This window comes from Panicum virgatum, chromosome 9N, assembly GCF_016808335.1.
Source record: "Panicum virgatum strain AP13 chromosome 9N, P.virgatum_v5, whole genome shotgun sequence".
In the NCBI taxonomy this organism is placed as follows: domain Eukaryota; kingdom Viridiplantae; phylum Streptophyta; class Magnoliopsida; order Poales; family Poaceae; genus Panicum; species Panicum virgatum.
In genome coordinates this window covers 51,272,475-51,415,089 of record NC_053153.1, presented here as the reverse complement: position 1 = coordinate 51,415,089, position 142,615 = coordinate 51,272,475, and the positions used below count along the sequence as shown (strand labels likewise).

At 45.4% G+C, this 142,615-nt stretch overlaps 6 protein-coding genes, 1 long non-coding RNA gene and 1 other non-coding gene across 13 annotated transcripts; 5 read left to right on the top strand and 3 right to left on the bottom strand.

Annotated features, from left to right (window-relative positions):
• Window positions 1–36,303: 36,303 nt before the first annotated feature.
• Window positions 36,304–38,658, bottom strand: LOC120688119 (haloacid dehalogenase-like hydrolase domain-containing protein Sgpp). 2 transcript variants are annotated; one of them, XM_039970293.1, is made up of 6 exons: window positions 38,320–38,658; window positions 38,079–38,193; window positions 37,781–37,935; window positions 36,977–37,238; window positions 36,726–36,842; window positions 36,304–36,657 (listed from the first exon to the last, which is right to left on the bottom strand). In XM_039970293.1, the coding sequence occupies exons 1-6, from the start codon at window positions 38,502–38,504 to the stop codon at window positions 36,643–36,645; spliced, it is 849 nt and encodes a 282-aa protein (XP_039826227.1). In that variant the 5' UTR covers window positions 38,505–38,658; the 3' UTR covers window positions 36,304–36,642. The 2 variants fall into 2 exon arrangements, with proteins under 2 accessions (XP_039826227.1, XP_039826226.1); XM_039970292.1 differs by having other exon boundaries at window positions 36,304–36,842; window positions 38,320–38,656.
• Window positions 38,659–39,204: 546 nt separating this feature from the next.
• On the top strand, window positions 39,205–41,907 carry LOC120688120. Its single transcript, XM_039970294.1, has 4 exons — window positions 39,205–39,656; window positions 39,747–39,800; window positions 40,567–40,692; window positions 41,396–41,907. The coding sequence occupies exons 1-4, from the start codon at window positions 39,282–39,284 to the stop codon at window positions 41,564–41,566; spliced, it is 726 nt and encodes a 241-aa protein (XP_039826228.1). The 5' UTR covers window positions 39,205–39,281; the 3' UTR covers window positions 41,567–41,907.
• A 493-nt stretch (window positions 41,908–42,400) lies between these two features.
• LOC120688118 (eukaryotic translation initiation factor 3 subunit B-like) lies at window positions 42,401–47,002 on the bottom strand. The gene is made up of 11 exons (XM_039970291.1): window positions 46,695–47,002; window positions 45,740–45,980; window positions 45,263–45,409; window positions 45,017–45,145; window positions 44,780–44,908; window positions 44,628–44,711; window positions 44,403–44,527; window positions 44,110–44,308; window positions 43,492–44,024; window positions 43,078–43,186; window positions 42,401–42,983 (listed from the first exon to the last, which is right to left on the bottom strand). The coding sequence occupies exons 1-11, from the start codon at window positions 46,814–46,816 to the stop codon at window positions 42,639–42,641; spliced, it is 2,163 nt and encodes a 720-aa protein (XP_039826225.1). The 5' UTR covers window positions 46,817–47,002; the 3' UTR covers window positions 42,401–42,638.
• A 2,455-nt stretch (window positions 47,003–49,457) lies between these two features.
• LOC120688116 (probable methyltransferase PMT2) lies at window positions 49,458–54,878 on the top strand. Of its 5 annotated transcripts, XM_039970289.1 has the most exons (9): window positions 49,458–49,704; window positions 50,883–51,528; window positions 51,725–51,935; window positions 52,040–52,331; window positions 52,672–53,037; window positions 53,144–53,221; window positions 53,308–53,910; window positions 53,997–54,383; window positions 54,484–54,726. In XM_039970289.1, exons 2-7 carry the CDS (start codon window positions 50,887–50,889, stop codon window positions 53,534–53,536), a joined length of 1,818 nt encoding a protein of 605 aa, XP_039826223.1. In that variant the 5' UTR covers window positions 49,458–49,704; window positions 50,883–50,886; the 3' UTR covers window positions 53,537–53,910; window positions 53,997–54,383; window positions 54,484–54,726. The 5 variants fall into 5 exon arrangements, with proteins under 5 accessions (XP_039826223.1, XP_039826222.1, XP_039826220.1 ...); XM_039970288.1 differs by lacking the exon at window positions 49,458–49,704 and having other exon boundaries at window positions 50,887–51,528; window positions 54,039–54,383; window positions 54,484–54,878; XM_039970286.1 differs by lacking the exon at window positions 49,458–49,704 and having other exon boundaries at window positions 50,887–51,528; window positions 54,036–54,383; window positions 54,484–54,878.
• Window positions 54,879–57,219: 2,341 nt separating this feature from the next.
• Window positions 57,220–60,476, top strand: LOC120688117 (DNA replication complex GINS protein SLD5-like). The gene is made up of 7 exons (XM_039970290.1): window positions 57,220–57,460; window positions 57,755–58,097; window positions 58,214–58,336; window positions 58,429–58,511; window positions 58,618–58,727; window positions 59,840–59,915; window positions 59,995–60,476. The coding sequence occupies exons 2-7, from the start codon at window positions 57,933–57,935 to the stop codon at window positions 60,092–60,094; spliced, it is 657 nt and encodes a 218-aa protein (XP_039826224.1). The 5' UTR covers window positions 57,220–57,460; window positions 57,755–57,932; the 3' UTR covers window positions 60,095–60,476.
• Window positions 60,477–61,699: 1,223 nt separating this feature from the next.
• Window positions 61,700–62,538, top strand: LOC120688115. Its single transcript, XR_005680976.1, has 2 exons — window positions 61,700–61,893; window positions 62,013–62,538. It is a non-coding gene; the product is annotated as an uncharacterized LOC120688115 (long non-coding RNA).
• Window positions 62,539–81,749: 19,211 nt separating this feature from the next.
• Window positions 81,750–84,717, top strand: LOC120688114 (tobamovirus multiplication protein 2A-like). The gene is made up of 7 exons (XM_039970284.1): window positions 81,750–81,880; window positions 82,011–82,303; window positions 82,768–82,867; window positions 83,201–83,281; window positions 83,367–83,471; window positions 83,920–84,132; window positions 84,226–84,717. Exons 2-7 carry the CDS (start codon window positions 82,080–82,082, stop codon window positions 84,331–84,333), a joined length of 831 nt encoding a protein of 276 aa, XP_039826218.1. The 5' UTR covers window positions 81,750–81,880; window positions 82,011–82,079; the 3' UTR covers window positions 84,334–84,717.
• Window positions 84,718–142,423: 57,706 nt separating this feature from the next.
• On the bottom strand, window positions 142,424–142,512 carry LOC120693686. The gene has a single exon (XR_005683142.1). It is a non-coding gene; the product is annotated as a small nucleolar RNA snoR14 (small nucleolar RNA).
• Between the last annotated feature and the right edge of the window lie 103 nt (window positions 142,513–142,615).

Here is a 142,615-nt window from a genome sequence, read left to right as displayed (position 1 = left end):
TTTTGGTAAACCCCTATGATCCTGTCAACTTGTAGCAGTCTGGCCACATGAATTTTTAGACCCACATAAATGCTTTTCCTGAGAACATTTTCAACATGAATGTTGCGGCTAACTAAGTCTAGAATCTACTAAATTTTTTTGAGAATTTTATTTCAAGTGGTTTGGTACTTACAGTCAAAATACTAGCCCTCTGTTCAGTCTGAAATCTGGGTCAACCTTCCTGCAAACACTTAAGGATTTGACTATCTTAAGCTATGTTTCGAAGATGGAGTTGACTAGAGGAAATGATCACAATCATCTTAGGCACCCCCAGTAAAAATTTAAGAATTTTAGGACCTTGGATTCCTCAGTTATGATCAATTTTATCAACTACCCAGAATCTGTTTTGCAAAAGAATCATCAAGCACAAGCTCTCTTAAAGAGTGGAGAAGCCTACTGCGACAAGGATGGAGTTGTATGGTTTGAATCTCCATAGTGGATCAACTGAATCATGATGTCAGAAAACCAATTCTTCATAGGTCACCTTTTTCCAAAGCTTTCCAATCACTTGGGTGTTAACAAAGTATATCAAGACCCTAGGCAAATTTCTCGCTGAATATATCTCCTAATGCTATACCGAGACCACTTATAAATACCCATTACACTCCAATTTTTGCCGATTATGGATTTCATGATTGCTTTGCCAGGAAATTAACATAACTTCACACACAAATGAGCTAAGAAAACTTAAATAAGAACCCTATATCTAGTTTCTGCAAACTTGTGTGTAAATGTATGTGTGCATGTGTTTGAGTGCAATGGGTTTGAAAAACAATAATTGGTACCTTTTTAAACTTGACTTGACATGTGTGGATATAAAACTTGTTCCTTTAATATTATTGAACTTTCATGCTCAACTGGTCACAAAAATGTAGAATAAAGACACACCCATATTTTTGGAGCACATAGTTTAATTTAAAAAGTCTTTTTGCTAATTCAAAATTTAAACACTCAAATAAACAAGAGTTCTATTTCTAGTGTTAAGGAAGTTAAAGTAACTTCAAACCAATGCAAATAAGCCTATGAAAATGAATAGGCATATTCACCATGTCATGTTAAACAAAAGTCTAGTTGAAGCCTAGGAGTAAAAGTGCCAAAATTCACATGCAATGATAAGTACTTTAAATGACAGTTTTTGAAATAATTAAATAACTCTCAAACCATTGCTCGAATAAAAAAGTGCATAACACAAAAGTTGTAGATCTCAAAAAACTGAGCAAAAGTGGTATTCAACACTTTTTCATTTAAGGCCCAGAAGAGGGAGAAAATTCGAAATTACAGAACTGATTTTTGAACTTTGATTTATTTACGAAATTGCCCCTGCCAGCTTCTCCTACCTCCGTTCTCCCTGCTCCCTGCCTACGGCGTCACGCCGTACGCCGCCGGCGCCACCTGGCCGGCCACACGTTGTGCCCATGGCCAATACCACCCCGCGCCCACGAGTTGAGCCAAAACCGCTCCGTCCTGGCTTCTTCTCAGCACGCCACGCGCCCCGCCGACGCCCCTGCGTGACACGCCGCCGACGGCGTCGTGCAGCCCCGCCGCCTCGCCGTCGCCTTCCCTGGCCAGGCCTCCCCCAGGCCGCTGCATCCCAGATCACCCTCCCCCTCCTCCCTTTCCTATTTAAGGCATTGCAGCCCTCCACGCGCACGCCTAGAGCGCCCCAGCCACCATTGCCATGGCTGCCGAGCTCGGCTCGTCGCGAAGCCCCCTTCTCCGGCCTTCCTCCACACGAACCAACCCCCAGAATGGAAGCTCCTCGGTCTCCTAAAGCTCTCTGACCCGTCCGCTCCCTCCTTCCCCCACTGGAACATCGCCGCCGGCGACCAGAGTCACCGCCGTCCGCCCCTCTCCGTGAAGCCGCCGCTGCGGACCACCTCTGCTCGACCCAAGACCACCGGAAGGTAGCACGCGAGCCCCTCTCCATTTTCCCCCACTTTCCCCTCGCCGCCGGCCAACCCCATCGCCGGGAACCACCGCGCCAAGCCTCCCCTGTAATGAGTTTTCCGCCAGGGACCCCAAGTTAAAAGAACCAAAACTTCCAGGGGTCAAACTGCAAAATGTGCTTAAACTCAAAACAGCAAACTTCAAAAATGCCTAGAAAATCGTATAAAAATCATAAAAATGCAAACTAAAATGTTCTGGAATCCTTGAAACAGGATCTACAAGTTTTGTTACATTAACATGTTCAGAATCTGTCTACATTTTAATCTACCAAAAATATTAGATTAAATGGACTATGTTTGTTCTAGGAGTTGTGCTCAGTAACCATAGCTGGTTTTTGGCTAGGTGATGTCTTGCAATGTTTCTAGTACCTGGTAAAAATTTGAATGCCTTGTGACACCACTAACTCGGTCAAAGTTCCAAGATTCCTAAATCTACTAGTATTGCTCATGAATTAATGCTGGTAGAAATAATGAGGCTCTGTCTATGAAACTTTTTCTTTGTATGAATGTTACCAAATCCTTACTGTTTCACAAGTTTGAGAAATTATTGATCTAACTAACTATATATTTGAATTAATGCTTGATAAGTAGGCTTTATTTGTGATATATAGTTCCTTTTATTAGAAAAATCTAGGTTTATTTCTGGAACTTTGATTTAGTCTTTTAACCATGCCTGCAAAGTTTGAGCATCATTTACTGAATATTCTTACAGTTATAATCCATGATTGAGATATCATGCTTAGTTTTGCTATTTTTGTTCTGGAAGAAATCTGATATATATGGTCTTCATATTTGGACATGTTACTAGCTAGAATGAGAACTAGCTATGGTAAAAGTTTCACATGCATTACTGGTCATATTAAAGTCCAAATGAATATGCATGTTCATATATAGTTTAATGCATGAGTAATTCATATTCTATAAATAATATCTGAAAATTTTACTGAAGAATGTTTAGTCAATGTTTAGGCTCTGGTCATATTTTGAGAACCATATCCCTAGTATAACTCTCTGTAGAATTAATCTTATTTAATAGCTTGCTAAATTTGTTCATTTTATCACCTCTGATGTATAAGTATATAAAATCTGGAAAAATTTAAGTACTGAGTAGACACTTTGTAGATGCTACCGTAAAATTTGTAGCACCAGAACCCATGTCAAACTTTCTGTGCAAAAAGGTGAAGTAACTAGAGTAATCTACTTACATGCTTTGTTATGGTTAATTGCTTTATGATTAGATGCTGAAAACTATACCATAGATGCTAGAGTATCTGATCTGTGCTACTTAAATTTTTCATCACTAGCTCATGATTAGATTTGTTGTTATGAAATAGTGAAAGCATGCTATGTTTTAATGATAAAAATAAAAACCAAACTACACAGCTCTTTTATGAAGTAAAGTGAATTTAAGAACTACTCTATAAACGATTGCCCAGAAAATAAAGTTAACTAAGACCACCACAACAAACACATGCTATACTGGCCTACAACTTTATAGTGAAGGAAAGAAATATGTTTATATCATGTTGTAACAATATCATTTCTGCATGCATATAGAAATGGTAAATCTACTCGAAGGTGATTACGAATTGGTGCCCGCGAATACTACCACTCCGGAGAGTGTCTCTCTTAATTATACTGACTTGAATCAAGACTCGAACCAATGTTCGGAAGAGCCCAATGCTATTTTTGAATAGTACCTGATTGGACCAGCGAGTGGAACGATCTCGCACCCTCTTGGTAGAAGTAGGTTTTATTTTTGTCCCGACGTACGGGTGCAGAGACGTCGGGCTCTGTAGTCGGGGAGGGTGTTCCGGATCCACGGACTGGAAAGAAAGGGGAAATGTTGTGTGGGTGACTTGGTTCCCATACGTGTGGTCTAGGTTCCCCTGGCCAGGTTGAAATTCGATTCAGAATCGTCCGCCTCTCACGGCATGAGATTGCTTAATGTTTTCGGTCACACAGAGTAACAAGTGGAACTTGATGATGATAATACTGCTAGTTGATTAAATGACTGCTCTACCATGTTTGTGTAGAGTTAGATGCAAACTTAGAATGGTTAATCCAACTGGAAGATGGCTAGATAAAATCTGAAAATAAGGATCAACATTTAGTGGCATTTTTGGCAAAACAAACTCCACCAAACAAAAAGCCTTGATGTCTAGTTATCGGACTATGTTATATCCGGAGACGGGTCAGTCTTGCGGAGTATTAGTATACTCAGCCTTACTTGTGGCACTGTTTTTCAGGTACTAACTTCGAAGATCTGTTTGCAAGTCTTACTTGGCCGTGTACCTTGCCTCCGGGCTGGTCTGTTGAGTGGGATGGCCCTTCAGCTGGTGCTGACCACCCTCCCACTGAGTGATGCTTTTCGTATGGGCTTTATCGATACATCACTTCCTTTCGTTAGATATTTTATTGCTTCCGCTGAGACTATGACACTTGAATAATTTGTGTAGTTTGGAATTATGTAGTACCTTGCTACTCTGAACATGGTTTGTAACAAATTTCTCTTCCGCTGCAATCACTCTGAGATGTATGAAATGTTCTGTGTTGTAATCTCTAGGCTCACCTTCGTGTGAGTGTTGTCTGCTGATCCTGGAATAGCGTGACTTTTATCGAGGATTCACTCGAGGAACTACCGGTGAGTGCCAATTTTGGGTCAGAGTTGCTTAGCAACAAAGATCAATGCACCCGGGCCCAGTAGTTTTGGGTGGTTCCGCCACACAGATGACGCCGAGGCACGTGATGATGAAGCGATGGCCCCGTTGGCCGTGATGCTAAGTTGCGACATGCCAGCCTCAACCCATGTAGGGGAGCTGTGGTGTGCCGCACGGCGCTGCTCCGCGCGTGCTTGTCATGAATGGTGGCCCGAGCGCCTGTTGCGCTGGGCTGGTGAAGTCGGAGTGACGGGGTTGCATCTGGGTGAGAGGAGCTCCATGAGGTAACTGTTACCGGTTGCTCTGAACTCAAGACTCCCGAACCAGATCACGTATCCTACTGGGAGCGGATCCGAAACGCCCATGGGGTATGGGTTGGATCTGCCCGCCATCCCTGGAGATCAAATGGGAACAAGAGAGAAAATGTCACACAACACTCCCCTACCTGGCGCGCCAACTGTCGGTGTCCTGACCCGGGGGTCCGGATCCCAACTAGTAAATGCTGCGTGTTTCCTCGTCTTAAATGTTGATGCAAGAGGCAACACAGTAACGCATGGGTTTATCCTGGTTCTGGCCACGGGGCCGTATGTCCAGCAAAGGGGTGTGCGAGGGCACTGTATTATCTTGCACCCGAAGTGCTTGCAGTTGGGGGTACAAGCGAGGCGAGAGAGGGAGGGAGGCTCCCAAGTCTCTGCTAGAAGAGGAGTCGGTTGAGGTGAGTGCTCAGTGGTGCTGAGAGTGTGACGATGATCGCGAGTGTAGGTGACCATCCCTGTTAAAGGAAGCCCGCCTCCTCCTTTTATAGTTATAAGGAGGGGCGGTTTACATGAGTAGGGGAACGTAGAAGTCGTCGTCTTCCCCCGAATTGCGGGGGTGCAGTGGTCGAACACTGTAGGAAGTACACTGTGGGGCATGGCGTCGGGCGTGGCAGTCGTCCTGGATGTCGTCCGTGGTCTTGCGGAGATCACGCCGGTGTCCTGCCAGCCCCATAGTGTACAGTCCTCCAGACGTGGCGTGATGGCGTTTCGTGGGCCCTGCAAGTCAGAGTCTTGCGTGCACCAGTGGTGGTGGGGCACGCGGCGGTCCCAGACCCCCCTGGACGGAGTGCTGGCGTGCACACTAGGAGGTCCGGGAGACACATGGAGTTCCCGGACACCTCGAGGGGGGAGGTCAGGGACTTCGGCTGCGTATGCTGAGCGTCCCTCTTGGAGGGGCACGTGGCGTCGCCGGACCCCTTCTCAAGTAGGAGGTGGGTCCGGGGCCATGCGCGTGATGAGGTGGAGTCCGGATGGCCGGAGTTGGCAGAGTAGTACGGGAGCAGTGCCGAGCACGTCTCATCCCGCGTCGCAGGTCTCACAGTGTTGCCACAGCACCCGAGATGGCGGAGCAGTGACTGGAGTTGGCGGACGGGACTCCGGTCACAGCCACTGTGGGGAATGGCGGCCTGATGCCGTCTGTCCTGAGCACTGTGGAGGAGTGGTTGGCATTCAATGCCTCTGTACGACGGGCGGTTGAGCGGCAGGGCCATTTGTCCCATACGCCGAGGGGTGGCCTCGAGCGAGGCGGAGATGAGTTACCTGCTCGAGGGAGGTTCGCTGCCCTCGAGCGAGGCGGAGATGATTTGCCCGCTCGAGGGTAGGTTCGCTACCCTCGATCGAGGCGGAGATGCAGAGCGCGGTCGAGGGCCTCGATGGGAACCCTCGAGCGAGGCGGAAATCGCCCCGTCGGTTCAAGAGGGGTGCGAATGGGCCACACGCTGGGCTTCTTTGAGTCCTTTCCTTTCTTCCATATTGAAAGGAGGCCGTGGGCCTTCGTGGGCCCAGTTGCCTTAACATGTGTTTACGTCTTTTAGGGTGATCTTAGTACTCCGATTAGGGTATCCCTAATTGTGGTACCCGACAGATTTAAAGGGGCATGTTGAGCAAACAACTGATTTCTTTGTTGAACCAACCAAATATTTATTGAAAACAGAAAGCAACAATTAAATATGGTACGTTTGGGCATGGAAACATCAAGTTTTTTCATGCAAATGCTACAGTCAAATTTATTAAGAATACTATCACATCACTGGAGGATGGAAATGGCACCACTGTGATCATCGGAATAAAAGAAGTCTACTTTGAGAAGCTTACAAGGAGAGATTGGGTAAATCTGAATTTGCTAGTATCCAGGCTGATGTAGGCAGCCTCTTTTACACACTCATCCTGACCTTTCATCTCTAGAGGCTACATTTACAAAAGAAGAGATTGATGATGTAGTAAGGAATCTGCTGTAACACCTCAGGTGTTAATTACCTATCATTAAGGCTAATTACGATCATTAGCGACACAAACCACTAGAGGGAAACTTTTTAACAAATTCTGCCCAGTTCAGCCCGGACCGGTCTGACCGGTCTAGGCTACCGGTCTGACCGGTCGAGCTCGAGTTGGTGGTTTTGGGCCCCACAGCATTTAAATATCTCCCTCACACTCACAACAGCACACACTCTATCTCTCTCTCGCGCGCGCGCCTAGCTCCCTCTCCCTCACTCTCCCGTGCCCTCCCCTCTCTCCCAAACCCTCCCTCTCAAATCCCTCACTGTTGGTCAAACAGAAAGGATAAATCAAATATTAGAGGACATGCTTAGAGCCTGTGTGCTCACATATAGCCAGAAATGGGATGAATGTCTACCGTTGGCCGAGTTTGCGTATAACAATAGTTATCAAGAGAGCATCAGAATGGCTCCTTTTGAGGCCTTATATGGACGGAAATGCAGATACCATTAAATTGGTCAGAAGCTGGGGAAAGGACTTTCTTTGGGCCGGACATGGTGAATGAAGCAGAAGAACAGGTTCGGGTCATTCAGGAAAATTTAAAGATTGCAAAATCCCGACAAAAGAGTTACGTGGATAAGAAACGTCGATCTGTCCTGTTTCAAGTGGGAGATCATGTTTACTTACGGGTCTCTCCAATGAAAGGGGTTCAGCGATTCGGCGTAAAAGGAAAACTTGCACTTCGCTACGTTGGGCCTTTTCTTATCATTGAGCAATGTGAGCCGGTAGCGTATCGCCTGGAACTTCCTGCTCAATTATCTGCGGTTCAAAATATTTTCCATGTCTCCCAGCTCCGGAAGTGCCTCCGTGTTCCAGAAAAGGTGATTGACATCGAGAAATTGCAACTGGAGCCCGATCTTGTCTATCCGGAGCAACCAATAAAAATTGTTGATTTCAAGACTCGGGTTACTCGGAATCAAACCAGCAATTTTTATAAGGTTCAGTGGAGCAATCACTCCGAGCGAGAACCCACATGGGAAACCAAAGAGTTTCTTAAATCCAAATATCCGGAGTTGTTACAAACTTACCAAGGTACCTACCCTTCCATATTTCTTGCAATTTAACACCTCCATTAAATCTCGGGACGAGATTTCTTTTAGGGGGAAGGGTTGTAACACCTCAGGTGTTAATTACCTATCATTAAGGCTAATTATAGTCATTAGCGACACAAACCACTGGAGGGGAACTTTTTAACAAATTCTGCCCAGTTCAGCCCGGACCGGTCTGACCGGTCTAGGCTACCGGTCTGACCAGTCGAGCTCGAGTTGGTGGTTTTGGGCCCCACAACATTTAAATCTCTCCCTCACTCTCACAACAGCACACACTCTCTCTCTCGCGCCCAGCTCCCTCTCCATCACCCTCACATGCCCTCCCCTCTCTCCCAAACCCTCCCTCTCAAATCCCTCACCCCAATTCAAATCCAAGGCGTGGGAAGCTTCAAATCGGAGTCAAGGATCGTCCCTGGCATGAACTCCTTCCCGGGGTGAGGTGGAATCCAAGTTCTTCGTGGGGGAGGAGCCCTTTCAAGGTAAACAAGTTAGAGTTGAGTTGATCTCCTTTTCTAGGTGGTTATGAGTGAATCCCTTTGGTCAAATACCTCTAGTTAGATCCATGAACTAAAGCCTAGAAGGGAATGAGAGTTTGAAGGCTACTGTACTCATATAAGGTATGTCACCTAGGGTTGGGTAAATCCATCTTTTAGAGGGTTTTCGTCGATTTCCTTTGGTCAAGATCATCTTTATGCATCCTTGAACCTAGGTCTGTAAAGTATTTGGAATTTGGTGGACTAGTTTAACCGCGACATGGACTCCAGCTTGTGATCTGGGTAGAACCGGTCTGACCGATCGAAGTGATTGGTCTGACCGGTGGCGTGGCTGAGTATCAAGAACCGGTCTGACCGGTCTGGGGCACCGGTCTGACTGGTGTGGCAGTGACAGAAAGGGTTCAGTCTGGGGTAGTTAATGTAATCAGTCAGAAATTGTTTTGGGTATTGGGTTAATTATAATTTTTGCAAATCATGCATGCATTCTCTCATATCATATGCATATGCACACGTGTAGCAGCCGCGGCAGAGGAGGTCGTGTACGAGGTGGTTGCGGAGCCACAGGGGCCACAGGGGCAAGCCCCGCAGAAGGAGGACCCTGGGGAGTCGGCCCAAGGCCCATCTCACCCTAGTACTGAGCAGTAGACGCAAGGCAAGCTCCGGTGCATGTCCTATTATTTTAAATTATAATTCACTATGTATATGTTTTATCTATTACTTGTGCATTACGTATTAGGAATTGATTGGAACCCTAGCTGCATGATCCCTAGGTTTCCTTGAGTTTTTACTAGTATGTCTAGGTCGATAGCGGTGCCAGGCTAAATAAGTCCGGTAGAAGTCGGGTGACTTCGTGTCACTCGCGAGACACATGAAACTTTAGAAGCCGAGTAATTGCCGGTTACTCGCGAGGTACATTATTATCTTTATACTTCAATATTTGAGAAATGGATTGAAATGGATATGGAGATGTGAGACCGGGCAGGGATGATGGTATTAGGATTGGCAGCAGGACAGGGTTCCTGGGTGTCTTAGCCCCGTCCGTGTCGATTAAGGACCGGTCATTGTGGCAGTGTTGATCGGGGATTGAATTGTACTAACCGCATGCCGGGAGTAGGAGGTAGTCGAAACCGGTAAGGCTAGTACTGCTTTGCTTCGAAAGTACATGACTTCAACTCATCTCCTGGGGTAGTCGAGTAGTTGCGGAGAAATGGGGATGCATGTTTACTTTTGGTGGTCTCACGTTGAGCTCGGCTGACCATATGATGGTGGGGCGGTCCTGTAGTTCGAGGTGGGGAGGGGAATAGTTTGTGCGTGTGGTCCGACGGGGCCTATACGTGCCGTGTTGGTTAGGTCCACCTTGCAAGGTTAAATCGGATCGATTCGCCGTGTCTCGCGGATATGAGGGCCTTGATCTCTTTGTCACCTCGTAGCAAATGAGTTAGGATATTAGAGATATAAAAATGGATACTATTCTGAATCTTAATTGGATGCTCCAACATGCGTGTGTAGATAGGCAAACATTAGTGAGAGTCTATCTATACAAAATATGTGGCTAAAACATTGAAAGTAAGGATACACCTCTAGTTGCTATTTCTGCAAAACAAACCACCAGCCAAATGCCGTGCATGTCTAGGTATGTGGGCTAAGTTATACCCACTGGTCGGGTAAGTCTTGCTGAGTATTAGTATACTCAGGGTTTGTTGCCACAATTATTATTTCAGGGCACCCAGACGTCGACTTCTGCCCCTGTTGTGTCAAGTTCATCTGCCGGGATGCAGAGGGGTGGGAGGTGGTGGAGCGAGACCCTTAGGTTAGGGGATTGTCGGGTTGTACACTCGAGGGCAGAGTGTTCAGCCTCTCTGTTTTGCGCAGACCGGTCTGACCGGCCTATGGGACCGGTCGGACCGATGGAGGCAGCAGAATTGTGCCGACCGGTCCGACCGGTCGAGAAGGATCAGAACTGGTGATAGTTAGAATAGATGTAGGACCTTTTGATTTCGAACTTCAGACCATCTATTGTAAAGTTTTGTAAATTAATTGCATATATTTGAACTCGGTTTGTAAAACTTATTGTTTCGTTTTCATTGAGTTTATATTTTCAAGTAATATGCCGTTCTTGTACCATCTGCGCCCACCTTCTCGTGGGACTACCGGTGATGTTTCGATCGGGCCGTGGGTTGAGAAAGGATTGCCAAATTAAGCCGTTAAGCTAATGTGCCCGATGTGTTCAAATGACGGCCATTACGCTTAATTAGAGATTTAATTTGGTGGTTCCGTCACAGCTGGTTTCAGAGCCGAAACACACTAGGGGTGGTACGAGCATGACTAATTTTGAGGTTTTCACGAATTAAAAACAAATTTCAACTTAAGATAAAAGGTTATTTGGTAGTGTGGGCGGGTTTATTTGTAATAGCCCTATATATTTAGTATTCGAATCGTGGGTAGATGGTTGGTTTTGGGCTGAGGGGTTACCGTAGGACGATCATGAGTCATGCATCATGCCATTATTTGATTTAAATTCCTGCATTAGGGTTGGGAACGGTGCGAAACATCACGAGTGTAACTGGATACTCCGGACATAGGTCCGGACAGTACGGGTGGGGTGTCCGGATACTCCGGATGAGAATCCAGATAGTCCAGATTGGGGTGTCCGGATATTCCAGATGATAATCCGGATACTCCGGATTTGGTTGCAAAAATTTCCGGCTTTTTGATTTAATTTATGTCTCCTGCATTCTCCCATGGTTGATTGTTTTGTAATCAAAATCATGGGACTAACCTAATCATGGTTGAATGCAGAATGGCTGGACCACCGAACCCTCCTGACTTGGCCCAGGCCATTGCGGCCATGCTCACCGGACGCGATGAGCAGACGGCACTCCTCCGGGAGATTGTGGAGCAGGGCAGGGCACAGCGGCACGAACATCACCACCAGCCCCCTGCTCCTGGATATCCGGAATTTCTGGCTACTCAGCCACCACTCTTCCATAAGGAGGATGAACCATTGGAGGCGAACAGCTGGCTTTGGACTATTGAGTCCAAGTTTACCCTGCACCCATACAACGATGGGGATAAAGCAGGATTGGAAGCCGAACAGTTGAGGGGCCCCGCGCGCACATGGTGGGAGAATCACGTGGCCATGTTCCTAGCGGACACTCGGTTCACTTGGGCCCAGTTTAAGGAAGCTTTCAGGGCACACCATATTCCCGCGGGGGTGATCAGAAGGAAGCTCATAGAGTTCTTGGCCCTGAAGCAGGGCAATAACAGTGTGTTACAGTATTCCCATTCATTCAACACCCTATCATAGTATGTCGGGTACCATGTGGACACCGATGAGAAGAAGCAGGCCAGCTTCAGGCAGGGGCTTAGCAGCAAGCTCCAGGATCGCTTGGTGATGGTCAAGTTTGAGAGCTTCAGTGAGCTAGTCAATGGGGCTATCATACAGGAGGACGCCCACCTGGCTCATAAGGCGGAGAAAAAGAGAAAGGCACCGGCTGTGGGATCTTCTAGCAGCGCTCCTCAGAGGTTCCGCCTAGTACAGTCGGGCCCACTAAGAGCCCCTTTTCAGCACCAGCCACAGCAGCAGTGGGGGTATCGGCCACCCCAGTACACACAGCCTCAGGGGATGGTCAGGCCTCCTATTCCTCAGCAAAGCAAGCAGAAAGTCTGGGTGCAGCAACCGGGGGTATGCCCCAATTTGTTTCCGTGCTACAACTGTGGGCAGCCAAGACACTTTGCACATAACTGCCCGTTGCCACCAAAGCAGGGCCAGCAGTCAAGTCAGCAGAGCCAGAAGCAGCAAGTGGCTCATTTCAAACCGGGACAAGTGCACTACACCACCCTCGAGGGTATCCCAGAGGGAGCTCCAGTGATGACGGGTACGTTTTCAGTAAATGATCGCCCCGTTAAAGTACTATTTGATTCGGGCGCATCTCACACATTCATTAGCAAGGAGTGTGCTCTTAAACTCGGGCTAGAGATGGAATGTATGAAAAGTCACTATAATATTCATTCAACTGGGGGTCAAATAATAACAAATTTGATAGTCAGGCAAGTACCCCTACTAGTGCAAGGGAAAATTTATACCACCTGTTTCATCGTTTTGCCCACCCAGAAGGTAGATATTATATTGGGCATGAACTAGATGGAAGAACAAGGGGTTCTTTTGGACACTCTTTCACAGACGGTGCACATCAATTCTGCCCTCCATGGCCATGTGACCGTGTATCTTAGGAATTGTACTTCTTTAGCCCAAACATTGAATCAGGTCGAGGGCAAAAATGTGGCTGATATACCAGTGGTGTGTGAATGCCCGGATGTTTTTCCGGATGATCTGCCTGGTATGCCACCTGACCGTGATGTTGAATTTGCCATTGAACTGCAACCGGGAACGGCACCAATTTCCCGAAGACCTTATCGGATGCCACCCAATGAGCTAGCAGAGCTGAAGAAGCAATTGCAAGAGTTGCTTGATAAGGGCTATATCCATCCTAGCACTTGACCTTGGGGCTGTCCAGCACTCTTTGTGAAAAAGAAAGATCAAAGCCTCAGGTTGTGTGTGGATTATAGACTTTTGAATGCCGTCACAATCAAGAATAAATATCCACTTCCCTGAATTGACATTCTGTTTGATCAGCTATTCGGGGCCAAAGTATTTTCCAAGATTGATCTCCGCTCTGGTTATTATCAGATAAAGATTAGAGCTGAGGATATTCCCAAGACGGCTTTCTCCACCAGATATGGGCTTTATGAATATCTGGTCATGTCTTTTGGGCTAACAAATGCCCCTGCTCACTTCATGTATCTCATGAACTCGGTATTCATGCCTGAGCTAGATAAGTTCGTCGTGATTTTCATTGGTGACATTCTGATATTTTCCAAGAATGAAGAAGAGCATGCAGAGCATCTCCACATTGTGCTTCAGCGTCTGCGGGAACACAAGCTGTATGCCAAATTCAGCAAATGTGATTTCTGGCTTAAGAAGGTTCAGTTCTTGAGCTATATTATCTCTGAGGGGGGTATCTCAGTATACCCCAGCAAAATTCAAGATGTATTGAATCGGAAGACTCCAGAGTCTGTTTCAGAAATCCAGAGTTTCCTTGGACTAGCAGGCTATTATCGCCGGTTTGTACTGGAGTTCTCTAAAATTGCTAGGCCCATAACTGAGTTACTCAAGAAAGGGGTGAGATTTAGTTGGGTTGACAAATGCGAGCAGGCCTTTCAGACTTTGAGAAAGCTTCTGACGTCTGCCCCTGTCCTCGCTCAGCCAGATATTACCCGGCATTTTGATGTGTATTGTGATGCATCAGGTACGGGTCTCGGCTACGTTCTCATCCCTGTTTGTCTTTGCCGGATATTATTCGCCCATTAATACTTGTTGTAATGCATCAGATACGGGCCTAGGCTGCGTCCATATGCAGAATCAACGAGTGATTGCCTATGCCTCCAGAGCTCTTAGACGACATGAAGAGAATTATGCCACCCACGACTTGGAGCTAGCCGCAGTAGTGCATGTATTGAAGATCTGGCGTCATTATCTTCTGGGCAATCCAGTGCATATATACTCAGACCACAAGAGTCTCAAGTATATTTTTACCCAGAGTGAGTTGAATCTGCGCCAGAGAAGGTGGTTGGAGCTAATTAAGGATTATGATCTGGAAATTCATTATCACCTAGGCAAGGCTAACGTTGTAGCCGATGCATTGAGCTGCAAAGCCAGTTGCAGTTGCATCTCAGCCACAGTGGTGCATACGACTTTATGTCAGGAGATGGAAAAATTAAATCTGGCCATTGTATCTGAAGGCACCCTAGCCAACGTCACTCTCTCACCTACACTTCGGGATCAAATTGTGGATGCTCAGAAAAATAATGCTGGCATGGAGAAGATTAGGCAGAGGCTTATGGAAAATGATCCTAAGGCTGCATGTTTTCACCAGGATGGTGAGGGTGTGTTATGGTTTAATAGTCACCTGGTGGTACCTAAGGACTTGGAGTTACGGAAGAAGATTCTTGATGAAGCCCATCTCTCTAGGTATTCCATCCACCCAGGCAGTAACAAAATTTATCAAGATTTGAAGCAGCGATTTTGGTGGACACGGATGAAGCGGGAAATTGCTAAATACGTATCCGAGTGTGACACCTGCCGAAGGGTTAAGGCGAGCCACTTGAGACCAGCCGGCCCTTTGCAGCCCTTGAGTATTCCATCCTGGAAATGGGAGGACATCAGTATGGATTTCATTGTCGGCCTACCCAAAACTTCCAAGGGGTATGACTCGATATGGGTTATTGTGGATCGTCTCACCAAGTCGGCCCACTTTCTACCGGTAAAGACCACACATACGGTGAAGCAATATGCCCAGTTATATATGGATCGTATTGTGAGTCTTCATGGAATTCCAAAGACAATCATTTCAGACCGGGGAACTCAGTTCATTGCACGGTTCTGGGAGCACTTTCACGCCGCCCTCGGCACTCAGCTCCTCCATAGTTCAGCTTATCATCCCCAGACTGATGGTCAGACAGAAAGGATAAATCAAATATTAGAGGACATGCTTAGAGCCTGTGTGCTCACATATAGCCAGAAATGGGATGAATGTCTACCGTTGGCCGAGTTTGCGTATAACAATAGTTATCAAGAGAGCATCAGAATGGCTCCTTTTGAGGCCTTATATGGACGGAAATGCAGAACACCATTAAATTGGTCAGAAGCTGGGGAAAGGACTTTCTTTGGGCCGGACATGGTGAATGAAGCAGAAGAACAGGTTCGGGTCATTCAGGAAAATTTAAAGATTGCAAAATCCCGACAAAAGAGTTACGCGGATAAGAAACGTCGATCTGTCCTGTTTCAAGTGGGAGATCATGTTTACTTACGGGTCTCTCCAATGAAAGGGGTTCAGCGATTCAGCGTAAAAGGAAAACTTGCACTTCGCTACGTTGGGACTTTTCTTATCATTGAGCAATGTGAGCCGGTAGCGTATCGCCTAGAACTTCCTGCTCAATTATCCGCGGTTCATAATATTTTCCATGTCTCCCAGCTCCGGAAGTGACTCCGTGTTCCAGAAAAGGTGATTGACATCGAGAAATTGCAACTGGAGCCCGATCTTGTCTATCCGGAGCAACCAATAAAAATTGTTGATTTCAAGACTCGGGTTACTCAGAATCAAACCAGCAATTTTTATAAGGTTCAGTGGAGCAATCACTCCGAGCGAGAACCCACATGGGAAACCAAAGAGTTTCTTAAATCCAAATATCCGGAGTTGTTACAAACTTACCAAGGTACCTACCCTTCCATATTTCTTGCAATTTAACACCTCCATTAAATCTCGGGACGAGATTTCTTTTAGGGGGAAGGGTTGTAACACCTCAGGTGTTAATTACCTATCATTAAGGCTAATTACAGTCATTAGTGACACAAACCACTGGAGGGGAACTTTTTAACAAATTCTGCCCAGTTCAGCCCGGACCGGTCTGACCGGTCTAGGCTACCGGTCTGACCGGTCGAGCTCGAGTTGGTGGTTTTGGGCCCCACAACATTTAAATCTCTCCCTCACTCTCACAACAGCACACACTCTCTCTCGCGCGCCCAGCTCCCTCTCCATCACTCTCACGTGCCCTCCCCTCTCTCCCAGACCCTCCCTCTCAAATCCCTCACCCCAAATCAAATCCAAGGCGTGGGAAGCTTCAAATCGGAGTCAAGGATCGTCCCTGGCATGAACTCCTTCCCGGGGTGAGGTGGAATCCAAGTTCTTCGTGGGGGAGGAGCCCTTTCAAGGTAAACAAGTTAGAGTTGAGTTTATCTCCTTTTCTAGGTGGTTATGTGTGAATCCCTTTGGTCAAATACCTCTAGTTAGATCCATGAACTAAAGCCTAGAAGGGAATGAGAGTTTGAAGGCTACTGTACTCATATAAGGTATGTCACCTAGGGTTGGGTAAATCCATCTTTTAGAAGGTTTTCGTTGATTTCCTTTGGTCAAGATCATCTTTATGCATCCCTGAACCTAGGTCTGGAAAGTATTTGGAATTTGGTGGACTAGTTTAACCACGACATGGACTCCAGCTTGTGATCTGGGTAGAACCGGTCTGACCGGTCGAAGTGACCGGTCTGACCGGTCTGGGGCACCGGTCTGACCGGTGTGGCAGTGACAGAAAGGGTTCAGTCTGGGGTAGTTAATGTAATCAGTCAGAAATTGTTTTGGGTATTGGGTTAATTATAATTTTTGCAAATCATGCATGCATTCTCTCATATCATATGCATATGCACACGTGTAGCAGCCGCTGCAGAGGAGGTCGTGTACGAGGTGGTTGCGGAGCCACAGGGACCACAGGGGCAAGCCCCGCAGAAGGAGGACCCTGGGGAGTCGACCCAAGGCCCATCTCACCCTAGTACTGAGCAGTAGACGCAAGGCAAGCTCCGGTGCATGTCCTATTATTTTAAATTATAATTCACTATGTATATGTTTTATCTATTACTTGTGCATTACGTATTAGGAATTGATTGGAACCCTAGCTGCATGATCCCTAGGTTTCCTTGAGTTTTTACTAGTATGTCTAGGTCGATAGCGGTGCCAGGCTAAATAAGTCCGGTAGAAGTCGGGTGACTTCGTGTCACTCGCGAGACACATGAAACTTTAGAAGCCGAGTAATTGCCGGTTACTCGCGAGGTACATTATTATCTTTATACTTCAATATTTGAGAAATGGATTGAAATGGATATGGAGATGTGAGACCGGGCAGGGATGATGGTATTAGGATTGGCAGCAGGACAGGGTTCCTGGGTGTCTTAGCCCCGTCCGTGTCGATTAAGGACCGGTCATTGTGGCAGTGTTGATCGGGGATTGAATTGTACTAACCGCATGCCGGGAGTAGGAGGTAGTCGAAACCGGTAAGGCTAGTACTGCTTTGCTTCGAAAGTACATGACTTCAACTCATCTCCTGGGGTAGTCGAGTAGTTGCGGAGAAATGGGGATGCATGTTTACTTTTGGTGGTCTCACGTTGAGCTCGGCTGACCATATGATGGTGGGGCGGTCCTGTAGTTCGAGGTGGGGAGGGGAATAGTTTGTGCGTGTGGTCCGACGGGGCCTATACGTGCCGTGTTAGTTAGGTCCACCTTGCAAGGTTAAATCGGATCGATTCGCCGTATCTCGCTGATATGAGGGCCTTGATCTCTTTGTCACCTCGTAGCAAATGAGTTAGGATATTAGAGATATAAAAATGGATACTATTCTGAATCTTAATTGGATGCTCCAACATGCGTGTGTAGATAGGCAAACATTAGTGAGAGTCTATCTATATAAAATATGCGGCTAAAACATTGAAAGTAAGGATACACCTCTAGTTGCTATTTCTGCAAAACAAACCACCAGCCAAATGCCGTGCATGTCTAGGTATGTGGGCTAAGTTATACCCACTGATCGGGTAAGTCTTGCTGAGTATTAGTATACTCAGGGTTTGTTGTCACAATTATTATTTCAGGGCACCCGGACGTCGACTTCTGCCCCTGCTGTGTCAAGTTCATCCGCCGGGATGAAGAGGGGTGGGAGCTGGTGGAGCGAGACCCTTAGGTTAGGGGATTGTCGGGTTGTACACTCGAGGGCAGAGTGTTCAGCCTCTCTGTTTTGCGCAGACCGGTCTGACCGGCCCATGGGACCGGTCGGACCGATGGAGGCGGCAGAATGGTGCCGACCGGTCCGACCGGTCGAGAAGGATCAGAACTGGTGATAGTTATAATAGATGTAGGACCTTTTGATTTCGAACTTCAGACCATCTATTGTAAAGTTTTGTAAATTAATTGCATATATTTGAACTCGGTTTGTTAAACTTATTGTTTCATTTTCATTGAGTTTATATTTTCAAGTAATATGCCGTGCTTGTACCATCTGCGCCCACCTTCGCGTGGGACTACTGGTGATGTTTCGATCGGGCCGTGGGTTGAGAAAGGATCGCCAAATTAAGCCGTTAAGCTAATGTGCCCGATGTGTTCAAATGACGGTCATTACGGTTAATTAGAGATTTAATTTGGCGGTTCTGTCACATCTGCCCTCTAACAAGTCTCCTGGTCCAGATAGCTTCAATATAGACTTTATCAAGAAATGTTGGCCTATCATCTATTTTGACTTCTACAAGCTTTTGGAAGATTTTTACAATGGCACTTTGCTAGTCCGAAGTATCAATGGGTCATACATCACGCTTCTACCAAAAATTGAGTGTCTAACATCAGTTGCTAATAAGAGGCCTACATCTCTGCTGAACTATACAATCAAATTATAGCTAAACTACTTGCCAACAGACCTCAATGCAAGATCATGGAGCTCATTCATATCAATCAATATGGTTTCATAAAAAGCATATCAATACAAGATTGTTCAGCTTGGTCTCTTGAATTTCCTAACCTTTTTCACATATCCAAGAAGGAGCTGGTCATCTTGAAAATGGATCTCAAAAAGGCCTTTGGGAGCATGAGTTCATGCTGCAGATAATGAAGCGCAAGGGGTGGTGATAAATTGATGCAATGGATGGGGATGATCTTTAATTTTGACGCTTCTGTAGTTCTTTAAATGGAGTTCCTGGCAAATTCTTTCACTACCGACGTGGAGTAAGATAAAGTGATCATCTTTCACTAGTCTTTTTTTTTTGTTGGCTGCAGATTATTTTGCGGGCTCTTTTGAATAAGGAAATTGCAAATTTCTCTTTGGAACTTCCATTGCTAAGTAACGTTTTGGATAATTTTTCAACTATTCAATATGCTGATGATACCCTGCTCTCCTTAAAAAGTTACCCAGATTAGTTGAATACTCTAAAGAATATTCACACTGGCTTTGCTCATGACTCTAGTCTTAAAGTCAACTACAATAAATAGGTTTTAGTGCCAATTAGCACAGATGAAGTGAAAATGACATCTCTAGCATCTCTATTTGGGTGTCCTATTGGCAGTCTGCAATTCACCTACTTAGGCATGCCTTTGGGTTAAAAAACCTTTGGTTCCTAACCTCATACCTTTAGTGAAGAAATCTGAGAATAGCCTTTTAGTTACTTCAAGGGGGGAAGTCGACCTACATATGCTCCCACAAGGGGGAAGTTGATATTAGTTAATTCTATACTTTAATCTTACCCAACTTTTCGGATGGGTTCCTCAAAGTTTATAAAACAGTAATCAAACAGCTAGACAAATACAGAAAACACATGCTTTGGAGAGGATCTAACCTCACTGATAGAAAACCACATAAGGTTGCTTGGCACATGGTCTGTTTACCCAAGGATGAAGGAGGTCTGGGGTCATTGATTTATATGTGCAGAATGATCCTCTCTTGTTGAAAAGTCCGCACAAAATTTTTACTAAGACTAACCTTCCCTGGTACAGCTGATTTGGAATAACTAGCCTATCAACCTGTGCTCACACACATGCTAATTAGAATTAATATAAAAATAAAATTTTATCTAATAAGCAAGCAGGTAAAAAGACTCCTTTGGTAAGTGATCTTATAAGACAATAAAGCTTGAGGCCCGCAACGGGCAAATAAGTAGCTAATAATTATAATTATCTATCTCACACCCTCTTTCATCCAATAAATACTCTAACGCATACTGTAAAATATATATTTATCGTTATTTAGTTGAAATAGATTTCATTTTGCATCACCGATCCTTGTGTTTGATATATATTTGATCGAACCATTTGTTTGTGAATTGGTATTTTTTATTGGTGACACATATCGTGGGTAGTACTTTTATATAAATAATATATTAATTTATATGCAATTTTAGGGGGTTATTTGTATTATTTTTATAATAGCATAGGTGGGTAATTTAAATGAATATTAGGGGGGTTACTTTAGATTTTTTATAATGCAGAGGTGGGTAATTTAGATGATGTTTAGCGGCTTATTTTAGTCTATTTTATAATGACATAGATGTGTAATTTATTTAGAAAGATAACATATCCAATGATTATTATGATTAGAGTTGTTGGTTTCATGGTCAAATGTTTCTGAATTTTGTGAGAATTTCTAGGATTTCTTTATTTCTTTAGAGTGTCCATCTGGGATCCCAGTTGTCTTCACGTAGATGCTTAAAAGGAGCCTTCAATTACTAATAGTAAGATTATTATGTTGATGACAGATTGCCGGGTCACATAAATATGTTCCTTTTGGTGGAGATACGTTATTCAGCTTTTAACAAAGTACAAAGGTATAGCTTCGCCTCTACCCAAATGTGGGGCCACAATTCACTTCTTGGAGGACCTTTGGGGAGGCTGTGTTCCGAAGTGGGCATATCCTAAGCTATTTTTTTTTTTTTGCAAAATGCAAGGATATTATCATATTTCATACAACGTCCACTACCTATTATAAAAAAAATAATTGCAACATTTGTACTTGACTCGCGTCCAACTTTTTGTGCTCGTCCGACGTTCTAATCCTAATCCTAGTGTTTAAAAACAAAAAGTCTGAACAGCGTGCTAGGCAAAAAAAAAGCACTGAGTATGGATGAACACACTACTCCAGCACCCTCCATCACCGCCGGTCCGAAATGAGCATCACTAATGGTTCGGGGCAGATCATTGGACCTCCAGTCCCATTAGACAGATCATTTGCTTCGCATGATATGTGTTTTCAGGCAACCCGTTAGGCTTGGAAGCAACTTCTGTAGTAAGTTTAACAAGTCATCAAATCCCTTATCTGACAAACCATTACTGGACTTCATCTCCAACAGCATCAGGTTTGCATCAAGTTTAGACACGCTGCAACATGGGTAAAGTGGTGTTTTTGCATCTATCCTCATCTGCTCCAACTTCTTTAGATTCTTTTCATCAAGAAATTTCGGTTCCCCATCACGTATCATCTGGCCTAGTGCATCCACAACATCATCAGCAACTAATGTTTCCTACATGGTTTCATTGATGCTTTCCTGTCCGGTTTCCTGCACTATTTCTGGGGTAGTTGTTTCCTCCATTGTTGCATGCCTGTCCTCTTGGACGGAGTGCATTGTCTCACCAACCTCACCGTGCTTATTCCAAACTTGGTAGTTGGGCATAAAGCCACTAAATAGCAGATGGAAGCGGATCTGCTCAACATTGACAAACTACTTTTGATTTTTGCAATCAATGCATGGGCAGTACACGTAGCCATCATCTTGTAGATTCTTGTGTGCCTTGGCAGTCTGCACAAACGAGTCCACACCATCGACAAAATCCAAATTTCCAGCCTTTGTACCGTACATCCATCCTCGATTCATCTATGCACACAAGAAAACATCTAAGAATCTAAATTTAGTAAAATTATCATATCTACATATAGATTTTCAGTTTATCAAGTTTCATAACGAATATCATATTTTAAGGGCCATCTAAATCAATTAAGAAAGAACCTTTACTTCAATAATTAAAATATCTACTTCAATTTTTGCCAAATTCCTTATCATCAAAATTAATAAATGCCATCTAAATTAATTAAGGAAAATCATTTACATCTCGATCATCACAATTAATAAATATCATATAAACTAATTAAGAAAGATCCCTTACATTCCAATCATCGCAATTATGACAACAATTTAACCATAAAGAGCTAGTTCTTACCTTGAATCAAGTATGTGAAGTCCAGCCCTCAAAATTTAATGAGCCTCCATGATGACTTCATGATGAGTGTTCATGAGAAATTATCCTAAAGTTAAGAAAAAGAGACTCTCCTTGATCAATTCATCACAAAATGAATGACTAATCCTAAGATAAAGGCTATGAATCAAATGGATTGCTAGCTACAAACCTAGCACAAGTTGGTGCACTCAAACAACAAAAAAGGAAGCCCCAATGATGAGAAATGATCCAGAAATGGAGAAAAAAGCTCTCCTTGATCAATTCATCACGAAATGCATGATTAATCTAAAGAAAATGGGTACAAAGCCAATGAATTGATGGCTACTAACCTTAGAATAAGTTGGTGGAGCGAATACATCAAGAATGACAAGGTTTCTTGAGAATTTCGGCAAAATCCGGCCGCAACAATGGAGGAGAGAGGTGTGGCCGTCAGGTTGGAGAAGAAAGGTGGTGGGAGGTAGAAGGGGTTGGGGTTTTGTACTGTACAGGCTCATCACCAACGGTTCACGAACCGTTGGTGATGTTTCATATCACCGCCGGTTCGTGTTATAAACCGGCGGTGATGCGCTCGCAGGCCAGTACCAACGGTTCGTAACACGAACCGGCCGGTTCTAACAGCCACTACAGCCACCTGCTCTCACCACCGGTTCGTGTTGAACCGGCGGTGATAGTCCGTTTGCGATGACCAATTCTCTAGTAGTGACATGAGTTTAGCCGATTTGGGCCGGGCACGAGCACCTGCACCGAATCCGTAGCTGCCCGTACGCAACGAGTACGTCGCCGTAACAAGCAATAGAATATTGACAGTTGACGACGCAAACAAGGGAACGTTCTGGAACTTCTCCAGTCTAAGATAAGTGTTCCCGGACAGGCTCAAATTCAATTCCTCTGCCCTTACAAGAAAAAGATTTCCCCAGTCTGCGAAGATCTGCCTTCCGGTTCAAACAGCCGCGAACACTAATCTCATCCGGTTTCTCACAGTTCCAGAGCACCCTACTTGTTACTTGGACATCGTCCCCCCTTGCTTTTACTAGGATGGCAGGCGCGCTACGCCACACCCAGACAGGCTTAATATGGTTATCAGAATATTTGCACTTGCAAAAAAAATAAAAAAAACGTAATAATGCACCAGACCTGTAGTATTTTCATTTGAGTTTGCAGTCAGATTGCAAGTACTATTTAAAAAAAACTGAATCAACCGATCAACAATTAAGACTATAAACAGGTAGTCACCATTACACAAAATAAAACTGGAGCGCAAAAAGGATGATCCATTCCCTGAAAACTAAAATACATCTTTATTTAACTGAAGCTTGATAGGTTCACTTCAAGCGAAATGGGATAATCACTGCAATCTGCATATGTCAGGCAGCACTAACAACAGATTTACTAAGAAATAGGTCATATATGGAGCATATTGTAGTGTTCAGATTTTGCAGGTGGACCCCTCACCATAGAACTATTTTCAACGGATAATCATTAAAAATGCTATATCACTTACAGTGCAAGAAGCCCACATATGCGTCCTTATCCAAAATATAAAACCATACTATAGGCATTAGCAGTGGCGGATGTACACCCCAGGCCACCCGTGCCATGGCCCGGGGTTCGGCCCAAAAAATTGCTGAAGAAGCCCAAAAAATTATTGAAGAAGAATAAATATACTACTTCGCGATGACACTTGTTGTATGTTTTTTATCTTTCCATTATGTTCTCGTGTATCTTTTGATCTTCCATTATGTCCTCGTGTATTTTTTGAACTATGAGTTTGTCGACGTCTGGTTTTTGTCACAACTATATTTAAAACTCGGCCCGGGGTTCAACTCAATCCTGGTTCCGCCACTGGGCATTAGGCAACAGAAATTCTTACTAGAAAACTGAGCGTTAGCACCAAGGCACACACTATGAGACCTACCTTAAATCCACTAATGGCCTCATAGAAAAACTCTTGCTGAAATATGTCATTCTCTGAACATACTAATGATCTATTGAATTGCGAGGACAAAATGATCAGATATGACGTATGGCACACGGTACACCACATTGGTTTCGGCATACTAATTATATTGCTGTTGGAAAGCTTAAAGCTAGCATGAATAATATATACAGATATGATAAACAAATATCAAATTTGACAATTGTAAATGGATACTGCTCATGCATAAGTAACCTCCACGGCCGGGCTCTCTGTGCGCGAGCGCCCCCGCCGCTGCGGTCTGCGGAGCTGGGTCCTACAGCTCCTGGTCCTGGATGGCTGGATGTATGCGATGGCGTCGGTGAGCAGGGACGCATTGCGACATTGTCCATCTTGGGGATCACCGTGTGAGGATGTACAACAGCTGGTTCAGCTTCTCCCGCCACTGCCGCTCCGTCTCCATGTGGCTCCTCCCGCCCTTTCGCTGGCTCCTCGCCGCCGGTCTGCTCTGGCTTGTCCGTCTAGCTGAAGTCTATGATCTTGGGCGGCTCCGGAGGATTGGGTTTCGCCGCTTCCTTATTGGTTGGGTTGGACGCCGTGGCGTGGCTGCCGAGTTGTGAAGACCAGTTGTAGCCAGTGACGATGAGCCCCATGGTCGCGGCCGTGACGCTCGGCTGTTGGGAGAGGGGTCCTTGCCGAAGAATCTCATGCATTCCTCACGCGGCACGGCGCAACAGCAAGGACGCCGCCACCCTTGCACGGGAGGAAGATGACAGTGCAGAGCCCCGCGGACCGCGGACTGTCGAGGAGCTTGCGGACATACCACCCAGGTGTGGCCTCGCCGGCACCGGTTCCACGCAGCCGCGGGTCCATGGCAGTCCAGGCATGGCGATCGGAAGCCAGTGCGTGCCCCAGCCCACCCGCGCCCTTCGGGGAAGAAAAGTACATGGACGCTAGGAAGGGCCTGGGCCGCCCATCCGGTCGAGGCGGAGCTCACGATGGCGATGGCGAGGACTGGCAGGAGGCGGTGACTAGATTTTTTTTTTCTGGGACTGGACGCGTCACGCGTGGGCACTGGGCAGCCATTTATTGCCGAGGCACCGACGATACCCCTACCCCTGCTATGTGCCGCGTCAGCACTTTTTTTTTTCAGCTGAGCTGAGGAGAGTAAAAGTAAACAACACACTGGGACACGCGTCAGATGTCGATTGGGTTAAAACGCAGACTTACTGGAGTAAAGATACATTGTTCGTGCCCTCTGGGTTGCAGTGAAACAGTGTGCCAGTAGAGCGTGAGACACAGGAAAGGTCAAACAAAACTCATCAACCTCCAACCACTCAACCAGCGCATCCTCTCGAGCCAGGCTCCAGAGAAACGCCGAAATCTAGCGTACCGCGCGGGCCTGGCTGGCGCGGTGCAAGTGTGCATGCAACACTAACTCAGTGCATGGAACCCAATCCGCTAAACAGCGTACCAATCAACATCACAAACCAGCATGGCTCAAGTGAACCGAGCAACCAATGACCCCGTTTGGATTGGGCTAGGCTAGTCTAATCTAAAAATGTTATCAACTTTGAGGCTAATTACGGTGTGAAACAAAGTCTGTTCACAAAACCAACTCAAGAACCCTTGTGCTAGAGATCCTGAAGAATCTAATGAGACCTTTGACCGCGTGATTAGAGAATAATTATTGTAGTATCATTGTAGCCAATCATCAATTAATTACCGTCATTAGATTCGACGCGAAAAGTTACACCCATCCCTAAAAAAATTTCACAAATAGACTTCATTTAGTATTTCATACATGCGAGATTCTTCTTTCAAAAAATGTGCGAACTAATCTCCTAGCCCATTCCAAACACGGCCAATCATACTTGCCTTCATGCGCACATGCTGGCTGTACTCAGCCTAGCTCTGCCCAGGCTGGCCCGACCTCGCACGGGCAACCAATCAGGCCCCTATATTCTGCTGCAACCTCTCTCTATCTTCTAAGGGCGTTCGCAATGGCTAGTTATTTAGCTAGTTAGATCTGATGTGGCAACGAAAAAATAGAAGAAAAAATAATCACTAGCGACGAGCAAATAGTTAGTCTATTTCACGTAGCTCAAAAATATGTGAGAGAAACATACAAATTTAATAATATAAAATAGTCTTTTTTTTATCTCTCATCTCTACGTCAACAGACTACGTAGGACGCAATAACACACTCGAACGACGGGCCGAGGTGGAGTAGGGGGCGGAGCAGCTGTGGGTGCAGGGAGACAGACGGTAGCGGAGGATTTGAGGGTGGCGGCAGATCTGCTCGGCTTGCCCAAGGGGAGAGGGAAGAAGGAAAGGAGGAGGTGACAGCGAAGTACCAGGGATGGCGGCGCGCGCAGGCGACGACACCACAACGCAGGTGTCGACGAAGGCGATGAAGGGTGAGTGGGTGACGGCGCGCAGGCGACGGCGGAGGACTCGCAGAATCAAGGCGTGATGCGGCGAGGGCAACACAATGCCCCGCTTCGGCTTTCTTTTTTTTTTGAAAAGATTCCACTTCGACTTTCAGTCTCGGTCTATGGAGCCCGTGGACCATGGGTGCTTGTATAGTTCATGGTGCACCGGGTCCACACGAAGGGGTATGGTCTCATTTGGTCTAGGCCGTTAGTTTCAGATCCAAAGGCTGTATCTTCATCTTCTTGCTCCGCACAAAATTGACGGCGACCCACGCGGTGGCGCCATGCACGTACTGCTGTGCAGGGCCAGAGCATCACCGGAGGAAAGATAGGACACACTATAAATGACAGATTTCTTTGAAAAATACAAAAACAGAAAGAGGAGGCAAAGGGGTTCTTTTTAGTAGTGAGAGTGAGATCTCAAGCCTTGCTGGTTCGACAATATAACTTATTTCAACTATTACTATTTCACAGCTGAATCCCTTACTATTTACATTGAAACATAGGAGGAGGGCAATTTACTAATTCCGACAATCAAGAGGGGTCACACCTTGTTAATGAGCAACATTAGTAATGAGATTAGGGGGTTTTTTTACCAGGAAGTCGTCTGTCGATGAGCGCTCCGGACGCTCCCGGCGCTGTCGCAGGCGGCACACCTTGCGCCGCCGGCGAGACGCCCGGCGATCCCTTCTCCCTGCCCTACCCTCGCATCTTCTCCTCCCATGCACCTCTCCTACCCACCCCAGCCACCCTCACCCCCTGCTTCATCCCCCTCGGAGCGACCGTTCCGCACCCTCGCCGTTCCAGGCGTCGTGGAGGTCGCCGACGGCGCTCCTCCACGGGGCCAGCCCTGAGCGGCTGCGCCGCTGCCGTGGCCCATCGCCAACAACCAACCTGGCCGGGTGCTTCTGCTTCCACGCGCAGAAACCGCGCCGGCCTTCGCTCAGATTTCCACGTGCAGTCGAAACCGGCGCCCCGACCCGCCAGCTCTCTGCACCCAGGTGTGTCCTTCTGTGAACTTGTTCTTTGGCATTTCCATATGCTCGTTGTTCCGGCTCCCGTGGGATCCCCCACGCTTCCTGGGGATACTTTCTAGATCCGTGCAGACACGGACTCCTCTCCCCCTTCTTCTGTGCAAGTTCAGAACGCGCTCAACTTCTGCTTCTCCAGGCCGTTTCACTGTTTCGCCGTGAGTCATATTGCCGGAGATGTCTTTTCGGCCCGGGCTGTCAACAAAAACTTGGCCTCCTTTATTGTCTCCCGTGGCTTCTGCTGCGTGGGTGATGTCTCCCTCCTTCTCTTCCCCTCCTTGGACTCCGCCATGGCCGCAAGCAAGAACAAGTTCCTTGGGCGTGAGGCTGACGTCACTTGCGAAATTCAAAAACCGGCTGCCGCTGATGACCCCCCTGGCTTTCAAAAGCCTCCGCCGGGAGAATGGGCCTCAGCAGGGGCATACGTTAGCAGGCCGGTGTCGGCCCATCAGGCCTGCGAACAGGCAGCGGCCGCCCGCATTCACTCCCCTACCTGCCCGCCGCCTGCTCGGCTGTTCGCCGCCATTGATGCGGTTGCCGACCCCCACGCAATCCCGGAAGTCCGCTCCGCTCCCGATCGCTCCTCCCTCGGGACTCCCTACTCCCCTGCTACGCATTCAACCCCCGGAGTGGAGCCGTCACCCCGCGCCCCGATCGGAAATCCCCCCCCCCCCCCCCCCCCCCGCCGCCGCTCCTGCCACTTCCGTCGTGCCCGCCGGGCCGGGCGGATGTCACTCGCCGCATGACCTCATCGCCTCGTCGGAAAATTCCTACTTCGGTCAAAAGCAGAGTCCTAGAGCTGTGCGGCCATACCTCCTTGCCTTGCTCTCCTCCGCGCCGGCGCCTATAAAAACCGCGGATGGCCGGAGGCTTCGACGTGCTCGCTCGCTTCCCTCGCCACACACTCAGTGCTTTCGGTGACTTGCTACCGACCACCTCGTCGAGGCGTGCCGGGACCCAGTCCGGTGCCGCCAGTGTCTCCACTACGGCCACCGTAGCTCGACGCTCGATGGCCGGTCCGGCCTCCCTCTGGGCGCGGGTCGTGAGGAGGGCTGCGCTCTCCTCCAGCGATGACTCGCCATCGCCGCCCCGCCCTAGAGCGCCTGCGCCCCCCGGTGCGTTCCCGCTTGGGGGTGCGTCGGTCCGGCGGTCTCCGACGCTCGACAGGCAGTCAGCGAGCCCGGGCGTCCTCCATCCTTCTCCAGCCACCCACTCCCGCTCCCGCTCCCCTGGCGCTTGCCGGGAACACCGTCATGTTCCCATCGTCTGGTTTGCAGATGTCCCCCTTTCTCCTGCCGCCGAATCCGTTCCCCTCCCCCGCGCCCATGCTTGGCGTTCTGCCACCCCTTTCCCCTCCACTCATGCTGCTCCACCAGGTGACACTACCCTCGCCGAAGGCGACTTTGCTGAGGTCCACATGCCCCATGTGGACATGGAGCCCTGCCGGCGCCTCGCCTACACTTTCATCGAGCCTGAGTGCGCTGACCCAGGGCTCTTCATCCGCACTGCCCTGGAACAACGTGGCGGCGACCCTCCCATCCGGCTGGCTGCCTCCTCCTATGGCTCCATGATGGTGGTCTTCCGCCACCCCTTCTTCAGAGAGGAGGCACTGCGGCGTGGCCCGCTCCTCTCCGGCGGGCGCGTCCTCCGCCTGGTCCCGCACGAGGAGGCGGACTTCTGCTTTGTCTACCGGTATCGCTGCCTCGCGGTGCTCGCCGCGACAAACTCCCCCCCCGGAGCACTGGACCAAGGCACGCATCACGCGTGCTTTTCAGGTCTACGGGCATGTGTGCTGCATCGACAAGGAGTGCATCAAGAAGGTGGGCGACCGCCCGCCTGGCAGCGACTGCGGCACGGACATCGCGGACTACTCCGTCGTCCGGGTGCTTGTCCTCCTTGATGACGATCGCCACGTCAAGCCGTTTCTGGTGGTCCGGAATCTTGGTGGCGGCATCGCGGGCATCGCTAAGCTGCGCGTCGTCCGCTTCTGGTCGCACCCCGATGGAGCCCCTCTCCCCAACGAGGACTGCTTCTCCGACTGGGGGGACGACGACGTCGTACCCTCCCCCGAGCAAGCACGCCCCGCGTGTTTCGACCCGCTCGGGAACCGGTCTGGTGGGCTACGGGGTGGCGGTGGGCCGCCGGGTTCTGGTGCTACTGCCCCCCCACCGCAGGTCCCGTGCACTTGGGCCGCAGCTCTACCCTTCGGTGCCGCTCTGGACTTTCATGGCTGGCGCCCTCTCTGCGCTCGGCCACGCCCTGTCGCTGGCTGGGCTCCCACGGATCGTGATCCGAGAGCTTCCGGTGCCTACTCGCACGCCAACTCCTCCGCCTCCTGCCCTGCCGGCTGGTGCACCCGCTGGCGGGACTGACCTCGTCCGTCGCGCCCCCTCTACCACTCCCTCCCTCGACGACCTGCTGGTGGAGGAGGAGCACGAGGTCAGTGTCCGTCGCCGCCGTGCTCGCCACAAGTGGGCTCATGACAGCGCGGCCAAGACGCGCCGCCATAGCCTCCGCCTCGCCGCCAAGGAGGACCCGCTCTACGTCGACGCCACTTCCAAGGCAACTCGCGTCAAGGCGGCCAAACTGGATCTTGCGCGTGCCTCTGCATGCATGCGGGAGGCGCTCGCTCAGTCCGGGGTTCTCGAGCGCCCTCCGCCTCGCCGCATCTCCTCCAACAAGCTGCGTTGCATCGGGCGTGTGTGCGGCCTCCCTGACCTCTCCGACGACAAGGAGGTGGCCGAGGTGGCCTGATGCTGTGTGTAGTCAATAATTCGTGCTGTGAACACCCTGCTAGAGGGTGCTCCCCCGTCCGGCGTGATCCTGTCCTTCATGTCCGGGCTGCTCCTCCTCTGCTGTGTGAGCATGTGAGTACTTGGCATGATGCTTTGCTCGCCCCCCCCCCTGCGCTAGGTCGTGAGCGTATGGCGGTTTGTTCTATGTGGTTGGGGTCCCGGCTTGGTGGTGGCCGGTGTAACTTGTATGCCTCATGTTTGTCTCGTGAACTCAGTTCTGTGTTGTGCTTGAGTTGTGCGTTCTGTTCTACTTTGTTCATGTTCCTGTTCTTTGGTGCCCCTCACGTTCCCCATGAATAAGAACCTCTCTATTTGCTCATGGAATGTTCGTGGACTTGGCCATGTTTCCCGTCGGGACGATGTGCTCGCTGAGCTCATCTCTGTTCGCCCCACTATTGCGGTGCTTCAGGAAACCAAGCTCCCGTCCCTCGCGGTGCAACGTCCGACGTCCTTTCTCCCTAGCCGGCTGCGGCACTGCGTGGCTCGTGATTCCACTGGTGCGTCGGGCGGGATCCTCACTGCTTGGGACGATGATACTTGCTGCCTCCTTGCCTCCAGTGCTGAGCAATTTACCCTCACCACCAGGTTCCTCCTCGCGCAGGACACAAATGAGTTTACTTTCACGAATGTCTACGCTCCTGCAAACCACGAGGACAAGCAAAGCTTCTTTTCTGAACTTGCTGCTATTGCTACCTCCGTGAATGGTCCCTGGGTGGTGATGGGGGATTTCAACCTCACTCGTGAACCTGGTGACAAAAACAACGATCGTTTCAACTTTACCGAGGAAAATGAGTTTAACGAGTTAATCAACTCCCTCTACCTAATTGAAATCCCGCTGATTGACCGGGCTTACACATGGAGCAACAAACGAGACGAGCCTACTCTGGTACGCCTCGATAGGTGTTTCGTCAACGTAGATTGGGATGCAATCTTCCCTAACACCTCCCTCTCCTCTCTAACACGCTTCTGCTCGGACCATGTTCCTCTTCTCCTCACTGCTAGCACCAAAATCCCTCGTAGTGCTTGCTTCCGGTTTGAGAATTCTTGGCTCCTCCACCGAAACTTCCGTGCGATCATCCACGATGTGCTTGCGCGACCTGCGCGTGGAGGAAGCAGCAAGGTTTTCGTCCAAAAACTCAAGCATTGCCGCGGTGCTTGTCGCTCCTGGGCGAAACGTCTCATCCCAATTGACCAGCGGGCACAGGACACGCGCATTTTGATCAACGCCCTTGATCTTCTTGAGGAACAGCGTACATTACAACCAAATGAGAAGAAGCTATGGTGCATTGCAGTTCGAGGCCTACAGGACATCCATGCGGAGAAGCTGGCGTTCTGGCGCCAGCGCTTCCATGTACGTCTTGTCGTTGAATGGGATGAGAATTCCCGTTTTTTCCATGCGGTTGCATCTGGGAGATGTCGACGCAACAACATTGCAGTCTTGGAATGTGATGTTGTCATTGCCACGACGCACAGCGCCAAGTGTGATGTCCTCCACAACTTCTACTCGGCTCTGCTGGGAAGAACCAGGGGCACCTCTTGGAACTTCAACCTCGGAGACCTCTACCCCTCCCTGGATCTTGCCTCTCATAACCTCTCCACCCCATTCACTACAAGCGAGATCACTGCCGCTTGGTTCGCGATGGACATGCACGCGAGCCCTGGCCCAGACGGTGTTGGTCCTTCCTTTTACAAGCATTTCTGGTCGTTGCTACTGGAGGATGTCGCACTTTTGTTCCAGGATTTCCATGGGGGGGGCGTCTTGACCTTGATGCGCTCAGCAGAGCTTTGCTCATCCTGCTCCTGAAGAAGGATGGCGCGCGCACTGCCGATGCCTTTCGTCCCATCTCCCTGCAGAACTGCCCAATGAAGCTAGTCACCAAGGTGATGGTCAATCGGCTGAAACCGGTCATCCCGCTTCTCATTGACGCTGATCAGACTGGCCTCATTCATGGGAGGAGCATCGCCGTGAACTTCGTATATGCAGCTGATCTTTTAAGTTGTTGCTACAAACGCAAAGCGCCCACGACGGTTCTGAAGCTCGATTTCAAAAAGGCCTTCGACTCGGTCGAATGAGGGAGCTTGGACACGATTCTTGCTGCTAGAGGTTTCGATGATCACTGGAGGAACTGGATCTCCAAGATTTTGACCAGCGGTAAAACGGTTGTCATGCTAAACGGGGTCCCCGGCCGTTGGATCACCTGTCGGTGTGGGCTCCGTCAGGATGATCCCCTCTCCCCGTACCTCTTCATCATCGTGGCGGACGTCCTTCAGCGACTTATCCGACGCGGCGCTGAGCGGGGGGAGCTGCAACACCCCATCGATGCTACGCTCCCGTGTCCCGTCCTTCAGTACGCGGATGACACGTTGATTCTCATGAAAGGGGATGTGGCGTCCATGACTGTGCTCAAGCGCATTCTTGAGGACTTCTCTGCCGCGACCGGCCTAACGATCAACTTCCACAAATCCACTTTCATTCCTATGCATGTTGATGACACCACCTCTACGGAGTTGGCCGAGATCCTGGGTTGCTCTGTCTCTTCTTTCCCGCAAACATATCTGGGACTCCCTCTTTCCCCACACAAGCTTAAGTTTGCTGACTACCAGCCCCTCCTGTTTTCTTTTGATCGCTACCTTGCGGGCTGGAAAGCGAGGCTACTTAGCACTGGTGGTCGAATTGTGCTGGTCAACTCTGTGCTTGGTAGCTTGCCCATATTCTACATGTCCTCTATCCTGCTCCCAAAGAAGGTCGTGGAAGCTCTTGATGCCAAGCGTCGAGCCTTTCTCTGGACTGGCGAGGAACAGTGCCATGGCTCCAGCTGCCTGGTGGCTTGGACAGACGTGTGCCAGCCCAAAGAGTTTGGTGGGCTTGGGGTCAAAAACCTCGCCGATATGAACCACTGCCTCCTCCTGAAGTTTGTGCACAAGCTCCATGACCCCGAGTCGCTCCCCTGGAAACAATGGTTCCTCACACACTCGGATCTCAGCAGGGAGGCGGCCAGGGATTCTTATCTTGGCAAACTCATCTCCCACGAGCTGCAGCGCTACTAGGACCTGACGAGGGTGCGCGTGGGAACCGGGGATCACACCTCCTTCTGGCATGACCGCTGGCTCCTCAACACCCCGCTGTGCGACGTGTTCCCCGCTCTTTATTCTCATGTCCTACGACGAGATCTCACTGTCCGAGTTGTTTTTTATGTTGGCCTCCAAGCACACTTGCGACCTCGGCTCACCAACGCTGCTAGGGCTGATGAGAGTGTCCTCCAAAGCTGTCTGGAGCAGGCGGAGCTCGGCGATGGCCCGGACACGCGCCTTCTTCACGCATCAAAATGGGAGCCGTTCAGCACGCGGGGGGCATACCGAGCCATGCAGGAAGGGACGCCTGCTGCGGACGTGATGAAGATTTGGTCCACCAAACTCCCGACTAAGATCAAGTTCTTTGCCTGGCTACTTAGCCGTGAGCGCCTCAACACACGCGCCTACTTGCACTACAGAAACATCAAGACCCTGGAGGAATCTTGGTGCGCTTTTGCACTGGTGTGATGGAAACCGATGCTCACATCTTCTCTGAATGCCACAGGGCGCGCGATGTTTGGGCTAGACTGGGTTTCTCTATGCCTGGTAGCCTTGTGCAACGCCCTTGGGATATAGGAGTCAGTACTCCTCTTCCTGACAATGTGCGGCTTGACATCGTCCTCCTGATCCTCTGGCACTTGTGTAAGTCCAGGAACGCTGATATCTTCGATCAAGCGGACTCGAGTTCTCAGGATGTTATCAACCGCGTCGCTAGGGACATTGATAGTTGGATAGGCAAATACAAAAAAACCCTGCCATGTATCTGTGAGTGGCGAACGTGGCTAGACCAGTTTGTAATTCTGTCTTGAAGTTCCCTCTCCTGTACCCTCTGTCTCCTAATTCCCTCTCATGTAACTCTCTTCCTGGGGTGCCAGGAACCTTTTTGTATCTATGAACGTTTCAAGTTAATGTTAGGTGGGGATCTCCCCCCCCCCCCCCCCCGCGATATTGCTCGAAAAAAAAGATTAGGGGGTTTTCTGTGTAGTTACACCAACGTTGGGGGGGAGGGGGCATGGCCCCTACCCGCCCCTGTCTCCGCCCCTGTTTACATTGGAAAACAATATACCTCCATGGTATTTCACAATATACTAGCGCTATATACGCATTCCAGTCAGTTGTTTTATTTTATACAACAAATGGAATCTAAGTTGAAGTAGATGGGATGTACGTGGTACATTCTCCTCGAACGAGGATGTAGCCAGCCCGAATCCTTTCAGGAGACCTAGGACGCTCTATAATCAGCTCAATGACCATTGACTAAACATTCAGTTGTTATACTGTATTTTGGGTAGAACCTGATAACTTAAATGAACTGAAATGGTTTTGCAATTCTTTTTGTTCAGATATCTTGCAACTGCTGTTATCTCAGTCCATGAAATGGAGAATGGATTTCAAATATGGTCCTTCAATGGCAAGCACCTTTATAAGGTGTCAAAGGATCACTTCTATCAGGTAAATGTTCAATAACTTTCTCTGTTTGGACACATTTCCATAATGTTTGGACACATTTCAATAAACATTTCCATAATGTTTGGACACATTTCCATAATGTTTGGACACATTTCAATAAACACTATCCAAACAGAGAAAGTTATTGAACATTTACCTGATAGAAGTGATCCTTTGACACCTTGTAAAGGTGCTTGCCATTGAAGGACCATATTTGAAATCCATTCTCCATTTCATGGACTGAGGTAACAGCAGTTGCAAGATATCTGAACAAAAAGAATTGCAAAACCATTTCAGTTCATTTAAGTTATTAGGGTCTACCCAAAATACAGTATAACGAGGATATCGGCGGCGGGGTGGCTACTGGCGGGGTCGCCGACGACGCAGCTGCATTGCGGCGCTTCTTGCGCAGCCTCCTACAGCAGCAGCAGCGGACAACAAAGAGTACCACGAACGCGATGACCCCACCCACGATCCCTAGGGTCGGGCTTCTTCGGCCCCGACGACATTGCTGTTAGGGTTCTTGCTGTTAGCACTTGGTGCACAGAGAGAGAGGGAGTGAGAGGGGAGGGAGAGGGAGATGAGTGAGAGGGAGAGGGAGAGAGGGTGCCAGGGTTGGGTGCCCCTACAGAGGGTCTTTAACACGTCGCGCGCGAGAGAGAGAAAGAAGAGGGGGTGACGCGTGATGCGGCGCTTCCGTTTTGGGGAGCAATGACCAAGAGGCGATATTCCTATGGTTGGAGAAACTCTTCGAGTGGACTCCGGTACTTTTTTACTGTAGTCGCTGGATACATAGTGGTGACACGTCTAAGAGCAAGTATTGTGGAGGGCGCGGAGCGGGCTAAGAGCTTACGTCTGATACTGCCTGCAGCAACGAGTTCAGCACGAAGATGGAATATGGTACCGAAGGTTTAAAGAATCCTGAACGTATAGCCACAAAATCACCGCACAGGATGATAGGAATACAGACGTGCATGAGTGCATGACGGGTACGTACCCAACAATTTATATCAAATAAAAAAATGTTATAGAACCAGCCGGCCAGCAGTGTTTTTCTCTTACATCAAATCAGCATTAGCCAGCAGTCAGCCATCAGTATTTTTCTCTCATAATAAGTCAGCACCAGCAACAGCCAGCCGAATAGAGCGATGATCTACTCCATTCTAATTCCATATCGTATTTGCTTTGTCCAAAGTCAAATTCATCCAACTTTGATCAAGTTTATAATAAAATTGTTTCATTGAATCCACTATAGAAAATATTTAGATAGTGCATATATTTGGTAGTATTGATGTTGTTATTTTTTCTATAAATTTAGTCAAAAATGAATAAATTTAACTTAGGATATTAGAAGCATTACTCTGGATGTTAGGAGGACCACCTTTTGTTCGGTCTAACGTGCAGGATTCCAAGACATATTCAAAATTTATCTGGCTGTAATCTACACCAAAAAAAAAACTGTACCAATATGTGCATCTCTTTTTTTGCTAGGAAAAAATGTTTAGCAACATGTGAACTGAACCAAGCATAATAATGAAGAGCATCAGGACCCTTATCTGAAGGAACTATTTAACGCTTCAAATAGGGCATTAGTGGTACATGAAGTTTCCATCAAATGCAATCACTGACATAAAACCTTTAGATCAATACATTATTAAAAAAATGGTTGGCAACATAAGCTGATATCATGGAGGACCAGGAGCTTAGCCGGAATGCTAATTGAGTGCTAGGAGCCACTGCAGCGGGCACCAACTTCTGCACAGATCCGTGCTCACTTCCAGGTTCCAGCCGAGGATCCGGAGTTATTCTGCAGCGCAATGTATTTTTCCAGCATGACATTCTTATTATGACTGCGATCACCGCTCACCGATCAGACTTGCCCATTTTCCGTCACGGGCTTGAGCTCTTCCAGCACGGACAGCAGCTTCGGGTCCTGGAAATCGTTGATCAGCAAGCTCGCTCCTGCATCGCTGAGCGCCTTCCCAGGGTTCCTAGTCGTCAGAGCGACCACAGGCATGCCGGCAGCCACACCAGCTCGGATCCCTGATGCAGAGTCCTTGACAAAACCAACCAAATGAACAATGAATTTTTGTGATGTATATCAACTACAACTAGTATTTAACTGGCGAGTCTAGTGATGATCGAAAAAAATATTGAAAGATTTATTCTGAAACCAAAAGAATTGCGTACTTCAAATATGAAGGTGTGGTCAGGCGATGCGCCGATGAGCTCGAGGACCTTGAGGTAAGGGTCGGGGAACGGCTTGGCCCGTTCGCACTCGCTTCCGATGACGAGCACCGGGAAGAAGTCGGTGAGCCCCAGCAGTGACAGCATAAGCTCGGCGTTCGCCCTCGGAGCGTTCGTCACCGCAGCGCGCTTGAGGTTGCGGTCTTCGATCCATCTGCACAGGTCGTGCAGCCCATCCACGGCCTTCAACTGTCCTGGTGCCAACCTGCGTGGTTTTTCAGCTTCAGATTAGCACATTTAACAAGCATCCAAGAAGCACAAGATGGAGTTCTGTTCGCATTGAAACGACTATTTTGGAGGCTTCTGATGTAGACAAACAGCAACATTGATGCCTTTTAGTATTCAGAACCGAGTGTTGGGATTGTACCGAAATACGAGAGATTTTGCTTGAGTTTGTATGCTAAAAGCCTAGGAACATTCAGAGATGTCTGACAGTGTCATGCAGTACTATGGATTCAGAGTTAGAAACCCAGATTCTTTCTGAGACAACTAATCCAGCAAACTAAAATTCCGAGAAAAGTTTAATACGAGATTTCTTTTTAAAAAATAAAAATAGAATTCCAGATAAAATTAAACCTGCAAACAATTCCACAAAGCGCTTGATTTGCTCAATTAGCTTAATTTTCAGTGCAGGAATTCTATACACAAATCTCCAAAATGTGACCACATTTGAAGTTGAATCTTACTATGCTTATGGAAGAAGACATCAGACAGAGCAGCACTGGGGTAATAAGAAGAGTGGCCTACTTTCTGAAGAACGCCTCCTTGTCATCCATGAACTGCAAAGCTTTCTCGTGATCCATGTCCGGGAACAGGGACCGGGCGAGGTCGTCGTTGTGCCCGCCGCTGATGTTGGCGCTGTAGAACTCCTCGGTGATGGGGACACCGTCGTTGAAACCGATCTGCAGCCAGACCGTAGACGCTTGGATCAGCCATTCAGAATCAGACACAGTCAGCTGAGCCATAGCACGAACAGTTCAGAGGTGGCAGTGAATCGACAGAGACACGGTGCAGAGCCCCAAAAGCCGGCGGCCGCGGCATGTACCTGCTGCAGGAGCTCGCGGAAGGCGCAGAAGTGGATGGGGTCGGAGTCGCAGAGGGTGCCGTCGATGTCGAACAGGATGGCTTCCAGCGGGGCCAGCTTCTTCAGGGCGCAGCCGCTCCAGAGTTCAGATTCAGACAGAGGGCGAAACGGATGGTCATCAGCATCCCGCGATTCAGCAAGAGAGGTCGCCACGAGGAGAGGATAGGGAAGAAACCAGATCCAGGTGGTTCCGGCGGCTCACCTGTCGGTCGCCATGTCCGACGGAGCCGCCGCGCTAGAAATGCGGCCGCGCTTCACTTCTCCTCTGCCGAAGCTGCTGCTGCTGCTGCTGCTGCTGCTGCCGATGCCGATTCTGCCCGGAGAGGGCGATGATATAGAGAGGAGGCGGCGGCGAAGAACAGGCGCAGGCGCACGCAGAGACAGCATGCGATGCGATGCGATGCTCGAATTGAATTCGCCGGAGCTGCCTTTCCCGCTGACGAGTCGCTTTCTTCTTCCCGATCCCCTGTTCAAGGACGAGTGGCTCAGCAGGGGGCGCGCGGCAGCATCTGACGGGGATGAGCTGACGGAAACGGGGCGCATGAGGCGCGTGCCGCGACCGAGACCGCGGGAAGGCGTTGGCGCCTTGGCGGCTTGTCCTCCTCCTCCCTGCCGGCCTGCCCAGGCCTGTGGCAACTGGCAATGGCATCGTACTGAATCCACTTCCCGAGATGGCAGAAGGCACCACGGCAGCTGGCATGGGTATATCCCCCTCTATCTGCAAAAGTCTCCCTTCAAAAAAAAAAAAGTCAAAATGATCATGCTTCCGTGCAGTTTCTGTGTGGACTAAAACTTTCCGTGCATGGTCTGTTCTGCGCAAAGATGAACTCTTGTCAAAGCTTAGCTCTGTTTTTTTAGAATACAAACCTCAGAGGAGAGCAACTCCACTTCTTCTACCGGCCTAATGAGAATTGCTTTCGTGCAAGATGTTAGGTAGGAGTAAGTCCTTTCAAAAATTGCAAAAAAAAAAAACACACACACACACACACACAAGCAAAGTTGTGTAGTTTGGGCCACAGGAGAAGCCCAAAACATGAGACTAGAAGAATGCACGAGAAGAAAAGGCCCAACAAGTGGCCCCACACAGCCCATGAACTGAGCAACCCCATCCGCACGAAGTCTCGCGACTTCCCTTCGCCCTCTCTCCTACTCGCACGCGCCGGCATGGCGACGCTCGCGCGTTGGCTTCCACCACCAGCCCCACGGGCTGCTGGGCCCGCCGCTTCTGCTGCCCGCCCCCTCGCTCGCCGCCGGATCCCGCGCCGGGCCGCGACCGTGGTCTCCCCGCGCGCGTTCGGCCGCGCGGACTTCGACGGCTTCGTGCGGCGCGCGTGGCGGGGCGCCAACGCGGGCGCCGAGCGGCTCGCCTTCGAGGCGCGGCAGGCCGCGCAGCGCCTGGAAGGGAGGTTCTCGATCTCCCGGAGGCTCGTGGAGGCCTCCCGCGCCGCCCGCGCGCGCGCCGTGGAGATCGACGCCGAGCTCGGCATCGGCCGGCGGTGGCGCTCCTTCTCCGTCGACTTCTCCCGCAATTGGCCCAGGGTCCGGATTCTCTACGCCCCCTAGCCGTTTCGAGCTGTGTATTACTTCGTCTCGCTCTTATCAGTGGTTAATTTGGTTTCTGATGTGCAGTATCGGAGGGAGCTCAATGACTTCATGGCAACTCCCATCGGGAGAGCTTTAGCTGTGAGTTGACTGACAGCTCGAATTAATTCGAATTAGCTTGTGAACCTAGCTCAAATTTGGGTACTTAATACTTGATCATAGATATAATATTTTAGATTCTTGTGTCATTTTGATGATGTGCTACTACTGTATTTACTAGCTCATTTCATGTCTCCCATCTGATACCTATTGCTTTGCGGTCTCACTTGTAGGTTTTAATCTGTTTGCGAATATTTGCTAATGCGGTATGTTCGCAAGCAATGATGAATGATGATATTACAACCTAGCAGTGATTAGTCTGATTGAGGGTTACTGGTATCCATATTTAGGAGACCTAAATTTCTTCTATATATTTAAGGGTCCTAAGTAAATTGCAACATAACCATAAGTACCCAAGGAATCTACGAATTTCACTGTGGCACCAGGGAATCTGTTGTGATGAGTACTTCTTTTTTTGTGGTCTCTGTTTGGGAAAAGAATAATAAAGCTATAAAATAGGGGTATGATTGATTAAAAAAACTCTGAATTTTTTTCCTTAGCACAGATTTAACCTTCAGATGCCTAGGGAATGAAACCATGCAAAACTCTGGTGCATAAAGTTGAATACTACTTTAACTAACTTATACTTGCACCGCTCTGTTTACGATTGGAATGTCATTTGTGATAGTTCAATTTTGTTTCGAGAACATATTGTTGTGTTTCATGGTTCTATATTAGACGATTCTTATGCAAATATAGTGGATCCTTTTCATTTTATCTGATGTGTTTAACTATCTCTTCTATGCAGACACTGTTTTTTCTATGGTTGGCACTGTCAGGGTGGCTATTCAGAATTTTCATTTTTGGTACATTTGTGCTGCCTTTCGCTGGCCCTCTTCTCCTTGGAACCTTTGCTAACAGGGTTGCGATTGAGGTAACAAATCACTTTTCTTTCTAAATTTAATCTGTTATTGAATTGTGCATTTTTTACTTGCCTACTTGGACTCATAGCAGAATGTTGTGTGTGTGATCATGTTTACATGCTTCTAGAAGTCTTGAAAAACATTCTCCAATCATCTTGCATTTTTGTTTGCACTTTGCGTGCTAAACTTCCTACTGACAACTAATCGAGTAAGAGTTTTGTCGTACCTCTGGATGTACTGATATTTGAATCAGGTTCCTGGCAAGTAAGCTGTTGTAGTTGAATGCAAATTGTTTAGTATGATTAGCCATTTGATGTGTTGCATAGAGTTTGATAATCTCGATGATCACAGCTCACTCTTAGTTTGGGCTTGTTCTGGATGTACTGATATTTGAATCAGGTTCCTGGCAAGTAAGCTGTTGTAGTTGAATGCAAATTGTTTAGTATGATTAGCCATTTGATGTGTTGCATAGAGTTTGATAATCTCGATGATCACAGCTCACTCTTAGTTTGGGCTTGTTGTATGTGTGGTCTTTTTTTATGGTTGAGGTAACCATCTCATCATCTATGCTCACGCTCATGCATTTGCTGCATGGCTACTTTCAGTCTTCAGTCTTCATATCCTTTGGTTGTAGTCAACTAGAAGTCGATATGCAATTATGCATTGAACATACTGGCTATTCCTAGTTACTGATGTATCAGGTTTCATTTTCAGGGAACATGCCCAGCATGCAAAAGGCGGTTTGTGGGCTACCGCAACCAGGTTATCCGGTGCATGAACTGCCAAAACATTGTATGGCAGCCAAATAACAGCTCCTCTGGTGGTGCTGGAAGTTCACGAAGAGCAGAACCTGATGTGATCGATGTAGAGTACGAGGAGAAGTGAGGCCATTTTTGGCTCACCGAAAATCAGGTGGCGGAAGAAGCAAGGCTTAGACACCGGCAACACATTTCTGTGCTGTTTGTAGATGTTGTTCCAGTATTTGTGTTGTACATTATGTGCTCCTTCGGAATACGACGGTTCGTGTTGTGTTATGAGATGATTTTCATGTGCACCTTTCTACTTTTAGGTTCTGGCGGGCGTATCCATAGCTTCTTGTGCATCGAGTACAACCATTTTTTAAACATGTATGTATGGGATCAGTAAAGAAACTCTGGGACGATGCTATACGGTCAGCACGATGCTAGTTTTGCCCAGCATGTTAATGTTGTTTATCAAAATAATCATCGAAATCTACAGGTTAAGTTGAATATTGGTTGCAATTGGACCGGTCCGTTCCCTAAATCTAATGGACTGGTTTCGATTTGAGTTTAGTTTCTTACGGTTCATCGTCGGCTGCCAATATCAGCAATAGATTGATATCACGATGGTGGTGACAAGCGAGAACGGATGATCTCCAAAAGAAAGGAATATATATTCCTCCAATTGTGAACGGCAACGTCGCTCGCTGGCCGCGGCGCTGGTAGGCATCAGTGACAGTGAGCAAAGACTCAGCTGGGGGCCGCATCGTCGCTTCGGGCTCTGACGAGGCGGATCACCGTTTGCCTGCATGCGCCACTTCGCCACCAGTGTTGATGGCGGCGGCCACTCCGTCGCATTAGCCGGGAAAGCGGGACCGATTCGGAGAAGCGCCAATCGAACTAAAACATCTACTACTACAGCAAGTATTGTCGACCAAAGATCAATCATTGACGCCATAGCTGTGGCAAACACAATGTTAACTGTTGCAGACACAATGTTAACTGTGGCAAAGCCAGACAAAGATTAGTAATCCAGCAGCAGCAAAATTTGATATCTGAATACATGATCCACAAATCCAAGCAGCAAGTGTACAGACAAGTAAAACGATCAGCAAACTGTGAGCTTGATCACTGAGCCTATTATGCAAAGCGACGGCGATGAACTTCTGACACGATGGTAAACTAAAAGCAACTCAACAGATTCTATCATAAGCCTTTCACTCCTGATCCAGGTCAAATGCGAGAACTTCTTCGGTGACATCCACCACTTCTTCCACCTCAACCTCCTTGGCCTCGTACTCTTCCTCCTCATCACTGGCCTCCCCATCCCTGAGCTCCCTCCTATATGCACGCTCCTCCTCATGCATCTGCTTCCACTTGGCAACCCACGAGTCCCATTCTTCCTGGAGCTGTGTCCTCCTCTTGCGCTCCTGCTCACTCAGCTGGTTGAACGCATCCTGGTCTTCTAGTTCGTATTTCTTGCTGTACTTCTTCAGGTTCTTTGATATTTCCTCTTCTTTCTCAGGAGTCAAAAGTGATGGTGGTCTTGGCCGCCAAATAAACTGTATCATTCAGTCCATGTAACAAACATTATAACTGAGGGCAATCAAACATTATGGAAATGTGTCCAAACAGAGAAAGTTATTGAACATTTACCTGATAGAAGTGATCCTTTGACACCTTGTAAAGGTGCTTGCCATTGAAGGACCATATTTGAAATCCATTCTCCATTTCATGGACTGAGGTAACAGCAGTTGCAAGATATCTGAACAAAAAGAATTGCAAAACCATTTCAGTTCATTTAAGTTATCAGGGTCTACCCAAAATACAGTATAACAACTGAAAGTTTAGTCAATGGTCATAATTAGAAATAGAATTTAACGAATACAATTCTAAGGTGCATGGAATTTAGAATCGACAAAAAATCTAATGACTTCTCCATTTAACATGCAGGTGATCTGAGGGTGTCAAAAAGGGATATACTGTTTCGAATTTCGACATGATAATAAATATCAAATAGCAGTTTCAAAAGAAAAATCAGCAAATTTCTAAACCTGGTTATTAGCTCACCTTCCAGTAGGATCCCACATTATGTCTGTTGCCATAAAATGCTCTCCTGTTGCCATCGTTTCAAGCTCATCAACATTGTAGAATTCCAGCTGTCCATTGAATCCCTTCAGCCCAGCAAGAACAATGAAGCGGCCAGCAGGAGACCAATACAGTGCGTTCGCTTGCTTGGCCTTGAGAGTGGTGAGCTTCGACACACGGCTAGTGTTATTTGCTGTTCGCATGGTGTAAAAACTAACATCAGGCCTAGGGCCATCACCATGAATGATGGCGAAGCGATGGCCTTTAGGTTCCCAGGCAAATGCAATGATCTTGTCATTCTTGTTCTCGAGTTCAAGGACCTCAATTGGGATGTCTCTCTCCTTAATTCTAAACAACTCAAACCCAGTGTAGGTGCTCTTCTTTGTTTTTGTGTATCTATCAACCTGGACAGCAAGATATTCTCCATTATTCTGCCAATACATCTTGCAGTCGCTGACACTGAAAAGGTTTTTCTGCCGCAGTTCCTCTTTGCCTGGAATTTGCACAAGGCTCACCTTCCAATAAAAAGATAAATTTTAGCCTTCACAAATAAATAATGAAAAACATTTTATTCAGGTTGGTGCAGAAACTTCTGCTCACCCTTGCTGGCTGGTTGCCACCACCCATTTCAGGCACAAACAAGGATATGATTGGATCAGTGGGAGACCAGCTGAAGTCCACTACATTTTCTACCTTCAATGACTTCTTATCAAGAAGGGAGAACATATCTGTTTCATAGACCGATATTACGTTCTTCCCAAGCCTTGCAAAATACTTATCATCCTTTCCACCACCCCACCTTTGAGCAAATAAAAAATATAGTAAGCATCCAACTAGAACAACTTAACAAAAGATTTATGCATCGTTTCACAAATGCTAAACGGTGCTTTCACCTGAATATGGGCCATGAAACACCAGAAACACCAACATTCCCGCCAGTGGTAAATTCATCAGCATTTCCCTTGAAGTCTCGCATAACTTTTCCAGTCCTTACATCAAAGATATTTAGGACAACCCTCTACAGTATTTAGAATATTAGTCAGAAAGGAAAAGATTTTTTCTTTGGGAAAAAGGAAAGGGGAGCTATCTGCAGAGATTTATCTGTGACAAACTCTTACATGTGTGTCTCTAGGATTGCTGGGCTCGTGGCTGCTGTATGTGACCAAATATCTCTCACCAGGAGAAAAGTCAATCAATTTGACCTGGTACAAACCACTGTCAGCTAGAACATCAAATATTGGGTAGAATTTAGTGTGGTGAAAACCAGTACCATCGGATGAGCAAAACGCATCAACCGCTCGAAGCCATTTTCACCGCCCCACACCTGTGACCCCTGCCTATGAACAGTTGCCAAGTATGTTCCAAGAGGGGACCACTGAATGAAACTGTCTGTCCAGTACTGGAAAAAAATGAAGTAACAGGATAGGTATCAACATGGATTTCTTCTAAATGGAAGTATAAGACCATCGAATTAAATTTTAATCAACTACACGAAGTAAGTGCGCACCTGCTTTTGAAACACGAGTTCAGGTGCCAGCTTTCTAGCATCATTCCAGTAAACTTCTGTCAATGTACCAGCACGGATGACAAACTGATCTCGGGCCTTTTCATCAGTTAGCCATTTCAGAAGATTTTCCTGTGATGCAAAATGAAGATATCAATGTTGCCTGACATAAATTTAGTTTCTTAAAAAAAATGTTAGCACTAAAAAGAAGTAGGATTCCAAGGGAGTCGAGAAGCAATAGAGACTTACTCCAGGAGTGTATGGCTTTATTTCTGCAGGCGTCCATGTGTCAGGAACCTTCATGTATTTCTCAAAGTCATCAAGCATGTTAACTGCAAAGATATGAGACTTGTCGAGCTTGTACCCATTGGTTTTTTCCCTTGCAAGCTCAGCTTCCTGGAAGCATATCAAACAAAGATAAATATAATCAGCCTAATTCCTTTAAATGAAGATTTTTTTTCTGTTTCGATCAACTCAAGGGGTTAAAGAGGGGGCTGATGCAAAAACAATGGAGGAAAAGTAACATGGTTCAAATTATCGAAACATTTCCTTAAGAATACGTCATTGCAAAATCGTATGGACCACATCCCAGATGCAAGGAATGCGAAAATGTTAAAATAAAAAAAGGTCAACTGGTATGTTTGGATAAAATGAACATCAGCCCATCACTATGATAGTCATTAAGCGGACAAGGAAGAGAAATGCAACTAACAAGAAGTAAACTACCTGAGGGGTATTATACTCAATGAAACAGTAGCCATATGTCTTCTTTGTATCTGGGTTTACCGGCATCCATAGACCATTTTCTTTTATCACTCCAATTTGGCTGTATATCTTGCGAATAACATTCTCAAGCTTCTCAAATTTTTCTGGAGGAACGACCGGCAGATTGTCCACTACGATAATGTTGGATAAACCCATTTCAAGTTCAGGAGGGTCCTCATTTCGAAGTATCTCATCATCATCACTGCAAATTATAAGAAAATTATAAGCAATCAACAACACTGAAAACAAATTAAGAAGTATTGTAACTCAGAAAAGCTAGGACAGGTAACTCAAACCATTTTGCATATCTCGTAATGCTACAGATTTACTTTCTCGCCGGGTAGCAAAAGAAGACACTATCGGTCCTGATAGATATCTCACCTGATTAAACTCTATCGTAGCTAGCCTATGATTTCGTGTACTATGCTTATAATGCACAAAATAAGTAGCATACAAGAAAATTAGCACTGTTTTCAAAGAGGAAAATCAACACAAATGCACAAATGTTTGCAGCTGGGCACATCAAATTAACACTAGTTCGGCAGTCTTTAGCATTAGCCAGACTCAGGTATACATACATATCATCTGGATGCTGAACAGCTTAACACCACAAAACACATAAATCTAAAAGCATATTTCGCAGCCACAACACAACATACGGGTACCAGATCAACAGCAGCAGAAGCATATCAATCACGAGGAGATAAAATCTCTCAAATCTGCCCTGCACGCTAACTGCTAACGGAACCTACGGAAAAACACTCTCTCTGCACGGAATCTAAAAAATCCCACCTCAGACGTTCGCATCTGGGTGAAGCAAAATTAGGGCAAGTAACCAAGGCTACCACAATACTACAAGCGATGGGCTAGTGTTTGCGAAGGATTGGGACACCAAGAGGCGGCGCGTGGCGTCTACCTCAGGATGCCGAAGTCCTCGCCGGCCGGGAGGGTGATGGAGTCCAGATCGACGGCGGAGAGGTCCACCCCGATCTCCCGCGCACGCGCCTCGATTCCTTCCATGGAGATTGCCAGCGCCATCTTCTCCTACATACAACGCCTGAAACCCTCTGCGAGAACGAGACAGAAGAGGCGGGGGTGCTCGCGCTGTGTTGCGGCGGCGGTGGCGGCGGCGCTGGGGCCTGGGGGGAAGAGAAGGTGCGGGGCTGGGGTTTTGGTTGGAGTCGCGAGGCTCTTCTTATGACTCCAGGCTGACAGGTGGGCCATGTAGAGCCTCACTCGTTCAATCCTCTTCTTGGGAAATTTCGTGAAAACACCCTTGCACCTCAAAAACTGCAAACTAAGACTGTCCACAGCGAGAAGAGCAAATGAAGGAGCAAATGTACTGTTTGGCACTGTAGATGTACTGTTTGGCACTGTAGACAGAGGGCGCGTGGAAATCGAGGAGGAGATGCTCCTGAGTTTGCTCGGCCCGTTGTGGACGGCCTAAACCTCAAAAAATTCCGTAATATTAGTCACACAGAATTTTAACATTGCAAGAGTCATCCCATTTTTCTTTTCAATATTAATCACATATAATATTAAGTCCATATGATTTCAACACAGTGACCGCTAAAGTGTCCGTGTGTTGGGCTGCTGGGCTGATAGGCCCAACCTCCTAATAGTGACCTAAAAGCAGTGCCGTTTTACACAACTCCCTCACAAAAAAAACGAATATGGCTAAAGTTTGAGATGTTCTTTACTCGTAGAAATCTCACTTGTACCACTAAACCTCACTATGTATCGATTAGTATTTGTGGCTCTGATGTGCTGAATGGAGATCACAATTTGTGACCAATGGGTACTTCAACCTTGGTATAATTTGCAGCGTAGTGGGCATTCCTAATTAATTTTAAAAAAGCTAACAGATAGTTTTTCCTTATTTCAAAACTTATTCAGCACACCTGTTAGCACTTCCTCCGTTCTAGAATATAGCTACGTTTAAATTTGTTACTAAGTTAATCCTTTCAAAAATTAATTATGAATAGTAAAAATATAAATATTGACAATATAAAAATAATATTAATTTATTTTGATTATAATAAAATCAACTATGTTTTAACATGTAACTCATTTTGTTTAAAGCTAATATTTTTAGAAATATTGTTAGTTAAAGATGCAAATATTTAACCTACATAGCTATATTTTGTGATTGAGGGAGTAGCACCTCGCTAGATCCTAGAAGCAAACTAGAATACTGTTGACACTAATGATTTTTTCTCTTTTTCTTTCTTCAATATATGACGTGATAGTCAACACTTGCGCCTATCAACCTATGTACCGTACCGGTTAGTCGACTGGTCGCCAACTACCAGTCGACAGACAACCTCAGAAGTTGCAATGACAGGGGTGTCGTTTTTAGTTACTGTGTGTGTCCTTGCCGCCCGGCCCGACCGTGTCTAAGAGCATCTCCAACGGTCTAGCCAAATCTCACTCTCCATATACCCATTTAGCTATTTATTTAGCTAAGTTTTCCTCTTTATATTACGATTCTCTCCAACAGACTAGCCAAAGCACCTATCTATATATCTAACATGTGGGATCTCTCCTCTCTGCCAAGTCTCCCTTGCTCTCCTCCTCTCTTTCTCCACCGACGAGCGAGGTGCCTCACAGACGCATCAATGGTGCCCTTGTCGTCCTCCCCCGCGGCAGCATAGCCCTCAGCAAACCGGCGCACAGCACAGTGCCGGAGCTCACGAGCGTCATCCTTGGCGGCGGCGGCAGCGGCGGGAAAGCAGACTATCTGATGAGGAAAAAAATTCACGAAGCGTGCGACCGAAGCAAAGGCGTCGCAGCCTCGCAGGCCATCAAACTCACGCCTCGTGCAGATTCGACAGCCGGTCGCGCACAGAGGACGCAATGCGACGCAGCAACGCTCGCCGCGGCGGCCGACTGCCGGCACGCCTCCGGCGGGGGCCGCGACTGTGGTGGACACACTCGCGTTGGCATTGGCACAAGTGTGTCGCGCCCACCGTATGCACCACCAAAAAAGGATTTCGTGTTGCTGGAAGGGGGAAAGATAGCATGAAGCCAAGATGAAGCAATCACATTTCGGCTTCCCGTCGGGTCGCTGTTGTGCAGCGGCGGATGGGCTCCGGCGGGATTCGGCGAACAGGGCGAGGGAGATGGCACATGTGGGAGGAGAATTTTGCGTGGGAGAAGGAACATAGTAAGGAGAGAGCGCTGGGTAAACTTAGCTAGTGGAGGGGGCAAGATACAGATTGTAGAGAAAAAAATGCTAGTCTGTTGGATGGTGGTTTTCACATCATCTTTTCTAAATTTACCTAACTAAATCAATTTAGTTAGACTGTTGGAGTTGCTCTATACGTGGCCTCCCAAAGTGCAAAGCAAGGTTCAGACTTCAGAGACGTGCATTTTGCATCCCAGACACGCTGAAGAAACTAACACCAGATGGAGATCTGGCGACATGGCGTGCTGACGACCGTGTGCCGCTGTGACTTCCCTGAATGTCCCGTGTGCCGCGCCGTAAGACACCGCGAGGCAGAGGCGCACGGGCAACTGACCCGGAAGACACGTCTCCACTCTCCAGTTTGCAACCAACCGGATCCAAGGCTACAAACCGCAACCGCCAAAGGGCACGCGCCAAGAGCGACCGGCTCGCCTCCTCCTCGTGCAGTCCCTGTCGTTCGTTCCCCTCCCCTAGTCCCCCCCCCCCCCTTCTGTCTCGGAGGGGAGCAGTAGCCGCACCACCCCCCACGGCAGCAGCGGAGCGCGCGAGAATAGAAAGTCAAATCCGCAGCGCCGGCCGCGACCAACCCCACCAAATCCCCAGCCCAACCCCCCGGGCCCTCTCCGCCCGCCGCAGCGGCGGCGAGCTCGAAGCTGCCGTCCCCGCCGCCGCCGAGGCGAGCTTGAAGCTGTCCCCGCTCCGCTCAACCAGCCCCCCGCCGCCCCCTGCATAGAGAGAGGTTTGCTTCCTCCTCCCGCGCCGCTCCGATTTGAATTCGGCCCGGTTCGTTTCGGTTGCCTCGGCTGTGGGGGTTCCAGCTAGCTCGGTCGTTGTTTCTGCGATTCGCCTTGTTTTGGGTTCTGTTGTTGCTTTGATCCGCCGCCGTGGAATCACGGGATCACGAGTTCACGACGCCGAGGAGCGCGTCGTGCTGTGCGTGTGGCTGGGGTTGGTAATGGTATAGGCGTATAGCCTAGCGTAGTCGCTGAGGGGCTACTGCTACTGCTGTGTTGTTTGCCGTTCCAGTCGGGGTTGTGTTGGGATCGATCACCTGCCAAGCAATCATCGGCAGTTTGTGCTTGTTTACCTCCGATTCGAATTCCATGGATCATCGACGGGTAGATTAGTTCATGTCTTGCTCTGTGGTTAGGGATGGACTGGATTGCTAGCTATAGGGCTAAACAAATCAGTTAGGGATCAAGAATGGTTAGGGGTAGTCACATGATTGATGTTGATGCACATGGCAGAGAGCCAAACATGGTGCTCAGGACTAGTGTGCTGGCCTTGCTGGGTTGATTATCATTTATCGTTATCCCAGGAAGCTTCTCTATCAGAATTTGAGCATATATGGGACTTGGCATCTCAATTCGTTATCTATAACATGCATTTGATAGTACGGTAATATGATTCACCAGTTTATTGTCAGAACCATTTTGTTGGAACAAGAGCGAAGTCAAAGAGATGACACCTCTCATAAGATCCAGATCTATACTTCATGTTTAATTTCATCTGTCTGTCGATAGCCCTTTTGAAATCTAATTTACTAGACATTGGTATCTCATTCATGGGGATATTGTATACCACAAATGCCAGCTTCATTTGAAATGAGTGCATAATGATTTTCCTCTGACAACATCAGATTTACGAGGTGTTCAAGTTGTCCCCTGTTGATATTTTATTTTGTCAGTAACAGTCCAATTCAATAATTTATTACCACGATCTGTCGGAACAAGAGCAGATTCATGGTATTGATCTAGACATCTTGTTAATTTCCATTTTATTGATTTGTCACTTGTATTTTTGACGTCTCATTTGTTTGATCTGAGTATCTCGACCATAAAGTCACTTTATACCACAAGTAGTCCAATTCCAATTCATTTAAAGTGGTACCTAATGTTTGTGCTGTTGATGATGCAGATTCATGAGGGGCTCAAGAATGAATCCAGGCGATCGTAGAACGCGGAGCACAATGACAATAGTAATTGTGATGGGTTTATGCTGCTTCTTTTACATATTAGGTGCTTGGCAGAAAAGTGGGACAGGAAGGGGTGATAGTATAGCCTTGAGGGTCAACCAAGAAACTGACTGTACAATCTTGCCAAATTTGCACTTTGAGACCCATCATAGCATAAGTGGTGCAAATCCATTGATCATGACCAATAAAGTGATTGAGCCATGCCACATCCGATACAGTGACTATACTCCTTGTCAAGACCAGAACCGAGCAATGGCCTTTCCTAGAGAAAATATGACATACAGAGAAAGGCATTGCCCTTCGGAGAAGGAGAAGCTGCACTGTCTAATCCCAGCACCAAAAGGCTATGTCACCCCTTTCCCTTGGCCCAAGAGCCGTGACTATGTTCCTTATGCAAATGCTCCATATAAAAGCCTGACAGTCGAGAAAGCTGTTCAGAACTGGATCCAGTTTCAGGGAGATGTGTTCAAATTTCCAGGAGGAGGGACGATGTTTCCCAATGGAGCAAGTGCTTACCTTGACGAACTTGCATCCATAATCCCACTTGCTGATGGTACCATCAGAACTGCACTTGATACTGGATGTGGGGTATGCTCTCTAACTCTAACCAGATTTTGCAATCATTTACTCCCTTGTCGATGCACTGGCATTTAGCTAATGTACTTCATAGTTTCAAGGCAATTATATGTTCTTCTTAGTTAGACTTCTCAGCATCTTCACATAAATTTACCTTAATGTCTTGATCCCCTGCATAGCTGAGAGTAATTTTTCTGACCACGTACAGGTTGCAAGCTTTGGAGCTTACCTAATGGATCAAAATATATTAACCATGTCATTTGCACCCCGAGACTCACATGAAGCTCAAGTTCAATTTGCTTTGGAGCGAGGTGTTCCTGCAGTAATTGGAGTACTTGGAACTATAAAGCTCCCATACCCATCTAGGTCTTTTGATATGGTCCATTGCTCACGCTGCTTGATCCCATGGGAGTCAAATGGTGAGTAGTATCAGATATTCGTAGTCATATGACTGCTATACTTGCACCAACCTTTTTGTTTATCTATCTAGTGACTAATGAACCGTATTATTTTTCTTCTGCAGGCGGGATGTACATGATGGAAGTAGACAGGGTTCTGAGACCTGGGGGTTATTGGATACTTTCTGGACCTCCCATCAATTGGAATAAATACTACCAAACGTGGAAAAAGTCTAAACAAGATGCTGAGGAAGATCAGCGTAGAATTGAGAACATTGCTGAAATGCTTTGCTGGGATAAAATTTATGAGAAGGAATATATTGCTATTTGGCAGAAAAAAGCAAATTCACATTCATGTCATCAAATGAATGGTCATGCTAGCAAGATGTGCAAAGTTCAAGATGCAGATGATGTCTGGTCTGCCCTCTGTTTATACATAATTATGTACTCTTTTACATTATTTTAAGCTCTGTTTGCATGGATTGCAACTTATTGCCATGTGAACTTGACTATGACATGATCATACACAGCTACAAAATCCTCGTAGCAAAATTCATATACATAACAGTTACTGTTTCAACACACCAAAAAAGTATAGGATTAAGAATTGAATGCCTTTTGTAGGTTAAGTTGAGATGGGTACTGATACATGCAAGTATGCTCTTCATAGTGGAAGCAACACGTGTTGCTTTTCAGTTTTCTATACTCTGATTACATCGGTTTCTGATTGCGTTTTATGTTTGGTTTATTATTATAGGTATAAGAACATGGAATCTTGTATAACACCTCCCGGAGAGTCAGCGCAGTTAAAGAAGTTTCCAGAGAGACTATCTGCCATACCTCCCAGAATTCTGGAGGGGCATGCCCCAGGTGTTACAGAAGAAGACTATGAGGAGGATAATAAGTTGTGGAAGAAGCATGTCAATACTTACAAGAGGGTGAACAAGCTGATAGGTTCTTCAAGGTACAGGAATATTATGGACATGAATGCAGGCCTTGGAAGTTTTGCTGCAGCGCTTGATTCTCCTATATCCTGGGTGATGAACGTTGTGCCCACTATATCAGAGAGGAACACTCTTGGTATCATATATGAGCGAGGTCTGATTGGCATATACCATGATTGGTGAGTTTTGATGCTTTCTATTCTGGCATTTACTGTCAAATGAGATGCTTATATGTGTTGTGTGGAAACTGATCCTGTGTTTTTCGTGATGTTGCATTGTTGGCAGGTGCGAAGCCTTCTCTACATACCCTAGGACATATGACCTGATACATGGCTATAACATCTTTAGTTTATATCAGAACAAGTAGGTGTTCTCTGTTCTTTCAGCCATCTTGATAATACAAAGGCAAATCATTTCAATTTGCTAATTGTTTATGTCAAAATCGGCAGGTGTGATGTGGGAGACATTCTTCTGGAGATGGATAGGATTTTACGCCCAGAGGGTGCAGTCATACTGCGGGATAGTGTTGATGTACTGAACAAGGTTAGAAGCACGGTGTCAGGAATGCGGTGGAAGTCCAAGTTGCTCGATCATGAAGACGGCCCTCACGTTCCTGAGAAGATTTTAATTTCAGTGAAAGAGTATTGGGTTGGCAGTGAAGAAGAGAACAGTTCATAGATGCAGAACCATGGCGATACTTGATGACTTGGCATCTTTCCCTGTGATGCGAATCCCTGATGCTGTTTTGTCAGTGAATAGATTTTGTTCATACTCCTTATTCCATAGTACAGTGTTACAAAAGACCCAGACCTCGCGGATTGCCCCATAGACAATCAGGATTTGGGCATCCTATTTTTTTGCTGTGCATATATAGTACCAGAACATTAACGGAAACATTGGCGATTTGCCAATACTTGTTTTGTAGGTAAATAGCGACACTTGCTCGCTGCATTGTGCGGAGATTCGTTTTTACAGATGTATAAGGAAAGATTTTCGTGCTGTTTCTGCACGCCGTCTGTTGATAATGAGATCATTTTGAGAATCCATTTGCGGTGAGTTTCCTGCTTCTGCTATTCAAGGTGTTACAAAGACTGAATTCCTGTTGAGCTGATGATATATCTTGGGCACTTCCACTTAGCTAGATCTGCCTGTGCTGATCGTATGGCGGATCATGCAGTAGGCCAGTAGACTGGTGGATGTTGCTGCTGCGGGTCCGCGGGTAGTCACGCCCCCCAGGATTGACCGATGAGGCATGAGGGCGACGGCAGGCAGCAGCGTGAAGCGCCTTCGCGGTTGACTCAAGGTCCACGCCTTGGCGAAGGGCAGGCTGCCCGCGGCCCTCTTGAGTCTCTCTATATAAAAAGGCTCGGCGAAGCGTGCGCATCATCTCGCAGATACAGAGCCCATCGTCGAGAGAAAGAAGCAGAGCAGATGGGGACGCCGCGGCAGCAGCAGCAGCTTTGCGTGGTGTTCCTGTTGGCGCTCCTCGTCGTCTTCACCATGGACGCTGTCCACGTCGACGCAGGTAGGCCGCTAACGCTTCCTCCTGCTCCTGGCTCCTGCCGCAAACTACCCGCAAAAGTTTTGTTACTGACCCCGTGTTTGTTTGCGTGGGTTGCGCACAGGGAGAGCGCTGGCGCAGGTGGGCTACGGAGCCCTGAACCCCGGCAGCACGCCGTCCGTGCCTCGAGGCCAGCCATACTCTGGCCGCGGGTGCACCCAAATCTATGCGTGTAACAAATCACCTCCTGGCGAAGCGCCATGATCTGTACCCTGCTTCTGCTTCTGCTTCTTAGATGAATAATTTCCGGCGCAGCGCGGGTGATGAATCAAATTAAAATCAAAATAAAAAGCCAGAGATATAATTACATGGCGGCTGTGTGTGTGATGTCGGTGAATAGGATGGTAAGCCTCAAGATAAGGCAAGTTATATGCGATATAAGTGTTTCGGGACATCTTCAGCAGTGGCTGTAATACTTTGGTACTATAAATAAGATGAATCGCGCCGTGCAGTTTCTTAGATTCCGGCCTCGTTCTGAACTCTGTGCGAAAAATATGCTGTTCTGAAAAATATGCAGTGGGTGCAAATATCAAAACTACTCCCTTCGTTTTAAATATTTGCCACTTTTTTAATTCTAAGTCAAATATCTTTAATATATTTTTTTTGAAAGCCTCGACCTAGGTACAAGCTTCCTATCCATATGGTTGATATATACAACCAAAAGTTCCAAGAGTTCTTAGACTCTAAGCCTCAAATAAGCTTTTCAAAAATATAAGAAAAAAACTCTAAACAAAGAAAAAAACTAGAAGACTAAAGCAAACATATACAAGCTTATAAATAATAGTGTGATGTATAAGTTCACACGCCTAGTGTAACACTTCAATGTTCAGCATCATTTAAAAATCACTAAACCTTTGAGATTTTTTTTCAACAACACCTTTCTTTATTTTCTAGCTAGAAATAATTGAAACTATTCCTAATTTAATATCTTAATTCATTATCAATAATAGATAAGGTCAAGCACCTAGTGTAACACCCCAACGTTTCACAGTCTAAAAATCACTAAATTTTTTATCTTTATTTTCGAATTTTCAACAACACCATTCTTTATTTTCTAGCTAGAAATAATTAAAACTATTCAAATTTGTATAGAAACCCCGAAACTTCAAAATTCCTAAAACCCAAAAGCACAACTTCGCCGAATTCTCCCTTCCTCCTAACCTCAGCCCAGCCTGACTTCCAGCCCGACCCGATATTCGTTTCGGCCTGCCCACATCCACCTTTTAACCGGTAGGTCCTCAAGATTTCGGGCCGGCCTTCCAGGATATTCATCGAGCAGAAGACCGTGGTGGGCCATTGTCATCGGCGCTTGGACCAACAACGGTCCGGTGCCTCCGGCGAATTCGTCAATTCGGAGGAGTTTGTCGCCAGTTTGCCGCGACCGCACCCCCGAATTCCGAGCAACTCAAGTGGAGTGGCTAAATTTGAGTGACAAAATTTTTTTAATCACTTATTTTTCAAGTTTAGTTATTTAAAATGTAGTCTCTACTCCAGCAGCACCGACTAAATAGACTAAAAATGGTGGACTCTACTTTTGGTAGCCTAAGTAGAGAGTGACCAAATTGAGGGGGTGAGAGAGAAAATTGAGTAGGGAGATCTATTCATCGCATATGTGAAAAATAGATCCCACATCGCACAAGCACTGTGCTTCTTCTCCGGCGAGCTCCGGCGGCAGCGGCGGAGGAGGCTCTGGCGGCGGCGGTTCCGGCGGCGAAGGAGGCGGAGGAATGTGGGGGCGGCGGGGGAGGCGACAGAGGAGGCAGAGGAGGAACGCGGGGGCGGCGGGGGAGGCGACGGAGGCGGGCGTAGACGGCGGAGGAGACGGCAGGGGAGGCGGCAGAGGAGACGGAGGCGGAGAATACGGAGGGGAGCGGAGGCGACGGAGGCGGGCGGAGGCCGGAGCCGGCGGGGATGCGTCGGAGGCGGCGAGAGAGACGAGGGCACGGTATGTGCGAGTGGATCGATTCCCCTCGCATGTGCGGGGTATAGAGTTACACAATTTAGTCACCCCTCATTTTAGTAGGGGTGGGCAAAATATAACCGAAACCGATTAACCGAACCGCTTTAACCGCAAAAGTCGGTTAATTCGGTTAACGGTTAATTTTGCGGTTAAATTTTTTGAGATATTCTTTAACCGCATATTATTTCGGTTTTGATGTGCAACTAACCGATTTAACCGAATCAACCGATTTAGCAAGTTGAGTGTAATATGTATTTATCTTATGTCTTAAATATATGTATAATCATGTGAGATATCAAGAATTCTTGGTTTTCATAATTAAGATATCTAAGTGAGGCTACATTAATTGTTTTTCTAGCTTTCTAAGCTTATTTTAGTGGCCAATAGTTTGTAGTTGATGTCATAATTTCATTCTTATTTGCTTGTTATTTATGTATTGTATACATTACGGTTAACCGCAAAACCGAACCGATTTAACCGCAACCGAATTTACGCGGTTAAAAGATTTCTAGCTACAATTTCGGTTAAGAGTTTGTCATAACCGAAATATTTCAAAACCGAATTAACCGAACTGATTTAACCGCACTAACCGAATGCCCAGCCCACATTTTAGTCACCTAAGTAGGGACCTGCTGGAGATGGAACTTTGAACAAAATGAAGTTGCTCTAAGCCGCGCCTGCAACAAGCGGAACCGGATCCGCTGCAGTTACCTCCCCTGCAGTTGGTTCACTGCCACGTGGGCCCCACTCGTGCAGGCCCCACACGCAGTGACTCAACTGCACGGCGGCCAATTGCAGGGGAGCCTCGTCCGCAACAAGCGCCCCCCCCGCACCGCGCTCGGTCCGCCTCCGCACGCCGTCCGCGCGCCGCTCTCGCCAACGGCCGTTTAGGGTTTGGGGCCACGACCGCCGACCGCCCCTCCGTCCCAGATCCGACAGCGTCCCTCCGCCACCGCCTCACTGCGGCTCTCCTCCAGGCCGCCGCCGGACAGAGGCCTTCCTTTACGGAGCCTCGACATTCTCCAGCCGGACCACCGCCAGGCCGCTGCCCGAACGCGCCGGACTCCTCTAGGCCGTGAAGGTGAGGCCGAGCTCCCTCACATCTCCATGTGTGCGTGTGTATTTCTTGTAAAAATGATTGGTATGATCGATTGGAGCTGCACGAACTGATAATTGCCCTTTTTATTACTCTGAAATGTGAAAGTTCTGCAACAGTTTTTCAGATATTGTTTCACACATTCCTCTGTCTTTGTAAATGTTGGCACAAGACTGGGAAGTAGTGTGATGTATTTTCATGATATCACTAATTTTGTACAAGTACTTGGAAATAGTGTGATGTATGTTCATGATGTCACCGATTTTGTTCATATGTCAGGAATCAGAAATCGGTCAGCTTGCCAAACGATTTCCCAGATAGAATCACTTCCACCAGTGAGGAATCGGGAGCTGAAGCCCGAAAAACAGGTTCCGGAGAACCGACAGCGCCACGCCTCAAGCTGCTGAACTGCCAGCTTCCCACCTGAGCCGGTAGAGAGCGGGAGAGAAGGGGGAATATGTCTTCTTGGGACGAAGACGAGGCTGCAGCGTCCGCGGCCGAGGCAGCGACCACGGATGTTGAGCTGCTCAAGCGGGCGTGGCGTAACGAGAAGGCTGCGCCAGAAATCCTCCGCTTCGACTCACCCCTTGTCTCCCGCGTCCGCGAGCAGATCCAGCTCCTTGTATGTCCTTTCCTTCTCTCTGTCGCCAACCCCTCCTCTCTAGATTTCTTTGCCGCACTCAAATACTTGATTCATTCTCTGGGCATGATGCGGATTCATTCTTGTGATGCTGCTAGGAGGAGACACTGGATGACTTTGCGGACAGCGGTGTCGATGACCTGGTGGCCTCTCTCTACCAGATGGACCTCGATCGCACACTCTTCCTTCTGCGCTCCTACCTCCGCCTCCGCCTGCAGAAGGTTGGTTGCATCAGAACCTAATCTCTGTTCACTGAAACAGGCCAATTGTAATTACTGAATTGTTGCCAATCTGATTCCATTGCTGGCTACAGATTGAGAAGTACACGATGCACATCTCCAGGTCTGCTGACCTCCTCAGCCGTCTGTCACCGCAGGAGCGCCGTTTTGCCAAGAGGTATATTCTGACTGTGGGACTGGCATTTGCCACAATTATTTGTGTCAGCTTGTCAAACTAGTTGGTTCTGATGGGAACTAACTTCTTGTGTTTCATCTTTCACAAGTTGTGCGGAGATCATGGAAAAGCATCTGGAGCAGTCTGTGCTGTCAAAACTGCCATATGGTTATGACTCGGTTTCCAGGCAGTCGTTGTCGAGCACTGAAGATGACATGGGTATAGATCCTTCACTTGACCTTCCAAATTATGGAGTTCCATGTCGTGGTGTGGTACTGCTTTGATGCTTGCAGCTTCAGTCATTGCATATTTGCATAGGTTGCTGGATGTTAAAAGTTGGTACGCGGTCTCATCTTTGGGGAATCTAGTCATTAGTTATATGCAAAAGTTGAGCCCCTAAATATCAAAATTTAGTTATCAAATTATCTCTAGTATAAGAGTGCCCCTTTCACTCATGTGATGGTTCTGATTACCTACTGCATCTTGAGACTTCGCTGAATATGCTCCCGCTAAGTTGCCATGAAACATGGAAAATTTATTTTTGGAATTTCAGACCGTGTCACCCCAAATCAGGTCGAAATTTGCTTTTCTCAGCATGCTTACTAACCTCTTCCGTTGATGCATAAGACCATAAGTGATGCTTGAGTCTGTAGAGTGTGACCATTGCATAGGAAAACGTTTGCATTGGCTTTATTACATTGGGATGCATTGTAATCATCAAATATTAATTATTGAATGGATAGAAATGAACTGAAAATGCGGATGCTGCCACAAAACGATAATCTGCATTAGTATAATGTACATTCCATAGAGTGTCAAAACTCAACCAGGCACAAATTTCATAGTACATCTCTTTTTTGCATGATAGCTAGGTTCTTGTATGTCCTGAATGCATCCAAGATTCATGTTCAAGAAATTTAATGTGTAAATTTCTTGGCTTGTTGCATTCCTAATTCACCTCTAATGAACTGCTGTGCATTTAATTAAGAATTCTTTCTGAAAAAAGCATTCGGTCAATAATTAACTTCTTATCTTTCTTCACAAAAAGGGAAATTACCTAACTGGAATCTCAAATAACTACCACATAGCTTCTGATGCTGATCAATATTGGCATAGCCAGCAGCAGGAATTTAGCTTAACCTTTTCTAGAACAAGCCTTTTGCTTCACTTTTAGGCAAGGTTCAAGAGCAAAGAAAGCATATTTTCTATTTCTGAAAAAGCAGGTTTTTGATTTTTTATTGCTTCGGATGTAGAACAAATGTGCTTTTAGGCATGTACATGTGATAGACCATCAGGTACCATCTGATGCGGTTTCCAATTGCATTGTACAGTTCCAGAGCCTCAGCTCAACACCTTTGTCTTCTGCAAGACTAAGAGCGATGTAGGAGCCTTCCAACTAGATGACATGTAAGTGCCCAGGCACACTTTAATTCTGTCTTCGCACTTTTACACACTTTGCTTGCCGGTGATGCTTATTTCCATGCAGTGGAGAGGAGGTTGTGGACTTGGTTGCAGATGACTTGTATGTTCTTCGGTACAAGTCCATCAAGGGCCTTGTCGAGGGAGGCCGTATTGACCTTATCTGATGTGAATAACAAGTCGGTGCCTGCAAGAGAGTGAGTATTGGAGATGTAACAGCTAAGGCTTAGAACATATCATGAACGTTTTGGTCCAAAACAAACGCACCCAAGGTTCTTCTGAATTTCTGGAAAGGGTGGAATCAAGGGATGAAGAGAACTAGAATTGCTTAGGACCATCTCAAGTTAACCTGAACTGATAAATACCGTTTATGTGACACTGACATGTGGTCTAGGGTCCATCTGTAAGCCTCACATTTTGAACATGATTGATGCGGAAGTAGTTTGTTATTGTTCACCTCAGATTCAAACGGTTAGGTGCTTAACAAAAGGACACTTGGCACATTACAGTTTGCCTTTTGAGATCCTACGAAATCAAGAAATAGCCAAAGCGTCTTTTTTCACTCTTCTATATTAATATATAAGGAAGGCAACGCTCTTGCCAGTTCGTTTTTTTTCTTTTAAATATGAAATAACCAAAGGAAGCATGTTGGCCGTAACATGTTTCTTTTGCGAGACCGTAATCTCATCTGTCCTGTAGTTTGGCATTTGCATGTCAAGTTTGTCAGTCGGTTCCTCGGTGATGTGATGTGATCTGACAGATTTGTCAGGTCACATATGAAGAAGCTATTCTTACTATAACACTTCTTTTCTCCTTTTTTTTTTCTTATACACATAGGACTATTCAAATGCTTATTTCTCTCTTTTTTTTCCTCGTTGCGTAAGTTTTTATTTGATATCAAATTATTGTCCATGCACATGGATAACTACATGCTCTATCCACTTTTTTTGTTTTTTCCCCCTGCACTTCAGAGATGGTACTTGAATCAGGAACACACACCTAACTTGCCGGTGGCACAGAATGTGTTCTCTAGGTTCATACGACAGCATAGTATGTTGATGACATTATGGGATCGGGATGCTTCTTTCTTATCATGAAAAATCCAAAGACAGTGAAATGTAAATAATTAAGTTTATTACCGCGAAATTTAAAAAGATAAAGCAAAATTTTTGTAAGCATGCGGGATCTTTTGAGGTGTACTAGCACACTATCTTTCCCATAGTGCTGCATGTTTGGCAGCGCACCCATGAGATCTCGCAATCAAACTATCAAATCCAGTCTGCATATCTTGGTCATCTTCCATCGTTTAACTCTACCGCGACTTGTATTATGAGTGGCAGTGGATTGCACTGTAGTTAGTCAGGCGGGCCACCAGGATGGAGCGATAAGAATGACACCAACAACGAACAGAACAATATTGGTATATACAAGTAAAGTGCAGCATGCAGGAGCCATTGGCCAGGAAAATTAGGAGGCTGTCACAGTGGTTTGAGAAGAAAGGTGAAGCACATGACCCGTTGACTTGGGTCTATGCCTGGCATCACCCTCCAGCTCCAGTGCTGGCTGCAGCAGCATGCAGCGCTTGCGGAGTGGCAATGGACTATAGTTCTAATGCTCTCTTCACAATCCAACTTAGTTATTAAATTTTATAGCTTAAAATTATATAGGATTAGAGCCCGATCTTTTTAGGATCCGACTCTTAGATTATCTAGATTAAAAATTAAAACATTTTACCACCCATACCCTAGGCCTGCACCTCTATATAATGCCCACAGAGCCCGGCTAGCTTCTGCATCCAGTAGCTAGCGCACCATCCATCATCAGCAGGCTAGCTAGCTAGGAGATCGAGAAGAGATCATCCGATCGTCGATGGCGAAGCAGCAGCAGAAGGCCCTGCCCCTTTGCACGGTGCTCCTGGTGGCCTTGCTCGTCGTCTCGGCCATGCACGCCATCCCTGCAGAGGCAGGTACTAGGTCACAACAGTCACAACACGGCCCACATGCGCAACCCAATCGTTTCGCCATCTTTTGAATTTGCGGCAAACAATTTAACCGCGGGTGAGCTTTGGGTGTGTCGTGCGTGCAGGGAGAGCCTTGGCAGGAGGGCATATAGCCTACGACCCGCTGAATCCAGGCAGGACGCCTTCTGCAGGTCCAGGCCAACCGTACACCCGGCCATGCCGATCTATCTACCAGTGCCCACCTGCAACCGCGACTGCAACGCCTTGAGCCTTGACAGGCCGGACGGCATGCATGCAACACGGTGAACAGGAGGAGTCAGTACTCTGCTTATTCTCAAGGAATTATATACTACATATTAATGGTCTCAGTTGTGGCACAGATCAATAGAATATTAAGAACGAATAATACCAAGCTATTAGTAGTAGTACTTGGTTAACGAGGTGAAGTAGTAAAAGCCGAGTTGAATGGTCCGCATGGCCATGGCCTCGTTTGTTTGTGTACTCGTGCATGTAAGTGTGCTTAAGTCATGAGATGTTCAGTTTGCCATCGAGGCAAGTATGTTGGACCTGTCTAATAGACGATCTCATGTAATAATTGAATATAATTTTGATATGACTGAATAAACAACCTCTACGATAGATTGTTGTTTTCGTTTGTCTCGTAGTAGTACTATATGTATCCCTAAATTTATGGAATGAAAAGAAGGAACATTACGAGTATAGATAACAACTACTCATACAATGTTTAATAAACGGTCTCATAGTCCTTAAAATTTTAGTCTATGAGGGTTGTTTCGCGAAGCAACCACCTCGTTCTCCCTCCTCCCCCTCTCTCCTCTACATCATTAAAAATCCTACGTAGATATGCACGAAACAACCTATAACCACAGATGTGTAGCAATGTACTTGCGTTGCCACGGAGGACGATGCACCTGTTTCCTTCTTTCACTGGAGATGGCCTTATCCAACTTTGAACAAATTTTATAGAAAAAAGTGTCGACATCTCCAACTAACACTCCACCATTAAATATGTGTTTTGATAGTATATTTAACTGTATCATGAAAATTAAATTATCTTTCTATATAGACTTGGTCAGATCTAAATGACCGATAATTTAGAACAAAGGGAGTACTGGTCTTGGTTCGGTTCTAAAATGTAATGTGGGGTGGACTTAGCTTGTGTCTTATACAAAGATCATCCCCAGATTATTGGAATTGCGTGTTACCTCACGTGGCTATGCACCTCTATGAATTCCTTGAATTAAAAGGATTCATATAAAAAAAAGGGCAGTGACAGAAAAATGCGTCATGGTTAAAATAGAAATTGATCATATAGCCAGGAGGATTCAATGTCATTACCTGCTACTTCGACTATAGAAATGGGCGAGACATCCGCTAGTTTCTGTGATTTTGTTGTGCACTGTGCTCAGCAATAATTACCATGTGCTGATCATGGTATAATATTGCTTCTCCCTAATTTGCCACCTTTTCCCGCTTGAGCTGACAAGATATCACAAGAAATGATGTCGTCACTATTGCTTTGAGCTAAATGGGTATATATCTTTTGTCACTTTTCACTTGATCAGCCCCTCTCGCCATTTCATATATATCTCCTTAAAATAACCCGTAAAAGTCCAGAATTTCTTGGAATCAAGATGACAATCCTCAGAATCACCAGCTATGCTCGAAAGAAATTCTGATTGTCGGCTAGCCGTGCAGATGCAGTTTTGCAGTAGCTCGCCGGCAAGAACCGCAGAAGTGTTCCTTACTACTATGCTAGCACTGCTAGCTTTTTTCTTTTTTTTTTGGGTGGGTGGGTGGGTGGGGGGGGGGGGGGTTGGCGTGGCACTAGCACTGCTAGCTGAGATTGGAGAGTAAAGTGTGAAAGTGTGAGGAGAAATGAAAAAGTCCTATTTACCTCCCTGAACTATAGGTTGAGTTTACGTTTCTACCTTAAACTCGAAAACCGGATATTTTGCCTCCTCAAACTCGTGAAACCAGATATATGACCTCCCTGGGTGGTTTTTCTTAGTGGTTTTCCTCTTTTTCTTATATATATATTTTGGATAAATCTTTAAAAAATTATAGTAAATCATAAAATAGAAAATCATTTTTTTGAACTCCGCATGAGTAGGTCTATACAGTAAACATATGATATGATACAATTAAGTAAAAATGTATTTTTAATTTTAGATATATATTTTTCTATAATTAATTCATATCTACATTTTTTGTGGTCCAGGAAAACTTCTATGGTGCTCTAATAATTAAATGATCGAGCTGTAGTAAAAATTTTATGCTCACTAGATCATGTATAATTGAGTTATAGATTCAGGAATTTATTTCTAAGCTATACCAGACTCTTCCGTTTGTCAAGAATATATGATCCAATGACCATAAAATTTTTATTGCAACTTAAGAATATAATTATTATCTCATCATAAAAAGTTCACCATAATTGGACTAAGTAAGATGTAAATATGAATTAGTTACAAAAAATATAAATTTAAAATTTAAATATAATTTTTACTAAATTATATCATAAAATATGTTCAATGCATAGATCTACTCTTGTGGAGTCTAATAAAATTTAATTTTTAATTTTTAATTTTTTTTGTAATTTAATATGATTTTTTTTAAAATTCATTCAAAATAAACATAAAATAAAAAGAGGAAAACCACTAAGAAAAATCATCCAGAGAGGTCATATATCTGATTTTGCGAGTTCGAGGAGGCAAAATACCCGATTTTTGAGTTCAAGGTGGAAACGTAAACTCGATCCATAGTTCAGGGAGGTAAATAAGACTCTTTCTAGAAATGATGTTGTATGCGTCCTGAAATTCCCAGTTCCAAAAGCCCAAACGAACTGCACCCGAAAGACCGAGAAGAGGCGCCCAAACCAACCGCAGAAGGCCGCGAAGAAGCCGAACCCAATAGCTCACCGAATTTTTAGCCTAAAAACAGCCCATTGACGTAGTCAGTTAGTGCCATCCGATGAGAAAATTCGACAGGGACAATCATATGCTCCTCGAAAGAAAATTCGATGCAATCAGGCTCTACGCAATCCTACGCTCTTGTATTCATCGTAATATATAGCAGATCTTATAGCTTGTTTGGATGGGCTAAAGTGAAGTGTTAATTTTTAGCATATATTAGCATTTATTAGATATACTAAAGTTTTTGAATCATAGCTAAAGTTTAGGTTACCCTATTAGCACTCCTGTTTAGAAAAGATAGTGCTAAAATACAAGCATTTCCATCTATTAACACTTGGATCCATACAAAACCTTAATTTTCTGAGAATTATTTGGCTGCACAATTGTGACCTCTATCGAGTCCTTCATATATGCATCGAGTCTTGGACTCTTGGTGGGATGGTGGAGCTTTAGTGGCTAGATCCTGTTTCACTCCTTTTGGTTGAATTTGTGCTACGAAAATTACAACTACGCACTTGTCTTTTTTTTTAAAATATGTTTTGGTGTGCGAGGGCGAGTCACTGACGTTGTAGGACTCTACTTTTATCCTTTTAGTATTAAAGAAGCGTAGTTCTCCTCCAAGAAAAAATAGTGCACACAATGAATAATACACATACCCACTGGTACACAAAGGGTCTTTGGTCCTGCACATTGATTCTAGCCGCCGTTCGTTCCGGGACTAATGAATGCATTAGTCTCGAGTCCAGTAGCTAGGGTCGAAAGGGATTTCTAGTACCGGTTGGAACCTCCAACAGGGACTAAAATGTCCTCTTTAGTTCTGGTTGGTGTTACAATCCGGGACTAAGATTTAAAATTTTTAGCCTGGTTGGTAACACCAACCAAGACTAAAGAGTCACCATTAGTCCCGGTTGATAACGCTAATTGGAAGTATAGGGGGTTCCACGGGTTGTTTTAAAAGGAAAGCATGCATCTCTATTAGTGTCACATGAGCTATGTAGGTGGGGCAGTAAGAAAGCTATGCGCGTGGCAAAAGGTCATGAGTTCGAGTTTGAATCTGGGTGTAGGAATCGGGACTAATGATCTAGGTCTTTGGCCCCGAATTCATAGTTCCGGTTCCAAAACCAGGATAAAAGGAGGTTTGTAACTAGGACAAAAGAGACTTTTTGTACTAGTGACCGCCAACTATTAGCTGGCTAACATAGTAGGGGATTGTTTGGATTCATCTGAACCTGCACATTCAGAGAAAATGGAGCTGAATCTCGGGTGGTTTATGTTGCATCAAATGTTGCAGGGTAAGACACTGTCCAATTAAATGCACCAGGGAGCTTACCAAATTTAGACCAGGTTTAGTTTTTTCAGTTTTAGTTATAAGTTCTGTTACATCGCATATTTAAACACCAATTAGGAGTATTAAACATGGACTCATTATCAAATTAATTTCATAAGTCAGTAACTTAATCACGAGATGAATCTATTAAAGCCTAATTAGTCCATAATTTGACCATCAATTGCTACAGTAATCATTGACATTACAAATATACTTACCCTCATGATTACTTTGGAGACTGTCAGCGTGGCAGGCAGCGGACCCGGCCCACATGAAAGTTTTTGCAGGAGGATGCGTTGATGTGGATGTTGTATTTTGGGACAAGAGTATGCAATGTAGATGCTAAACGTGCATTAATTATACAGTATAGATTTTCTAACGATGTGAAGGAGACAGAATAGGATGGTCGTTTGGAAACTAAATTTAAAACTATAAAATTGTTTTCTCATCACTGTACGGGTTGATGTTATCATACTACTCACAATAGTCCCCTTTTTCATTCCACAAACTAAGAGATTATATTGATGTTACTATATTTTTAAAAAGACAACACCCTAGACAACGCTGTGTTCGCTTGGCTTGTCTGCCAACCAGCCAACAGTACTGTTCTCTTATACTTAATCAGCACTAACCACCAGCTACCAGCCAGTCAGCAGTACTATTCTCTCATAACAAATCAGCACCAGCCATCAGCCACAACCAAGCAAACACAGCGACACGTTGTTCGTTAAATCATCTCAAGAAGGGGCGGATCCAAGAATTGAAAGTAGAGTGCCCATTTCCGTTCTCCTTCTTCCCATCCTTCCGTTTTCTCCTCATCTATTTTTTTTTCTCTTCCTCTCCCTGCTTCCTCCCTCTAATTTTTATGGAATTTTTCTTTTTGGGTTGGAGGCTTCAGCCGTGTCATTGAATGAAATCATCTATTGTATGGTTTTGCTAGCCCCGAGTCTCGTGGCAGATTGGGCTCTTTTTTTCCCACTCCGGGCATGTAGAACAAGAGAGAGCAGCGGCGTACCACGTAAGTGCTTGGGAGAATAATAGCGCGGAGCAGCTTATGCTTTCCGAGATCGTCGGTGAAGTAGAATAAAAGACAAGCTAGGAATACTGTATACATCCTAGCTGAACCGTAGATTCGCATGCATGTGCGTTTGTTAAATCCGGTGATAATATCAAATTATCAGTAGTTTTCAAAGGGCACCATCGCCTCCTGGTTGTTGACATACTAACAAATTTTTTTTAAAGTTTACAAGAACACTGCTATATATCATTTAAGCGAAGCAAGTTCAAAATTTTACAGATTTGATATTATATAAACAAGAGGGTACTCAAATTCGGAAACAAACTGAAGTAGACTAAACTTTATTTAAAAGATAACTCAGTCTTCAAGCGAAGCTGCTTTGTTGTGGTTATTACTTCAACTTTAATCTTGTGGAGAACTTCCATCGGCGAGAGCTGCCTTTGCTCAAAGATCCGTCTGTTTTTTTCCTTCCAAATGTTCTGGCACCATAGATCATTATCGCTGCTTTCAGTCTTCTTGCCTTCTTTAGCAGAAGTGCAAGTTCTCTCTGCCACCAATCCATCATTTGCAACCCATCAGCTGGCTACTGTATCAGGTTTTGAGTCCAGCCTGCCATCTTGAGCCAAACACTTCTTGCAAAGCTGCAGTGCAAAATGAAGTGATCCGCTAGACATACTAACATGGCATTATATTTTTTTTCTTACTAACATGACATTACATTTTTTCTTCATCACTGTTTTGGTGAATCAAGTGATGCATAGTGGCAGAGTTCATGCTGAGAAGCTTCACGTAGCGATGTTTTTTTGAGGGAGAGGGAGAGAGAGCCCTAGAGAGTGAAACTCCGGCGATCGCCGGATTCCGGCCACGACGACCCCCCAAAGTTAGGAGAGTGTGCTCCGCCACGCTCGCCGCGCATCTGGGGAGCCCCTCGTCCCCCAATCGAGCGGAAGAGAGCTTGCTCGGAGGTAGCGGTTGCTTAGCGTTTGCGCAGAGGTAGCTGATCTTCCTAGCGGGTGCGGGCCGCCGCCAATCACCGGAGTAGAGATGAACGCGCACAGACTAACGCTGGCGCTCCCACAGTTGTGGTCGCAGCGAGGCGCTTGCCCGGATGACGATGCTGCGTCACCTACTTGGAAGGGGAGTCAACTGCGAGCCCCGCAAGGGAAGCGCGAAGAGCTTGTGCAGGGGGCTGGGCCGAGGAGGCGCCGGTCCCCTGAGTCTCCTGGGGAGGCGCATCAACCCAATGTCAGAGATGCTGTGGTACTGGGATCGAGAAGCGTTGCAGTTTCAATTGGATTACCCAAGCATTCGATTCCTGATGTGATCACCAGAGATAGACGTTTGAAACATTTGGAGCTCCTGCCGGTGAGTTTGGGAGGGAATTCTCTGAATCTGCACAACACCCCAATTTAGCTGGTTTGGGGGAGAGAGCATAATGGTGGTGGTGAACCTCCTGAGAAGGAGGAACGATTCCATGACTCGGTCCGTAGAGATGAGGAACAGATTCTGAGGGCAATCCAATTTCCCACCCTGCATTCTACATCTGACGACGAAATTTAGAACCAACTAGAGCAGAGTTGTGTGAGGACGAAGGTTGGAGAAGGCTCTAAAGTTGTGGGCCGAAAGACGCCCAGCCCATCGACCTGGCCCAAGTTCGGATCCAACATACTGGACCTCTTCGACCACTCCTACACACCGCCACAGAAATTCCCCACCCCAAAATCTCAATGGCTCTGGGTGGAGGCGGCTAGGGTTTGGGACAAAACAGCGGCGAAGTTCCCAGCGAGGCCAGAGGAGGTACGTTGATTTGGAAGCAACGCCAAATTCCTGAAGAAGGTGGTTCATCCGACCACGGATTCAAGATCCTTCGTTCAAGTTCTGAGATCGTCTCCCATGGATCGCCATCCCCAAGGTACGCGCGAAACCAGGGACAATCGTGATGGTAGAGTTGTGGGTAGAGATTTCCGTGAAGGTAGAGATACTCGTCAACGCTTTGGGTATGCTAATAGAGAGAATCCTGGCTACCAGCACAGAGAGCAATGGGAATCTAGGGAGGGGCCTAGAGATGAAGGTCTGGGTAGAGGATCATATGCAGGGCAGAAGCGGATGGGGGAAGGAGATGTGGGAAGGGAAGTGCGTCAGATGACAGAAGAAGATTTGAGACACAAGCTCAACAGGGAGCATGAGGAGAAACGTCGTGTTCTCCCTCAGCAGACCTTTGCGCAATCCTTCCAACAACACCGCGTGGACCAGAACAGAAGAGAGGATTTCAGGAGACCAGGAAAAGAAGGGACCTCAGAAAACCAGGGGATGCTATGCTATAATTGTCACCGAAATGGACACCACAAATCCCAATGTCCCAACCCTTCCTTCTGTTACAGCTGCAAGCAAACTGGGCACATTGCGCCAAAGTGCCCTAATGCAAAAGTAAACAAGGGCATGAAACTCTACGGGTTTGGAATGCCTGGTCAGTTATTCTACAGCATGAATATTCCAGAGGAACAGGTGGAGGAGGATAAGACTATTAGAGGTATTGTGACAGTGACTGAGGGGAGAGGGACCAGATTCAGAATTGATACTGAGCTGAAGTATTTGGTAGACTCTGAGTGGAACTGGCAGGTTAAAAGACTCTCCTCTGACCAATTCAGTGGCAGTGATGAAATTACTCAAGAAGATGGCAAATATCAGGTTCACATGCTATGATATTGTGGCCTCGATTGAGGAAACTAATATGAGCTCTGAATCCTTTGATGTGCTGAGAGAGACCTGGGTTAAAGCAGTTGGCATCCCTAAGATTGCTAGAAAAGAACAATTTGTGGCAGAGTTAGCTTACTTAGTTGGTGACCCAGAAGAGGTCTTTATGGAATCTCTGAAATGGAAAGAAGTATGGATCAAGGTGGCCTGTAAAAATCCTTCCCAAATCAATGGCTCCTCTGAGGTGTACATTAACAAACAAGGCTATAGGATTCATTGGTCTACCTCTCAAAAAGGCCCACCCAAAACCAGCAATGACCTGTTGGATAAGGATGATGGTGAGGAGGAAACTGATGAGGAGGACCCTGAATCTCAAGACCCATATGACGACTTAGCAAAGGAAGTGCTGAAAGATGGAACCCCTCCAGACCTGAAAAAAAGCTCTGTCACTCCAAGGGAAGACCCTACAGGAGGAAAAACTACCAATTCAGGTCTACATGGAGGAGCTCACTTGGGTCATATGTGTAACCAGGTTGTCCCTAGAAACACTGTGACCTCCTGGAACCCAGAGGATGAGATGGTGATTGTAGAAGATTGGGGTGAGGAGGAAGAACTGATGGAAAGGGAACTGTTGGAAGAGATAGAATTATCACAACAACAGATCTCAAGTGCTGAGAGGGTGGCAGCTGATAAGGAGAAGTCCCTTGGTTTATTGAGAAACCTTCGACTTGAGAAAACCCTTTTGCCACAAGTCTTGCATTATTGCATATCACCACCCCATGTTCGTCTTGTTTGTTTCGGAAGACCCACTTGGTGCCGATGTTGTTCTTGTTTTTCGGAGGAGCTTCGAGGACCCAAACTTCATTGCGGGTGAAGTTGTTCAATTCTTCTTGCATGGCCATCACCCAATCCGAGTCCTCAAGCGCTTCCTCTATGCTAGTGGGTTCAATACAAGAAACAAACGAGTAATGTTCGCAAAATGAAGCATGCTTAGAGCGAGTTCTTACTCCCTTGGAAGAACTACCAATGATTTGACCAATTGGATGATCCTTGGAGATGCGACCATGCTTCACTAGCGATTCATGCGTGGGTGTTTGTTGAGGTGGATCATGGGTGACTTGTGCTTGTGGTGGAACATTTTGCTCATCTTGTTCTTGGACTTGGGGTGTTGACGTTGGCACATTTTCTTGAGATTGTGGATCATCTTTTTCTTGATTTTCATCCACTTGGGGTGCCATGGAGATGCTTGGTGTAGACGAGAAAGGTCCTCCCCCTTGATCATTGCCTTCATGCACATCCTCCGGCTTGATATCCCCAATGGACATCTTCTTCAAAGCTTCATCAATCTCCTCATCACCTACATTGTCATAGCCAACAACCTCATCTTAGGAGCCATTAGATTCATCAAACTCCACATCACATGTTTCTTCAACTAACCCGGAGGTTTGATTGAATACTCTATATGCTTTGGAGTTTGATGCATAACCAAGAAAGAATCCTTCATCACATCTACTCTCAAACATACCGAGCCTTTTCTTCTTATAAATGAAGCATTTGCAACCAAAGACTCGAGAGTAGGATATATTTGGTTTCTTCCCGGTGATGTGCTCATATGGCGTTTTCTTGAGGAGTCGGTGGGGATACACTCGGTTGGATGCATGGCAAGCCGTATTGATTGCTTCCGCCCAAAACTTCTCGGACGTGCCATAATCATCCAACATTGCTCTTGCTAGAGTGATTAGTGTCTTGTTCTTTCTTTCCACCACACCATTTTGTTGAGGCGTGTAGGTGGCGGAGAACTCATGCTTGATGTCTTCTTCATCGCACCATTCTTCAATCTTTATATTCTTGAACTCGGTGCCGTTGTCACTCTAGATCTTCACAATTGGGGAGTTGTACTCCCTTTGAGCTCTTCTTGCAAATGTCTTGAAGACTTCCGGAGTTTAACCCTTATCGCCTAGAAACATGACCCAAGTATAACGTGAAAAATCAACTATTACTAGGCAATAGAGGTTACCACCAATGCTCTTGTATGTAGTTGGACCAAAGAGATCCATGTGTAGTAGCTCGAGCGGCTTGGAGGTAGACAACATCGTTTTGATGGGATGATATGTTGCAACTTGCTTTCCGGCTTGACATGCTTTACATAATTTGTTCTTGTCAAATGTGACGTCCTTCAAGCCGGTGATCATCCCTCTCTTGTGGGCTTTCTTGAGGTTGCTCATGACAATATGAGCAATTCTTCTATGCCAAAGCCACCCAAGAGATGACTTGGTGAAGAGGCATGTCATGGAGCTTGTTTGCTTTGAAGAGAAATCCACCAAATAAATGTTGCCATGCCTAAACTCCGTGAATACCAATGACTTGTCTTCTTCAAGAGTTACTACAACACCATTCTTGTCAAAGGTACACGTTAGTCCAAGATCACATAATTGAGCAATAGAAATAAGATTAAAACTAAGTGCTTCTACAAACAAGACATTAGAAATAGATAAATCTTTAGAAATTGCAATTCTACCCAAACCTAAGACTTTCCCCCTTGAGTTATCACCATAGGTGACATGTTCATGATCGCCGGGGTCTTCAAGAGAGGTGAACATGCTATCTTTGCCGGTCATGTGTTGAGAGCAACCGCTATCAAGTACCCAATGTTTTCCACCGGCTTTGTAGTTCACCTACACATGAGAATTTCACTTTTGAGTTTTTGGAACCCAAACAAGCTTTGGACCTTGCACATGTGTGACAAGAGCTTTTGGGACCCAAAGTTGCTTGGGGAGCTTCTTCTTTGACTCCTTAGTGATTTTGCCAATGAATTTGGCCTTCACCTTGCCCTTCACTTTACTCATAAGAAAATGGTTATTTTGAAACATTGATGAGTAATTTTTTGGTAAAGTGGGAAGAGGACGTGATGGTAAGGTGCACTCCCTATTGTGGTGCCCGGTGATTTGGCAATGTTGGCAATATGAACCAACTTCCTTGATGAAGCTAGTCTTGATCTCCGGAGAAGGAGTAGTGCCTTGATTTGGCTCCGGAAATGAACCAAGACCTCTCTTGCCATAGTCACGAGCATTGTTGAAGAGAATTTCCTTGTGGATGTATTCTCCTCTTGAGAGGTTCTCCACACAGAATTTTCAGTAGGAGGCGGACCGTCCGCCCCCAAGTGCCGGACCGTCCGCAGTACAATTTGGACACCCAAGACAGAAGTACCAAGTTTCTGCGCCCGTTTCAGCTTTTAAAGGCGGACCGTCCGCCCCCATGGACCGGACGGTCCGCAGTTCATTTTGGACCACCAACAGAGCCAAAAACGGTTATGCACGAGCTCATCCGAGATAACGGCGGACCGTCCGCCCCCCAGGAGCGGACCGTCCGCAGGTCTATTTCCAGCAGAAATGTACCTCGGTAAAACGGCCATAACTCTTAGCTCCGATGTCCAAATTTGGTGATCTTGGACTCTATGGAAAGATTATTCAGAGGGCTACACAACCCAACTGAATATTTGATCCAAAACACAATGGATCAAAGCAGTATTTCACTCCAAGATCCAACCTAATCTCCGAAGAACACCGAAAAGCCTTTCTTGCTTCCCCAAGTTGATAAACATCAACTCCAACTCTTTCTCCTTTGCAAATGTGCCAACAACACCACGTGAACAACACCATGTGCATGTGTGTTAGAATTTCACAAATGTTTTCAAAGGATTTTCACTTGATCTCACCACCCCACTCGATCCTAGCAACATCGCAATGTTAGATCGCTCAAGTGGCACTAGCTGACGGATATGCAAACAAGTTTGCCCCTCTTGATAGTACGGCCATCTATCCTAAATCCGGTCATGCACTTCTCTACACAACCTTTGACCGGTGAAATGAAATGCCCTACAAGTCATACCTTTGCCTTGCGCATTCTATTTCATCTTCCCAAATATTGATGCCACACAAGCACCAAACTCCATCAAGCCTTTTGATCATCATCATGAGTCAACACTTGGCTTGATCTTTCTTGAATGATATGATCCACTCCATATTATCACATGACCTCTTTGGTTCATCGATCTTGACCTTACTCGCTCTTCACCGTTGCCTCGGTCCATCGGCGCCAAATCTTGCCCAAGCTTCACCGCCTCGCGGTCCCTCGCTTCAAAGGCTTGACTTGCCCTTCTCCATTGCAACCGGTCCATCAAGCCAAGCCTTGTCTTAATCTTCTTCATTTTGGTCACATAACTCCATGTCATATCTCATATGCAATGAGCTCCTCGATCACACTATATGAGCATAGCATCAACCCTTAGCCATTTATCCTCCATGGCACATGTTGCTCATACTAGTGTCTTTGTGTGGACTAATCTCCTGTGTATCTCAACATAAACACTTATTAGTCCACCTAAGTTGTCACTCAATTACCAAAACCAAACAAGGGCCTTTCACCATAGTCATGATTATTGTTGAAGAGAATTTCCTTGTGGATGTATTCTCCTCTTGAGAGGTTCTCCACACTACTCTTGAGGCTTGCCACTTGATCCATCAATTCCTTTTCCCTTGAAGGAGCAAGCTCGGGCACAATATTAGTAGTACTTGCATCAATGAGTAGGTCATCACATGAAGTAGAAGCATTGACCTTTTCAATAGTTTCATTGACAAAGTTCTCAAGACTTGGGCCAATTGCTTCATAGGCAAATTCAAGTTCTTGATATTTGTGAGCCAACTCCCTAGGCTCTTGTTTAAGTTTTTTTGGCTCTCTTCAACTTGCTTAGTAAGTACAAGTGACTCATTGTGCTTTTTGAGCAAGTCATTGTACTTGCCAAGCAAATCGGAGTGGGCAAGCTCTAACTTGGCAGGAGTGCTCTCAAGAATCTTGACTTTTCCTTTTATCCTCTTGATAACGGATGTGTACTCATTAATGAGGTTAGTAAACTCATAAGGGTCAAGCTCATCATCACTATCATCTTCACTCTCACATACCTTAGAGTTACCTTTGGCCATGAGGCACATGGGAGGTGGTGGTAGCGATGGTTCTTCATTGGTGAGAGCAATGGTGACGATATCTTCTTCATCACTTGAATCTTCACTTGATGAGACATCGGTCACCCATTCTTGTTTTTCCACCAAGAAGCTTCTCTTGGTGTGGCCTTTCTTATTTGGGAAGAGCTTGGTCTTCTTGTCATGGCTCTTCTTCTTCCCAAGTTTCTTGTTCTTGTTCTTCTTTTCATCTTCAACATCATCGCTTGAATCATGGCGATGCTTGCTCTTGTTGTCCTTCTTTCTCTTGTCCGGCTTGGGGCAATCGGGAGAGATGTAACCTTTTTCTCCACAATTGTAGCATGTTTTGTTCTTGACATCTTTCCTTGGCCGGAACATTTTTCTTTTGGGGTCAAAGTTGTAACCCTTCTTGTTTATCTTGTCGCTCAAGCGTGTGAACTTTCTCATCATGAGAGCAAGTTCTCCATCTTCTTCATCATCGGATGAGCTTTCATGATGATCTTCTTCTTCATTGCTTGAGCTCGATTCTTGCTTGATCATCTTGAGCTTGCGGTGCTTGTTGGCCTTGGTTTTGAGAGCGATTGTTTTGCTTGTGGTTGGCTCTTCGGACATACCAAGGATACCCATTTCAAGAGCGCGAATTTCGCCCACAAGCTCTCCCACTTCCATCGTATCAAGATTCTCTTTTTGAAGCATAGCATTGATGATGTTGTATTTGGGCTTCGGAAGGAGCATAAGAATCTTGCGGTTGATGGAGCCACTGTCAATTTTGGATACTTCAAGAGCATTAATATCCTTGACAATGACATTCAAGCGAGAATACATATCATTGCAATTTTCATGAGCTAGCATTTTAAAAGAATCATACTTAGCTCTAAACAAGTGATATTTTTGTTCACGAACTTTTGTGGAGCCTTCATGAATTTCAATTAGCTCTTTCCAAATATCACTTGCTAAGTCCATGCCATTTACTTTAGCAAAGACTTCCTCACTAATGGCTTCGAAAATTGCATTTCTAGCCTTTGCATTCCACTTTAATTGTTCGGGAGTGGGATTTCCGGTGAACCCGGTCTTAGTTGCTAACCACACTTCGGGGGCAATCGCATCAAGATATGCGGCCATGCGAACATTCCAATAAGCAAAGTTCTTGCCCTCGAAGTGAGGCGGCGAACCACCCATCTTGGCCATAGCTCTAGGTGGTGAAGCCTAATGATCCAAATGAGCAACGAGGCTCTGATACAAATTATAAGGATCGATGGACCAAGAGGGGGGGGGGGGTGAATTGGGCCTTTTTCAAATTTCTAAAATAAGTTAAAGCAACTTTAATCTATGCAATGCTAGTAAGGCTCAATTCACCAACCGGCTAACTAAACAAACTACACAAGCTATAAAAGATACAACAAGAAAAGAAACTAAGCAAGGTAGAGCTAAGTTATGATCTTTAAGGTCAAGCACATGAATAATTGCATGAAAGTAAGTGCTTGAAAGTAAAGAGTGGGCAAGAGACAACCGGATTTTTTTCCGTGGTGTCGATGTGTTGGCACACACCCCTAATCCACGTTGTGACACTCACTAAGAGTCTTGTCACCTCCCATGTCACCGAGACGAGGGCGCTCACTAAGAGTCTTCGTTCACCATCCCGGCGTGGTGGAGTTCAAGCCACGTACAAACTTCTTCGGGCTCCCACAATCCTTGGCAAGCTCCGGAAGAAACACCTTCAATCACCAAGATCGCCTAGGTGCTGCCAATCACCAAGAGTAACAAGCTAGGGCCTTCACTTGAGCAAGAACTGATCACCAAGAACGGATGCTCACAAGCTTCTCTCTACTCAAGTCCTTAGTCTTGCTTCTTGAATGATTGAATGAACAAGTGTGTGAAAGATGAAGCTCAAGGTGGCTCTCAACAATAGTATGAGTGTATGAATGTTGCCTGGTGTCAAGAAGAAGCAAAATGACCCATTGGAGGGGTATATATAGGCAGCTCACACGAATAGAGCCGTTGGAGAAAAGCTGCCAGAAAAGTACGCAACGCCGGTTAATCCGACGGCCCTCCAATTGTCATCGTCGGTTTAACCGATGAATGCAAATTGCCCATTTGGAAAACTAGCCGTTACAACTCGGGCAGATTAACCGACGTATCATCGGTTTAACCGGTGAGTGTAGTTGTCCCCTGATCAACTGAAAAACCAACTCTCTGGACAACTGCACCGATGTTAACTCAAATCCATCGTCGGTTTAACCGGTGAGTATAACTTCTGAAATCCCTGGGAAAACCAACTCTCTGGACTAATGCACCGATGTTAATTTCACACATTGTCGGTTTAACCGGTGTATGTACTTGTCCAGACTCTGCTAACTGCGTTTAACCGACGTATAGAAAATTGGAGTCGTCGGTTAAACCGGTGTATAGACTTTTTCTGATTTTTGCCTTTTCTGATTTGAGTCTTGAATGAAATCCAAATAATCTTGAGATATAAGTTGAAAACCACTTATTTGAACTTCTTTAGAACCTGAGTGACCATAGTGTGCATCCATTTTTGATTGACCATGTCCATGCTCAAGTTACTTAGCCTTAACCCCTCTTAATAGTGCGACCTCTACAAAACTATAAAACCTATACTAACCTAAGTGTCCTTCTCAACCTTACGACACTTAGGACTAGAAAGATTCTTAGTCTTGATATATATTTGAGTTGAATACCGAGATCGCCTTTTTGAATAATGGAATTTAGGGGCCTCTTTAACATATGACCAAATGAGCAATAATGTTTCATTAAGCTGCACAAACTCATTAGTCACAATAATGGTTGTCATTAATCACCGAAACATACCTAGAGGGCCTAGATGCTTACACATGATTGATGAGACTGCTCTCAAGGAATTACATAGGGGGGGTAGCAGATATACTTGGTCTAACAAACAAGTAGATCCTGTCCAAAGTGTGCTGGATAGAGTGTTTGTTACTGCCCCCTGGGAGGACCACTATAACCTGGTGACTGTGTATTCTGCTACAAGAGTGGGCTCTAACCATACCCCTTTGGTGGTTAACATGACAGAGGAAACTCCTAAACCTAATAAATACTTCAAATTTGACCCAGTCTGGCTCACACATGAGAATTTCAAACAGTGGGTTGTCAGTAAATGGCCTCTGAGATTTAAAAACAATTGCTTGGACCACTGGCATATAGTGTCTGGCAAACTGAGGAAAGCTATGAAAGGGTGGAGTGCTAACTTTGAGAGGGATTTGAGGAAACACAAACATCAGCTCTTGTTGAGACTGGAAAGACTGGACTTTGAGGCTGACAATAGTGGCCTCTCTACCCAGCAATGGAGAGATAGATATTCTGTGGAAAGAGAGCTACAATACATCTTTACAACAGAAGAGATATACTGGCAAAAAGAGGGGGGGGGGGTAAAATGGCTTGTAGAAGGGGATTCAAACACATCCTTTTTTCATAAATGCGCCAATGGGAGGAAAAGAAAATCAATCATTCATGTCCTGGAAGAGGGTGACACTACACTAACCGAGAAGGATGATCTTGAAAGACATATAACAGATTACTACAAGAAATTTTTTGGCCCAGAAAAAACTGCCAATATTCACTTGCATAGTGGATCCTGGTCTGAATCTCAGAAGATAACTGATGAAGAAAATGAGGAGCTGACTAGACCTTTTACCATGGATGAACTGGAGGCTGCGGTGAAGGACATGAATAATGGCACCGCCCCTGGCCTAGATGGCTTGTCTGTAGAGTTCTTTAAGGAGTTTTGGCCGCAATTAAGAGAGGTTGTGAAGGAGATGCTAGACGATTTGCATGAAGGACATCTAGATCTGTGGAGACTGAACTATGGTGTGATTATTCTAATCCTGAAACTTAAATTACCCAATAACATCAAACAATTCAGGCCAATCTGTCTGCTTAATTTTATTTACAAGATCATTACCAAAGTTCTGACCATGAGATTGACCAAGGTCGCTAGCAGAGTGATCAGCAAAATCCAAACTGCTTTTATCCCTAACAGAAATATCCTAGATGGAGTGGTGATCCTGCATGAGACTTTGCATTCCCTGAAAGCTCAGAAGGAGGAAGGGATTATCTTGAAACTTGATTTTGAAAAAGCTTATGATAGAGTTAGTTGGGGCTTCTTAGAAGAGGTATTGCTAACCAAAAATTTCTCACCAACCTGGATTGGGTGGGTTATGAAAGCAGTTCAAGGGGGTAGAGTGGCAATTGATATCAATGGCGAAAGAGGGGATTTCTTTAGAAGTTACAAGGGCCTGAGACAAGGGGACCCACTCTCCCCTTTGTTCTTTAATTTTGTGGGAGATGCTCTGTCAGCTATGCTCTCCTCGGCTGCTAGATCCGGAGACCTGGAAGGGGTGATCCAGCAGCTAGTAGAGGGGGGACTGACCCACCTTCAGTATGCAGATGACACGATAATCTTTCTGAAGAAATCTGACACAAACATAAGAAACCTAAAGTTTATTCTCTTCTGCTTTGAGGTTATGTCTAGAATGAAAATCAACTTTGACAAGAGTGAGGTTTTTGCAGTGGGGATAGAGCCCAACGAGAAACAACAGATTGCAGAGATCTTTGGCTGCAAAGTGGGATCTTTCCCCATCACCTATTTAGGCTTGCCTGTCAGTGATTGCAAACTCTCCAAGGAACAATTGAGTTTTGTAGGTGACAAAATTAAGAGGAGACTAGAGCTATGGAAAGGAGACACCTTATCATCAGGAGGCAAAGCAGTGTTGATTGAGTCATGTCTGTCGAGCATTCCGATGTACACAATGGGGGTGTATATCCTATATGAAGGTAACTATCAAGTGATTGACGCTATCAGATCCAAGTTCTTTTTGGCAGGGGACAAATAAAAAGAGAAAGTATCACATGGTCAAATAGGATGCTCTGGCTGGACCTAAAGATTTTGGTGGCCTGGGGTTCACGGATGTTAGAGCTATGAACACTTGCTTAGTTGGGAAATGGATAGATAAACTTTGAGAAGGGAACAAGTAATGTGTGCTGCGATCTGCTGAGGAAGAAGTACCTGGGAGACAAAAGCATCTTCCAAATAAAAAGGAAATCTGGTTCCCAATTTTGGAGAGGCCTTTTGGAAACTAGAGATTGGTTCCAATGGGGGAGAGCTATGAAGGTGAGAAGTGGTGCACAAACCAGGTTCTGGCATAATATTTGGGTAGGAAATTGTGCTTTGAAGCTTCAATTCCCGAAACTCTTTAGCTACTCCTCAAACAAAGATGTGAGTGTGCAAGAGACTCATGCTGATGGCGTATGGTCCCTCCCATTTAGAAGATCCTTGTCTGATGAGGAAATAGGAGATTGGAGTAGTCTCTTAGACTTACTCTCAACTGTTCAACTAGTAGAGGGGGCAGATGTGATGAGATGGGAATTTGAGAGTAAAAAACAATATACCACGCAATCCTTGTACAGATTTCTGACCTTCCGGGGGGTCAAAGTACCTACCCTGATTGACATTTGGAACTGTCGCGTCCCGCTGAAGATACAGATCTTCCTTTGGATGGTCTTTCATGATAGAATTCAATCTGCGGTGCAACTGAAACAGAGGAGTTGGGCGGGCGAGGTGAACTGCAAAATGTGTGGAGAGAGAGAAACTACAGATCATATCTTGTTTGGTTGCCCGACGGCGATGTTCTTATGGATCTTCCTGAAAGACTCGCTCAAGTTGAGCTGTGTACCCACATCTAGAGACGAGTTATTTTTTAACCTTTTAACTAACAACAGTAGGTGGGGGAAATCCAATATGTTCTTCTTGTGTGCAGGTGCGCTATGGACGCTGTGGAAAACAAGAAACGAGTTGGTCTTTGATGACAAGGTGATTCCAGCTCCCGTGATCCTGATACACAAACTGGTGGCGTGTTTGTCAAACTGGAAGAGACTGCTGTCGGAGGGGGGCTTGCTAAAGGTGGAAGGAATGACGAGGGAGATTCAGCAATCATGTGCCCTGGACGCATGATCCTGCTCCGCGATCGGCCGACTCGCGGTTCTGCTCTGCCTTTTGTAACCAAACAGCGGGTAGTTGCTAAGTGATGTAGCCCTTTAGCAGGGGAGGGTGCCCTGAAAAACTGTAATTCTGTTGCGGTCGAGAGTTGTCTTCGGTTAACGACTCTGTGCTGGGTCTTATGAGGCCCCCTGAAACGCTGCTGATATAGATGATCAGCCTCCGGCCAGATGTAATATGCTCATTACGCTTTCTAATAAAGTGGGGCATAATGCCTTTGGTCGAAAAAAAAGAGAGTTCATGCTTCATCACGTACGTGCGCGGCATGGCTGCTTTCTTTCTTTCTTCCCACAAACAAAGCTTATCCTGAAATGTTTCGCCCCGAGTTCGCGTGAAGCTGTGCGTTTCTGTAATCCTATCCATATATGAATATAAAAAAATTGCAGAGAAGCAGAACAGGACTCGAAATTAAACTGTACTGCGGAAGCCAGATTCCTTCCAGCGTCTTCAATCTATCCGATCGAGCTCCAGGCAGAGCCAAACAAAGCTGCACCAGGCCAAACCAAGCCGTCGCCGTGCCCGCGTCAAACCAAGACCTTCCTAATCAAACACTAATCAGCCCCTCCAAACATGCCATTCCTTCCCCAATTTGTTTAGCCATATCCCGACCCTGCCCACGCATACAGGCTGACCGACTGGCTCAACGGAACAAACCCTGTGGGGGCAGTTCCGACCTTTCTCGTCGCCCCCGACCGCCAGCGCATATCCTCTGAGCACGGGGATAATGGCGGGTAGGACCCGTCCCCGCGTACAGCGTCAGCACGGCCGCCGATGGGATAAAAAAATAAACTAAAATCCGCGCCGGAACTCCAAGTTCAGCAGGCCCGATCGATCCGGGCCGTCGATCGCAGCCGCTGACGGTCCCCCTCGCGCCACTTGGTGGGTCCCATGGCCACTCCGCTCCGTCGCCTGCTTTTCCCGAAATAATTTTATTCACGCGCAAAAAACGAAAAGGAATTAGAAACGGGAGAAGAAGGAGAAGAACTGCACCCGAAGCATCGCCAGGTAGTCACCACCCTCCTCTTGTCCGCTTCTTTCCTTCCTCCCTCCCTCCTCACCCGCCGCGCGAGAATTCGGCTGGACTCGTTGGCGCTCCCCTGAGAATCGGAGCTTTTTTTTTTTGACTGGTGGATAGATTGGTATTGGGCGATCGATTGGTCGATCGGGGGCGGAGGAAGGGGGAGGCCCGGGAGGAGGCGGGGAGATGGCGGCGTGCCGGGGATTCTTCGAGTGCCTGCTCAGGCTGCTCAACTTCTTCCTCACCGTCGCCGGCCTCGCCATGGTCGGGTACGGGATCTACCTTCTCGTCGAGTGGATGAAGATATCCGGCGGCGGGGGCTCGCCGGCGCACGTGCTCGTCCTCGGCCGGCCGTTGCTCGGGGCCGTCGCGCTAGGTGACAGCTTCCTCGACCATCTACCAAAAGCATGGTAAGATGGTTGCACGCGCGTGAACCAATTTTCTTTTTCTGTCTTTGATGTGTCTGATAAATCGATGTTACTGTTCCTTTCCTTTCGTCCCTGTGACTACCCTAGCGATCATGATTTAGGAATTACAATCGAAAAGAATTTTAAGGTTTGTTGAGTAGGGGCGGCAAATGAGACAAGGGTTACTCTGATTTTCTGTTTCATGGATGGCCTGAGACCCGAATGTGAAAAGCTGCAAGCCATGATGGCCAGAATTCGCAGTTATAAACTGCAGTTTCATGAAGTATTTATCGCATGCCTTTAGATTGACGAACCCGAGAGGCAGGGGGGTAATTCTGTCTGGATTAGAGTCCTTCCCACCGTTCCGTTGACTCTTTAGCTAGCCTGGCAGTCATGGGTTTGTTCTTTGTTTATTTTTACTGCCAGGACGAGCGTGTTTGACATGGAATCGTCTCTGTTCCCTGCAGGTTTATTTATTTGTTCATCGGTGTTGGTGCTATCGTCTTCCTCGTGTCTCTGTTTGGCTGCATCGGTGCAGGGACAAGAAACACCTGCTGCTTGTGTTTCGTATCCTCTTTAGTGTGCCTCTTAGGCATAACTCTTTTCTCCTTTTAAAGAAGATGCCATTTGCTATGCACAGGATACTAAAAAGCACTTGAAATTATGTTCAGTGTCAAATTCCACGAGCTATTAGTCACTGAACTTGCTAAACCGACAGAATTTATTTCTGTACTACTCTGAACACCAATCTTATTAAACTGCAGCAGCAGTAGGTATTAAGTTTTTAATTAGTTCTGCAGCCCATGATGTTTCATCCAAAACAGTAACCTGCCCATTTATACTGATAGGGTCATAGGAATCAATACTTCAATATGCTTGCTTCCTTTGACTTCTAAAAAGTATGCTTTCTTGGTCTTATTGTTGATCCTTGCTGAGGCTGGAGCTGCCGCGTTCATCTTCTTTGACCATAGCTGGATAGATGTGAGTATTTTGATTGGGTGTTAGTTTGGGAACTATACTAATACAACGTAACTATTTGATCATTATCTATAAACTTCTTTTACAGGTAATACCAAAGGACAAGACACGTAACTTCGATGTTATGTATGACTTTCTGAAGGATAACTGGGAGATTGCAAGATGGGTTGCTCTCGGCGTTGTTGTTTTTGAGGTGGGTGATGAGAGTTATCTGCAGCTTTTGATCTTAAGTAAATTGAAAGATGCTTGTGTTACCTTTATTTTCCCCCCCTGCTACTAGGTATTTTTTCTTGAACTTTGAATCCATAGGTTATCGTCCTAATATTCATGTAAATGCTTTCCACCTCTGAACCCCCCTTTCCAATTTCTAATCATCCCAATCTATATGTTTTGCTCAATCTTGTAATAAAGTAGGATTCTTTCTGTGTTAAGAATTTAAGATGCTTAGATGTTTGTCCAATGCTGATCTGTTCTGCCATTGTGTTTGTTGTAACCAGCTGATTATTTACAAACTGCAGCCAATTTTAAAATCTGACGTTTTGTTTGCCTTATCTTTTCTTTGTTTTTTATATAAGTTTTTCAAGTACGGGTTGTATATGTAGCCACAGTAACTAAAACTGATGCTGACTGATATGCAACAGGCCGTGCTTTTCCTGTTAGCTCTGACTGTCAGGGCTATGAACAAACCTGCTGAGTATGACAGTGATGATGAAATCATTGCAATTGGCCGAAGCCCAACCATGCGGCAGCCATTGATTCATGCACAAAATGTTCCTGCCACTGGTGTTCCTGTCCCAACACTTGATCAACGCGCAAGCAGAAACGATGCATGGAGCCAAAGGATGCGAGAGAAGGTACATTGCTTGTTGGATCGTTTTCAGTATCATTGGTCAATATGTGCCATTCTTAGTCAATTCTCACGATCATTGTATTTGTTCCTAATGCAGTACGGTCTTGACACGAGCCAATTCACCTACAACCCTTCAGACCCAAGCAGGTATCAGCAGAATGGTGCACCTCAGGCTGAAGAGAGAAGTCGTTGCACCATAATGTGAAGAATCATTCATGAGGTCCTGAGATAATGAATTTTCTTGAACGGGCTATCTCAGCTTGTGTAGTTTGGTGTTACCGTGTTGTTCAGAGTGGTGTATGAGATAGAGAGTCGCTACCAGAACATTTACCCTTCATGATACGTCTTCTCTCCGCAAATGCTCTATGCACCTGTAACATTCTTGTGAGGAACTGTTAGCCATTGAAATCTCCTCTGCATTTCCCTCCATTTCACACTTCCAAGTCCGTTTCCAGATTCGAGCAGCTCTGTTTAATTTAGATGTTGTACTCAAGTTTGTAAGGTTTGGTTGTGCAGTGTAGTAAGATGGGGTAGAAGAAATCTTTGAGTATTTTGGAAATGAGTTCAATTCAGTTGTCATTGTCATTCAGAAGCGATTGATTGTGGTTGTTTAGATCTTCAAAAATAGATTGTTTTTAGTTACACAAGTTTTCAGAGGATTTGTAGAAAAATCTGTTTTACTTTGTTGCTTTGCTAACTCCAGCTTTGAGAAAACTTCGTTGTGTTTGGGACACAGATGGTAAAAGGTAGAGTTTTATCTTCCCCGCCATCTCAAGCTCATCGCCAATGAAGCAGAAGGATCGAGCCATCGAGGTACAAGCGAAGCGTTGTTGCATTCTTTTTTTTGAAAAAAAACGCGTTGTTGCATTCTCAAAGCTGTATGTGGTCGCTGCATTCCACAACGTAACCGGGAATACATATAAACACTTCTTTTTTTTGAAGGAAACGTATAAACATTTGGGATGTATACTTTGTCTAGTTTAGCGTGATGCTGATGTATTCCTGGGAACGCCCAATATTTTTTTAAAAAAAATCAAATATACTTCAAATCTATACACATATAACGTTGGGCTTAAATCCTCCTACCAAGCCAGCCAAAAAACCCATCAGTCCACAAATCGATCCCCCCGGCCAGCCGGCCTCAACTCTCGGGAAGGAGCGGTAGCTCGGTTGGTGGAGCGGCTGGCTGCAGCGCCCACCGCCCCGCGTTCGACCGTCGGCTCGGGCGGAGTTTTCCCACCGAGAAAAGAAGTTCTCTAAATAATTTCAGGTATTTGCCTCTCGCGCTTGGAGCCACAAAGAGAAGCGACACGCCCGTCGCCTACGGAGTCGGAGGATTATGGTGATCTCAAGAAGGACGCGATGTTAGATCTGTGTGTAGTTGTAGGGCTGTTTGTACACGAGTGGGCATGTATGGAGTGGGCGTGTGTGTATGAACAGATAATACAGCTGTACCCAGACGAGAGGCACTCAAAAAAAACTCTCAAACTCTCATCCCTTTGTTCCGTGGGAAAACCAAGGCCTCATCCACGGAGCACCTTCCCCAACTCGCGAAATTGAATCCCCAGCCCCCAAATCAGCAAACCCCAAAGGCATCGAGCGACAGGAGGATTGACATGGACAAGAGGATTAACCAAATTGGCTCGAAATCTCTTTTCGGCGTCGCCCATTAGCATCATTTCGGGCGTCCGCCATTAGCATCCTATCCGCTTTGGCACGAGGTGGTCAGAGAAGAAGTGCGTTCAGCTCTATGACCTTCCTAGAGCCTCCCATTCCCAACATTAGCCTTTTGCCATTGTTATCATGAGTATCTTAGTATTGACCTGAACTGCCGAACGTGGAGAAGCACATGATGGATGTGTTGTTAAGTACCAATGAATAAATAGGGAGAAATATGTAGAGGTTAGTTGTGAAATTTATGTTCCGAGATGTTTGGTTGGTGCTGTTATGGAAGAGAATGACTTTTTGGCGTGCATGGTTTAATTTTTTGAAACTTTGTCAACCCATATCTGTCTAAATGCTTTCTTCAACGCGCATAAAGTTTCTAGGATAAATTTGATACTTGCAGCATTTTTGTCTGATGCTATATTTTTATTATATTTGAAGTTTGTAAAAAAAATAACAACATGCGCATGAATGTTAATTATTCCTACATGATTATAGCTAAACGAATATGGCACGGAAATCAACAGTGTTGTTTTTGTCATGAGAATGAAACGATACAACATCTATTTTTCGACCGTCGGTTTACAAGGCTGGTATGGGCTACTATTTATGCGGTATGGGGTCTCCCACAACCTCGCGATGTATCAAGTATGTTTGGAAATTGGACGATTGGTGTACCTAAAAAGTATAAACAATTAGTCCGTGTGGGCGCGGCAGCCTTGTGTTGGTCTTTTTGGCACTGCAGAAACTCTGTGATTTTTTATAACAAACAACTATCCTTTTTGCATGTGATCTACTCTACAACACACTGGCTACGCACGTGGGCTATCCTTCAGCCATCTACCTCGCAAGACGTCCTTGTAGCGGCGTCTCATTTTTTGGAGCAGGTGGCCAATGATTTTTTTGCCCGGGCACATGGGTGGCGGTCTAGTCTTAGGATTGACAGTCATTAGTTTGTCCGGTTTTGTAAGACTTTTGTAGGCTGTGTGCTTTTTTGGCAGAGGTCAGAAAAATTTCAAAACGATGTATCACCTTGATGTATCACTTTGAAATTAATAAGTTCCCTTTTCGAAAAAAAGGATTACAACTATTACTTTGCTATCGAGGTAGTAGCAAGACATAACATATAACTTCAAGATTCAGAGCTGCAAGAGCAGAGCTCGTTCCAGCGTTTTGAGAAAGAAAGAAAAAGACAGGAGATATCTAAAACATGTGAACATACACAAGATGACAAGAACCTCGTTGATACTGTAAGAACGAATGATGTACATGTGCAGCGGTTGGTTGCAGATTTGCAGTCTGTTGGCTCTGCTGGACTTCATCCACCAGTCGCTATTCTTGTTCAAGGGCGTGGGAGCAAATTTTGATCATCTCATACGCTGGTAACCACACCAGCGGGTGAACTGTTCAATTTATGTTTATTGTTTGTAATCAAAGATCTTCCTTTACTAAAGCTCCCAAGAGAAACTTCAGCTCCAATTTGGATCTACAATTCAAAATATTGGACCTCAGCTCTTATAGCTCTAATGATCTTCCCTAGCTGATAAGAAAACATTTTAGGATAAATCTGATACTTGCAGCATTTTTGTCTGATGTTATATTTTTTATTGTATTTGAAGTTTGTAAAAAAAAAACATGCGCATGGAAGGTAATTATTGCTGCATGATTATATGTTTTCAACTATTACTTCGCTATCGAGGTGGTAGCAAGACATAAAACATAGCTTCAAGATTAATTGGAGCTTCTCTGATTCTCTCTGAGTGGCAAGAGCAGAGCTCGTTGTTCCAGCGTTTTGAGAAAGGAAAAAAAAGTGAAAGGAGAAGTTTAGAACGTGCGAACATGCATACGCATGAACCTCGCTGATACTAAAAGGACGAATGATCTGCATGTGCACTACAATAATCACAAGCAGTCCGTGTTATTCTTGTTCAGGGGCGAGCGAGCAAATTTCACTACAAGAAACCATTTAATCTGTGATAAATTTTGACGAAATATTCGGGATGTTTCCAGATATCGTCACGGATCTGTAACTATGGATATAAGGCCCATAACAAAGTGACAGTTTATCAATTTTGTCATTAACCAGCCCAAAACCTGTGACGTTTTAGCAAATCTATCGCAATTAATAAATTTAGAATTATTGTCATAACACAAGGTGAGAAAACAAAAATATGATAGCACGTCAACTTCTAGAATTTTTGGACCAAATTTAGATATTTTTGTAATTATTATATGGTCATTTGGAGATAAAAGTTTTAATTTTCCATAACAAACATTTAGGACTTTTTATCCATTTTTAGTATATGAGATATAATGTAACCAAAGATATTAATATATATATTTTTAAAATTTTCTAAATACTATTTGAGATACATGAAGTTCAAATTGCAATTACTTTCAATAAAAATATAGAAAATTATTAAACTCTTATAAATGGTAAATGAGTTCTAAAATTATTGAAACTTTGAAAACACAACTTATGCGCAATATAAAATATATGAAAAATATATTTGTATATATTAACTATTACTTTTATATGTCATTAACAAAGCTAGCTTATTTAGTTGTAAATAAAAAACAAAAAATTAAATGGGCCAAAACATGGGCTGTTTTGTAGGCACGCACGCATCGCCCAAACGTTTTCGTCCATCTATCATGGATATGACGGTGTAGATCACTTTCACATTGCGTATATACTATTGTACCACCCGAAACCCTAGCGGCCCATCACTCTTCACTGTCCCCGCCCCCACCGCCCCCTCCTCAGATCCACGCCTCTCCCCCGGCCGCCCCCTCCTCAGGTCCACGCCATTCTCCCCACCGACCCCTCCTCCTCCTCCTCCTCCTCCTCCTCCTCCTCCTCCTCAGATCCCGCGCAGCAGGCGAGCTAGCGACTCGCGGCCACTCGGCGCACCGCGCCGCTCCGCCTCCACCACGCGCGGGCGGAAGTTCAGGCAGGCGGCCGCTCGACGCGGCGCGCGGCTCCGCCACGCGCGAGCGAAAGGGCAGGCAGGCAGCTGCTTGGCGCGGCGTAGGCAGGCGGATCTCGATGGAGGCATGCAGTGGGCACGCTCGGCGTTCTCCAGTTCTATAGGTGAGATCCAGGCTGCTGGGCCATTTTTAAGTCAACAGCTGCAGATCCACACTAAAGCTTGAGATTGACAACCTCAACAAGATCTTCACAAGCATTTCTGGCAGGCGGACATCTGGCTCGGGATGGTCCGCAACTTGCTGGAGTCTTCCACGGCAGGGTCTTTTCCGTGGTTGGTGGCTCAGGCGCCCTTCCTTCCTCGAACCTGGTTGTGAAATGGTCCATCCACAAGTTCTCGTGTCCTCCAGCGTGATGCAGCTGCTTTAAGAGGTAATCTTCTCTCTCCTCCCAGTTTCTGTAGGCTTGTTCTTGAGTGGTAAGGAATCGATTTGTTGCAGATCCAGAGCCGTTAGTTCGGGTACTCACTGAGCTAGGTGTTTGATGATGTTTTGGCCTCCATCTAACTGGCCTTGTGCATGCCTGACCTGCAGTTTGCTGCAATAGTAGACTGCAGTAGCGAGCAGTAGTAATATGCAGGTCAGCAGTTGTTACATGCAGCTATCTGAGACTGCAATCAAAAGGGGCTTAGAGGCTGAAGATATACTCATCCACGAACTCTAGAACAATAGAACTTTCGGTGGACGTAGGGTATTACGCTCCGGCGGCCCGAACCACTCTAAATCCTCGTGTGTTCTTGCTTCATGAGTAGATCTGAGGAATAGCTTGCACTTTCCCGAGTAACCACCCTCTGGGATTAGGCGGGTGCACTACGCCACCCGGCTGTGGCCCTCCTCTTAGAGCCACGACAAAGAGTTAAACAAAATTCAGGTACGTAGTAGGTTCCTTTTCCATGGTGCAACTGCATCAATGCACTACTGTTTGGTGTGAACTTGATATCTTGGCCTCATTTAGTTTTTGGACATCTTTGGTGAGTGCGGGAAAAATAATACCTGCTGCTATGTTGTTAGTTTATTATCCCATGTTCTCTGAATTGATTTTGGAAACTAATGCTTGACGGTCTGTTTATTATGATAAACATGAAAAAAACAATAACCTTGCCTTACATAAAAGCTTATAAATGGTACCATGTTATCTTGTATTTTTGTATGTATCTTCTGTGTCCTGATGTCATTGTTCATTTCGACAAGGATAAGAGCTTGACCATTTCAAAGCAAATAGTTGACTTAAAGATGCAGCCTCCTTTGATAGACTTAGCTAGTAAATACTGTACTTAAGCTAGTGTATTATTGTGCCAAGTAATTTGGAGATGCAACCAGCATTGTCCTTTTGCAAATAATCAAAACATGCTTTGTTTATTCCGTGGCTAATTTCACCATGTGCTATACCACGTGCAGGTATGCTGAAATAATCACCTATCCTTGCATACATTCATGATTAATGTCTTGTTAGTGTGATTTGGATATGAGGCTTGGTTTCTTTTAGATTTCAAAAAACAATCACCTATTTGCATATTCATGATTAATCTTTTGTTTAGTGTGATTTGGACTGAATTGTGTTATGTTTTTCCCTCAGGATGCAGATCGTGGCCAAGGCACCTTTGGTAATTGCGTCTACTGTGTAGGGTCAGATAACTTGTTCTAAGTCAGATATGAGCATGTTTAAGCTACAGGGTAAAATGGTATTTGAGATTGCATGTTGTTGCTGCTAGTTTATAGTAGTGGACTGGTTGAAAATTGCCATGGTGCAATTATTGTATGATCTTGTGCTAGATTAAAACTTAAGTTAGACTATTGTTTCACGCTGAATAAAAACCTGTTTTCTTGTGTGTGTATATGCTGAGATGGATCAAAGCTTATTTCATGTAATGAATGAAAATTTTAATTTGTTGTGTTTAATTATATGGGCTGTGTACATGAGTTATTTTATATGTAAGGGCTGAAATTTTGGGCCTGTGACCCACTTCTAAACTAGGCCAATTAATAAATGTGCCATGAATGAAAAGTCAAATGTGCCATGAATGAAAAGTCAATGTCCATGTCAGCAAACATGTCATCAGCCATGTCACCATCCATGTCGGCAATATTTGCCATGTCACCATCCATGTCAGCAATTACATCATCACCTGACAATTCAATCCATGACATAGTTTGTGACGTTTATTTTCGTCACAAACACTGGGCCTGGGCTGGGCTGCGTGGGCTCAAACCTAATCTATGACCGTTAAGAAATGTCATGGATTGCTTCAATCTGTGACGTTTTTAAAGAAAACGTCACCCGATTTAATATGTGACGCTCAATACATGACGCTACCTGAAAACGCCACGAACAAAATTTTATGACGAATTTTCAATGATCTATGACGAAATTATTCTGTCACAGAATAAATGGTTTCTTGTAGTGTTTTGATCCTCCTTTACTCAAGCTTCCAAGAGGAACTTCAGCTCCAATTTGGATCTACAAGTCAAAATATTGGACCTCAGCTCTTATAGCTATAGCTATAATGATCTTCCTTAGCTGATAAGAAAACATTTTAGTTTGCTTTAACATGATTTTATAAAAATGTTGTTTCTTTCTCAGTTGCTGCCGTGATATGCATAGTGCCGATGTGAACGTAGGGTGGAACATGTGTGGTGAAATGGTTTGGCTCCTCCAAAGTGCCTCTCGCTTCAACACGGTCCAACCACATGACAGCTGGAACTGACAGAGGGATGCATGCATGCAACACCGGTTTGATCAGAACGTGGTGTCTGCTGCTCCAGAGAAACGAGAAGAGAAATTGTTCATAAACATCTCACCGGCAGTTCATGAGATGAACAACACTGATCATCCAATGTGCCCAGCGTATGGTCTCTTTCTTACCATGTGATCTTCTCCTGTTGCCTCCCAAGCCTAAACCTATGTGTCACTATCAGAAAACGGCTCATTCATCCCTACATGTTAGTACCGGTCGCACTTTGGTCCGGTACTAACAGATCAATTTAGTACCGGGTGGAATGCACAGTGCCCTTGGGAGCCGGTTAGTACCGGCTGGAACCCCGAGCCGGCACTAAAAAGCGCCACTGACACGAGCACCGCAACTACTAGCAACCATTTAATACCGGGTTGTGGCTCCAGCCGGTACTAAATGACACCTAGAACATTTAGTACCGGGCAGAGTCTACATGCGATACAAAAAAATATTCTGTTAGTACCGGGTGGAGCCTCCACCCGGTACTAATGTCAGCACGCGAAAAATATCTACGGACGAGTGGCCTGCAGCAGCTCTTTATCTTCATCCTTTCCCTTCTCCCCTTTCCCTTATCTCCTCTCTCTTCACTTCTCCGATCCCTTCTCTCCTCCCTCAGCTCGAGCACCCAGGCCACAACGGCGGCGCCAGGCTGCGGCAGTGGGGACGCGCGCGGCGGCGGTGCGGCCAGGCTGCGGCGGCCGGGGACGCGCGCTGCGGCGGCGCCAGGTCAGGTCGCGGCGGCGGACACGTGCACGGCCGCGGCCAGGCGCCAGGCTACGGCGGCCGGGGACGCGCGCGGGCGCGGCTAGGCTGCGGCGGCCGAGATGCGCGTCGGCGTAGCCCGGCGGCGGAGGCAGATGTCTGCACGAGAATCTTTATTTTTTTTCCTTTTCAAATATGTAGTTGAATGTTGAATCTATCCTTGTTTTCAGATACGTAGTTGAATGTTGAACCTCTCCTGTTGTATATTTTTTTTGTAATTTTAGGTTTTTATAGTCTTGGCTTGAATGTTGTAATCTAAGTAAAGATTTTCTTGTTCCTCGTTTCTTTTCTGATCTCAGTTTTCTTCTCACAGTCGCTTGCTCTTCTTTTTTCTCTATTCCGGAAGAACAGCAAGAACAGAGCAGAAAGACGAAGCTGACAGTGGTAGAAAGAAAAACGAGAGGAGAAAAAAAGGGACGAGGAGCCAGAAAAGCAATCTGTTTTTTTAGCGAAAATATTTTTAGTACCGGTTGGTGTTTCTGACCGGTACTAAATGTGTGATTTAGTACGGGTCAGCCCGACCACCCGACCGGTACTAAATACAAGCGCATTTAGTACCGACCGGAAGGTACCGGGCGGGGAACCGGTATTAAGTGGGGGTTCCCGCCCGGTACTAATAGTTTGTTCTCTAATAGTGTGTTTCTCTGATACCATCATGCATTTATTTATTTTTTCCATTGCTATCTGTTTATTATCAATATGGACAACACACAACCTATGTATATATATAGCGATTTGGTGAGACGTGTATCTGTACCAAGAGGTTAGCAGTTTAGCGTTCATTGATGACCATTAGGTTCTGGATATAAAAAAAAAGTAAAAAAGAAAGGTCCCAGGTGGCCGCAATCTTCAGAACAAACGTCGCCGCCAACCGCGTGTTGACGCAGATCTCGTCGATACACGAAATCGTTAGCATGTACGGATCACGAAGGATTCTCACCAGCAATGCGAGCAAGGTCCGGTCAGACTGGTTAGATAGATTGGAATAGAGACGCCACGAAAATCTAGATTCATGAGCTCGGAGGACCCGTCGGAGCTAATAGAGCTAGGGTTGTCCTGAGATCGGCAGGCTACTCAGAATACCCTCGAACACCGTAGAGACGCAAGAACGAAGAACAGCAGATGAGGTGGCAAAAGTTAGGGTTGAGATAAAAAGTAAAGGATAATGTATTGATTCGATTGGGGAATACCCTCAATCGGTCGTGACCCTTATATAGAAAAAATCCTTTCTACACTCGCTTGTAGTTACTTCCACGTGTATACTCCCTCCATCCACTTTTGATAGCTATATTTCAAAACTTCAAATGTTCAAAAATGATAGCTATATTTGCTATTGGCATGAGTTGTGACAATAAATAGCACTAGAAACGAGGAGTTCCTAGTTAAAATATTGGAGGATCAACAAGAAGTCTATGTTGTATTTATGAGATTGATAAACACACTTGGTGCCCTTAGTCATTGTGCCATATAGAAATATTTCTATCATACTTGGAGAGAGTATCTCATGATAGGATAATGTATGATGTATGATGAGTTTTTTCTACACTCGAATGTAGCTACCCTCACCATCAATATACCATCATGCATATGTCCACATACTCATTTATCACTTTGAGTATGTTCATATACTAATTCTAAGATATTTCAAAGAGATATATACAAAAAATTTCAAAAGCATCCCTATTTTTTAATTATATTATGATAATACATTACTACTATATATTAAAAATAAGTATGTCCATATACTTCATGTATGGTCACATACCAAATGTATATATCATCATATATTGTCTAGTATGATCACGTACTTCACATATATACTCTTTGTTGGGTCAGATATGTCGTACATCATGAGATATACATGTGGGGAGGTCTGTACCCGATAGGAGTCGAAACCTATACATTACCCATGTCAAAATACAACTCGTACCTCGGATTGGGCAGTTTCGACTGGTCTGACCTTTCTCTCAACTGGTCTAACCGTCCCTGGACCGGTCTGACCGGTCAAACCGAGGTGCAGGTCTTCCTGAAGGCATAACTTTCTCATCGGAACTCCAAATTGGATGTTCTATATATGAACTTCGATCTTCTCGACAAGATATACGCAATGGTGTAGTCAAACTTGTGATTTGGCAATATCTTTCAGATGGGTCTGACCAGTTTTCATAACCGGTTTGCCCAGATTGTCCAACAAACCTGACTCGTACCAATTTTGGGTGTCAACACCGTGCTGCATCCATCCAATCAGACTGTTGACTTCCTACAGTAAATTACCATGTTTGAAACTTTTGATGGCTCACCAATGTTCAAAGATAGAGAATTACTATAGTCAAGTTTATCCTGGCCAATACCATGTTTGACACATCACCTCCGTTTATCTGTGTTTACTTCTATATATCAATGTTCGACAAGGTGCTGTTCCGCGGCCGCCTAGGCGCGCCTAGTCGCTGGGCGGAGGGGTTCCGCCTCGCCTAGGGGGTAGGCGGTACCCTATGCGGTGCGGACGTCGGGTGGTGCTAGGGAGGAGGGGAAATCAGGCGACAGAGGCGCAGGTGGAGGTGGAGCTGCAGAGGTCGGGCAGCGACGGAGTACCCAGCCCGAATCTGCTTCCGCCGCCCGCTGGGACCTCGATCTGCTCCTTCGTTGCCCGGATCTGCTTCCGCCGCCCGCCGGGACCTCGAGCTGCTCCATTGCCCGGCCGCGGCGAGCTCGGGCTCCTCCCTCCCCACGATAAGCCTGTGACCCTGCCTGCTTCCTCTGCTCTAGCCTCCTTCCTCCTCTGCTCTGGTTCTGCCTCCTCCCTCTCCTCCTTCCTCCTCTGCTCTAGTTCTGCCTCCTCCCTCTGCTCTGGTTTCGCCTCCTCCATCTGCTCTAGCCTCCTCCCTCGCCTGCTCTGGTTCTCAAGCTCGCCTAGGGAATGCCTAGAAAACGCCTGGGCGAGCCTAGGCACGCTTAGGTGCTAGGCGGAAGGTGACCGCCTAGATACTGCCTAGCGCCTAGCTGAACATTGCTATATATATATATATATATATATATATATATATATATATATATATATATATTTGTTGTACTGTACTCAAGTTTGTGAGAATTGGTTCTCCCGTGCATGAAGTAAAATTTGAGAAGGTTCTCCTGTTCTTGTCGTGATACAACGATTGAATAAATTCGTAATATTATGAGGACTTTTACGGTGCACAATACGACTACGTATATACTACCATCCGAGAGGGACTCGTATATAAATATCATATGGTTAAGATTTGTCTATACTACTGAAACAATGATCTGTAGTATGAGGTAGTATACCTTGGTAGTATGGGTGTATAAGGGTAATATTGGAAAAATAATTATTGATACTAATTCATTTATATTATGTTTTTTCTATTTCATTGTCTTTTGCATTCTCGTTCATTTCATCTCTTCCCGCTCCCTATCGGCGCCTAGGTTTCCAGAGCAGAGGATCGACACCGACCCGGCTAGGGTTTCCGTCGGTCCGCCGCCGACCGGCCTAGGGTTCCTGTCGGCTCGCCACCGCCCCTTCGGTCGTCATCATGGAGGCGACCCTGGGAGGAGGGCCAACGGGTCGCCCCCCAGGGCCATTGCTCGCCACCGAGAATGCTCGCCACCGACCCTTCGGTGCCCACCATGGAGGCGGCGAGGAGGGCGGCCAGCGGGTCGGTCCCAGGGCCGATGCACGCCGGGCCTGCGGTTCGCACTCCCACTCGGCAGGGGGTCACCACCAGGCAGGCGGCCTCGCCGTCGTCGGGGGCGAAGGGGAGGCGCCTCGCAGTGAGGGCTCCACCCGGCGGCCACCGGCGCTACTGCGGGCCGAGCGGCGGCGGATGGTAAGCGGCGGCGAACGGCAAGTACGCTGGTCGGCACTGCCGGATCCACTGAACTGCCCGGATTTCGCTTCTGCTTTCTATTAGCCAAAATTTGCTCTGTATTGGTAAGTTATTCACTCGTATTTCTAATATTTCTGCTTTGTATGCACACTGTGCACTGATTGCATGGTAATTAATCTGTTTCAGGCATGAGCCCTGTCCCCGCTACAGCACTTTGCTGCCTCCCTTCACATTTTTACAAATTGATACTTCAAGCTATAACGTGTGAAATGAAGGATGTCAGAGCTTGATTCCATATTCTTAGATAAACAGATTGAAGCTGCTGCCCTGCTCATCCAGTTAAGAGCAATTGCATCATTGCATCTGCACCTGTACAACCAGGCTATCCATCCAAATCAATGCAATTGAAACCTGCAAATCTACAAAATCTAGATAAAAGATTGTCCAAAGAACATCCATATTTTTAGTTTGCTCTGCTCTTGAAGAGTCCCCACATAAGTAGAGACTAAATGTGATACAAATATCAGTCCCAGGAGGCTGATAACACATTTATTCAACGGATGGTACAGTCAACAAATATCAGTCCCAGGAGGCTGATAACACATTTATTCAACGGATGGTACAGTCACCGTACAAACCTCCGAGGAGGCGGACACTCGATACAAACGATAATAAGTAATAAAACAGCTACGGTGATACAACAAAGAACGACCCAAACAGTCTCTAGCTCGGGCTTAGAGTGATGCGCTAGCAGAATCATCTTGCAGAGGGCCAACACCACAAGCAAGGTTGGGGTTCGGACGCAACCTCTACTCGACGTCTTCAACAACAAAGTCCGGATCTTCTTCTGGAGAAAAACCACAAAGATATATCGGGTGAGTACAAAAGTACTCAACAAGTCTAACCCCATCCACGGAGGGGGGTAACACAGATATGCACAAGATAAATCAAGGATATGTTTGAGTTTTATTTGCGGTAAAGCTAGATTTGACACATGCAGGGGTTTAGTTTTGAAAAAGGTTTTCTTAAAGCGGTTCCTTCTTAACCGAATCATGAGTGTGGTTGATCCTACACAAAGAATCCAAGTTTTAATGCTACCGGACTCCTCATCCGTAGTAGCTCACGGCACAACTGCCGGACACCTTTCCAAAACAACTCACACCGTGAAAACATCCCTCCCAAAAGTCTAGTTGTGTGACCAAACCGTAACTCGCCCAATACCGTGGGCACGACTATTTGAATAGGTTCTACACTCTGCAGAGGTGTGCAACTTTACCCACAAGGGGGTACCACAGCACGATCACCTTAGTGTCGGTACAGATCCCAGCAAAGCCGTTACCCACCTTAGCTAGACCTGACTAGCCAACACGGGCTCCCTCAAGGGGCCATTGACCTATCACTAAGGTTTAACCGAGGCATAAGTCACCATGACCTTATCCCTTCTCCTTGATCACCCGTTGCTCTCAGCTCTCCCGATGGCTATCAAGCTAACTAGTGGGGTTTATGCTAAGCCGTTGCCACATACAACGGTCGAGTGGTTTGCACGATAGTTGAGTTAGGCAAGATGACACATCAACTCGGTCCTTAATTATGATAGGATGGATATCTCCCATCCTTCTTGCTCTACCACAACGGTACGAGCCTCCAACGCGTGACAATCCTCCCAGGGAATGCCATTCATCCATCCCATCTTAACATTTTATTTTTTATAACCCAACTTCCCTTTTCTCAACACTCACGAATTTTTCCCTTTTATAAAGCATGTTGTAACCATTTTTGAGTGTATTAAAACGAGTGCCGGGTCCTAAGCGGCGCTTTAGCAGCGATTAACATCCATAAAGAATAAATCATATATAGACGTTAATCTAGGTGGTCAAGGAATGGTTATAACAAATCAAGGGGTGACTATCCAACCATGTTTCAGCAGTAAAAGCATATGCAATTTTGTAAAATAGGCCAATAGGTTGTGTTTATAACACTGGGTCGAAATATGCAATCAAAGAATGAGATTGAACTTGCCGTTCGCAAAGCCTTCCGGGAAGTCCTGATCGAAGTATTGTCCTTCGGGTTTCGGGTCGCGGTACTGGTCCTCGCACACCTACTCGCGGTACTGCTCGTCGATGGGTTCTCCCTCGTTCACACCGTGATCTATGGCGCACACAAACAAACACACAATAAAGAAAAAGAAATAAAGGTTTTATCGTCGAGCTCGAATCGGAAGAAATTAAGATATGGAGATGGGAGTAATATTTTTGAGTGGTTTTCTAATGGTATGGCCGGAATTATGTTAGAAATGGCGTGGTAAAGTATTGGGGCAAACGGAGGATTTTTGGCGCATGAAATGATAGGCCGAAGAGGGGTTTAGGGGCTAAATATGGATCCGAGGGCCTATTTGCAATTATTTCTGGGAGTGACAGGACTTGAATAGAATTTTGCAAAATATTTGGGCTTCTCTGGAAATTAGGTAGGGACCTACTCATAAATATTTTATATAGTGGAGGGGCCTATTTATTAAAAGAAATAAGAGAGGGGCTCCTTTGTAATTATTTTTGGGATGGCAAGTGCTTGATTGGAATTTTAGAAAATATCCGGGCTACTCTAAAAATGGGCAGGGGTCTATCTGGAATTATTTATATGGTGCAGGGGTTCATTCGTAAATATGTTTGCATAGTGGAGGGGCTCATTCTTTAAAAAGGAAAACAGGGAGGGTGTTTTTGAAAGAAGTGAACATAGAGAGGGGGGTCTTTTGGGGAAAAGGAAAGAGGGGAGGGAGTTTTTGGGCAATTTGCCCCTTTCTTCAACCTCGGGACAGAACAGAGTAGGGGCCGGGGGGGGGGGGGGGGGGGGGCGGCAGCGCCCTGGCCGGCGGCCCTCGGGGGCGCGGCGGCGGCCGGGGAGAGGGGGAAAAGGGAGAGGAGAGTGAGGGGTATCGATTCCCCCTCTCACCTCGGGCGGGGGTGGGGCGACGGCGGCCGGCGAAGGCGGGCGGAGCTGCGCGCGGCGGCACTGCAGGGCCGGGGAGGGGGCTAGGGGCGGCTGTGGTGCTCGTGGAGCTTGAGGGCGAGGTGGAGGGCCTATTTATAGGCTAGGAGAGGCAGGGGAGGGGCGGGGAGCGGTGGCCGGCCGGTGGGCTCTGAGGACGAGCTTTAATGGCAGCGGGGCCGGTGGTGGCGCATGAAGTGACCCTGGGCAGTGGCGCGTAGCAGCGTGGAGGTGACGGGCGGTGCAGAGAAGGACTGCAAGTGGGCAAGTGGAGGGGGCGCTAGGAGGTATGGCGTCGAGCAGAGCTCGGGCTCGGCGTGCCACGAGCTCGCTGAGTTGTTGGCGCTGTGCTGCGCAAGCACCGAGGTGAGCAGGGGTGGTGGTGGCGCGTAGCGGTGGTGGCAGCGCAAGTGGGAGGTGGGGGGGGCGGCGTGGGGGCGCTCGGCGTCGTGCAGCGTGTGCGCGGCAGAGAAGAAGGAAGGAGGAGAAGGGAAGGAGGGAGAAAAAGAAAAGAGAAAAGGAAAAGGGAAAAAGGAAAAAGAAAAGAAAAGAGAGGGGGAAAGAGAGAGAGGGCTGTCGGTGCGATTCGCGGTGGCGGTCGGCCACGCGCGCACTGCGGCGTTCGGCCGGTCAGCGACGAGCCGCGAAGCGAGAGAAAGGGAAAGTGGATAGGACGGCGATTGGTACTGGTGTCAGAACGTCGGATCATCGGAAAAAGATTTCGGGGAATCAGGAGCTCGGACATGAAAGAATTTGGAATGATTTGAGCTCAGCGACGAAATTTTTTTTGGACAATAATATTTTTAGCGGGTGATTTATTTGGGCGTATTTTTGGGATGTTACAATCCTACCCCACTTAAAATGAATGTCGTCCTCAAGATTCGACTGAGTTCTGAACAGATCGGGAAATTCCTTCTTTAACGCATCTTCGCGTTCCCATGTAGCTTCTCCTACTCCGTGTCTGCTCCATTGCACTCTGTAAATCCGTACTTCTGAGTTTCTTGTTCTTTTTGTGACAGTGTTCAGAATTTTGACAGGCACTTCTGGATACCGAAGATCTTTTTGCAGATCGATTGTTTCCACTGGTACGATTTCTTCTTCAGGTACCCTCAAGCACTTTATGAGCTGAGACACATGAAATACCGGATGTATATTTGACATTTCCTTGGGCAGTTGAATACGGTAGGCTACCGCTCCAACTCTTTTAACTACTCGGTAAGGTTCAATATACCGAGAGGCTAATTTTCCTTGGACTTGAAACCTTCGAGTTCCTCGAATCGGAGAGACCTTAAGGTATACAAAATCTCCAACCTCAAATCATAATTCTCTTCTTCGCTTGTCTGCATAACTCTTCTGCCGTGATTGAGCTGCTTTTAGCTTCTCTCTAATCTCAGCCACACGGTCTTCTGCCTCCTTTATGAGAGCTGGTCCGGTTAAAGTACGTTCCCCTACTTCTGACCACATCAAAGGGGTCTTGCACTTTATTCCGTAGAGAGCCTCAAATGGCGACATGCTTAGGCTTGACTGATAACTGTTGTTGTCTGAGAACTCCTCATAGGGCAAACTCTGTTCCCAATCTTTACCATAGGTAAGGACACATGCCCTTAACATATCCTCCATAATTTGTTTTACCCTTTCAGTCTGTCCATCAGTCTGCGGGTGATAGGCTGAACTAAAATCCAACTTTGTGCCCATAGCTTTATGCAGGCTTTTCCAAAACTTAGAGGTAAATTGGGTCCCTCTATCTGAAACGATTTTGCTGGGCACACCATGCAACTTTACTATGTTATTCACATAGAGCTGGGCTAGCTTTTCTCCTCCATAGTTGGTCCGTACGGGTAGGAAGTGAGCGACTTTCGTGAGCCGGTCCACTATTACCCAAATGGAATCGTAACCTTTCTGGGTCTTGGGCAATCCTACCACAAAATCCATTCCTATCTCGTCCCATTTCCAAACTGGGATAGGTAGGGGTTGTAGTAATCCTGCTGGCTTCTGCTGCTCAGCTTTGATCCTTTGACATGTGTCGCAATGGGCCACGAACTGGGCAATGTCCGGCTTCATTCCATTCCACCAATACCTTTGTTTTAAATCCAAATACATTTTGGTGGACCCTGGGTGAATAGAATATGCCGAGTTATGCGCCTCGTCCATGATCATTTGTCGGAAGTCTCCTTCTTTGGGCACACAAATTCTATTCTTGTACCACAAGGTTCCTTTTTCGTCTACTCGAAAATCCAGTGCTTTGTTTTCTCCGGTATGTTTGCGGATTCTCATTAAATCCTTGTCTGATCCTTGGGCTTTTCTGATTCTGTCCTCCAAGGTGGGTCGGACACTCAGCTTGTGGCTGGAGCCTCGAGGGACAATGTGCACATTCAATCGTGCCATTTCCTCTTGCAGATGGGCATCCTTGGGTCCATAAGATTTCCGGCTTAAGGCATCGCCTACCACGTTAGCTTTTCCGGGGTGGTAATGAATTTCTAAATTATAATCCTTAACCAATTCCAACCATCTCCTTTGCCTTAAGTTTAAATCCGGCTGGGTGAAGATATACTTCAAACTCTTATGGTCGGTGTAAATCTCACACTTATTTCCAATCAAGTAATGTCTCCAAATCTTAAGGGCATGCACTACGGCTGCAAACTCTAGATCATGTGTTGGGTAATTCTGCTCATGAGGCCTGAGCTGTCGGGAGGCATAAGCTACTACCTTCCCGTCTTGCATCAGTACATAACCCAATCCTTGTTGGGATGTGTCACAATAAATGACAAAATCCCGATGAATATCCGGTAGGGTTAGTACTGGGGCGGTTGTCAATCTTCTCTTCAATTCCTAGAAACTCGTTTCGCAGGACTCCGTCCAGACAAACTTCTTTTCCTTCTTAAGCAGCTCCGTCATGGGCCGAAAATTTTGGAGAATCCTTCAATAAATCTCCGATAATACCCAGCTAAACCAAGGAAGCTTCCGATTTCACTAACATTGGTTGGCTACTGCCAATTGAAAACTGCCTCAACTTTCTTGGGGTCGACTGCTACTCCTTCTATGGTCAGAATATGAACAAGAAAGGCTACTTTCTCGAGCCAAAATTCACACTTGCTGAACTTGGCATATAGCTTATGTGCTCTTAGCTTTTCTAGGACCACTCTAAGGTGTTGCTCATGCTCTTCAGCACTTTTGGAGTAGATGAGTATGTCATCAATAAAGACTACGACCAACTCGTCCATAAATACCTTGTTCATGAGGTTCATGAAATAAGCAGGTGCATTAGTGAGTCCAAATGACATCACTGTAAACTCAAACTGCCCATAACGGGTGACAAAAGCTGTCTTTGAGATGTCACTTTCCTTAATTTTGAGCTGATAATATCCTGACCTCAGATCAATCTTGGAGAAGTACTTGGCTCCTTTTAGCTGATCAAAAAGATCATCAATCCTGGGGAGGGGGTACTTAATCTTGATGATGACCTCATTCATTGCACGGTAATCTACACACAACCTCATACTCCCATCCTTCTTTTTGAGAAATAGGACTGGGGCTCCCCATGGGGATGAACTGGGTCTGATAAAACCACTTTGTTGTAACTCTTCTAGTTGTTTCTTCAGCTCTGCTAGTTCTGGGGCTGCCATCCTATAAGGTCTCTTGGCTATGGAAGAGGTCCCTGGGACAAGGTCAATGGAGAACTCTATGTCCCGGTCTGTTGGCATTTCAGGGAGTTCGTCGGGGAAAATATCGGGGTATTCATTCACAACTGGAACTCCTTCTAAGGATCTCACTTCCATACTGAAAACCATTGGGTCTGGTCCACTCCCTCGAGTATGGCAGGTCACTTGCATCCCATCTGAGTTGGTTAGGTGTACTATCCTGTCAGCACAACCTATGAGGCCATTGTGTAGGCTTAACCAATCCATTCCAAGGATCACGTCTATTCCCTTGGACTACTACTAGGTTTGCTAGAAATTCTACCCCACTTAAATTGATCCTTACCCGTAAACAACCTAGTTGACACTTGATGTCACCTCTAGGCGTCTGGGTTAATAGGGGTGTTTTTAGTAGTACCGTATGTATTTTGTGCTTATCCACGAAGCTTGACGATATGAATGAGTGTGATGCTCCAGAATCAAATAATACTGTTGTCAGATTTGAGCTGACTAGAAACTCACCAAGTACCACTCCTTGTGCACCCTGAGCCTCCTGCGCGTTGATGTGGTTGATGCGGGCTCATCCAAAATGCTGCTGGCTGTTGTTGTTGCCCTTGTTGTTGCTGCCGACGGGGACACGGTTGGCTCTGGATACAGGTGGCCTAGGACCATTCACCGAGTTGGAGAAGGCTGATGTAGCAGGCTTGTTTTTGGCATATGGGCAGTTGTCAATGTAATGCCCTGTCTCACGGCAGTTGAAACAGGCCCTAGCATTGTTGTTGTTTGACTTTGCTGGCATCGTTTTGCGGGGCTTTCATGGTGTTCAGGTTCCTGAACTGTGTGTTAGGGGCCTGGGAGCCTGTCACTTGGGACTGGGTCCTATACTGCATTGGGGCATGAGCTCCTGGTGTAGTATAGCTGGAGCTTCTTGGTCTCTGGAAGCGGTTCTGCTGGCGGGCCTTACTTTCCAAGAACTTACGCTTGTTTTCTTTCCTTTATTCAGCTTTGGCCCTTTCTGTGAGAATGGCCATGTTCATCAGAGTATTGAAGTCCGGGTATATCTGAGGGGTAAGCAAGGTCTAGAGTTCTGGGCTTAATCCCTTCTTGAACATGTCCTGCTTCTTTTCATCCTTGTCCACTTCCTCTGGTGCATAGCGGGCAAGTTCTATGAACTGGTAGGTGTATTCTTCCACAGACATACTCCCTTGCTACAGTGCGCGGAACTTATCCGCCTTGCACTTCATGGTGGCTGCAGGGATATGGTAGCGACAGAACTCTTTCACAAATTCGTTCCAAGGGATGGTGGTGGCATCTTCAGTAGCGGGACAGTAATTCTCCCACCAAGCTAAGGCAGTTCCTGTGAGTTGGTGAGCTGCCAGAAGAACTTTGTCTCGGTCTTGGCATTCGAATGGCTCGAGCTTCCTTTCGATCACTCGCAGCCAGTCATCTTCCTCCAAGTGGTTGCTGGATCCGGCAATGGTGGGTGGCTTGGTTCTCAGGAAAGATGTCAGCTTGTCATTCATGGTCTGCTCTCGTGGCCGCTTATTGATGATGGCATTGGCCAGGGCTTCCAGTATGAGGGTCTGATTGTTTATCGCCTGTGCCAAGTCTCCGACAGGTGGAGGTGGTGGCAGTGGCACTTCTCCTTCGTCCTGGTTCACTTCCTGTTCTCTGAGAGGGTCCTGTCTGTGCCCATTTTGCGGTCCTCCTACGCCAAGGGCTGCAGTGTTCCGACTGTGGGAGGCTCTTGAACCATGTCAGGAAGCCATCTATAGATTGGATAGAATTTTTGTGAGACTGAGATTAGAATTAAGTGATGTTTAAGTTATTTAGTTTGTATTTTTAAAAAGGCAGAATCGACTTCCTGCCGAAGGCACACCCACTAACAACAAACACACAGACTAGCAAACAACAAGCACAAACAACTTCATTACTGCAAGAGGGCTACAACATTGGGGTAAGGCCAAAACGCGTACTACACGTCCGGGTACACAACTCCAAAAGAAGGGGGCACAACCCTAACTTCGGACCACACGGCTTCATCCCTTGACGGCCACTAGCACTTAGGCGGACTCATTGGCTTGAGTGGGTTCTCCTCTTGGAAGAGAACACACATCCTCCAGGGGAATGAGCAGTCCTTGTTCGCCGTTCTCTAGGTCTCCGTTTTCTAGGGCTTGCTCAGCAGCTTCTCCTTCAACGGCGGCAGTAGGCCCTTCAGGGTTCACGGGTGGGGCTTGTGGGGTCCCAAAAAGTGGTCCCCATCCCATGATGGGCGTCCCAAGTAGGACATGGGTTTTTCCAATTGTCGGGACTGGCGTTCCGCTTCTGGTCCATTCTTGTATATGCAGGTTGTAAGCATCTAGGCCCTCAAGGTTTGTTTCGGTGATTAATGGCAACCATTATTGTGACTAATGATTATGTGCAGCTTAATGAAACATTATCACTCATTTGGTCATATGTTAAAGAGGCCCCTCAATTTCGTTATTCAAAAAGGCGATCTCGGTATTCAACTAAAATATATAACAAGACTAAGGATCTTTCTAGTCCTAAGTGTTGTAAGGTTGAGAATGACACTTAAGTTAGTATAGGTTTTATAGTTTTGTAGAGGTCGCACTATTAAGAGGGGTTAAGGCAAAGTAACTTGAGCATGGACATGGTCAATCAAAAATGGATGCACACTATGGTCACTCAGTTTCTAAGAAGTTCAAATAAGTGGTTTTCAACTTACATCTCAAGAATATTTGGATTTCATTCAAGACTCAAATCAAAAAAGGCAAAATCAGAAAAAGTCTATACACCGGTTTAACCGATGACTCCATTTTTCTATACGTCGGTTAAACGCAGTTATCAGAGTTTGGACAAGTACATACACCATTTAAACCGACGATATTTGAAATTAACGTCGCTGCAGTTATCCAGAACGTTGGTTTTCCAGGGTGTTTCAAGATTACATTCACCGGTTAAACCGATGATATTTGAAATTAACGTCGGTGCAATTGTCCAGTGAGTTGGTTTTTTCAGGGATATTAGAAGTTATACTCACCGGTTAAACCGACGATGGAATTGAGTTAACGTCGGTGCAGTTATCCAGAGAGTTGGTTTTTCAGTTGATCAGTGGACAACTACACTCACCGGTTAAACCGATGATACGTCGATTAATCTGCCCGAGTTGTAACAGCTAGTTTTCCAAATGGGCAGTTTACATTCATCGGTTCAACCGACGATGACTTTTGGAGGACCGTCGGATTAACCGGCGTTGCGTACTTTTCTGGCAGCTTTTCTCCAACGGCTCTATTCATGTGAGCTGCCTATATATACCCCTCCAATGGGTCATTTTGATCACTCTTGACATCAGGCAACATTCATACACTCATACTATTGTTGAGAGCCACCTTGAGCTTCATCTTCCACACTTTTGATCATTCAATCATTCAAGAAGCAAGACTAAGGACTTGAGTAGAGAGAAGCTTGTGTGCATCCGTTCTTGGTGATCGGTTCTTGCTCAAGTGAAGGCCCTAGCTTGTTACTCTTGGTGATTGGCAGCACCTAGGCGATCTTGGTGATTGAGGTGTTTCTTCCGGAACTTGCCAAGTTGATTGTGGGAGCCCGAAGAAGTTATGTACGTGGCTTGAGCTCCACCACGACGGGATAGTGAATGGAGACTCTTAGTGAGTGCCCTAGTCTCGGTGACTTGGGAGGTGACAAGACTCTTAGTGAGTGTCACAACGTGAATTAGGGGTGTGTGCCAACACATCGACACCACATGAAAAAAATCCGGTCGTCTCTTGCCCACTCTTTACTTTCAAGCACTTACTTTCATGCAATTATTCATGTGCTTGACCTTAGAGATCATAACTTAGCTCTACCTTGCTTAGTTTCATATCTTGTTATATCCTTTATAGCTTGTGTAGTTTGCTTAGTTAGCCGGTTGGTGAATTGAGCCTTACTAGTATTGCATAGGTTAAGGTTGCTTTACTTTGTCTTAGAAATTTGAAAAAGGCCCAATTCACCCCCCTCTTAGTCCATCGATCCTTACAATTGGTATCAGAGCCTCGTTGCTCATTTGGATCTAAGAACTTTGCTTATTGGAAAGTTCGCATGGCCGCATATCTTGATGCGATTGCCCCCCGAAGTGTGGTTAGCGACTAAGACCGGGTTCACCGGAAATCCCACTCCCGAACAATTAAAGTGGAATGCTAAGGCCAGAAATGCAATTTTCGAAGCTATTAGTGAGGAAGTCTTTGCTAGAGTTAATGGCATGGACTTGGCAAGTGATATTTGAAAAGAGCTCATTGAAATTTATGAAGGCTCCACAAAAGTTCGTGAGCAAAAATATCACTTGTTTAGAGCTAAGTATGATTCTTTTAAAATGCTAGCTCATGAAAATTGCAATGATATGTATTCTCGCTTGAATGTCATTGTCAAGGACGTTAATGCTCTTGAAGTATCTAAAATTGACAGTGGCTCCATCAACCGCAAGATTTCCATGCTCCTTCCGAAGCCCAAGTACAACATCATCAATGCTATGCTTCAAAAGGAGAATGTTGATACAATGGAAGTGGGAGAGCTTGTGGGCGAAATTCGCGCTCATGAAATGGGTATCCTTGGTATGTCCGAAGAGCCAACTACAAGCAAAACAATCGCTCTCAAAACTAAGGCCAACAAGCACCGCAAGCTGAAGATGATCAAGCAAGAATCAAGCTCAAGCAATGAAGAGGATGATCATCATGAAAGCTCATCCGATGATGAAGATGATGGAGAACTTGCTCTCATGATGAGAAAATTCACCCACTTGAGTGACAAGATCAACAAGAAGGGTTACAACTTTGCCCTAAGAGAAGAATGTTCCGGCCAAGGGAAGATGTCAAGAACAAAACATGTTACCATTGTGGAGAAAAATATCACATCTCTCCCGATTGCCCCAAGCCGGACAAGAGAAAGAAGGACAACAAGAGAAAACATCGCCATGATTCAAGCGATGATGATGAAGATGAAAAGAAGAACAAGAACAAGAAACTTGGGAAGAAGAAGAGCCATGACAAGAAGACCAAGCTCTTCCCAAAGAAGAAAGGCCACACCAAGAGAAGCTTCTTGGTGGAAAAATAAGAATGGGTGACCGATGTCTCATCAAGTGAAGATTCAAGTGATGAAGAAGACATCGTCACCATCGCTCTCACCAATGAAGAACCATCGCTACCTCCACCTCCCATGTGCCTCATGGCAAAATGTAACACAAAGGTATGTGAGGTGGATAGTGATAGTGATGATGAGCTTGATCCTAATAAATTTGCTAACCTCATCAATGAGTATACATTCATCATCAAGAGGGAAAAGGGCAAAGTCAAGCTTCTTGAGAGCACTCATGCCAAGTTAGAGCTAGCTCACTCCGATTTGCTTGGCAAGTACAATGGCTTGCTCAAAAAGAATCATGAGTCACTTGCACTTGCTAAGCAAGTTGAAGAGAGTCACAAAAAGCTCAAGTAAGAGCATAGGGAGTTAGCTCACAAATATCAAGAGCTTGAGTTTGCCTATGAAGCAATTGACCCGAGTCTTGAGAACTTTTTCAATGAAACTATTGAAAAGGTTAATGCTTCTACTTCATGTGATGACCTACTCAATGATGCACATGCTATTAATATTGTGCCCGAGCTTACTCCTTCTAGGGAAAAGGAATTGATGGATTAAGTGGCAAGCCTCAAGAGTAGTGTGGAGAAACTCTCAAGAGGAGAATACATCCACAAGGAAGTTCTCTTCAACAATGCTCGTGACTATAGCAAGAGAGGTTTTGGTTCATTTCCAGAGCCAAATCAAGGCACTACTCCTTCTCCGGAGATCAAGACTAGCTTCATAAAAGAAGTTGGATCATATTGCCAACATTGCCAAGTCACCGGGCATCACACTAGGGAGTGTCCCTTGCTATCATGTCATTTCCCTACTTTACCTAAGAATTACTCATCTATGCTTCAAAATAACCATTTTCTTTTGAGTAAGGTAAAGGGCAAGGTGAAGGCCAAATTCATTGGCAAAATCACAAAGGAAGCGAAGAAGAAGCTCCCTAAGCAACTTTGGGTTCCCAAATCTCTTGTCACACATGTGCAAGGACCAAAGCTCGCTTGGGTTCCAAAAACTCAAAATTGATTCTCATGTGTCTAGGTGAACTACAAAGTCGGTGGAAAACATTGGGTACTTGATAGCGGTTGCTCTCAACACATGACCGATAATGATAGCATGTTCACTTCTCTTGAAGACCCCGGCGATCATGAACATGTCACCTATGGTGATAACTCAAGGGGAAAAGTTTTAGGTTTGGGTAAAATAGCAATTTCTAAAGATTTATCCATTTCTAATATCTTGTTTGTAGAAGCATTTAGTTTTAATCTTATTTCAATTGCTCAATTATGTGATCCTGAACTAACGTGTACCTTTGACAAGAATGGTGATGTAGTAACCCTTGAAGAAGACAAGTCATTGGTATTCACGGGGTTTAGGCATGGCAACATTTACTTAGTGGATTTCTCTTCAGAGCAAACAAGCTCCATGACATGCCTCTTCACCAAGTCGTCTCTTGGGTGGCTTTGGCATAGAAGAATTGCTCATATTGGCATGAGCAACCTCAAGAAAGCCCACAAGAGAGGGATGATCACCAGCTTGAAGGATGTCACCTTTGAAATGAACAAACTATGTAAAGCATGTCAAGCCGGAAAGCAAGTTGCAACACATCATCCCATCAAGACGATGTTGTCTACCTCCAAGCCGCTCGAGCTACTACACATGGATCTTTTTGGTCCAACCACATACAAGTGCATTGGTGGTAACCTCTATTGCCTAGTAATCGTTGATGATTTTTCACGTTATACTTGGGTCATATTTCTAGGCGATAAGGGTGAAACTCCGGAAGTCTTCGAGACATTTGCAAGAAGAGCTCAAAGGGAGTACAACTCCCCAATTGTGAAGATCCGGAGTGACAACGGCACCGAGTTCAAGAATATGAAGATTGAAGAATGGAGCGATGAAGAGGGCATCAAGCATGAGTTCTACGCCACCTACACGCCTCAACAAAATGGAGTGGTGGAGAGAAAGAACAAACCACTAATCACTCTAGCAAGAGCAATGTTGGATGATTATGGCACGTCCGAGAAGTTTTGGGCGGAAGCAATCAATACGGCTTACCATGCATCCAACCGAGTGTATCCCCACCAACTCCTCAAGAAAACGCCATATGAACTCATCACCGGGAAGAAACCAAACATATCCTACTTTCGAGTCTTTGGTTGCAAATGCTTCATTTATAAGAAGAAAAGGCTCGGTAAGTTTGAGAGCAGATGTGATGAAGGAATCTTTCTTGGTTATGCATCAAACTCCAAAGCATATAGAGTATTCAATCAAACCTCCGGGTTAGTTGAAGAAACATGTGATGTGGAGTTTGATGAATCTAATGGGTTCAAAGAGGAGGTTGTTGGCTATGACAATATAGGTGATGATGAGATTGAAGAAGCTTTGAAGAAGATGTCCATTGGAGATATCAAGCCGGAAGAGGTGCATGAAGGCAATGATCAAGGGGGAGGACCTTCCTCATCTACACCAAGCACCTCCACGGCACCCGAAATGGATGAAGATAAAGAAAAGGATGATCCTCAATCTCAAGAAAGTGTTCCAACGCCAACACCCCAAGTCCAAGAACAAGAAGAGCAAAATGTTCCACCACAAGCACAAGTCATCCATGATCCACCTCAACAAACATTCATGCATGAACCGCTAGGGAAGCATGGTCGCATCTCCAAGGATCATCCAATTGATCAAATCATTGGTAGTCTATCCAAGGGAGTAAGAACTCGTTCTAAGCATGCTTCATTTTGCGAACATTACTCGTTTATTTCTTGTATTGAACCCACTAGCATAGAGGAAGCACTTGAGGACTCGGATTGGGTGATGGCCATGCAAGAAGAATTGAACAACTTCACCCGCAATGAAGTTTGGGTCATCGATGCTCCTCCGAAAAATAAGAACATCATCGGCACTAAGTGGGTCTTCCGAAACAAGCAAGATGAACATGGGGGTGGTGGTACGCAATAAAGCAAGACTTGTGGCAAAAGGGTTTTCTCAAGTCGAAGGTTAGGATTTTGGTGAAACTTTTGCTCCAATCGCAAGACTTGAAGTTATCTGCATTCTTCTTGCTTACTCTTCACATCATAATATCAAATTATATCAAATGGATGTGAAAAGTGCATTCTTAAATGGTGTTATTAACGAACTTGTTTATGTTGAGCAACCTCCCGAGTTTGAAGATCCGAGGAATCCCAACCATGTTTATAGGTTGCACAAGGCACTCTATGGGCTCAAACAAGCTCCAAGGGCTTGGTATGAGAGGCTTCGTGACTTCCTAATCATGCAAGGCTTCAAGATCGGGAGGGTGGATACCACATTGTTCACAAAAGACGTCAACGGGGATCTTTTCATTTGTCAAATCTATGTTGACGATATTATCTTTGGCTCAACTAATGATTTACTAAGCCATAAGTTTGCTACCATGATGTCTAGGGAATTCGAGATGTCCATGATTGGCGAATTGACCTTCTTCCTTGGTTTTCAAGTCAAACAATTGAAGGAAGGGACATTCATCCATCAAGAAAAATATACTAAAGATATCTTGAAGAAGTTCAAGATGGATGAATGCAAGCCGATCAAGACACCCATGGCAACCAATGGGCATCTCGACTTGGATGTGGACGGTAAACCGGTTGATCAATCCCTCCATCGTTCTATGATAGGGTCTTTGCTTTACCTTACCGCATCTAGGCCCGATATAATGTTTAGTGTGTGCTTGTGTGCCCGCTTTCAAGCAAACCCAAAGGAATCACACCTCTCGGCTGTGAATAGGATCCTTCGGTATCTCAAGCACACCCCAAGTATAGGCTTGTGGTACCCCAAAGGCGCTAGCTTAGATCTCTTGGGATACTCGGATTCGGATTTTGCCGGAAGCCGTGTGGATCACAAGAGTACCTCCGGGGGTTGCCACTTGCTTGGGCGTTCTCTAGTTTCTTGGTCGAGTAAGAAGCAAAATTCCGTGGCTTTGTCCACCGCGGAAGCGGAATATATAGCAGCCGGTGCATGTTGTGCCCAAATCCTATATATGAAGCAAACCCTTTTGGACTTTGGTGTGAAACTAGATAGGATACCACTCCTTTGTGACAATGAAAGTGCCGTAAAAATTACCAAAAATCCGGTTCAACACTCTTGCACAAAGCACATTGATATTCGCCATCACTTCTTGCGCGATCACGAAGCTAAAGGAGACATATCTCTTCAAGGTGTGAGATCCGAGGAGCAATTGGCGGATATATTCACAAAACCATTAGACGAGAGTACTTTTGTTAGGCTAAGGAATGAGCTTAATGTATTATATGCGGCAATCGTCATGTAAGTTGCCATGTCATATAGAAGAATGCATACATATAGGACACTTGTCTAACCATGGTAAGATAGTGATGAGCATGAGTTTAGCTAGAGGTGGTGGTCCACTTGTTTTCCTCTAGGCTTGTAGAAAGGCTCGACATGAAGAAGCTTCAGTGGGTTCAAACTTGACAAGTAGAATTTAAATTCTTGTTATGCATTTCTTATCATATAGAAGAGTGAGCTGAGTGAAGGTTTTTCGGGTTCACCGATTAAACCTATGCTTTTTGGAACAACACCATCGGTTTAACCGGCGTTACTAAGTTCTGTCTCAGCTCAGTCAAATCCATGCATTCAACCGGCGTATGCAATTGTCGGAGCATCGGATCAACCGGTGAACGTAATGCAGTTCTGACCTAGCAATCAACCAGTGATAGCAGTGTTCAACCGGTGAGTTCAAATTTCATATCGTCGGTTCAACCGGAGTTCAGATGGGTTTCTGCTGAAGTCTCGGGTGAACTAAACCGATGCATTCAACCGGCGCTCTAGACCTAATCATCGGTTTAACCGGCGTTAAGGAAAAATGCGGGGCCCACTTGTCATATATCTCTCTTGCCCGCGGCCGCCGGTTTCACTTTCACTCGTTTTCCCTGACTCCTCACACGCGCTCGCCGCCGCCGCTCCTTTAGCGCCGCCAACTCCACGCCGCCGCACCGCACCGCCGCCGCCGCCGCTCTGTGCCGGCACCACGCTCCGCCGCCACCCACGCGCCCTCGCCGTCGCCTGCGCGACGCCTTGCCACCGCCCATGCGAAACGCCGCCACTCGCCCACTGCTTGCACGCCGACGCCCACGCATCGCCGCCGCTCGCGTTGCCTGTGCTCCACTGGCGCATTCACACCACGCACGCCAACTGCTCGACGAATTGCCCGAGCTGCTTTTTGCACTGCTTTCGCGCCGCGTTCGCGTTCCAGCACTCCCGCGCCATGATCTAGCCACCGCCAGTCGAGATGGGTCGCGAGAAGTGGAAGGGGAAGGAGGTTGTTGTCGAGAAGCCCGTCCGCAAGCGGACCCGCGCAGAGAGAGAGGCCGAGAGGGCCGAGATGGTGGCCAAGGCCGCCGAGGAGTAGGCAACGGGGCGTGCTCGTCCGTTCAGTATCAGGGAGTAGCTAGCCAGGGGCAGAGGCAGAGGCAGAGGTATGGGCAGAGTCTGAGGTGCCAGGGCCATCAGGGCCACTGCACAGCAGACAGAAGGCGATTCATCTGAGGTGGAGCCGTCAGCTGCAGATTCAGATGCAGATTCAGAGGCAGCATAGTCAGAGCAGTCCCAGGGAGAGAGTGCTCAGGGGTCACCGACTCTACGACATTCTGGCCGCACTCGGCAGACGTCCCCAGGAGCAGAGTCTCCACTAGCGATCGAGCGTCGCACCAGGCCCAGGACGCGAGGTGGTCACCAGCCACAGGTACCTCGCAGGACAGCAGCAGCAGCCCATAGAGCCGAGGCCCTAGAGACCGAGCGTGCTGTTCCGTATGGACACTGTTGTGCGTCTGGAGCTAGGTGTGCTGCTCCAGAACTTGACCAAGGCTAATGCGGCAAAGGTCAAGATGCTCAGGTGGAGTGTAGCAGAGGAGGACTGGTTCCCTGTGACACGAGATAGCAGGGTTGACCATAGGTTCTGGATTCTCCTTCAGGCCAATTTCTACGAGACCTATCAGAGGCGGGGCCACAGGATCTTCCCACATAGGGTACTCGACTGGGTTTCACTGAGGACAGCCGCAGGGGGAGCGGACATTAGAGGGCACTTTGCACACTTCAGAGGTCTGCCCATGCTACTTGAGATGGAGCAGAACAGATATATTGAGGACTGGGTCAGAGTGTTCTATGCCACAGTCTGGATAGCTCCCGAGCGCAGAGCCGTGCACTTCATGTTTGGAGGCCAGGTCTTTGGTTTGTCGAGGGCGACCATTGCAGGGCTCCTTGGAGTCGACTTGGTCGATGTCTCCCTGCACGAGAGGGTATACGGAGACGCAGATCCACCTCGCAGGGCGATGATTGGCGGGATTGCACCTTCTCACGAGGTGATCTCTCAGTGCTTCCGCCAGCCGTTTCCAGCCTCGTATGCCAGAGTCCCCAGCTTGCTGACCCCAGAGGCATACGCAGTTCACATGGCACTCCGGAGGACCTTGTTACCGAGGAGTGGCTACCCAGAGGGGTTCACAGGTCTGCAGCAGCAGCTACTACTACACATCCTCACTCACGAGCCATTTGATATAGTGGATTTTATTCTGGCTGAGATCGAGGATGTGATCACTGAAGGGATGGGTGTTGTACGCCAGTTTCCTTATACTCACTGGATCAGTTACATCTGTTCTATGATCGTGCTAGCTGAGTCACCCATCAGTGCAGTTTGCCGTCAGGATGAGGCCCCCAGGTTCCTAGTCTACCGTCCCACCGCACCACAGGACAAGAGGAGGGGCAGACAGGCAGACATAGCTGCTATGGCACGACTGTCACCTGAGGTGCAGGCCCGAGTAGCACAGGAGGACGAGGCACTACTAGCAGCCGAGGCACAGCTCCCCGGAGGAGATGATGAGATTCACTGGTCTGAGCTTGAGTCAGACTCCTCCGAGGATGACGAGTACTTTCCTGCAGCACCAGCCAGTCACGACCACGAGGCAGGAGTGTCCAGAGAGCCAGCTCCTTCGTCACCAGCAGCTGCTACAGTCACAGAGTCCCAGGTGACTCAGCCGTCCGAGCTAACCTCTCTCCTTCAGCAGCTTGTCACTCAGCAGAGAGAGGATCGGATTGCATAGGAGGAGGCTAGGAGAGCCCATGAGGCTCAGCTTGCAGCTATTCAGAGGGAGGCTGCCCGAGAGCATGCTGTAGCCGAGGAGCGTTTTGTTGGGCTTATTGACCAAGTTTCATAGAGGACAGACGCTCAGTTCCAGCAGATGCAGCAGGGCATGATGGCGATGTTCGGGATGATCACACAACTTTACACTCACACCGGACTCGCCCTGCAGCAGCCTGGACTTTAGGGTGTTGGAGCACCTCAGCTTGCAGTCACACCAGCTCCAGCCCCCACTGCAGCTCCAGCTTCTTCGACGACACCGGAGACCACGTTCTCGATGTCCGCACTTCTTGGGTCTGCCGGTCGTCCGCTCTTCTCACCACTGCCAGCGACTACACTCTTTCAGGACTCACCGTCAGCAGTTCAGTCAGTCGCCCTCCCCGTCGTACCACAGGCACCACTTTCAGGGGGAGGAGGAGGAGAGGAGTCTATACTTTAGCAGCCGACTCAGCCGGCAGCTTCAACAGTCACGACTTCAGATGTTGACACTTTTTCTGCTGACCCGGTTACCACTTTTACGGACCCTCTCCCAGGCAGTGCTAGCACGAGAGCTTCCACGAAAGCTACACCTCCAGTCAGCTTAGACCTGCAGCTCCCGTCCGTCACCGAGGGTTCGCCGTCCGACGACGACGACGACGACCTGGACCGCTTCCTCACCGTGTCGCAACAGCAGGACACGTAGCTCGCCTTTTTGGTGCTTTGATTCCAAAGGGGGAGAGAGTTAGGGGGAGTTGGAGTCAGGGGGAGGGTAGAGCTAGAGAGAGCTCGTAGTTACGGGACTTTGATGTTTTATATCTCATTTGATGTTAGTTCATGGATATGTACATTTGACTCTTGAGTATGCTGTGTTTTGAGACATATCTATAGATTCCATTTGAGCCGTTGAGCTCCTTGGTTCTTTTTCGAGTTTGCTTGAGTTTCTCCTGTTTACCTTTCTCGCTCTCCCGTTATCTTTATGTTTGTGTTGTCATCAATCACCAAAAAGGGGGAGATTGTAAGCATCTAGGCCCTCAAGGTTTGTTTCGGTGATTAATGACAACTATTATTGTGACTAATGAGTTTGTGCAGCTTAATGAAACATTATCGCTCATTTGGTTATATGTTAAAGAGGCCCCTCAATTTCGTTATTCAAAAAGGCGATCTCGGTATTCAACTCAAATATATAACAAGACTAAGGATCTTTCTAGTCCTAAGTGTTGTAAGGTTGAGAAGGACACTTAGGTTAGTATAGGTTTTATAGTTTTGTAGAGGTCGCACTACTAAGAGGGGTTAAGGCTAAGTAACTTGAGCATGGACATGGTCAATCAAAAATGGATGCACACTATGGTCACTCAGGTTCTAAGAAGTTCAAATAAGTGGTTTTCAACTTATATCTCAAGAATATTTGGATTTCATTCAAGACTCAAATCAGAAAAGACAAAATCAGAAAAAGTCTATACACCGGTTTAACCGACGACTCCATTTTTCTATACGTCGGTTAAACGCAGTTATTAGAGTCTGGACAAGTACATACACCGGTTAAACCGACGATATTTGAAATTAACGTCGGTGCAGTTGTCCAGAATGTTGGTTTTCCAGGGTGTTTCAAGATTATATTCACCGGTTAAACCGACGATATTTGAAATTAACGTCGGTGTAATTGTCCAGTGAGTTGGTTTTTCCAGGGATTTCAGAAGTTATACTCACCGGTTAAACCGACGATGAAATTGAGTTAACGTCGGTGCAGTTGTCCAGAGAGTTGGTTTTTTAATTGATCAGTGGACAACTACACTCACCGGTTAAACCGATGATACGTCGGTTAATCTGCCCGAGTTGTAACGGCTAGTTTTCCAAATGGACAGTTTACATTCATCGGTTCAACCATTCAAGAAGCAAGACTAAGGACTTAAGTAGAGAGAAGCTTGTGTGCATCCGTTCTTGGTGATCGGTTCTTACTCAAGTGAAGGCCCTAGCTTGTTACTCTTGGTGATTGGCAGCACCTAGGCGATCTTGGTGATTGCCAAGTTGATTGTGGGAGCCCGAAGAAGTTATGTACGTGGCTTGAGTTCCACCACGCCGGGATGGTGAACGGAGACTCTTAGTGAGCGCCCTAGTCTCGGTTACTTGGGAGGTGACAAGACTCTTAGTGAGTGTCACAACGTGGATTAGGGGTGTGTGCCAACACATCGACACCACGGGAAAAAATGTGGTCGTCTCTTGCCCACTCTTTACTTTCAAGGAGTTACTTTCATGCAATTATTCATGTGCTTGACCTTAGAGATCATAACTTAGCTCTACTTTGCTTAGTTTCATATCTTGTTATATCCTTTATAGTTTGTGTAGTTTGCTTAGTTAGCCGGTTGGTGAATTGAGCCTTACTAGTATTGCATAGGTTAAGGTTGCCTTACTTTGTCTTAGAAATTTGAAAAAGGCCCAATTCACCCTCCCTCTTGGTCCATCGATCCTTACAATTGGCACAATAGCAACCACAAAACACTTGAATTGAAGTGCATCAAAGAATGTTGATCGAGGCTAGCTCAAGGCCTCCTGTCCCCTTTGATCACAACAACAGTCAACAGGGCAACCCACATGGTTGGTGCAGTAGTTGCTCACACGGTCCAAGAACATCCTGTACAAAGGAATCAATTTAGAGTTCAGCTTTAATTTTATATACAAATCGGACAGCAGAAAGAGTTATAGTCAAAGAAATACGAAGAGAAAATATTAACCAGAGTCTTGAATGACTATCTTTAAAGGTTTATAGACAACTGATTGACAAACTTGATCAAAAAGGAAATGCCAAATGCAGCTCAATGGATACCCACTGCTAAATGCTAACTGCAGCACACAACGATACCTGGTAGGTTTCCAGACCGACATCCTAGCAGATATCTGCGCCATTGCACAAACCAGGAGGGTGCTTCACTCTCTTTGATGTTATGTTTACATGATATCCACATAAGCATGCTAAGCATAAATATTATTACTCGCTGAACATGAGAAACATATCTTGCTCGTTTTCTATTTGTCACTTGGATGCCCACAAACATTTTCTTCAGCAGGTTATCTAGCCAATTCTTTATTTAATGTTATAGTTCAAGGATTTAAGGCGACAAATATCATGTATCTACTTAAGTCAATGTTGCCTTCTGATGCATCTACGGAGTGTACTCAACTGTACTGAAAACTAATTAGTCTGTTCCCACTTCCAAAGGCAGGACAACATCGAAATCAGCAGCAATTTTGGCTACGAAAAGCACAAGCCAAGTATCTGTTTTTCTACCTCTTAAGTGGCCCAATGGCTCAGCACCCTATGACGAGCAGATCCGCATTGCGGTTGGTCGTCACCTCGTAGATCTTCTCCTTGGATCACCCACAATCGGAGAGAATTCTGGAGCACGACACTCGATGGAGTTGGCTCAAGTCGCGACCTGATATTTTGGCCGGCGGCGATGCTGACGACCGATGCAGGCCGACGTCCGGAAAGGAGACCGTAGCGCTGAGGACGTCCACAACCATGAGGCCGATGGCGCCCGCGATAACGCGCGAAGCAAGGGAAAGCGAGGCATGCGGTGGCAGAAGAATGGGTTGCCGGCGTCACCCGCAGTCCTGATCTTCCGGCCGATGGTGACGAGGACGGGCAGCGCCGCAGCAGCATGGAAGGGAACAGGTGACCTCGATGAGGACGGGCGGCGGCGGGCTAAAATGCAAAAAAATCTCCTCAATTTATAGTAAGTTAATAATGACAATTTTAACCTTTCTAACGAACAGTTGGATATTCTTTATACTATATAATATCAAATGGTAGTATTGTGCACCATAAAAGACCTCAAATGTGGAAAGACGACTCTCTTATCCTTCAAGTGCGACCGCGATGCTTCATACTCACATCAGAATAGCGAGGCAAAGAGATAGAGATGGACGAGCACAAAACGAGAGCTCATGCGATCTTCGCACAGTACAGTCTCCTTAGCATCTGTATCCTGCTTCTTTCTGAACAAGAATGCATATACAGTAACAGGCTACCACTTTCCCCACATGCCTCCCATGCCCAATCCGGTACATGGTTTTTCCTCAATACTATGGATGCGTTTGCTTCTGCATACTGCTGCAAAAGGATGGTGGAATGCACTACGAAGTGCACGGATCATCTTGCCGAATCGCCCGTGTGCTCGTATTTTTCTAAATTTATTTTAGAAGTTAACTAGCGCTATTTTTCAGTGCTAGGCGAGAGCAATGTGCATGTTCTGACTTTTTCAATGAAGAAGGGAGAGGGCTCGGGCAGATCTTCTCGCCATTCCTGCAAGTTGAAGCTATGAGCGACATGGCATGATATGAGGCCAAATCAATGGGCTGAGGCTACTTCCAGCTAAACATGGTGAGCAGGTTTCGTGATCTTCCCAGTAGCCTCCCATTGCCAGCGGCCCCCCAATCTGTGTTATCCTCGATCTGATAATATCATCCAAAATTTTCTCATTATTATCAGCCCCCTAGCTTTTTTCTGACCTGGACTGCGAGATATTGCAATGACGGATAGTGTTGCTCAATTCAAAATTTCAATATATACCCCGTATGAGTAGGCAGATGTACGTGAAAAATTGCTGGTGAGGCATTTATGTTCGTACTAGTCACTCGGTACTACGTGTATCTTTCTGAATTTATTGATTTAACATGCAAACTGATATTTGGAATTGACACCGGTAATATTTATTGGTAATGCAGCTTTTTTGTTATGTTTAACAAACAAAAGAAAGCTAAGCTTTCCTAGACGCCTATTAGATTTGAGTACTACTACTCTGCTATTGAGGCAGTAGCAATTTTTTGAACATGTCTTCAAAATTAGAGTATTTGCTTTAATACAATTAGTAGAGCGCTCATTCCAACGTTTTGAAAAGAAAAAAATAGAGAATCTTGAACATCTGAACACACACAACTCTCTCACTCGAAGTATACATGTACACCAAATCGGTTTGCTTCGTTGGGCTTCTAACTTAGATTGCTAGATGGGATAGACACCTCGCGGAGAAGAGGTCAACGGGATAGACAGGTCACGGAGAAGGTCACTTTGATTCCTGTTTTTGTTGAGAGCTTTGGACCTCTACTCCCGTGCTCTTTTTTTTAGAGTTCTTTTACAGCGCACAATACTACCACTTGGCAGTATGTAGTATAAAAAAAGACATGTTGGAAATCGGTTGTCCTTGTCGGCGCCGGCCTTGGTGCCGCCGGCCCTTGCCGCGCGCGAGACTACGGGCAACGCCGGGGTGCCTCGCTCCTCCTCCCCCTGCCGTGTGTGCTGGGTGTCGTTGGCGGCAGCAGCCGTACGTGCGTGTGATCCCGGGCGCGCCGTCGGCCCTTGCTACGCTCATGCCACTGCCTGCAGTGCACGCCCTTGGTTCATTCGTTGTCGGACCTTGCCAGTGACTATCCAGCGGTCCAGGACTTCCGTGTGTTGGAGGCGGCGACGTCATCCGGCCCGGCGATGCGGACTGGTACTTCTTGTTAGCACTGTGTGTTGGATTGATCTCTTTCCTAATAAGCCCAACGACCTATTATGCCCTTTAATCCCGCGCCGTGATCCGCGCCGTGATCGGGGGCGCCCAACCCATTAATGGTTGGTGGGCCCCCACTGTACAGCGCCAAATAAATAGGGGTGAGGGGCCGGGGCGCTCGGTACGAGGTTCACCGTGCCACTGACGCCCTCACCCACATTCCCAAAACCCTAAGCCGATCTGGAGGGGGCGCTGGAGCAGTGGGAAGCACCACCATCGCTGCCGCCGCCGCCTTCGTCCTCGACTCGTCGCCGTTGGCGCCGTCGTCCACAACAACATCACCACGACCGCGAAGCCGCTGCATCACTCGTCGCTGCCCTAGCGCAGATCACCATCGGCGAACAAGGGATGGCCGGTTCAAACTCCTCTGGTGGCGCCGAAGGTCTCTCTACTCTCTCTCTCTGTATTTCCCGTAGATCTAGGAATCCTTGTACTCAGAAAAGGAAAAGAGAAACCTCACTCGATCCGTGCACTGTGTGATCCTAGAAGTCTAACAATGGTATCAGTCGCCTTGCTAGCGCACAGATCCAGTAAGGGAAAGTGAGGATTCGTCCACGAATCGACAGAAATCAAAGAAACCCAAGCCAACTCGATTTCGAATCGAAAAAGAAATGCAAATCCTAAAGGAAAAGTGGGCCGGGGCACACCTTTGTCCCTGGGCCGCCAACGGCTGCCAGCGCGCGGGTTGGACCCGCGCCACCAATCGCTGGGGGTGCGGCACAGAGGAGCCACCGCCTACATCTGGGACGCCGGAGCAGCGCGCGGGGGCTCGACAGTTTTGGCGCCGGCAACGGCTCACTCCACGGCGGCGCGCTCACCCCACGGCGAGCGCGCGCCAGCGAGCAAGCCGCGGCGGCGCCGTACCACCATCTTCTCCGCCCTGTGGCCGCCGCCGCTTCGCATGGAGAGAGAGGGGGGAGGAAAGCAAATGACCTAGGGTTTGAAGGGGATGGCGCCGGCGTTGCCGTTTTGTTCGGGCGCAAAGACCGGACGACCGTCGGATTTGATCCGTCGGCCGGCAGCGGCCGAGCGACGAACGGGCCAAAAGCGGCCCGAGAGGGAGCCGCGCGGGAGGCCGAAATCCCAGCCCAGGTCCAGGTTGCGGTCTGGCCGTGGGGGGTGCCGCGCGCGTCGACATGGGCCGGGCCAATTTCGGCGCTGGACCGTATGCATAGTGAAAATTGTTTATTGTTTTTCTATTTTTTTAGAAGCATTTTCAATAGAATTTTGAATGGATTTGTTTATAGCTTGATCCCTATTCAATTTTGCACCAACATATATATTGTTTAGAGATTAAAGTTCACAGTATTGCTTCTGAAAATAGAAATTCTTACATGTTTCCGCGGCAAAGTTTATATTGTTGCTCTTTAATTTAATTCGAACCAATGGGACAATTAAATTGTAGAGCATGTTTCAAAGAGATTACTTGAAAAGTGCATTATGATATTGTTATTTTCTGACCAACGTGTTAATATCAATATCATAATTTTTTGTATAGTTCTTGTGCTTTTATTTCTATTTCTACCCAACGGTGATATAGATTTAATTGGATTAACAGTTGTATGTTCTATTTTGAACAATGTTGGAATTATTACATGCAATTGTTGTTATTATGTTCTCACTATTTTTTGAAATTTTCAGCGGGGATGAACTTGATGGGATTCATCAATCACATCCCAACTCTAAAAGGAGACAACTATGGCGAATGGATCAAGAAGGTTGATCTTGCTTTTGTCTGTGGAGAGGTGGATGAGATAATCACCACTCCAAAGCCCACTGAGCCACCGGCTCCAGTGAGAGGGGAATCTGACACTAATGCTGAGTGGCAGAAAAAAGAAAGGGGCTATGCTCCCTTAAAGATGGCTTATGATCTCAAAAAGACAAAGTTGAACAATGCCAATAAGAAATGTGTGGCAGTGATAAAGAACACAATTGATCCTAACATTTTGGGTTCAATTGGAGAGTGTGATTCTGCTGCAGAGTACCTTGAAAAGATAAAGAATCAGTTTACTGGTTATTCAAAGACTTATGCCACACAGATCATAAAGTAATTGGTCACAAAGAAGTACTATGGCAATGCCGGTACTATAAGAGATCATATCATGGGAATGTGCGCCTTGAACTCCAAGCTCAAACCAATGGATTTGGATCTCAAGGAAGAGTTTATGGTGCACCTGGTGTTCGCCTCTCTGCCAAAAGAGTTTGCAATGTTCGTTGTAAACTACAACTCACAGGCAGAGAAGTGGAACATGGAAAAGGCAACAGGCATGTGTGTGCAAGAAGAAGAAAGATTGAAGCGCCAGAATGGTGGTTCAATTAATTTTGTCCACAACAAAAAGAAAAGGTCCTTCCAAGCTGTCTCTTCCTCATAGTCCAAAGACAAAGCCCCTATGCCACAAAAGTATCAGCAACTGCGCCCTCCAGCACAAGATGAGTGCTTCCACTGCCATGACAAGGGGCATCGTAAAGCAGATTGTCCCAGCTATTTAAAGATGATAATGACAAAGAATGGTGAGAATATAATTTCATTTGTTAATGAATCCCTATATATACAGTTTTCTAAATTTATTTGGTGGATTGACTCTGGTGCAACTGTGCATGTTGCAAATTCTTTACAGGGATTCCTTTCGACAAGGACTACGCTAAGAAGGGAAAGACAAATTAAAGTCGCGAACGGAGTACAAGCAGAAGTTGAAGCTTTTGGTGTATTGAGAGATGTTTTATTTGTTCCTTCGCTTCATAGAAACTTGATTAGTGTGTCACGTCTAGACAGAGATGGTTATGGTTGCCATTTTGAGAATGGCAAATGTGAACTATGGTTTGATAATAATTGTGTTGGTGATGCTTTCCTTCACGATGAGCTTTATTTATTATCTATGCGTGACAAAGTATATTCTGTGTATGATGCGAATGTAAATGTGATAGTGTCCTTGTCAGTGAATGTGAACAGAAAAAGAAAGAGAACTCAAATTGAATCGTCGAAATTATGGCACTGTCGTTTAGGCCATATTTCGAGGGGGAGAATTGAAAGATTAGTAAAGAATGAAATTCTTCCTCCACTAGAGTTCTTTGATCTTGAACAATGCATAGAATACATTAAAGGAAAGTTTGTAAAGCAAATTAAAAAGGGTGCCAACCGAAGCGCAGGAATTTTAGAAATAATTCACACAGACATTTGTGGTCCTTTTCCTGTGCGAAGTGTGGATGGTTGTGACTCGTTCATAACATTCACAGATGATTACTCTCGTTTTGGATACATTTATCTAATTAAAGAAAGATCAGAGGCTTTGGATAAATTTAAGATATTCAAAGCTGAAGTTGAAAATCAGCATGATAAAAGAATTAAAATAGTAAGATCCGATCGTGGGGGGTACTACGGTCGGCATACCCCATATGGACAAGTTCCTTGATCTTTTGCGAGGTTTCTACAGAAAAATGGAATAGTCGCCCAGTATTCTACACCGGACGAGCCTCAGCAAAATGGAGTAGCTGAAAGGCGTAACCATACACTGATGGATATGGTGCGCAGTATGATGAGTTACTCCATCTTGCCATTGAGTCTGTGGATGGAGGCGTTAAAAACCGCCATCCATATTCTCAACAGAGTGCCAAGTAAGTCGGTGCCCAAAACACCGTACGAGCTGTGGACAGGAAGAGTACCCTCACTAAACCACCTGCGTGTGTGGGGGAGCCCGGCTGAGGCTAAAGTATTTAACCCAAATATTGGGAAACTAAATCCCAAGACAGTGAGCTGCCATTTCATTGGCTATCCAGAAAAGTCAAAAGGTTTTCGTTTCTACTGCCCAGACAGACACACAAAGTTTGTAGAAACGAGACACACTGTTTTCCTATAGGAAGAAATGGTTAGGGGGAGCATGGTAGCTCGAGAAATTGATCTTGAGGAGAAGTGGGTGTGTGTGCCCACTCCGATGATTGAAGAGCCGTTTTTCTCACTACCTGTTGCTGTTGCTGCACCGACAATACCTGATATTGTGATGCCAACACCTGTTGTGAGTTCTCCAGCAGTGGAAACAAATGTTGATAGGGAACCTGTCCTTCAGGATCCGACAGAACCAATTGCCACAGATGAGGGGGAGCCACAACAGCCCCAAGAGGATAATGTGCCACAGGTTGAGGAGCAAAGTGTACCAGAAGTTGAGGCCCCTAGAAGGTCTCAAAGAGTCAGGAGGTCAGCTATTTCTAGCGACTATAAAGTCTATAATACAGAAGAGATTCATATAGAGGGCAATCCCACTTCATATGAAGAAGCCATAAGAAGTGTTCAGTCATCCAAATGGCTGGAGGCTATGGAAGATGAGATGAAGTCGATGAGTTCCAACGGTGTTTGGGATTTAGAGGATATTCCTAAAGGGACCAAAAAAGTAGGCTGCAAATGGGTCTACAAGATTAAATGTGACTCCAGAGGGAATGTAGAAAGGTTTAAAGCACAACTCGTGGCAAAGGGCTTTACGCAAAAAGAAGGGATTGATTACAATGAGACATTCTCTCCAGTCTCATGTAAAGATTCCTTCAAAATTATAATGGCACTGGTGGCACATTATGACTTAGATTTACATCAGATGGATGTAAAGACGGCATTTCTTAACAGAGACCTATATGAAAGTGTTTACATGGCACAACTGAAAGGTTTTGTCATGGAAGGAAAAGAGCGTATGGGATGTCGCCTAAGGAAATCCATTTATGGATTAAAGCAAGCCTCTAGGCAGTGGTATTTAAAGTTTGATGAAACCATAAGAAAATTTGGGTTTAAAGAGAATGAAGAGGACAATTGTATTTATGCAAAGTTTAAAAGTGGAAAATTCATTTTTCTTATCCGGTACGTGGATGACATTTTACTTGCTAGCAGTGATGTCGGTCTACTACTGGAGACAAAGAAGTTTTTGTCCACAAATTTTGATATGAAAGATCTCGGTGAAGCTTCATTCGTTTTGGGAATTGAAATTCATCGGGATAGAAGAAAGGGGGTATTAGGATTGTCACAGAAGGCTTACTTGGAAAAAGTTCTAAAGAAATACAGTATGCATGCCTGTAAGCCTTCACCTGCTCCTATAGTCAAGGGCGATAGATTTGGGAAATTTCAATGTCCCAGGAACCAGTATGAGATCGATCAAATAAAAGCGGTTCCATATGCTTCAGCTGTCGGAAGCCTATAGTATGCTCAAGTTTGTACACGCCCTGACTTAGCACTTGTTACCGGGATACTTGGTAGATATCAAAGTAATCCAGGACAGGCACACTAGATCATGGTAAAGAAAGCTTTACGTTATGTGCAAGGCACTAAACGCCTCATGCTGACATACAGAAAATCCGATTCCCTAGAGATAGAAGGGTATTCAGATGCGGATTTTGCAGGGGACACCGATGACCGAAAGTCCACGTCCGGTTATGTATTCACACTCGTAGGGGGAGCTATATCATGGAAAAGCTCTAAACAAAGTGTCACTGCATCATCGACGATGTACGCTGAATTTGTAGCATGTTATGAGGCCTCGAGGCAAGTTGAATGGTTAAAGAAATTTATACCCAGTTTAAGAGTGGTAGACAGCATTCAAAGACCGCTTAGAATGTATTGCGATAATGAACCAGCAGTGTTTTATGCTCACAACAATAAGTCAAGTGGTGCTGCCAAACACATTGATATAAAGTTTTATGTTGTGAAAGAGAAAATCCAGAATCACTCCATCACTCTCAAGCATATAAGTACAAAGAAAATATTTGCGGATCCGCTCACAAAAGGCTTACCACCCAATGTGTTCAATGAACACATAGCCGGCATGGGTTTAAGGGAAATCCTGTGATTTCTGGAGAATAAAAGGGCCCAAAAGTTAAAGATTTTGTTTCAAAACAGTGATATGTGTGGTAGCTGTTGAGTCTATCGGTCTTGGACCGTGATGATAAAATATGCTCTATTCATTAATCTGTGATGAAACAATTAAACGAAAAAGTTTCAAATTAAAGTACAAAGTGAGATCAAGGGGAAGAATATTGGATTGATCTCTTTCCTAATAAGCCCAACGGCCTATTAGGCCCCTTAATCCCGCGCCCTGATCGGGGGCGCCCAACCCATTAATGGTTGGTGGGCCCCCACTGTACAGCGCCAAATAAATAGGGGTGAGGGGCCGGGGCGCTCGGTACGAGGTTCACCGTGCCACCGACGCCCTCACCCACATTCCCAAAACCCTAAGCCGATCTGGAGGAGGCGCTGGAGCAGTGGGAAGCACCACCATCGCCGCCGCCGCCTTCGTCCTCGACTCGTCTCCGTTGGCGCCGTCGTCCACGACAACGTCGCCACGACCGCGAAGCCGCTGTATCACTCGCCGCTGTCCTAGCGCAGATCACCATCAGCGAACAAGGGATGGCCGGGTCAAGCTCCTCTGGTGGCGCCAAAGGTCTCTCTACTCTCTCTCTCTGTGTATTTCCTGTAGATCTAGGAATCCTTGTACTCAGAAAAGGAAAAGAGAAACCTCACTCGATCCGTGCACTGTGTGATCCTAGAAGTCTAACACTGTGATCATGAGCAGAATCTTCTTTGTTGCGTCTTGCATTCATCAGGTCAGTATACCCTTGAAGTTGCAATGCTCATGTTTATTAAGTAAGCACACAACCAATGTATGCAAATATATTATGATCGATTTTGGTACACATTATTGCAACATTTTTACACCAATGGTTAATTAATGGGTAAAAGAGAATGTTTAGATCACATTATTCACTTTTCGTCATCTGTTGTCTATTGTTAGAAATTAATTTTGTGCAAATTTATGTGATTCTGATCTTCCATTAAATCTGAGCTTGTGTACTAAGTACTTAACCGTGTGCATGCATGGCCTGCTGAATTTGGCTTACCAATTGTCTGAAATTTCATCTATATCATGTCCTATCATGCATTGTCATGTTCATATATTATAATTTTCCTTCAATAAAAAATGTCTTGAACCTCCATTCTGCTTCCTCACAAATGGATACCTTTTGCTGTGCAGGTCATGACTTTTGCTATTTCCCTGGAAGGTCAATTCTTGAAACTTTTTCTCCGTACCATCCATAATGCTAAGTTTTGATCCTTTGCTGCTGGCGCTATCAGGTGTTTGTTCTTGAATTAGCTATCCTTTGTTGATTCATATAAGGTTTAACTTTATTTCTTCTCCTGTGTTTGAAATAGTTTGCAGCTGTTGCCGCATTGTGTGTTCAGTATGAAGCCACTTGTAGCCGAACATGAGCATCATGGTCAAGCAGGCGCTCTAGCCCCTGCTGAATGCGCGGGCGACTAACCCTGGAGAAAATGCCGGATCATAAGCTTCCGTCACTCTAGCTCCCTGAGTTAACAATGTTGTTCTTGCGGACGTGTGTTTGGCAGCATGTAACATTTGTTATTATTCTTCCCTCGAGTTGTAAACATCAAGATTCTTGTACCCCCACAATATTTTATTCTTTCTATCGGTTGCAAGATGACCTATTTATTGGTTTTGTATCATATATATCTACCAAGAACATATTTCTCACTGCAAACGAGGAGCTTTAGCTATGCCATATGCTTCACTTCAGATGGGCAAAACTATGGTCGCATTTGGATACATCATTTGCCTGCAATTGTAATGAAACAGTACCCAGCTTTGATACTGGTTTTCAGTCTAATGCAGCGACCACTGTAGCAACTACTCTGAAATTATATGATGTAGATCCATGACTACAAGACTGCTCATGAGCTTACACGAACTAGGGGTCACTACAAGACAACTTATGAGCTTACATTAACCGGTAGAAACTGCACTACAGAGTACAGACTACATCTATTACAGTCTAAAGGACTAAAATTGAATAAATTTCAGTCAGTAAATTATTTACCAAGAACATATATTTATTTGTATTTTTAAAAAATTATTTACTATACAAGCCCAAGAACATTTACTATATACATCAATGATGAGGAACATCAGAACATGTGCTGGAGGCTTTCTTTCAAAAAAAAAAGTCGGCATGGGAGGTTTCACGAAAGCAGCAACTGCTGTTTGTTTTCATAACCGTATCTGAGCATATTTTTCATTATGAGAAAGAAAGAGAGGTGGCTAATACAAGAGGACATTTATGGTGCACAATTTTTTAATTATTTAGTATAATAAATAATTTTTTAAAAATTTAAATAAATATATGTAAGTGTGGTCTTCTTTTAAAGATCTTGTTGCAAGAAACTCAATAGTGCAATCGAAATTAAATTTGATTCTCAATTTAGAATCTATAACCTTTTTTAGATTTGCACTTGTATGCATGCATGATGATATCATCAATTCTGTTCTTAACTTGCATGCAGATATGCAATTTCTCTCCTCCTCGTACTACCGTGGATCCGTATCACTCCAATAAAACCAAACTCAAACAATTATCAAAGTAGAATTAGTTAATTGGACACAAACCAGTCCAATTAACTCCGATGTTGAGCTCCGATCCTGCAGGCGATAGTGATGGATTCCATCCCTTCTTGCGATGACTAACCGCGCCTGTTGTTTGAGGCTTGGGCTTGTAGCTAAACTGACTAACAGGCGGATCACGTTTAGTGATATTCCCAGGCGCCTCTCATTCCCATCGGCCGGCCCCCGATCTATGTTATCATCCTCTAGTATTATCCAACTTTTCCTCATTAGTGTCGGGCCCCAAGCTTATTCGCAAAAAAAAGCCCCTTCTAATGACGGAGCGTGTTGCTCAATCAAAAACTTCAATATATAGCCCGTATGAGTAGGCAGACGTACGTGAAAACTTGCTGGGACATTTATGTTCCTACTGGTTACTCAGTACTACACATGTATTGTTTTTTTAAAAAAACTTTCAACTCATATCTTTCTGAATTTATTGGTTTACCATGCAAAATGATATTTGGAGTTGACACTGGGAATATTTATCGTAATGCTACATTTTTCCTATGTTTAACAGAAAAAAAAAAGAAGGTAAGCTTTCCTGGACGCCAATTAAATTTTGAGTACTACTCTGTTATTGAGGCAGCAATAATTTTTTGAACATGTATTCAAAGCTAAGAGTATTCTCTTTAAGTTGTAATAATTAGTAGAGCTCGTTCGTTTATGAAAAAAAAAGGAAAGAAGAGAAAATCCAGAACATCTGAACATACACAAATGATGTATACATGTATACATAGGAGCCAAGCAACCCCTCAGGGGATAAATCATAAATCCCCGGTGCGAGACACCAGGATCATCACGGAAGGGGATCGAACCGTGGTGAGCTCGGTTCGAATGATTAGCTTTTCGGACTTCCGAAAATCAAATGATCTCAAAAGGCAAACGGCAGAATCATTCTGCTATGAGCTTGATGGGGACGTGGGTTCCCGATCTTCCGTCAGGTTCTGGATAACTCTCGTTGTAGGTGGAGCGAGACACACCGATCCGGCTTTAGATCCTAAGACCCGAATCCAGCAATCTTAGCACCACAACTCCTCTGGTTATCAACCGTGTCACAACCCAGTTGACCTCGCCAAGAAGACTAATCTCTGCAAGCGCAACGAAGAACACAGGTGAGAATTCGAAAGAAACGCAGTTCAAATGAAGTGACTCTGCAGATGAATGATTAATCTCACGAGTTGGGGTTTCACAAACCGATGAACGGCTACAAGTGTTCTAGACAGAATGAATCTAAGCAAAACACAAACCCTAACTAGGGCGGCGGCTACTGAATATAAAGAGTTTAGGTCATGAGAGACCCCCCTGGTCGCACCCCTAATGGGCTCAACTTGATACATGGCCCAAAGACCGAAAAAGGGTGATGCAACACCGAGACAGATTCTGTATGCCATCTTATTTTGACGATTCCCGTCGACTCCAGATGAATTTGGGCCTGAGACCAGTTCCATTGTAAGCGTCTTGAAATTATCTTTCTAGCCATAACAAGTGTACCCGAATCCGACTCCGTATGAGACCTGAGCGTCCGTTTTAGTGCAGGCTGTTCCTGGAGTCCGAAACGGAAACAAAGTCGAATCCGATTGGGCCTCCAACTTGGGTTGGACGCCCTTTCTAGCCTCCTAAGGAGGTGGCCAAGGTGGAGGACGTCCAAAGACTTTATTGACGTGTTCTCCATCTACATGGGGTGTGCTCCAACTTGAGCCAGGGTCCAAATTATGAATAACAAGTCCGTGACAATGACATAACAATTTTGATGGACTTGCACTTTGAGAAATATGTGCACCTACAAGCAAATAATGACATGTATATGTGGAACCAAGTGAATTGTGCCAAAAATCACTATGGAAACGTAGGAGCAAGCTCATCTTATAAGCAATAGTCGTATCCGAAGGTGTGATGTTCTCATCATCCTTCCCTTCTTGACAACAAACTGTCCTCGGTTTGAGCTTAGTTGGAGGACATGTTGTGGGTAGTAGCCAACAATACTCCCCTTCTTGAGACTTAACCTGTTTCTGTAAAGCAAAACTAGGAAATCTCCACATGATACTATTATCAATATTGCAACCCTCCATTTGGTCATATTGATGCACACCAAAAAGAGAATTCAGATTTGAACAAATATAAACTTGGTGTACCATGTAGTCTCCTTTACAATGATATTTGCCAATAAAGTGATATGTGCATCTAGACAACTAAGGCAATTCAACACTTTTAAATTTCTCTTCCAAACTACTTAGATCACACAAAGTATCAAACTCTATATAACCCAAAGTATTTAAAGAAGACAACAATTTTCGTTCATCCTTTTCAGTAACAGTTGGAATCAAATGTTTATTTTTAGCATAAGTCTTTGGTTCCAAAACAAAAGTATCAGTTTCCTTCACAAGTTGTGACACAGGGATAAACATAGAAGTATCACACAACTCTTTTTTATCACAAAAATCAGTAGAATATTCATCATGTGACAAAGCCAATTCAGATTTGGTGTCCACTAAATGTTGCTCTATTGTAGCATGAGTGGTGGATAATTTCAGCACATCAAGAGAGCTCTTACATGAGACAATTACATGTTCATTCTCTATCACCTTGTCTTCTTTTTTAGATACATGCTACAAAATATTAGTTCCAACAGAAGACAAAGCGATATATTCATTTTGTACAAAATCAGATTTAGATTTATATGAATTTGTTGTACCATCTAAAACAGGCCATTCTTTTCTAAAAGTTTCATTCTTTCTTCTCTCCACTCTCAAAAGATCTTCTCTTAAAATTTCAGCAGCGGTCATAGATTTAAGTGTAATTTTTCAACCATTGTAGTTGAAAGAATATCTATTTGCATCCTGTTTATGTACCACATTATTTATATTAATCCATGGCGTTCCTAGTAACAAATGATATGTTTGCATGGGTACTATATCAAAAGCAGCACTACTCTTGTAAAAACCAATGCTAAATTCAATATATGCAAATTCAGTTACCTTAATCTTATCGTAAGAATTTACCCATTGCATGTAGTGTGGATGTGGATGTGGCTTTGTGGTCAGACCAAGCTTCTCAACTAGCTCTAAACTTGCAAGGTTGTTGCAAGTCTCACCATCAATGATGACTCGGCAACGTCGCTCCATCACAGCAAAGAAAGTCTGGAACAAATTGTTATTGATTTTGCTCCACTTTCTCCATTTGAGAACTTAGCACACGTCGAGCAATCTCAGTATTTCCTGACATTGTTAGTAAGTAGACAAGAGAAACCACAAAAAAATTATCCCTATCAACTACTATATGTGGATGTGGATGGTGGAAACACAATCTCACACGTCTTACCAAGCTCTTACAAGTGTTCTTACCAATGCAAAGCAGTGGATGGTACAACCGGTGGCTGGTTTGTGATACTTACCAAGAGGGTGTGAAACCAAGATTGCAAGGATCCTTTTTCTGTACCAATCTGAAGTATATATGTGGATCTTGGGAGGCACACAAATGAATAAATATATGTATGTGGCACATAAGTCAGTAATAGATAGCAATATTGAATAAATGTCCAAAGCACTTGTCCTAGTTGCTAGCCTATATGTGTTCCTAACACCAATTTATGATAAAAAGAGAGGAAAACAAGTATCATAGGTAGCAAACAACAAATACAAAGCAAAAGGCACCACAAACAAATAGAGCTATAGGCTATTGCTTATGTGCTCCTATCTTCTTGTTTTTTTTTTCATTCACCATTTTTCTTTTTTTTCTCAACCTTTTTTTTGCTCTTATACTTTTGATATATATTTTTTTCCAACAAGGAGCACACAAGAACAAACCACAAAAAATATGAGCTCAATTGGATAAAAGATGTGGTCTATGCAAAATCAGGATTGTGCTCTCAAATGCATGTCAAACTTGTCGGCCCCGAAACTCAGTTTTCCTGATCGAATTTCGCAATTCTAATTTTGGCGAACCTAGCTCTTCTAGGATGAAACGAATATAAAATTTTCTGTAGATATTCGTAGATATAAAATTTGCACCTTTTCGAGTTCGGACGCAAAAGTTATGACTGTTTTATGGAAGGCATTCGAATCAGGATGTTATATGGACGAAAGATGCGGATCTAATGGATGGTGATGGCAAGGGTTGATAGAAAACAAAAGGGGAACACACAAATTAGACTGAAACACGATCTAAACCAGCAACAAGACCTTGACCTAGGACAAAAACTCAACACTACGAACTCTGAAACTGAATTATGCAAAGGATATGCCGCGGATGATTTTAGGTAGGAAACAAATATGGCGGTGGACTATGGGACGAAGACGAAAACACTCAAACTAAAGGATAGATGTAAACCTAACGGTATACCTGAAGCTCTGATTACCAAATGATGGTGATGGGGACGTGGGTTGCTGATCTTCTGTCAGGTTCTGGATAACTCTCGTTGCAGGCAAAGCGAGACACACCGATCCGGCTTCAGATCCTAAGACCCGAATCCAGTAATCTTAGCACCACAACTCCTCTGGTTATCAACCGTGTCACAATCCGGTTGACCTCGCCAAGAAGGCTAATCCCTGCAAGCGCAACGAAGAACACAAGCAAGAACTCGAAAGAAACACAGCTCAAATGAAGTGACTCTGCAGATGAATGATTAATCTCACGAGTTGGGGTTTCACAAACCGATGAACGGCGACAACTGTTCTTGACAGAATGAATCTAAGCAAAACACAAACCCTAACTAGGGCGGCGGCTACTGAATATAAAGATTTTAGGTCGTGAGATACCCCCTGGTCGCACCCTTAATGGGCTCAACTCGATACATGGCCCAAAGACCGAAAAAGGGTGATGCAACACCGAGACAGATTCTGGATGCCATCTTATTTCGACGATTCCCGCCGACTCCGGATGAATTTGGGCCTGAGACCAGTGCCATTGGAAGCGTCTTGAAATTATCTTTCCAGCCATACCAAGTGCGTCTGTTTTAGTGCGGGCTGTTTCTTGGAGTCTGAAACTGAAACGAAGTCGAATCCGATTGGGCCTCCAACTTGGGTTGGACGCCCTTTCTGGCCTCCTAAGGAGGTGGCCAAGGTGGAGGACGTCCAAAGACTTTCTTGACGTGTTCTCCATCTACATGGGGTGTGCTCCAACTTGGGTCAGGGTCCCAATTATGAATAACAAGTCCGTGACAATGACATAGCAACTTTGATGGACTTGCACATTGAGAAATATGTGCACCTACAAACAAATAATGACATGTGCATGTGGAACCAAGTGAATTGTACCAAAAATCACTATGGAAATGTAGGAGCAAGCCCACTTTATAAGCAATAGTCGTATCCAAAGGTGTGATATTCTCATCAGAGCTTTTCTGCTTTTAGTTTCTGAGGGCATCTGAATTTTGAATATTCTAGAGGCTAGTAGTACAAAAGCTCCCGAAAGCTCAAACAAATAGGGCATCAGCCATCAGGTAGATTGCTAGAAGGGATAGAAGAGTGTAACGAACATGGCCCCATTTAGACCATTTCGAGTGATTTTGGTGATCGATTGACAACATGATTATGGGACTAACAAAGTTTATCGAGTGAATCATATTAGGTTCCAAGAATGAATACAAAGCCTAAATAGTAGCACCGGTTAAACTGATGCATTGAATCAGTGACCAAAATCTGATCTAATGATATGGACTTCTGTACATTCTTGTAGACAATTTCATAAGCTTTCCATAGAGTCTAGGATCATCAAAATCGGAGTTCAGGGCAAAAAGTTATGATCAAAATATGATGAAGCTGATTTCTGTGTGCGTCCGGATGATCCGACGGTATTCGGATATTCCGACGCCCAAAACTTGATCAAATGAGATGGACTCCTAGATATTATTGTAGATAATTTCATAAGCTTTCCAAAGAGTATAAGATCATCGAAAACGGAGTTCGGAGCTGAGAGTAATGATCAAAATACGAAGCACCATGGAGCTGATTTTGTGAGAGGTCAGATAATCCAACCCATGTATAAAAAGCGTCAGACTAATGCTCCGTAGTATTGTTCAGAGAGCATGTTTTTGGCTCCAGAAAGTTTCTTTAGCACCGGATAATCCGACCCTACCTTCGAATCATCCGACGGTATCTTATTTTAGCTGCAGTACTTGTCAGAAAGGTGTAACAGATAGTTGTGGCTATTAGTGACCGGATCATCCGAGTCCTTCGGTGTGTTTATCCGACACTTACGCAGAAATGGCCCCAACGGCTACTTCAAGTTTGTGGGCTATACATATGGCTTCCCCCGGCCATTTTAGAGTTGCTGGAGACCTGAGACACCTCATACACATTGAAGAACAACTCCAAGCCATTCAAAAAGCAAATTGATCACATCATTAGGTTTAGCACATGCTTTGTGAAGGTTAGTTCTAGATTAGCTCTTGAGTGAGTGAGAGAGCAAGGTTGTGTGCCTTGTGCCTTGGTTCTAGGAGAGAACCACCACATGTACTCGGTGAGCCGGCCATCTTTGGAGTCTTGGTGACTCGCCGGCATCGTTATCGACCCTCCGGCTTGGTGTGGAGCGGCGACGACATCTTTGTGCGGGGGACGTGGAGACCCCACCCTTCTTGGTGAAGCTCTTTAGTGGAACCCGGGGCCAAGGTGACTGTGATTGTGTTCACGAAAGACTTGGTGGCCGAGAAGCAATAATCTTTGTGAGTGCTTCAACAACGTGGATGTAGGTGTACCTTTGTGGCTAACCGAACCATGGGATAAATTCTCGTATCAAAAAGTTTGCTTTCTCTCATCTCTCCTTTAAGCTTCCGCATTTACTTATTGCATTCTTGTGTGCCTCTACTTTTCTAGAGCAGTTCTTGATAGAATTGGCTATAAGTTGCATAACTTTTTTGGATGAGAGTTTTCATACTAGAAGAACACTAGTTGCACATCTAGATAGTATGCTTTAGTTATATTTTGTGCAAATTAGTTGGAGCTTGAGGTTAATATTTTTAATTTGCCTAATTCAGCTCCTCCACCTCTTAAGCTACGAGCACCCGATTCCTTTCAGAGAGGGAGACAGTGGGTTGCTTTCCTGAAGGCGACTGCTCGGGCTTTTTTTTTTAAAGAAAGCCTCCAGCACATGTTCTGATGTGGCCTCATCATTGCTGTGCTCCATTGCTTTCATATCTGTGGCCACTATTAACAGCGTGCACTCTGCACTGCGAGTTGGACTGATGTGTCATTTTTTATACCATTCAAAATAGGGTACTAGTTATATTTATCCATTAATTGTGTAACCACAATCAGTTTTTTTTCCTTCACGACTGAAGGCAACAGAACGAGAATGCAACGTTTGCAAACTCCTGCCCCCTCCCGGTCTCACACGTATTGTACTCTCGAAAGGCGGAAACCAAACCAGCTTGTTAGTCTTATCCAAAAAGCAAAAACAGCAGGTTAACCATTCAATTTTTTTTTTGTAATCAGAGATCCTCAACGTACTCAAGCCTCTAAGAGGCACGTCAGCTCCAATTAAGATCTACTAGGAAAAATTGGACTCTTATCACTCCAACGGCAGATCTGTTTTCAACTATACAAAAAGTGTTCTAATGCGCTTGAACATTATATTATCTTTTTTGTTAAAAAATTATTTTCAGACGTGCCTATTCTACTTACTCCTCACCACCTCCGTGTGTGTCATCTCCGCCCATTTTTCTTGTTATTTGCTGCTGTGACATGCAAGTTGCTGACATGAATCCAGGAGTATGCTGTGAAGTGGTTGCTTCTTCATCCACGCAAAATTAACAAAAGAAAACATGTGATGCAAACTCTACGGGTGCAACGCAGGCTTTCTCATCATTGCAGCTGGTGCTCCAGGGCGAGATCAGAAGAGCAATTCGTCACCAGCTAGTACTTCTCCGGATGCCAAAGATGTCAAGAGCAACCAATTGTCACATGATCTTCTGATGCCTCCTAAACCTAAACCTGTGTACCAGGTGTTTCTCTATTATCATCATGTAATATTTTCCCCATCGCTATATATCTTTTTGGTATTGGTATGGACAATCTGCAACCTTGTATATAGTGCCTTAGTGAGACGTGTGTCGAGTTTAGTTTGGCTTTCCTTCATGGCCACCCGGTATCATAAAAGAGTGAGGTTTGGGGAGGTGTACAATCTGTGTGTTTTGATTGAGCTTAAAGAAGGTTGCAGAGATTTGAGTGCATTGTACTTCTTGATACTTGTGTTCCAACAAAACTGAATAAAAGGAGATACACTCCACGTTTACTAATATTTCATATTTACTCCCTCTATATTTTTGCATGTCATTGTACGTTTATCCTATGTCAAACTTGTCTAACTTTAACCAGATTTATAGAAAAATATAGCAACATCTATACTACCAAATATATGCACTAACAAACATACTTTATAATGGATTAAATGAAGCAATTTCGGTATTGTAGATATTGTTATATTTTTCTGTATAATCGGTCAAAGTTGGTTGACTTATGACAAAGCTAACGTGACATGTAGAAGAGAGATTATGTGTTGTATGAGGATAATTGGTTCTAGGGTTTTGAAAAAGGGACACACCTAGAACATCTTAAGCTCTTGAACACTTTAGAATCTCACTAAAAATTTTAGAAAGTGGTCTACATGTACAGAGGTGCGCTGCAATTTGTTTCCTTTGATGAGTTTAACTTGCAGATTACTACAGAGGACAGCCTCATGATGCCAAGGACCATTGTCAAATGTCAACAGAGGCCTAAGCCATCACCAGCAGCAGGTGGTGCATCCATCCATCATCCAGAAGTTCGTTAATTTACTGCAGGGAATTGCCATGTTTTAAAGTTTTGCTGGCTCGCATCATTGAAAGATAGAGAATCATACAAGGTATTCCTTTTAAAAAAAATGAACTAGTTCCAGCCTTAGCCATGATCATGCTTATAGTCTTTATAGTCTTACAACCATTTGCCTTCATAAGATAAAAAACACGGCAATTATTTGAATTTAGAACCCACATGCCGGTACACGGTAATAAATTACAAAAAGATGAGTTTTTAAAATTAGATTACTCCTAGTGGTTATTTATAGCATTTAAGCAATATAGTTCATATCAATGTTGCATTTAAGCAATATATTTTAGTTGGCATCACTACATTATATTGCTCACAGCATTGCAGACATGCATATCAATTTCTTGCTCAATCTTGGTTCCTAAAGTTGTTTGATCTTCTCAGGTGCCTCCTACTCCCAATCATTCTATATTATACTCCTCTAGCACCTAGGATTACCTCCTACATCAGCCTTTTCCATTGTTGTATGGTTATTGATATGGACTGCGAAATGTGGTGATAGTGAATGACAAAGCTCCTTGCTCGTCCTTGTTGCTCGATGCCCTACATATGTAAGGAGATATATGTGGTGGTTAGCTGGGGCATTGTTTTTTTTTGATGTGTTGTTACCCTTACTTTAAAGTGTAATTGTAGTTTTACCTCATTTTTTATTTTGTGATTTTTTGCTGCCATATCATATAAGGAGAAGAGAGAGTTCAAGTCTTACAAGAATGTGATTACATAAATAGGAAAGACTTACAACACAATATGAAAGGAAATTCATAATAAACTAAGATACATCTAGAGCACCACACGCCTGAAACCGCAAATTAGCCTCCTCTTTAATCAACTGCAACACAGATGTCGGCTGAGCTTCCTTGGCTTCAAATGTTTCTTTTGTTCCTCTCCTGTGTCGAAGTTTGGATGAGCTCCCACACCCTCTATGCAAAAGGACACTGCAGACAATGTGCTGGGCTGCAGACAAATTTTGTGATTTTGGCTATTACTTTTCACAACTGCTCTTCAAAGTAGGGGTAGTAACATAAATGCCCTTTTATATTTTTCCGGCTACTCAATGATAGTATAAAAGTGAGTGCTTTCTGGTTTCTAGTGTATGGTTGGATTATTATTGAGAATATGTGTACGCATATCGTCCTTACAAGTGTTTTTTATGGAACTTACAAACATATGTTGACATTTGACACTGTTAATATTTTTTCCATAATGATACATGCTTACTCTATTTCAAGTTTGAACCAAAACAAGTTATAGGAAAAAAAATTGTTGGATTTTGTGAGTACTAGTACTGTAATTGAGGAGAAATTTAGCAAGGCAAGAATATGCTTCAAAATTAGGGCGTTCTGCCTGAGGTTGTCTAGCATTTAAAAAAAAGGAAAAGGAGAGGAAATTCGAAACATCTGTATAACATACACAGAGCCTCATTTATAAACAGTTTGACAGTGAGTAGTGACACGTGCTTCAGATTTGCAGGAGGTAGAGAGGTCATGTTGCTCAACTGTACTAGCAGCGTAGTATTCCACGTGCTGGCCGTGTAGGATGAGAGCTTTTGGATCAATAAAAGCATTCAGTTGGCGAAAGAATGGCTAGTGATATAAGGATAAGGGCCTATTTGGTAGGGCTCCGACTCCTCCAAAAACAGTTACAGCTCTGGCTTCTCTAGTGGACCAGCTTCTCTGGTGGAGTTAGAGCTATTTTGAAAAACATTTGGCAAAACCTCTGTTCGCCTAAACGGCTGTTTAGTCCGTTTAAACAGCGTTTAAATGGTAAACAGAGGTCACCCGTGTCGTTTAGGCCCTAAACGGTGAATTAAACGGTTGGACCGTTTAAACCCATTTAAACCGTTAAAATCTGTCTAAATCGTCTAAACAGATTCGAGTTAATCATGATTAAATGAGCTAGGTGATCATTTACTTCATAATTTAGTCAATAGGAGGATTACAACTACCACAATCAATACCGAACCAAGTAGCACCGTAAGTATATGAAATGTTGTGGGATTTAAATTTCTTCCAGAAAGATTATTTGGTAGAATAGCTACTTTTTACATGTGTAAATATGTAGACTTTCTAGCATATTTGACATTTACGTATATAAATACGCATATTTTAATGTTATTATGCCAAACCGTTTAGGCCGTTTAACTCCGTTTAAACACCATTTAAACGGCCTAAACACTAAACAAAGGGTGACCGACTGTTTACCGTTTAACGTCTAGAAAAACATTGGGCAAAACAACTTCTAGTATTGATGCGTGGAGCCACAAAGAGATTGCGACGCGCCCGTCGCCTACGGAGCCTTGGATGGATCCGGTGATCTCACGAAGGACGCGATTTGATCTGAGTGTAGTTGTAGGTTTATTTGTGTACGTGTGGTGTGAGTGTGGTGTGCGTGTGTAGGGTTGGTGTGAGTTGTACATGAACAGATACTACAGCTGTACCCAGATGAGAGGCTCAAAAAAAACTTCTAGTATTGATGTCTACTCACAGAGCCGCTTTCATGGCTCCACCTCTCCAATGGAAATCAGAAGGGGCTCTAGGTGCGTGGAGCTACTCCAAAATGAACCGTTTGGCAGGGCTCCAGCCCGAGCCGGTTTTGGAGCCTTGCCAAACAAGCCCTAAGAAGGTGGTAAGGGATTATGATCCTTGTGATCTCTTCACCATCCAACTTGTCGTTTATATATTTTTCACTTAAAACTGAATAAGATTTTCTAAGTTAAAATTTAAGATCCTTTACATCCTCTAATTAGTCACAACTAATGTTGTTATCTGATACAAGTGTCCGCTTCCCTAGGTAACACAAAATTTGCTAGCTATTCCCACCATCCCGAATTATTAATTCTTTTTAGCATTCCTAGATATATCGATTTTGTTATACATCTGGATATGATATATATCTAGATGCATATTAAAAATTAGACTAATAATTTGGGACAGATGGAGTATATCTACGATATCATAATTTTGCTTGTACATGGCCACGCCTTGGAGGTGTAGTCCTGTTGATTTCCTGAAGATGCCCGAATCAGATCAATCTCTCTGCTTTGCTGGTGCAGCGGTGGCAACATTCGAACCTCACAGGCGCGTTCATCCCGTGAGCCCAGTGCTTACCACAGCAAGAAGTTTTAAGCCTTCTCGCTCAAGAATCAAGAGTTAAGACTGACTTTGCACACTTTGTTTAAGGCTAGCTCGGTAGGGAACCATACAGTGCTTAATCATCGTAATGTGGATAGATTTTCATCATCCTGAATAATGAAGTGAGGCATCAGTGCAATTGTTCATCATTTGAGACACTACATTAAGCATGCATCTTCAACTATTATACATAAATGTTTTAACACGCTCCTATTCGGTTCTAAACAGCCAGCTGCATCCAATTAGTGAAAGAAATATCAAGCTTGCGGATACCAGAGCCTTAGCGAAATTATCATCGACAGGCCTAAGCATGTACTCTGCTTGTTCCGTTTCCACAGTCAGGTCAATGTTTGCCCATCGGCCATCGCCTTGGACAGGAGGTATCCAAACTAGAACCACATATACTGTGGGTTGCTCACACGCTTGGTCAGGTATTCCAACCAATTAATTAGAGTGGAAACCCGTATGCTTTTTTCCATGTGCTTCTCATTCCCATCATATGACAAGTATTCCATCTATAGCTGACTTGCTGTCTCTTAGGGCTACTATCCATTACCATTATGGTTTGGTATAAGCATGGACAATTCAGTTAGTACGTGAACCGACCATGAGGCATGCTGCTTCATGGTAGAATGTATATATATTTGAGATGGCGTTTATTGGTTAGTTGGGCATTGAATTGTAGATTTGTAGTTACTCGATGTTATAAAAGAGTGATGTTTCAGTTGAATTGCTAAGCTTTGGTTGCATCAGCACTTTTGGTACTATATATTTCGGTGAAGACAGAATGGAAGAGAGAACAGTTTGAGCCACTGATTGCCATTTCGCTGATAATCTGTGAGGGATCAGGAGCCTACTAATTATGATTCACCCTTTTCAGAACAATGTCTACTAAAAAATTCAAAACAAGCTATATTAGTTATCTTCAATCTATCTGTATATACGCTGCAATATACATATTAACCCGTAAATTGGTTCGTGTAAAGCTGCATCTGTGTTGATGGCCGCTTGGAACCGCGCTAGTGCATCAAAGCCATTTCTGTCAAGAAGAATTTGTTAACATTGTTAATACAACGTTGTTAATACAGTATTTATACTGCATCAAAATGAACCGAGGCCGCACAAGCTTATGGTTACCAAAATTAGCACCTAAAGGCACTGCTTGATCAGAAAGTAATCAAATTTACTGACTTGTAATCATTTTATTTTAAGAAAAATAAAACTGTAGTGACTCCCCCCGTCCAAACATATGCTGTCGCCTACGATTATTTGATTCCTAGAGGTCAAATTAGGTGCATCCCAAGCTCACAACTGAATAGAAAAAGGCTAAATCTGAACACATTTTGGAATCACCATGACCATTTTTTCCGACCGTCTTTGGGCGCTCCAACCATCCGTGTGGTACCGCGTTCACAAGAGTCAAAAACAAGCAGAATGTTCAGCTGATTAAAAATGCACCGTCATGAAAACAAACCCGAGGTAGAAATCCCAAGAAGCCAAACAGCAAAAGAACGAATCAGATCAAAATTCAGAAAGAGGCCAGCATGTACAGTGAAACAGATGCGATCAGAGCCTGTCGGGATGTATGAGGAGTCATCACTTTGTGACATCAGGGGATTGACAGACTTTCATACATGCATCATCACCTCGCATAACATTCAACCAGAGCTCGACCCACAAAAACCAGATCCAATAAGAACGTTGCCAAGAACAAGACCGAATCAATAGCAACTCAAAACAACGGAGGGGACGAA

What these genes read in the sequence shown, in the direction of transcription:
- LOC120688119 (XM_039970292.1), bottom strand. Translation starts at nt 38,504, where the DNA reads ATGCTGTCTCTGCGTGCGCCTGCGCCTGTTCTTCGCCGCCGCCTCCTC. An exon ending in AAGGAGGCGTTCTTCAGAAA is followed by an intron (nt 37,239 to 37,780) that starts GTAGGCCACTCT and finishes AAAACCACGCAG; the next exon opens with GTTGGCACCAGGACAGTTGA. An exon ending in ACCACACCTTCATATTTGAA is followed by an intron (nt 36,843 to 36,976) that starts GTACGCAATTCT and finishes GGTTTTGTCAAG; the next exon opens with GACTCTGCATCAGGGATCCG.
- LOC120688120 (XM_039970294.1), top strand. Translation starts at nt 39,282, where the DNA reads ATGGCGACGCTCGCGCGTTGGCTTCCACCACCAGCCCCACGGGCTGCT. An exon ending in CCATCGGGAGAGCTTTAGCT is followed by an intron (nt 39,801 to 40,566) that starts GTGAGTTGACTG and finishes TCTTCTATGCAG; the next exon opens with ACACTGTTTTTTCTATGGTT. An exon ending in CTAACAGGGTTGCGATTGAG is followed by an intron (nt 40,693 to 41,395) that starts GTAACAAATCAC and finishes TTTCATTTTCAG; the next exon opens with GGAACATGCCCAGCATGCAA.
- LOC120688118 (XM_039970291.1), bottom strand. Translation starts at nt 46,816, where the DNA reads ATGGCGCTGGCAATCTCCATGGAAGGAATCGAGGCGCGTGCGCGGGAG. An exon ending in AACTCGTGTTTCAAAAGCAG is followed by an intron (nt 44,909 to 45,016) that starts GTGCGCACTTAC and finishes ATTTTTTTCCAG; the next exon opens with TACTGGACAGACAGTTTCAT. An exon ending in ATGTGGGATCCTACTGGAAG is followed by an intron (nt 43,187 to 43,491) that starts GTGAGCTAATAA and finishes CTTTTTGTTCAG; the next exon opens with ATATCTTGCAACTGCTGTTA.
- LOC120688116 (XM_039970288.1), top strand. Translation starts at nt 50,887, where the DNA reads ATGAGGGGCTCAAGAATGAATCCAGGCGATCGTAGAACGCGGAGCACA. An exon ending in CACTTGATACTGGATGTGGG is followed by an intron (nt 51,529 to 51,724) that starts GTATGCTCTCTA and finishes GACCACGTACAG; the next exon opens with GTTGCAAGCTTTGGAGCTTA. An exon ending in TTTAGTTTATATCAGAACAA is followed by an intron (nt 53,222 to 53,307) that starts GTAGGTGTTCTC and finishes CAAAATCGGCAG; the next exon opens with GTGTGATGTGGGAGACATTC.
- LOC120688117 (XM_039970290.1), top strand. Translation starts at nt 57,933, where the DNA reads ATGTCTTCTTGGGACGAAGACGAGGCTGCAGCGTCCGCGGCCGAGGCA. An exon ending in GCGAGCAGATCCAGCTCCTT is followed by an intron (nt 58,098 to 58,213) that starts GTATGTCCTTTC and finishes TGATGCTGCTAG; the next exon opens with GAGGAGACACTGGATGACTT. An exon ending in GAGCGCCGTTTTGCCAAGAG is followed by an intron (nt 58,512 to 58,617) that starts GTATATTCTGAC and finishes ATCTTTCACAAG; the next exon opens with TTGTGCGGAGATCATGGAAA.
- LOC120688114 (XM_039970284.1), top strand. Translation starts at nt 82,080, where the DNA reads ATGGCGGCGTGCCGGGGATTCTTCGAGTGCCTGCTCAGGCTGCTCAAC. An exon ending in ACACCTGCTGCTTGTGTTTC is followed by an intron (nt 82,868 to 83,200) that starts GTATCCTCTTTA and finishes ACTTCTAAAAAG; the next exon opens with TATGCTTTCTTGGTCTTATT. An exon ending in TCGGCGTTGTTGTTTTTGAG is followed by an intron (nt 83,472 to 83,919) that starts GTGGGTGATGAG and finishes GATATGCAACAG; the next exon opens with GCCGTGCTTTTCCTGTTAGC.